This window comes from Haliotis rufescens, unplaced genomic scaffold (assembly GCF_023055435.1).
Source record: "Haliotis rufescens isolate VD_foot unplaced genomic scaffold, xgHalRufe1.0.p SCAF_2, whole genome shotgun sequence".
Classification (NCBI taxonomy): Eukaryota; Metazoa; Mollusca; class Gastropoda; order Lepetellida; family Haliotidae; genus Haliotis; species Haliotis rufescens.
This window is the reverse complement of record NW_025963890.1, coordinates 38,859,260-38,991,740: the sequence shown is the minus strand read 5'-3', so window position 1 is coordinate 38,991,740 and position 132,481 is coordinate 38,859,260. Positions and strand designations below refer to the sequence as shown.

General features: G+C 41.7%; 3 protein-coding genes across 5 annotated transcripts in view; 1 reads left to right on the top strand and 2 right to left on the bottom strand.

Annotated features, from left to right (window-relative positions):
- The first annotated feature begins 6,935 nt into the window (after positions 1 to 6,935).
- Positions 6,936 to 16,443, top strand: LOC124114795 (neogenin-like). The gene is made up of 9 exons (XM_048399302.1): positions 6,936 to 7,068; positions 8,471 to 8,743; positions 10,002 to 10,128; positions 10,800 to 10,957; positions 13,022 to 13,161; positions 13,716 to 13,869; positions 14,743 to 14,816; positions 15,048 to 15,250; positions 16,371 to 16,443. Exons 1-9 carry the CDS (start codon positions 6,936 to 6,938, stop codon positions 16,441 to 16,443), a joined length of 1,335 nt encoding a protein of 444 aa, XP_048255259.1.
- A 21,084-nt stretch (positions 16,444 to 37,527) lies between these two features.
- On the bottom strand, positions 37,528 to 111,632 carry LOC124114802 (interleukin-6 receptor subunit beta-like). 3 transcript variants are annotated; one of them, XM_046475562.2, is made up of 19 exons: positions 111,544 to 111,632; positions 101,603 to 101,682; positions 81,418 to 83,403; positions 79,133 to 79,411; positions 75,292 to 75,430; positions 69,360 to 69,383; positions 64,962 to 65,110; positions 64,366 to 64,502; positions 63,378 to 63,552; positions 61,634 to 61,722; positions 60,623 to 60,830; positions 58,847 to 58,980; positions 58,243 to 58,402; positions 54,560 to 54,703; positions 49,979 to 50,143; positions 45,310 to 45,385; positions 44,798 to 44,855; positions 44,467 to 44,574; positions 37,528 to 43,472 (listed from the first exon to the last, which is right to left on the bottom strand). In XM_046475562.2, exons 3-19 carry the CDS (start codon positions 81,491 to 81,493, stop codon positions 42,564 to 42,566), a joined length of 3,030 nt encoding a protein of 1,009 aa, XP_046331518.2. In that variant the 5' UTR covers positions 81,494 to 83,403; positions 101,603 to 101,682; positions 111,544 to 111,632; the 3' UTR covers positions 37,528 to 42,563. The 3 variants fall into 3 exon arrangements, with proteins under 3 accessions (XP_046331518.2, XP_046331519.2, XP_046331520.2); XM_046475563.2 differs by lacking the exon at positions 101,603 to 101,682 and having other exon boundaries at positions 111,544 to 111,623; XM_046475564.2 differs by lacking the exon at positions 69,360 to 69,383 and having other exon boundaries at positions 111,544 to 111,613.
- Positions 111,633 to 117,276: 5,644 nt separating this feature from the next.
- The window catches only part of LOC124114803 (glutaryl-CoA dehydrogenase, mitochondrial-like), a 19,320-nt gene continuing 4,115 nt past the window's right edge, over positions 117,277 to 132,481 (bottom strand). The window contains exons 4-11 of the mRNA XM_046475565.2: positions 132,475 to 132,481; positions 130,908 to 131,017; positions 129,837 to 129,966; positions 127,400 to 127,622; positions 125,504 to 125,607; positions 124,846 to 124,971; positions 122,454 to 122,614; positions 117,277 to 118,419 (exon numbers count right to left, since the gene is read on the bottom strand). The exon at positions 132,475 to 132,481 is cut by the window's right edge and continues 117 nt beyond it. Coding sequence (XP_046331521.1) covers positions 118,349 to 118,419; positions 122,454 to 122,614; positions 124,846 to 124,971; positions 125,504 to 125,607; positions 127,400 to 127,622; positions 129,837 to 129,966; positions 130,908 to 131,017; positions 132,475 to 132,481 — 932 coding nt within the window. The 3' untranslated portion in view covers positions 117,277 to 118,348. The remainder of the gene's footprint in view (positions 118,420 to 122,453; positions 122,615 to 124,845; positions 124,972 to 125,503; positions 125,608 to 127,399; positions 127,623 to 129,836; positions 129,967 to 130,907; positions 131,018 to 132,474) is intronic.

Below are 132,481 nucleotides of genomic sequence, written 5' to 3'. Positions count from 1 at the left end.
GAAGTTGAACAGTCGAGTGTCCTGAACTGTCCTGAACAGGAAAACACGATATTGAAGCGAAAGCGAAAGCGAAGATTGCGTATTTCAATTAGAAAAATACTTCCTGCGAAATATTTCCGGCATGACGGGCTGGTCAAGAAGTTTCACTCCACATGAACAGGACTCCAAAGTTTGGTATATAAAGTATTGAGTGGATGTATCTGTTTGCGCTGTCATCTGTCCTGAGTTGCATAATTGAAGGGAAGTAACTCTTCCAGGAAGAAGCTGCCAGGAAAATAGGACTAGTGAGTGAGTGAGTGAGTATGGTTTTACGCCGCTTTTAGCAATATTCCAGCACTATCACGGCGGGGGACACCAGAAATGGGCTTCACACATTGAACCCATGTCGGGAATCGAACCCGGGTCTTCGGCGTGTCGAGCGAACGCTTTAACCACTAGGCTACCCTACCTCCCCCCAGTTATACGGAAATTCGTGAAATGACGCAAGTGTCCGTATAAACGAGGCACGACTGTACAATACTTAAAGTCCGTTTGTGTTACCTTGTAGAGGCCATTAAAGCAGATTTAGGTGTTTGGATTTCTTCAAGGACCACGGCCATTGGCGGGTAATGACAACAACGTACGGCTGAAGCACATAGGACGTATATGGACAGATAATATTGAGTGAGTGAGTTAAAATTTAACGTCACATCGGCAGAATTTCAGCCATATCGTGACGAGGACATATTATATGCCGGACAGTGTGGGATTGTTGTTGTAACGCCTGCGGCATGGTTTCTCAGTGAGCTAGCACTATAAATCGGCATCAGACCGGACTAGTACAAGCAGCCACACACACACGTGCATCCACGTCGCTATATTAGCGCAATAGTCTTGGACGCGACGTTAAACCCAATTTCACCTCACCTCAAAAGATACTCTTCAGTTGACGGCTGCAGTGGCAATTAAGACTCATTTGATCTAATATTGATCTGGAACAAAATGTTACCTTTATTGTCAGATGACGTGACACAGGTAAACAATATTACCAATAACTTTAGATGATGGCCCTGGGACGTGACAAAGTTCAACAATATTACCACTAACGTCAGATGACGACCCTGGGACGTGACACAGGTCAACAATATTACCACTAACGTCAGATGACGGCCCTGGGACGTGACACAGGTCAACAATATTACCACTAACGTCAGATGACGGCCCTGAGACGTGACACAGGTCAACAATATTACCACTAACGTCAGATGACGGCCCTGGGACGTGACACAGGTCAACAATATTACCACTAACGTCAGATGACGGCCCTGAGACGTGACACAGGTCAACAATATTACCACTAACGTCAGATGACGGCCCTGAGACGTGACACAGGTCAACAATATTACCACTAACGTCAGATGACGACCCTGGGACGTGACACAGGTCAACAATATTACCACTAACGTCAGATGACGACCCTGGGACGTGATACAGGTCAACAATATTACCACTAACGTCAGATGACGGCCCTGAGACGTGACACAGGTCAACAATATTACCACTAACGTCAGATGACGGCCCTGGGACGTGACACAGGTCAACAATATTACCAATAACGTCAGATGACGGCCCTGAGACGTGACACAGGTCAACAATGTTACCACTAACGTCAGATGACGGCCCTGGGACGTGATACAGGTCAACAATATTACCACTCACGTCAGATGACGGCCCTGGGACGTGACACAGGTCAACAATATTACCACTCACGTCAGGTGACGACCCTGGGACGTGACACAGGTCAACAATATTACCAATAACGTCAGATGACGACCCTGGGGAAGTGTCAAAGTTCAACAATATTACCATTTATTTCACAAGATCTTTTCCCGTAAGCGTAAGTGTGAGGATATGTTTGAACATCGTCAACAGGTACTAGAGTTGATCAACTGAAGCAGTGAAGCACTATGTCACATGATGAAACATACTTCACCACACTTCAATTTTCCTGGTAATTTTATAATAATTTTGCATGTTTTTCACACTTAATTGAACGAAATGCACCAAATTTTGACATTTTGTTTTCCGGCCTGGATCTTTAGTGGAAAGGGCTCCGGAAGGCTTCCGGGAAACGGAACCCTCCCCCTTTTTCTGTTGGTCTATTCTTTCTCCTTCAAAACTCCACCCCACCCTCCCTAGAAAATAAAATGGTCGCTGACCATATGTCTCAGAACCAGATCACTTTATGCTTTCAAGCTAAAGCGCCGTGATGTAACTGAAAAACAGTTCAGATCGACGTTAAACACAAGTCACTCACTCACTCATTCTAGCTAACACTAGTCATCCCATGGTGAAAGTGCAACCAACGAAACCAAACGTGTCAACATAAACACTTCCCTAATGTAACGGCATACTGTACTTTTCTTCATTAGCTTCTCGGACCAATGATTTTAGAAACATGCTAGTTCATTTAACATGCAATGGGTCTGGTCATGACACGCACATAACGGCCGTTAAACTGGTTCCACTGTTGGTACGCGACGCAAGCTTAGCGCTGTTAGAGTAAGTGTAGGTAGACGGGCCCAGTCTTAACGACAGTCTCGTCTACCCGAGGGGGGTCATGTTTCTAAACAGCCGTCAGAGACTGCCGTTAGATCCGTCTCCTGTGTATTGAAAGAAAAGACACACACGTCGTAATTCAAGTCAAGGATCGATTGGTAAGTAAAATCATGTATGTGATTAAGACGTTTTGCGGGGGCTATTAATACTGCTCGAATGTTAACCGTTATCTCTGGCGAGAACCGGAGAAACTTTGAGACAAAGAAGGATCGGTTTATTCCCGCCATGCCCACACATAAATGTTTATTCATTGCCAATATTGTCACAAGCATGGGGATCTTGGCAAGGATTGTCAAGGATACATAAGCCGTAGTCCGGAACCGATATATCAAAACTGAGATATTTCAAACATAAATTTTAAAGGATAGACATATTCTTTCCCAATTATTATTTAGTTTAACATTTAGTGAAATCATCAATCAAAACACGCCATTTATACATAATAGCACTCAGGGAAAGAACCCCAAATACCGATTAAATGGTATATAGAATATTGTAAATGTACATTTTTCTTTTTTTATAACAAGATTAACGTTTACAAGCCAATGTAATATGACGTAGTGTCATGATAATGCTGGATGGTTGTGTGGTCATGCTAGAGTTGGCGGTGGACGGTCTGCATGGCCTTATCAAGCCATATTTCTTCTTCTGGGGTGGCAGGCATTCAGCTGCATGACAAGGATATCTGTTTTATGTTGCTTACCTTTAATCTTGTCTGTAAATGTGTCACATAGAAAGCAAAGACACTGATCTTTGGAGTGTCCAAGCGCGAACCCAAAGGTTGTTGAACCATGTTAAGTGACTCATCTTTGGTGTTGATGGTTGTTGTACAACCTGATGTTGAGCACGACAACGTGGAAACTGCCTGTGCGCCTATTCTTGATCACCTTCCCGGGGCAGGGGAGTTAGTTGACTTTTAAAATCCAGTTTCCACCCTTGCCGAACTCGGCTAGAATTTCTAGGCTCGATTTTAGGGCCACTAGTGGCTATTACGAGTTAAGTCCCTTCTATGTCATCTAACTGACCAATCAGATGACACGTCTCATATCTCTTGCACTTGCTTGGCGGCGCTCAGTAAAAGACAATTTAATCGATAGTAAAGATCTGTATTGTTTATAAAATGTGTTTTACCTCCCGAAGTGCATCAAATCACGCGAGCGCCTTAATTAAAAATATGAAAATCCAGTTGATGGTAATCATGCTCTGCAAATCACGCAATCGAACAAATTAAGCACGGTAGTTGGCAGTAGCCATGTTGCTTATGAACCGGGTGTCGATTTCGTGACGGGACTCGTTAGTCCATGGGGGTTATTATGTACGTTAAATTGCACATATCATTATTTCAAAGCGCGTACTGACAATGATTGAGAACAACACACACTATATATATGCAGTAAAAACTACGTTTACTACGAACACGCTTATATCGAACTGACAGATATAACGAACTCTTTTTGGTCCCGTCCATTTGCTGTATATATGCTTATACCGAACTACGGTTATATAGGGTGTGTGGGTGTAGGTGTGTGTGAGCATGACATACGAACAAGCCACATGTCCTTGTTCAAGAATCAAGAATACAATGCAAGCTCTCAAACAACAGATTCTGTTGTGGATATGCTGGATTGGGAAACACGATATTGACATATGACCTATAAGGGGCGGACCATTTGTTATTTAGGGGCTGAGATTTTCTTTATGCCACATTTCAAATTCAACCTATGGAAAGAATGTTAAAATGTTCACTAAAACATAATAACTGTACAGATGTAGGTTTTTTGTTTGTTTGTTGTTTCACGCCGCACAACGCTATGTAATTCTGATGATGAAACACTTGCTGTAGACACTTTCTAACTAACTAAGGGCAGATTCCATATTGAGTTCTGGAACAAACGTAATGATATGTTTGTTTATTTGTTTGTTTGTTGTTTAACGTCACACTCAGCAATATTCAAGCTATATGACGGCAGTCTGTAAATAATCGAATCTGGACCAAACAAACCAGTGATTGACATCATGAGCATCGACTACGCAATTGGGGTACAGATTGGGTGATTTTAAAACCGAACGTTGAAAAAAAGTAGTATAATAAAGCATTTTTATATGATGAAAGATCATACGAGGTTTCACTTGACATTTATAGATAGAGCTGGGGATTAAGGGTCCTGCCCGGTGCGATAAGAGGGGATACCCTGAATGTTTGCTGTATACATTAAACAGAAAAAGGAGACAGAATTTCTTTGAACTTTGGGAACATGCTGAAACAATTAGGTATTTTGGTTAAATGAAGTTTTAAAGAAACCTATTGAAGTGGTTTGCACTAGAACCATGCCCCCGAACGTCGCGGAGGTTTGGTCCTTAAAAGAGCTTTAAACGTAGTGACAGTATTGAAAGTATACAGTAAGGCGCATTTCTCCAATCAAAAAGATAAATGTTTGCCTCAGATTAGTCAGAATTAGGACATAATCACTAACATCATCACTCCATAGAAACAGGTGACGCCAGACCCATTAGGCTCCCTTTATATAAGCCAAACGCAGCCATTAGGAAAGAATATTCCAGACAGGTGCAAGAAATGTTGGAAGCTAATATCATTCAGCCCAGTTCTTCTGAATGGCACTCTCCTGTTGTCATGGTAAAATGAGATAGCTCTTACCGCTTTGCTGTAGACTATGGACGCCTCAATGCAGTTACCAAGCCTACATTTCCCCCCCCTACTACGTCATTGATGTCATATATAGGCGACAGTTATGCACACATTTTTAGAGTCCTTCATTGTGCTAGTGTCTTTTGGCAAATACCACCCCTTCAAGATACAAAACACAAGTCGGTCTTCATTACACCCGATCGTGTTTTTCAATCGAATCGCCTCCCTTTCGGCATTTTCGAAAACCATTTCAGGCACTAAAAGAAATTAATTGGCTTTGCATAAAAACATATGGAGATGTAATTATGATATTTTATAAAACGTTTCAAGAACATTTGAATCTCCTCAAGGCAGTATTCCAAAAGATCAAAGAAGCAGGACTCACTCTAAAACCAAGCAAATGTAAATTCGCGACAAAAGGTGACTATGCTTGTCGTAAAAGGTGACTAACGGGATCGGGTGGTCAGGCTCGCTGACTTGGTTGATGCATGTCATCGATCCCAATTACGTGGATCGATGCTCATGATGTCAATCACTTGATTGTCTGGTCCAGATACGATTATTTACAGGACGCCGTCATATAGCTGGAATATTGCTGAGTGCGGCGTTAAACAACAAACAAACAAACAAACAAACAAAACAAGTCACCTACTTAGGGCAAATTTTCAGTAAAGGTGGCATACATGTCGATCCTTCAAAAGTAGATTCAGTCAAACAGATCCCACTCCCTAAAAATGTCCATGACATGCGTTATTTTTTAGGCAAATTTGTAGCAAACCTTCCTGGCGTCGCCTCCCCTCTATACAACCTTCTGATAAAGGACAAGTCTTTCGAATGGTCCAACAATTGCAAACAGGAAATCGAAAAGCTAAAGTAATTCCTTACAACAGCCACCATCCTGGGATATACCGACCAAAACAAACCCTTCACCCTCACAACTAATGCATCTCAATATGCAGAAGGGTACATTTTAGACCAACTTGATTCTCTTGGCAAAACTTAATATTGAAAATTCAGGTCTTTTGACGAAAGCATCAGTCTCGTCCTGGACATCTTTTGCTCATCAGTTTAGGTTATCGCAATAAACTACTTTTATATATATCATGTTGTATTTTTTTCCAAGTAGGGGTAATGGTCACGCATTTCACAACATATTTAACAACTGTTTCAGTCATATCGCAGTGGGATAAACAGAGTCTGTTACCTTGTTCAAGGATACAACACAGTGACTTGCATGATATGGCCTCTCGAAATAGAAGATTTGAAATGATTATTAATAAATAAGAGTTATATATATTGTCTCTAATGGTGACATCTCGATGTCAAAGATTATGGTTTTGTTCACAAAATACTCTGTATTCATGAGGATGGCCTTATTGCGGTCGAGACTTTTTATTGAGATTGTGTTATGTTTTTTTCAAGCAGTTTTTTATTTTCACAAAATTATGAGTTGTGTTTTTGTTGTTTTTTTAAATCAAATGGTCCGCCCTTAAACAAGCGTATAGTGATATTGCTGTAATATTGCTGAATGCGGCGTAAGGCATCATTCACTCATTCAGCATGAGTACAAAGCCATTACGAAAGTTACGGTAGTAGAATTACAATCTGCTCGTGTTTCGTGAAATGTACCATGTTGTATGAACAGGACCTTATTTGGAGGCGGCAACACAATATTGTTTCATTGCAGGCCATGTCTTTCTTCATACAGAGTTGTCTCCCCTTCCGCTTGTTGTCAGGAGGCACCTGTTCAATGTCAAGGTCACTGATGCTGTTAATTGTCATTCTGTCAAGGTCAACGTCATTCCTCCCGGACAGATACGGAAGTAATTTTTTGTTAATCTTAATATATAGAGTGCGGATTATCAAACTACATATGAGGGAAAACATAAGCGATCGAGTCAGTTTAGCTTAACGCTGTTTTAAACAGTATTTCATTTATATCAGGGAATGTCAGCTTCATGTGAGAGGGAAGCCCGAAGTAATGCAGAACTTTTGGCATTTTGCTGAAACCAACAAGTACGAGTATGGTGCTGACCAACCAAAATACGATCAGGCGGAGACGGTGATTCAAACCCACCATTAGAGGTTTCAGGCCCATCAAAGGGACACAACTACACACAACGATTTCGGCCAACCGTGGCCCCAGACAACGATAAGTAATAACGATAATAGCTATCATAAAATGGTTAAATAGTGCTACGCTACACACGAGGAGGGGACACGGGTGGAACGGCTGTCTAAGGCGCTACATGATCTGTGCAGAGTTGCATCTTTTGGACACGTAAGGAACCTATGAGTGTGGGTTCGAATCCCGGTTCACCCCGTTTATGTTTCAAGGTTTGTCAGCACCGTACCCTTTCAAGTGGGTTCTGCTTAAGTGGTTAACATACAATTGTCTAAGACCTGCCTTACGTCGGGCTTTCCTCCCACATGAAGCTGCTACGCTGTGATATAACTGGAATACTGTTCAAAGCCGAGTTTAACCCAACCTACTCACATACTTACACACTATTCGCCTCCGTTGTCTAGTGGTAGAGCATCCGCCCGGAGAGCGGAAGGTGGGTGGTCTTACCCCGGCCACGTAATACCAAAATATCTTAAAAGATGGTACTTGTTGTTACCCTGTCTGGCGCTCGGCATAAAAGGGCTAAAACAAGGACTGGTCGGCTCGGAGTCAGTATACTGTGTCTGAGTGGGGTATTCATGTTAAACTGCGGCATGATATCTCAGTGTGCTGGCACTATTAATCGGCATCAGTCCAGACTAGTACAAGCAGCCACACACACACATGCATGCACGTCGCTATATAAGTGCAATAATCTTGGACGCGACGTTAAACCCAATTTCACCTCACCTCAACTCGCTTACACACTATTCGCCTCCGTTGTCTAGTGGTAGAGCATCCGCCAGGAGAGCAGAAGGTGGGTGGTCTTACCCCGGCCGCGTCATACCAAAATATCTTAAAAGATGGTACTTGTTGTTACCCTGCCTGGCGCTCGGCATTAAGAGGCTAAAAAAAGGACTGGTCGTCTCGGAGTTAGTCCACTATGTCTGAGTGGGGTATTTGTTAAGCTGCTGCATGGTATGTCACTGGGCTAGCACTTTAAAATCGGCATTACTCCGGACTAGTACAAGCAGCCACACGCACGCAAGCACGCACGCACGCACGCATGCACGTCGGTGGTAATCAACTCGTTGCTAATTACACTTACGTCTCTTTGCCAGAGCTTAAAGTAAACCTCAATCCAGCTTTCATCGGAGAGACGATGTTGTTTACATGCGTCATCACAGACGACAGTTTGCCTGTCAACTCCTCCGCTATCTGGATACGACGTCCAAACTCCAACACATCTCTCGGCAGCGTTGTGAACCAGAAGTTGACGTCGACGACGATCGAGGTGAAGGTGACGTCTATCTCTGACGCCGGCGTGTACTACTGTACCCTGACCACCCCGGGGGGAGATTTTGGCCTGGGTTATGTGCGGATCGATGTGGACTGTGAGTAATGACCAACCAATACACAAAATGAATTGACTTTTCCTCGTTTTTCAAATTGATTTACCTAACAGATTCAGTTGATCAACTCATTTTGTCAGTTTATCGATGTTGCAATCCCTTTCTTCTGCGTATAATTCGGTTAATAGTACAGTAAACTACGGATATAACGAACTCAAAGGGACCACAAATTTTAGTTCGTTATAACCGTAGTTCGTAAAAAGCATATATACAGCATAACTACAGCAAATAGTCGGGACAAAAAAGTAAGATCGCTATATCCGTCAGTTCGTTATAAGCGTGTTCGTTATAAACGTAGTTTATAATAAATACAAGTACAATTAAAAAGTTACGTTTGATGCCCATAATCTTTTATTTATCGTCTAGCGGCTTATTCTTATAAAATGTAATGATTTCTTTTTCATTTGGTTCCTTGTGACGATTGCCAGGAAAATAGGACTAGTGAGTGAGTGAGTGAGTGAGTGAGTATGGTTTTACGCCGCTTTTAGCAATATTTTAGCAATATCACGGCGGGGGACACCAGAAATGGGCTTCACACGTCGGGAATCGAAACCGGGTCTTCGGCGTAACGAGCGAACGCTTTAAAAACTAGGCTACCCGACCGCCCCGAAAATAGGACTAATGACAAAATAATATTCTTTAGCTCTGGGACTACCAAAAGATCTCGGAACTATTCGAATTTTGTTTGCTTGTTGTTTTACATAACGGCAGCCTGTTAACAATTGGACTTGGACCATACAAACTAATGATTGATATCATGAACAACGTCCCTCGGCGTCGAATCGTTTAGCTCCCTCGTGCGTCAAGAACTGGTTTGCTGGAGACCATTTCTACTCCGGAATTTCCTTGGTGCAAGTCGAACTCTGATGATACTGTTTTCATTTCTTATTCAATGTGGGGGCACGGTTGGCCCAGTCGCCTAAGGCGCCGCAATTCCCTGTGCAGAGTTGCGTCCCTTGGGCAAGCCAGAAAGCTATGATTGTGGGTTCGAATCCCGGTTCGCCCCAATTATGTGTCTAGGTTTGTCAGCACCATACCCGTGCTCGTGGGTTTCACCGAAGTGGTAAACGTCTGAGACCTGCATCACTTCGGGCTTTCCTCCCACATTAAGCTGACACGCCGCGATATAACTGGAATACTGTTAAAAGCGACGTTAAACCCAACTCACTCAATCACTCTTATTCAATGTAACATAGAAGCGTCTATGATAAGCCTCGTGTTGTTTGTCGGTTGTGTACAGATCCCCTGGCGGCTGTGACGAGCTTGAACTGCACCACACGGTCCCAACAAGTCCAGTGTTCGTACTCCCTACCCAGGGACTACCGGCACCCAGAACACATCACTGGTCGGGTGTCCTACAGCAATACGTGAGTTACATGTGAATGAGTATTGTTTTACGTCTATTTTAGCAACATTCCAGCAATGCCACGGTCGGGGACACCAGAGATGGAGCTTCCCGCATAGTATCCCTGTATCCAGTAAACGATTTGTTTAGGGGGAAAACATTTTTTGGACATATTATTCATTTTACCAGACAGACCCGGATGTACCTATATTTGCTTTTACTGTTGTTTCAGGTCCATTAGGGGTTCTCTCAAAAACAGCATTATTCTTAAGAAATTCTTAAAAAGCAACAAATAATGTCCATGATTATTCGAAATTTCTACTTAAGCACCGTCCTTGTACGATTCCTATCGACATCATAAGAGTGTTTTAAGATGCTTGTTTTGTTTTTTTTGTTTAACGCCGCAGTCAGCAATATTCCAGCTATTTGACGGCGGTCTGTAAATAATCGAGTCTGGACCAGACAATCCAGTGATTGACATCATGAACACCGATCCACGCAATTGGGATACGATGACATGCATCAACCAAGTCAGCGAGCCTGACCACCCGATCCCGTTAGTCGCCTCTTACGACAAGCATAATGATTTGAGCCATTTGTGGAACAGAATGATGCTGATGCACGTTAAAGTATACTTAATGCTAAAAAATTATGATTTAAAATATATGCAAATTTGATGTTTATGAATTCCAGACCAGAAGAGTCTATTGACACTGGAACCAACAGACGTTTCTCACTGCCGCCAGGATATGACCTATTTTTGCTGTACTATTTCCAAATACAGCTCCTGTACAGTGGACGAAATGTGACCTCGATGTCTGAATACTTCCCGGTCAACCCAATGGATGTAGGTGAGAAAACATCGTCAAAATGGCATGTGTTTGTGTACACTTTGTTCCACAGTCAACCGTGAATACATACAGCCGCGACCGCCTCCGTGGTCTAGTGGTAGAGCGTCCGCCCGGAGAGCGGAAGGTCCGGGGTTCGATCCCCGGCCGCGTCATACCAAAAGACGTTACAAGATGGTACTTGTTGTTACCCTGTCTGGCGCTCGGCATTAAGGGGCTAAAACAAGGACTGGTCGGCTCGGAGTCAGTATATTGTGTCTGAGTGGGGTATTCATGTTAATCTGCGGCATGGTTTATCAGTGAGCTAGCACTATAAATCGGCATCAGTCCGGACTAGTACAAGCAGCCACACACACATGCATGCACGTCGGTATATAAGTGCAATAATCTTGGCCGCGACGTTAAACCCAATTTCACCTCACCTCACCTCACCTCACCTCACATACAGCCGCTGTCTTGTATATTAGCTATTTTTAACCAACGAATCAAAGGCCTGGATTCAGGTAGAGAGAAGGCAATGAGTGTTCAGACCAAGGAGCAGGCAGCTTACATCAACACAACGGGGGGCACAGGTGGCCCAGTCGTCTAAGGCACCGCGATTCGCTGTGCAGAGTTGCATCCCTTGGGCACGCAAGAAACCTATGATTGTGGGTTCGAATCCCGGTTCGCCCCGATTATGTTTCTAGGTTTGTCAGCACCATACCCGTGCTCGTGGGTTTCACCGAAGTGGTAAACGTCTTAGACCTGCATCACTTCGGGCTTTCCTCCCACATTAAGCTGACACGCCGGGTTATAACTGGAATACTGTTAAAAGCGACGTTAAACCCAACTCACTCACTCACTCACTCACATCCACACAACCGAAATGTTTCTCTTTTGACAAAAGGAGTACCACGTGTCTTGTGTCACGAGATAATTCCCAAATTGAAACGCAAAGGTAAACCCAGAAATCGATAAGAAATCGGTGGAATGAATTTTTAAATGAATTATATTGAAACTTACAGCTTTAGGTTCACATTCAAACAAAGCTAAATAATGAGTCAAATACGTGGCAGCAGTAATACGTTACTGTAACAGACCTTACATGTACTTCTGCGTTCTTGAACCCGGAAATGTGGTGGACGCTCGCAGGAATTTAGTGTTTTCAAAAAGGTTCGCAGTAGATAATGCACACCTCGTGTCACTCTTATATGGGTATAACCAGCCTTCTAGAAAAAGGACCATCCCGAAACTTCTCGAACGATCAAGCCTTCCATGTTCGTAAACAACAACCAAGGATAACTCTAAAAACAATATTAGCGATTGTACTAGCACTTCACTCATTTGCTGCCACTGACGATCACGACAAATAAATGTACAACAGTCTTTCTGACGCATAAAACATGTTTGTTTGTTTGTTTGATGTTTAACGCCGCACTCAACAATATTCAGCTATATGACGGCAGTCTGTAAATAATCAAGTCTGGACTAGACAATCCAGTGATTGACATCATGAGCATCAATCCACGCATTTGGGATACGATGACATGCATCAACCAAGTCGCGATATCAATAGTCGCCTCTTACGACAAGCATAATCGCCTTTTACGGCAAGCATGGGTTGCTGAAGACCTATTCTACCCCGGATCTTCACGGGCACATACAACAGGTGGCTTTCTGTTCTGCATTTACATCAATGGTAGGGGGCGGTCGGGTAGCCCAGTGGTTAAAGTGTTCGCTCGTCACGCCGAAGACCGGGGTTCGATTCCCGACATGGATACAATGTGTGAAGCCCATGTCTGTTGTCCCCCGCCGTGATATTGCCGGAATTTGCTAAAAGCGGCGTAAAACCATACTCACTCAATCACTTATCAATGGTAGGTAATGGTAGGGTAACAGAGTAGGGTTCTTTTGGCCACACATGAGTTATAAACGGGATCATTTCATTAGCTGACTAAATATAGACACTCGTCACTTCTTCAAGGTACAGTGACCGTATGTATGTTGTTCCTACCCAGCGGTAACTGTTGTTTGCTTGTACTACTTGCATTAGCTCTCCCATTGATTACCATGGTTTCTCTGTTATAGTTATCCCCAAAGCAGTCAAGGATGTTGTTGTCAAAAATACGAAGACGCGGTCTCTACAGTTGTCATGGCAACCTCCCGATGACGCGGCTACATACACTTACCGAGTCACGTGGACGGTTGTGGGGGACAAAGATAAACAGGTGAGTTAGACGAAGCTGTATTTTTATTATATATTGTATATTTATATTAATTGACTACACCCTCTCAGTGTTGTTCACGATTCTAGTGCGGTGGCCCAGTGGTTCAAACGTTGGCTTGTTACACAGACGCCCGGGATCGATTCCTGACATGGGTACACTGTGTGAAGCCCATTTCTGATGTCCCCTGCCGAACGTTTGCGTGAATATCGCTAAAAGAGGCGCAATAAACCTCACTCACTCACTGAAGATGTACATATTCATGTGAACAGGAAGATCGTTTACTTCTCGCCTTTCCTTAAAGTTGAAAATAATATAGTACGAATGATTACTTTTGTGTATTTTTAGGCCGTGCCATTGAGTGGTTATAATTAGGAAAGTACAGAACAGGGGACAGAAAATAACGTTTGGCTGTCCACATGACCAAGAAGAAATTTCGTCCCATGCAACCTCGTTGTCTATGAAAGAACTGAAACCAACTCTTAGCTAAATTTATGCTCTTTCATTACAAAACTTACCACATACGTTTTAAATAAATCTGTTATTTCTAATCTCAGACACACAACATGGAAACGAATTTTACCCAGTCGAGCTTGTCGAACCTGAGACCATCAACCAATTACACCATCAACGTTAAGTGTCGAGAACGTCATCGTCAGGAAGGTTACTGGAGCTATGGATACTTCATAACTGTCAAGACGTTGGAGGCCGGTAGGTGGCAGTGTTGTAGACTCGAGGTGACACAGTTGCTGCCAAGACGTTGGATGCCGGTAGGTGGCAGTGTTGTAGACTCGAGGTGACACAGTTGCTGTCAAGACGTTGGATGCCGGTAGTTGGCAGTGATGCAGACTCGAGGTGACACAGTTGCTGTCAAGACGTTGGATGCCGGTAGGTGGCAGTGATGTAGACTCGAGGTGACACAGTTGCTGTCAAGACGTTGGATGCCGGTAGGTGACAGTGATGTAGACTCGAGGTGACACAGTTGCTGTCAAGACGTTGGATGCCGGTAGGTGGCAGTGATGTAGACTCGAGGTGACACAGTTGCTGTCAAGACGTTGGATGCCGGTAGGTGGCAGTGATGTAGCCTCGAGGTGACACAGTTGCCCCCAAGACGTTGGATGCCGGTAGGTGGCAGTGATGTAGACTCGAGGTGACACAGTTGCTGTCAAGACGTTGGATGCCGGTAGGTTGGTAGGCTGTTTCAAGGCTCGCATACTTCCATGGCTCAAGTGCCCAAGCCATGATGCCCAAGTTTATCCTGACAGATGTCAAGATGATGATATGCTTGTCGTAAGAGGCTTCTAACAGGATCGGGTGGTCAGGCTCGCTGACTTGGTAGATGCATGTCATCATATCCAAACTAGGTGGATCGATGCTCATGATGTCAATCACTAGATTGTTTCGTCAGACTCGCTTATTTTTCAGACCGCCGTTAGCAGGAATATCGTCCAGTGCGGCGTTAAACGACTAACAAACAAACAAAATTCAGATGATGATTTGTTATATGCTTTTTCAATGATGTCAACTTTATCGTTCAATTACACCAAAAGTTGGTAGAGTCTGTATTATTATCTGCACTTTCAGTTCCAGGGCGCGCACCACGGGTGTCACCTGCCGTGGCTAGAACTGACGGAGGGAGTGTTGTCGTGTACTGGCAGGTAGATAGATACCAGGGTCTCGTTCAGCAAAGTGATCACAGCGCTATCGGCTAACGCAAACCAATTTTAAAGAATGGGAGTCGAGGAAAGAAGAAAATCCAAATGGATCATAAACATCAGAATTTACAAAATTCCCCCCAAAACATTTAATCGTGTCACCATTGGGCGAGTTTGATAGGAATAATGTATATGGGGTCACTGAATATGAATATGACATTAATATGTCTACAGCCTCTGTCGCCTAAGGAGGAGAATGGGGAGATGCAAGGCTACCGCGTGCAGTGTGGAGATGAGGGGGAGAGACGTGTTGGTCCAGGGGGGTTCTCTGAGACGCTGGACAACCCCACTGAACGGCGTGGACTGTGGTGTGACGTGTACGCGGTCAACAACATCGGAATGTCGCCCTCATCATCTCTGTATATACCATCACGGAGGTCAGGTAAGAACACGTGGTCACTGTATACACCATCACGGAGGTCAGGTAAGAATACGTGGTCCCTGTATATACCATCACGGTGGTCAGGTTAGAACACGTGGTCTATGTATACACCAACTTGGACGTCAGGTTAGAACATGTCGTATCTGTATACACCATCACGGAGGTCAGGTTAGAACACGTGATCTATGTATACACCAACTTGGACGACAGGTTTGAACATGTCGTATCTGTAGTATAGACACAGAACACGTCGCTGTAATAAACAATGGTTAACCCTATTATTTGGTGCGCATTAAAGTCTTCATTTGATCAGACGAATTATTTGCGAGCCGTATTTTATTTGTGTTTTACAGTCGTTAAGAAACCATATAAATACTAATTTATGATTTAGTGTTGATGCATCCATGTGGGAAATAAATTCAGTGAACAGATCTTTGTACAATAAATCGGTGAATAGATCAAATAACTTTGTCCTTTTGACTTCTGTGATTTTAAAACTCATACACGTTACTGTCCATTGAATGCATTGGGCAAGCTGTATTACCAATTGCACGCAGTGGGCAAGCTGTATTACCAATTGCACGCAGTGGGCAAGCTGTATTATCAATTGCACGCAGTGGGCAAGCTGTATTATCAATTGCACGCAGTGGGCAAGCTGTATTATCAATTGCACGCAGTGGGCAAGCTGTATTATCAATTGCACGCAGTGGGCAAGCTGTATTACCAATTGCACGCAGTGGGCAAGCTGTATTATCAATTGCACGCAGTGGGCAAGCTGTATTATCAATTGCACGCAGTGGGCAAGCTGTATTATCAATTGCACGCAGTGGGCGAGCTGTATTATCAATTGCACGCAGTGGGCAAGCTGTATTATCAATTGCACGCAGTGGGCAAGCTGTATTATCAATTGCACGCAGTGGGCAAGCTGTATTATCAATTGCACGCAGTGGGCAAGCTGTATTATCAATTGCACGCAGTGGGCAAGCTGTATTATCAATTGCACGCATTGGGCAAACGGCCTGCCCAGTGCAGGAACGGGCAGTTGCACAGATACTATCAGATAGGCCAGGTTAGGGAACTCTCGAAAGTGTTCAGACAAGTTCTCTAATGCTCAGACAAGTTCCCCGTTGCTCTGACAAGTTCTCTATTGCTCTCACAAATACTATTGTGCAACAACAAATACTCTAGTGCTGAAAGAGGTTTTCTCGTGTTCTTATGGTATAACACAACAGACCCGTGAATACCCGGTCTTCAGCAACCAATGCTTGCCGTAAAAGGCGACTATGCTTGTCGTAAGATGCGACTAGCAGGATCGGGTGGTCAGGCTTGCTGACTTGTTTGATGCCAATTGCGTGGGTCGATGCTCATGGTATCAATCACTGGATTGTCTGGTCCAGACGCGATTATTTATACAGACCGCCGTCATATAGCTGGAATATTGTTGAGTGCCGCGTTAAACAAAAAAACCAACTAACAACTAACTATAATACAACATACACTATGTTGTATCTACAAACGAAGCGTGTGTGCGGTGTGGATGCATCTAGGTAAATACAGGAACAGTGCAGGGTCTATGATGTATCATGTAGGGTTGTTTTATTGCAGAGCTGACCCCCCGGGACTTCTGGGTGGTGGGTGGGGAGGAGGTCACCAACATCACCTTCTTCTGGGACTCTGTGGGTCGGGAACAACACAACTGTGCAGCGTATTGGTGTCAAGCAGCAGACCAGTCCGACATGTGCCAGGTAAGCAACACAACCTGACACAATAACACAACACAGGGTGACAAGTCATAGCATTACACAACCTGTCATATCACAACACGGCACATCACAGCACAACACAGGATGACATCGGACAGAAAATCAAAATATATATAATGCAATGCAATATTTTACAAGGCACAACACAGCACAGCACAACATAAAAGTGCAAATATTAACTGTACATCTGTACAAATGTGATATTCTTACTTAATTCTGGCCTCAGCCAATCGGCTGTGTGTTACCTGTTATCAATTACTTGTTGTTGTTGATGCTAATTTGCTAATCACAACATATTATTCATATATCCTTCTCTTCACTTGGTTGTAGTCACTCCGGCTTTATAACAATCTCATTAAAATCAGACCTCAGTCCTCGCTACCGCTAAACAAAGATCTGAGGACATCCCATTAGGGGTCACGTCAGAACGACCTTTCATCCGACCAATCAGAGCATCGCTTACCAGATTATGAAAGTGACAGTCGGAATGGGATTTCTAATCATCCAACCTCGAACACTTTAACTCCGAACGATAGTTACGGGTTTAACGACTGAATCCATACAATCTAGACCGTCTATTAGCCATTCCAGAATGTTCTTTTGTTCAGGTTTCAAATCTGTAATCGAAAATTTGTCAAAATATGTTTCGAAGTTTAGTCGCCAATTTGAAATTAGTGCCGTAAAGCACGAGAAAGCTGCCCTCTGATTGGTCATTCCATTGGTCGGTCAAAGTTTGCGCAAGGTCAGTCAGTAATGAGATTGGCTTGATAACAGTGTAAGAATCTACATCGAAACGTCGCTATACATGTATGCTTTCTTACATGCAAATATTAAAATAAACAGCACAACACACAAATAACTATACTTTTGCATTGTAAAGTACTGCACACCAATGGTAAGTACAGCACAATTCTACATATTTATAAGGACGTATGCTTTAGCTGTAACTCAATGCGTATTTGCCTGAAAACAGTGCAGTTTAAACATATCTACGAAGCAATTTAGGCGTGCAGGTCCAGTGTTTGTATTGGAGGTGTTCAACTTTCAGACCCCTGCCCAATGGGAGACCGTGACATGTGACCAACAGAGTCTGACCCTCCATACCGGTCACGTGATAACTGACCAGCGCCTTATGGTGGGCTTCTCGGCAGAGTTGTCTGCCCCTGAAGGTCTTATCTGGAGCACTATCAAGTGGCAGTACTGTATCTATGCTCAACACAAAGGTAAGGTATTATAGGTACAGTGTTTCTTAATAGTAGCGAAGATCAGTGTGATGGTACCAGATTTGAAAACACGTTTTCCTCGTATTCTAAAATATGTTTTTCAAAACCTAAATTAGCTACTATGGCCTGCAGATCTACGATCTGTATCATCATTCTCTTCTCGGCCTATACGACCGCCTCCGTGGTCTAGTGGTAGAGCGTCCGCCCGGAGAGTGGAAGGTCCGGGCTTCGATCCCCGGCCGCGTCATACCAAAAGTCGTCAAAAGATGGTACTTGTTGCTACCCTGTCTGGCGCTCGGCATTTAGGGGCTAAAACAAGGACTGGTCGACTCGGAGTCAGTATACTGTGTACAGTATACATGGTATCTCAGTGGGCTAGCACTATAAATCGGCATCAGTCCGGACTAGTACACACACACACACGTGCATGCACGTCGCTATATAAGTGCAATAATCTTGGACGCGATGTTAAACCCAATTTCACCTCACCTCACCTCGGCCTAAACCTATGGACTTGAGCTGTGCTTTAGCCCTGAGACTTTGGAGCTAACATCATTCCTAGCAGTTTGGAAAACATCCACAATATGAATGGCAATGATGGCCGCATCTTCCCGAGGCAAGGGCGTGAACTGACTATAAAAGTCCAGTTTCCACTCTTGCCGAACTAGGCTGGAATTCTGGTGTTACATTTTGGCTGGACAAACGCATCTATGCATAGCCCAATCAAAATCGCGTAACGAACTAGACACCCGGATTTTAAACAACATGGATTACAACGTGCAGATTTCAGTCGACTGCAGGATTTGTACAGCATGTGTACCGCCAACTGGGCGTCGACAGATATTTAGCAAATCGTTTCATGTTTTTAATCGAAGTCCTCAAGTGATTTCATGACTTCGCTGGGTAAGACCCGTTTTATTACATTTAGATCTTTATTACCGATCAGATCGTAATGACTGTGCGCCGCCATTTATTTTGAAGCAAATGCAAGTGATATGAGAGGTTGAATCTGATTGGTCATTAGGAGGGACAAAGAAGGGACATAACTCGTAATAGCCACTGGTGGCGGTCGAGCCCGGAAATTCCAGCCTAGTTTGGCAAGGGTGGAAACTGGATTTTTACAGTCGGTTAACTCCCTTGCCTCGGGAAGATGTAATGGCCGAAAATTTCCCTTTTTTGTCTTGTACCATATGGTGCCTTGTTTGTTGCCTTGTCAGCTCTCACTTCATGTGGAGCAATATCTAGCAGGTCCAGCCTTAGGTGTTTACATGACAATCTTTGAGGAGTGAGTGAGTTAGGTTTTACGCCGCTTTTAACAACAATCCAGCAATATCACGGCGGGGGACACCACAAATGGGCTTCACACATTGTACCTATGTCGGGAATCGAACCCAGGTCTTCGGCGTGACGAGCGAACGCTTTAACCACTATGCTACCCGACCGTCCCTCAAGCTTTGAGGAAAAATTGAGGACGATATTTCTACGAAGATTTCAATGAGCGCCATACCACGTTTGCGAAAAGTTGTTAGATCAAGGTTACGACAGGCGGAGGACATTCGATATTGAACGCATTAGTGACAGAAGTGATGCCTGATACAAGTCCCTGTTTTGACTTGTACCATATGTATCTGTGTTTTTTGTAGAGTTTCCTTTGCGTGTGTTTCTGATGATTCCAGCAATGGGGCAGGATAAGCTCATCTTTAAGCAAACAACTCGTACCATCACTATTTGATATACCCAGACTTATGATATAGTCGGAATCATACAACGGACACTGCTCTCACACGCATAAGAATGAAGGATGTCAATATGAATTAGTCGTTTGGACTTTACATATATTTTAATAAGAATTGATCATTCTGTGGTAGGAACCCTATAAATATTCACGAGCCTAGAGTTGTCTGGAGTCGAGCCTTCAGACGTCCTGCATTCTAACAGACACGCATGACGTCACAAAGAAGGCGGAGCCATAAAGAATAGGCTTGTTGGTCGCGTTATCCAAATCAACTGGAAGAACGACATAGCCCAGTCGGGTAAAGGAAGAGGCCATTGTTTTCATGCAAAGGATAAAACATATAAACAGACTTGAAGACGTTGCTTGTCTAGTCGGGAGGGTTACTGAGAAATCTAAAACACCTGCGCGCTGACCTGGCCTCTCTTACTATGCTTTTTCAATCGAGTGCGGCCCGGAAAAAACCCATTGGTGGAACCTTTCTCCTATTTTATTTAGTCTGTTGGTGAAGGTTATAAAAAACGTATATTTACACACGGGGGTAAAGGAGAAGAATTAAGTCCAACATCAATGGCTATTGAAACAGATGTATTGCTTGTGCCAATAGTCTTACTTTATGAAGATGACACCATATTACTCGCGCAGACATCAGGACGAACAACAACATCGAAAAGATTTAACATTTCCAATTTTGGAGTATAAATGTGTCTAAAACTAAATTAGTGATATTTGAGGTAACAAAAAGGACACATTAGTTGGTATATTTGCAGTGTAGATTATGAACCGTTAGGGCTGAAGTATCTTGGTATCATGTTTCATAGATTAAATATAAATTAAAAACTTCACATTTTTAAAAGTAATCCCATATATGATATACAACGGACAAATGTGTCAGAGAAGGTAATTCTTAATCATTAATGTCCAAAGAAGGATTTTAATTAACGGTGGTAACAATAATTTGTTCCAAGCACCTACGGTATTCGGTAATAACATCAACAGTTTAAATCATAAGTCCCAAGCACGAGAATCTGATGGCACACAAGTTCAGTAGTGTGTATGGCCACCATGTGCGTTGACAACTGCCACACAACGCCTCCGCATGGACCTTGTTATGCTTGTGAACACATGATTGGGAAGACGACGCCATTGTTGCTGCAAAATGGTGCCAAGATCTTGCAAATTCTGTGGTTGGTTCTTGAGAGTGCGCAGACTTCTGCCAAGAGCATCCCAGACGTGTTCGATGGGATTGAGGTCAGGAGACCTTTGACGGCCAGTCCATGACGTTGACTCCCGCATTCTGAAGGAAATTCCTTGTCAAAATTTCTGTGTGGGGTCTGGCATTGTCGTGTTGGAAGAAGTTCTGGTGCCAGTACCTGGTCGCGGTAAGCAGCAGCGTTGAGGTTGCCACGGATGACAAGAAGCCTGGAACGTGCATTGCAACAGAAAGCACCCCACACCATGACACTTTCGCCTCGAAATCTGTCAACTTGCTGTACACAACACTGGGCGGAACGTTCATGACGGCGCCTCCACACCCTCGCCCTACCATCAGCAAATCGAAGATTAAATCGGGATTCATCACTGAAAACGACTTGATTCCAATTCCTCGTAAGTCCATCGTAAGTGTCGCTGTGCCCACAATTGACGTTGACGTCTGTGTAATTGAGTGAGAATCGGCCCGCAGTATGGCCGTCGTGCTTGAAGGTGAGCAGTTCTCAGACGGTTTCGAACAGTTTGCGCACTCTGTCTACCCCTAAACAGTTCATTTCTGGTTGAGGTAGGCGTCAAAAATCGGTTACGGAGGTGACGTAAGACAATCTGACGATCCTCTCCATGTGACGTCACACATGGTCGACCTGGCCGAGGGCGATCAGCGGTGGTACCCGTTTGCTGTAGACGCGTCTGTAAATCATAAACAGTCCGTCGACTACAACCCATCGTCCTTGCGACTTCAGCTACGGACGTTCCCGTCTGCTACATGCCGATGGCACGTTCACGTTGCACATTTGAAAGGCGTGGCATGACAAATGGCCGTAAAGACTTTTGTTTTCTTCTGTTTTTCTTTTTTTTGTTAATGACTGCTAACAAGTATGGCTGAAAACACGTGCGGTATTATGGCCACGTGACCAGTTCAAATTGTTTGAAACCCGTGACGATTCGGGGTAGAATAGGTCTTCAGCAACCCATGCTTGCCGTAAAAGGCGACTCTGCTTTTCGTAAGAGGCGACTAACGGGGTCGGGTGTTCAGGCTCGCTGATTTGGTTGGTCCATGTCACCGTGTCCCAATTGCGTGGATCAATGTTCATGATGTCAATCACCGGATTGTCTGGTCCAGATTCGATTATTTACAGACCGCCGACATATAGCTGGAAAATTGCTGAGTGCAGCCTTAAACAAAAAAAATCCAACAACTTAATGACTCCTTCCCCTGTGTGTCGGGATGTATGTGTATCAGAATAACACGAGACTCGTGATATTTAGAAAGCTGCTTCCATGCAAGCGTCGATACTTATTTAAAGATATATATCAACTGCGATGTCAGACACTAACGACAGCTTGGTGGCCTCAGTTTGTATCATGGTGTGAAATTACCGTTGTAGTCCCTCCCGCTCTCGATGGGTTCCGACTGTCCCCGAATCAGCCCCCACTTGGTGTACACATGGAGTGGAGACCCCCCGACTGTCGACAGAACCCCGCCCACATCACCAACTACATCCTCTCCTACTGTCTGGTACCAGCGGCTGCAGGCAACTGCTCAGGTGAGCTTTGTGTGGCATTCGGGAACTGCTCAAGTGAGCTTTGTGTGGCGTTCAGGAACTGCTCAGGTGAGCTTTGTGTGGTGTTCAGGAACTGTTCAGGTGAGCTTTGTGTGGTGTTCAGGAGCTGTTCAGGTGAGCTTCGTGTGGCGTTCAGGAACTGTTCAGGTTATCTTTGTGTGGCGTTCAGGAACTGTTCAGGTGAGCTTTGTGTGGCGTTCAGGAACAGTTCAGGTGAGCTATGTGTGGCGTTCAGGAACTGCTCAGATGAGCTTTGTGTGGCGTTCAGGAACTGCTCAGGTGACCTGTGTGGCCTTTCAGGAACTGTTGAGGTGAGCTACGTGTGGCGTTCAGGAAATATCAGGATATCAAGAAACTCACTCACCGATAATGTAATAATTAAATAAATCACTATTTTAATTTTGCTAAACAATTATCTATATTTTTTTTCTTTCAAAAATGTCAAATGTGACAATCTTTAACAAACTCACAGCCTCGGTGAGTGGGAGGATGTATGACAAACCAACATGCTACTCTATCCAGTGCTTGTATTAAATCACACATCTACATGACTCTATGTCTTTGTTGCCAAATTGCTGATTACTTGAAATCCTTCATAGGCTCCAGTGGGAGTAGAGTTGTAGACGGCGATGCGGTCAGCTATCTCATCAGCGACCTTGAACCTGGAGCCCGCTACAAGGTCAACATCCGGGCGGTGTCCCAGGTCCTCCAAGGTCCTTGGAGTACTCCTGTCATAGGACGAGTCAAGGACGGTGAGACTACTCTGTCATGTCATCTGTCATGTGACCGCCTCTGTGGTCTAGTGGTAGAGCGTCCGCCCGGAGAGCGGAAGGTCTGGGTTTTGATCCCCGGCCGCGTCATACCAAAAGACGTTAAAAGATGGTACTTGTTGTTCCCCTGTCTGGCGCTTGGCATTAAGGGTCAAAGCAAGGACTGGTCGGCTCGGAGTCAATATACTGTGTCTGAGTGGGGTATTCATGTTAAACTGCGGCATGGTATCTCAGTGAGCTAGCACTATAAATCGGCATCAGTCCGGTCTAGTACAAGCAGCCGCACACACACGCACACACGTGCATGTACTTCGCTATATAAGTGCAATAATCTTGGACACGTCGTTAAACCCAATTTCACCTTCACCTCATCTGTCATGTTTGTTGTTTTACGCCGCACTCACCAATATCCAGCTATATGACGGCGGTCTGTAAATAATTGACTATATGACGGCGAATTGTTTGATAGAAATTACTTAGAAGTTGACGGATGACAAAGTAGATTTGCTTGACAACGGTATAAGGGTCTAAACCGAAACGTCGTTTTTACAGTATTAAAGAAGTTGTTATCCATAAATTGTGTTTACTTTCTATTAAGGCGGTCTGTAAATAATTGAGTCTGAACTAGACAATCCAGTGATTGACATCATGAACACCGATACACATAAAATGTCATGTGTCTAGATTAAGATGTTGGTATTCTTTTAAATTCTTTTAAAGCTCATATTCAATTTTCAAAACTTCATTTAGACGTGAATTATATTTAAGTTGTATAACAATAAATTATTAACAAAATACAGTATGTATCTATATATAGCTTGTATACTTTTCGATGACAATTTTAGCAATATGTAATAATGCATAATACATTATTTGTTTATATTAAGTCAAATATAATATGCGTACTGCATTAATAATATAACCTATGTTGCTTGCCTTTTCCTGAAAAAAATAGGGGAAAAAAACCACACACAAAACCCAAACAATTAACAAGTTTAGAATTTCTTCATCTCAATTAGATGGGTCACAAACTGTCTGAATTTCAAAAGGGTTTTATTGTGAAGAGTCGACAGAAACACAGATTTGTGTAATTTGTCGAAAACAGTGTGTTGAAAACAGTGTGTTGAAAATGAATATCATTTTTACTTGTATGTGAATATCATTGTGAGGTGAGGTGAGGTGAAATTGGGTTTTACGTCGCGTCGAAGATTATTGCACTTATATAGCGACGTGCATGCACGTGTATGTGTGTGTGTGGCTGCTTGTACTAGTCCGGACTGATGCCGATTAATAGTGCTAGCTCACTGAGATACCATGCCGCAGATTAACATGAATACCCCACTCAGACACAGTATACTGACTCCGAGCCGACCAGTCCTTGTTTTAGCCCCTTAATGCCGAGCGCCAGACAGGGTAACAACAAGTACAATCTTTTAACGTCTTTTTGTATGACGCGGCGCGGGATCGAACCCTGGACCTTACGCTCTCCGGGCGGACGCTCTACCACAAGACCACGGAGGCGGTCGAATATCATTGTGAAATCAGAAACTAATACATTAATGAAAAGTACAATAAATTACCATCAATACATAGACTTAATATATTAACGTCACGTCATCTTCAAATGTTGAAGGGCGGTCGGGTAGCCTAGAAGTTAAAGCGTTCGCTCGTCACGCTGAAGACCCGGGTTCGAGTCCCCACATGGGTACAATGTGTGAAGCCCATTTCTGGTGTCCCCCGCCGTGATATTGCTGGAATATTGCTAAAAGCGGCGTAAAACCATAGTCACTCACTCACTCACTCAAATGTTGATGCTATACAGAACTTGTCGATGTCGTAACCTGGAGTTACACTCCCGGTTTTAATTAAATAATAAGTAAATAATTAATTGACAATTTTTCGATTGGAAACATAATTGTACATGTAAATTTGTTTTACATGAATGTATATAAATATAATTGGTGTATATATTAATATACTCGGGCTGAGTCAAACTGGGAGCGCAAGCAGCAAAGAAATTTACCGTAATTTATGGAAAGGAGGACAAGGGACAATATACCTGAAAGAAAAGTCAAATCTCGGGGCTGTGTAGGAGAGTACTGATGACAGAATACAACGCGATTGATTTACGAGGGACTGGTAGAGTTAGTTTGGGGGTAAGGCACGGATCACGTAGCTGAAAGGTCTCAAAGGGGGTATAATAGGTCCAAATTGGCAAGGTCCAAACATAGTAGAAGTCACTAAGCAGACGGTTAATTAATCAGTCTTGGGCTTAATAAGTGGCGCTACAATGAGCGGACTAGTACGGGCCAATGTAACTATCGCTTCATGACGTTAATTAATCTTGGGAGATGGACAGAAAGGGTTGAGAATATAACGGGATGGAAAATAGGATATCGGGGGGATCAGTTTGCGGGAGGTGAGGTGAAATGAGGTTTAACGTCGCGTCGAAGATTATTGCACTTATATAGCGACGTGCATGCACGTGTATGTGTGTGAGTGGCTGCTTGTACTAGTCCGGACTGATGCCGATTAATAGTGCTAGCTCACTGAGATACCATGCCGCAGATTAACATGAATACCCCACTCAGACACAGTATACTGACTCCGAGCCGACCAGTCCTTGTTTTAGCCCCTTAATGCCGAGCGCCAGACAGGGTAACAACAAGTACCATCTGTTAACGTCTTTTGGAATGACGCGGCCGGGGATCAAATCCCGGACCTTACGCTCTCCGGGCGGAAGCTCTACCACTAGACCACGGAGGCGGTCGGTTTGCGGTACAAAACTAGACAGGTCGAATGTCATTGCGCTCACAGTTGCAGATTACTACCGGAACGTTTACGAAGTACATATATGTATACTGTATAGCAGCCGTTTGAATTATAAGAAGCTACTCTGTGCTAAATCAAGTTGACTCACTCCTGTGGGCTGTATCCTGGGCTGAGAGCCAAATCAACGATTCTCTGGTTACGATGTATATATATTATTGAAGTCAACCCCATCTTTCTCCTCATGTGTAACCATTAGTGTAAGGCCGATTGCGTAGATTACATGATGAATAAAAGAGTGAGTGAGTGAGTGAGTTGGGTTTAACGCCGCTTTTAACAGTATTCCAGTTATATCGCGGCGTGTCAGCTTAATGTGGGAGGAAAGCCCAAAGTGATACAGGTCTCAGACGTTTACCACTTCGGTGAAACCTACGAGCACGGGTATGGTGCTGACAAACCTAGAAACATAATCGGGGCGAACCGGGATTCGAACCCACAATCATAGGTTTCTGGCGTGCCCAAGGGACGCAACTCTGCACAGCGAATCGCGGCGCCTTAGACGACTGGGCCACCCGTGCCCCCGATGATGAATAAAAGAACATAATTGAGTAATGCCATGGTGCGATAAAACTAGTTGACCACCAGTCAGTAGTTGGGCGCTTTATAAATGAATTTTGAGGGAAACAACACTTAAACTTTGAAAGTATTGAATGAATACTATATTTTCGACTGGTTTGTCTTGTGTTCGGCGCTATTCTCGCTGCGCTACGCAATACGACAGCTGTGGGAGGATCGAAGAACGAGAAATCGGATATCATAACATTAGGATATTATATAAAGACCTGCAGCCAAACTGAACGATTTTTGTTGTTGATTAATGCATACACGATTTGAAAAGGTGACGCTATCAATCCACATCATATTATGCACAGTAAAATAATACTCACATGACGTCCGTGAATTCAAATCAATGAACGGTTATAAAAAGCTTGGTCAATAAAAATGTGGAATTTGAGATTATTTACCACTAGACATGATGATATACAATTTAAATTGTATTGTCTGTTTTGCTAGCCATTGTTTTATATGTTGTTATGTCAACATTTTGAGACTGAATTCAAAAGAATTTCATTCTGGTTTAAAAGGGCTCGAATCATAATTAAGACCCTTCATTCATTTGAAAATTGAGATCCTCAAAAATATACTACATGTATTAGTATTATAACACATATTCCTATTTTCGCAGAACCGCGTTCGTTGAAGATCGTCCTTCCAGTGAGCGCATGTCTTATGCTCCTTGTCGCCATTTTCTGTGGCTTGTTTCTGAAGAGGTCAGTAAATCTTCATGTTTGAACCCATGAAACTTTTCCGAAAACAATCAATAACCTGTCAGGGAGGGATCTTACATTAATTCTCAAATATATATGTGGCTTGAAATGAGACGCGACGTTTCTTGCTGGGGCGTGGGGGGGGGGGGGGGGGGGGGGCATTCAGCTAAAGCGCCGCCATTTGCTGTGTAGATTTGCGTCCTTTACTGGTGACATAATGATTTAGTCGTGGGTTATTTCTAGTTTTGTTATCACTGTAGCGCATAAAACCACTGTCACTCATTCACGTCTGTTGCTTCGGATATACTTGCTCTTGCACGACAACGCAGGTCAGAGACCATATACTGATATCCGTATATGGTCTCTGGCCATGTAGGGGCACGGACGGCCCAGTCGCTTGAGGCGCCGCGATTCGCTGTGCAGAGTTGCGTCCCTTGGGCACGCCAGAAACCTATGATTTTGGGTTCGAATCCCGGTTCGCGCCGATTATGTTTCTAGGTTTGTCATCACCATACCCGTGCTCGTGGGTTTCACCGAAATGGTAACCACGTCTGAGACCTGCATCACTTCGGGATTTCCTCCCACATTAAGCTCTGGCAGTGAAGCCTATATTTTATTTTTTTTGTGTCTAAAAGTACAGAATCACTGTTGACTTTTCAGAGTGAGACAGTGTTGGAAGAGAAGAGAGGAGTTCAGTTACCCGTCCATTGTAAGTTGCACCCTGTGATATTCAAATGTCTTTGTGAAACTCGCGGAAGGGTTTCTGTACATACCGTCACTTGTGGAGAAAAAAATCAGTGAAAGCAACACCATCCTCTACAATCTCATCTTCCAGAGGCCAAGCCGTTAACTGACTGTAAAAGTCCAGTTTCCACCCTTGCCTTGGGGAGCATTGATAGGATCATCCAAAAATATGACCCCCATTCGCGTCGGGTCATTATCTTTAATTCAATAGCGAACCAGAATCATCGTACCCTCCCCTACCCCAACCTCATAATAAATGACCGGTCCCTTTATCCTTCTCCATGAAACAAATTAAAAATGTGTATTTTCTCCTGCAGCGTGGCATGGACAACTCGGGTGGGCAAGGAAAGACAGAATTGGATAGGAAAAGGTGTGAGACAACTGAAGGGTTGTCGACACCAAGTATCTGCTGTGAATCTGTGAATGAAGCCACTGAAGTTCAGTTATCCGACTTGTTTGATGAGAAACAGGAAGGGTGTACATACACATGGAGCTTCGACTCTGCCCCAAACTCCTCCTATAACGTGGTGGCCAATGAAGGGAATACAGACCAATATGTGTGGGGGTGACATGGGGTGGGTATACCACACATGCTTTGGTCACAGGTGGTGAATCTGGGTGAGGTAATGTTGGAGTGGTAGTTCCCCTGTTGGGTAGCAGTTGGGGACTGGGTAAGGATGGGTGATGATGTGGGACATGGGTGAGGGATCAAGGATGTTGGCCATGTGTGAGGTACTGGGTTAGGGGGTCAAGGATGTTGGACATAGGTGAGGGACTGCCTATGGGTGAGGGATCAAGGATGTTGGTCATGTGTAAGGTACTGGGTTAGGGGGTCAAGGATGTTGGACATAGGTAAGGGACTGCACATGGGTGAGGGATCAAGGATGTTGGTCATGTGTGAGGTACTGGGTTAGGGGGTCAAGGATGTTGGACATAGGTGAGGGACTGCCTATGGGTGAGGGATCAAGGATGTTGGTCATGTGTGAGGTACTGGGTTAGGGGGTCAAGGATGTTGGACATTATAGGTAAGGGACTGCACATGGGTGAGGGATCAAGGATGTTGGTCATGTGTGAGGTACTGGGTTAGGGATCAAGGATGTTGGTCATGTGTGAGGTACTGGGTTAGGGGGTCAAGGATGTTGGACATAGATGAGGGACTGCACATGGGTGAGGGATCAAGGATGTTGGTCATGGGTGAGGGACTGGGTAAGGGGGGCAAGGATGTTGGACATAGGTGAGGGACTGCACATGGGTGAGGGATCAAGGATGTTGGTCATGGGTGAGGGACTGGGTTAAGGGGTCAAGGATGTTGGACATAGGTGAGGGACTGCACATGGGTGAGGGGTCAAGGATGTTGGTCATGGGTGAGGGACTGGGTTAGGGATCAAGGATGTTGGACATAGGTGAGGGACTGCACATGGGTGAGGGATCAAGGATGTTGGTCATGGGTGAGGGACTGGGTTAGGGATCAAGGATGTTGGACATAGGTGAGGGACTGCACATGGGTGAGGGATCAAGGATGTTGGTCATGGGTGAGGGACTGGGTTAAGGGGTCAAGGATGTTGGACATAGGTGAGGGACTGCACATGGGTGAGGGATCAAGGATGTTGGTCATGGGTGAGGGACTGGGTTAGGGGATCAAGGATGTTGGACATAGGTGAGGGACTGCACATGGGTGAGGGATCAAGGATGTTGGTCATGGGTGAGGGACTGGGTTAAGGGGTCAAGGATGTTGGACATAGGTGAGGGACTGCACATGGGTGAGGGATCAAGGATGTTGGTCATGGGTGAGGGACTGGGTTAGGGGGTCAAGGATGTTGGACATAGGTGAGGGACTGCACATGGGTGAGGGATCAAGGATGTTGGTCATGGGTGAGGGACTGGGTTAAGGGGTCAAGGATGTTGGACATAGGTGAGGGACTGCACATGGGTGAGGGGTCAAGGATGTTGGACATAGGTGAGGGACTGCACATGGGTGAGGGATCAAGGATGTTGGTCATGGGTGAGGAACTGGGTTAAGGGGTCAAGGATGTTGGCCATGTGTTAGGGGCTGAGTGAGGGGGTCAAGGTCTGTATGTGTGTACCATGATGGCTGGCACACAGAACACAGACACTCTCACAATTCATCACAGAAAACACAATTCATCATGGAAAAGACACTCACAATTCATCATAGAAAACACACTCACAATTCATTATAGAAAACATTTTCACAATTCATCATAGAAAACTCACAAGTCATCATGGAAAACACTCTCACAATTCATCATAGAAACCACACTCACAATTCATTATAGAAAACACTCTCACAATTCATCATAGAAAACGACACTCTCACAATTCATCATAGAAAACACTCTCACAATTCATCATAGAAGACACTCTCACAATTCATCACAGAAAACACACAATCCATCATAGAAGACGCTCTCACAATTCATAATAGAAAACACTCACAATTCATCATAGAAAACACACTCACAATTCATCATAGAAAACACTCTCACAATTCATCATAGAAAATACTCTCACAATTTATCATAGAAAACACTCTCACAATTCATCACAGAAAACACCCTCACAATTCATCACAGAAAACACACAATCCATCATAGAAAACACACAATCCATCATAGAAGACACTCTCACAATTTATCATAGAAAACACTCTCACAATTCATCATAGAAAACACTCTCACAATTCATCACAGAAAACACTCTCACAATTCATAATAGAAAACACTCAAAATTCATCATAGAAAACACACTCACATTCATCATAGAAGACACTCTCACAATTCATCACAGAAAACACTCTCACAATTCATCACAGAAAACACACAATCCATCATAAAAGACACTCTCACAATTCATCACAGAAAACACTCTCACAATTTATCATAGAAAACACTCTCACAATCCATCATAGAAGACACTCTCAGAATTCATCATAGAAGACACTCTCACAATTCATCATAGAAAACACTCTCACAATTCATCATAGAAAACACTCTCACAATTCATCACAGAAAACACACAATCCATCATAGAAGACACTCTCACAATTCATCACAGAAGACACTCTCACAATTCATAATAGAAAACACTCAAAATTCATCATAGAAAACACACTCACATTCATCATAGAAGACACTCTCACAATTCATCACAGAAAACACTCTCACAATTCATCACAGAAAACACACAATCCATCATAAAAGACACTCTCACAATTCATCACAGAAAACACTCTCACAATTCATCACAGAAAACACAATTCATCATGGAAAAGACACTCACAATTCATCATAGAAAACACACTCACAATTCATTATAGAAAACATTTTCACAATTCATCATAGAAAACTCACAATTCATCACAGAAAACACACAATCCATCATAGAAGACGCTCTCACAATTCATAATAGAAAACACTCAAAATTCATCATAGAAAACACACTCACATTCATCATAGAAGACACTCTCACAATTCATCACAGAAAACACTCACAATTCATCACAGAAAACACACAATCCATCATAAAAGACACTCTCACAATTCATCACAGAAAACACTCTCACAATTCATCACTGAAAACACAATTCATCATGGAAAAGACACTCACAATTCATCATAGAAAACACACTCACAATTCATTATAGAAAACATTTTCACAATTCATCATAGAAAACTCACAATTCATCACAGAAAACACACAATCCATCATAGAAGACGCTCTCACAATTCATAATAGAAAACACTCACAATTCATCATAGAAAACACACTCACAATTCATCATAGAAAACACTCTCACAATTCATCACAGAAAACACTCTCACAATTCATCACAGAAAACATACAATCCATCATAGAAAACACACAATCCATCATAGAAAACACACTCACAATTCATCATAGAAAACACACTCACAACTCATCATAGAAAACAAGACACTCTCACCATTTCAGTGTTTATAACATTTATTGTAAATGAGCAATTTGAACCAAATATACATGTACACACAATACAGGAAACTGAACATGTGTTCATTCAAACCCCACCAATGTTGTTGTATTTTTTAATAAGTTGCCAATTAAAAGTAACATAAGCATCATGAAGTTTCGTATCTCAGAAATATGAATTTGTTTTGAAATGCCTCTTTACATAAATTACAACAAAAATATCAAAGAACAATCTGAAAGCAATAATAATCTTGGCATTTTTTGTCTTATGTTTCATGGGTCATTTGATGATAATGGCCATGTGGAATTGTTGTATATTAGAGACATTGGTTGAAGTTATTGAAGCAAAAGTGTCTGCATGAAACTATTAAAAAACTAAGTAAATCAAAGCCACGTAAATATGAGGTGAAAAGAGATTCAGTCCTTTCAGTCTGTATGGCGTTTTATTCACTGTTGTTCCTCAGTGACAAGTCTGACCGCAACATTCTGCCCGTTTCAACACTGTCCTCGCCACATGCACTCAAAAACGTGGATGAAATTAGCACCAAAAGACACATGTCTGTGTCTGAGATCACCGGATTTCCTTCATATGCTTAGATAACACCACTGCCACAGGCTAATTTGCTTATCATGTGACCGGACTTTTCTCTTATTTGTAAACAAACGCCCTTCGTATACTTAGCATAACACCACTGCCACAGGCTAATTTGCATATCATGTGACCGGACTTTTCTCTTATTTGTAAACAAACGCGCTTTTACAGAAATCAGAATAGAACGGACAAATGCAAGTATTTAGGCGCGCTTTACATATTACTTTGCATAATTATATACATATGCTACTACAACTGCGACAGTGAGTTGCATGACAATACATATTTACACATAAAAGCGACCGTACCGCTAGCTCTCCGTAGGGCTTGGATGACAGCACGTGGAGCCGTAAACATAGGATAACTACCCAAATGGAAATGGTTTTTCATGATTTAGGATACTTTCTCAATGGAAGTTAACCATTCTATGACATATGTTTGTCTAGATATGTAGACTTGTTAAAAATGAAACAGATGAAAAACATATGCAATATCTTGAATGGACTGTGTAAGTTGTGACGTAAGATGGCGCTGGCCTGTGGCAGAGGTACTATGCTGGCCGCATGGAACTCTGGGTAGGAGAGTGGATTTGAACCCACAGTGAATTAAAGGGAGATAACCTTTGAACTAATATGTCCCTTACCACATGAACAAAAAAATGAATTAGGGGCATGAAATAAATGGCACATTTGGTTTGAAATAACAAAGCTCGCAAAACTGAAATAAAATGAGAAAAAGTTTTCAAACCAACTGCAGCCACATAAACACAAGATAATAAAATAAACTTGAAGAACTAATACAAACAGATATTGCATAATCAATAGATATGCATAGATATAACAGAGGAACAATAACATTGACAGAGAAAAGGCTTTGAACAGAGCTTTGAGCTTACTGTGAGAGGAAAGCCCAATGCCACTCGGTAAACACAAGTTTAATTATCTAAAAATCAGTGGATCCTGGCATGGCCAAGGGCCACAACTCAATAACTACAAGAACTCAAGCAAATTCTATTCTGTTTGACAGAGTCTCACTTCATGATTATTTCACAACAATACAAAAAGGCATTAGTATATGTGTCTATGTCGTCATACCAGGATCATTAGAAGCACGTCAGGTGTTTTATTTTCCATCACTTGGTTTCTGGATTTGACTATACTAAAAACAAGGGAATGAGAAAACTGATCAAGTCTGAAACATCTTTAATGTTAATATAGAGCTTAATAATCATGCTTATGAATTTAAAAATCACAAATTTTTTCCTTCCTTGCATGATTGAGACGGGCAGTACAACCTAATGACCCGTAGCTGTGTACCAAAATACTTTTCACAGCTTCATCGGTACTCCTAACAATGCAGGCTGTTCCCATGGCAACACTATAAAAAGTATTAACATTTCTGACACATTCAAAAAATGCCTGAAATAAAATAGAGAATTTGGAATCCTATTTTTTCTCATCCTACTGAAATCCATATTCCTCAGAAACCAAAATATAATAATTGCAGTGTGTAATATTTTTTAACTCACAATTTTGAGAGTAAAAATTGTAAACCAACTGATAACAAACAACCTTACTCAAAACTCCTCTCTGAAGGTTGAGAGTGTACTGGTGCTCAATTGGGTTGAGATGGACCGTTACAAGAGGGCGACATTACAAGAAACTAGATTGGTAATCTTGGCGTGACAAGTGTTATACAGTGCAGTGGATGCAAGGGCAAACTGCAGTCCTGTATAGTTGTAGGCAGTGAGTTTGAGAAAAGATGCTGGGGAAATGCCCGTTGTTGCATGTGGAGTGCAGAGGTGTAGTAGAGAGAGAGAGAGAGAGAAAGAGGTGGAGAGGGAGGGAGGGAGGGAGAGAGAGGGGGGAGGGAGGGGGAGAGAGAGAGAGGGGGGAGGGAGGGAGAGAAAGAGGGAGAGAGTATTACAGTTATATCGCAGCGTGTCAGGTAATGTGGGAGGAAAGCCCGAAGTGATGCGGGTCTCAGACGTTTACCACCTCGGTGAAATCCACAATCACGGGTATGGTGCCGACAAACCTATAAACATAATCAGGGCGGACAGGAGCTTGAACCCACAATCATAGGTTTCTGGCGTGCCCAAGGGACGCAACTCTGCACAGCAAATCGTGGCGCCTTGGACGACTGGGCCACCCAAGCCCTCTGTAGTGGAGAGCGGTATAGTGGAGAGAGGTGTAGTGGAGAAAGGTGTAGTGAAGAGAGGTGACAAACTTTGTCTGTATTGCTTTAACAACACTGAAGTATTTAGTAAAAAGTAATGAATGTACCAGTGGGCAAATCATTTGTCTGTACGACAACTGTAACATGAAAATTGAGTGACTGTGAATAATTTGGACAAACAGTCAACACTAGAGCTGGGACGAGTCCAAATTTACTACGTGGGTACCGACCCCACTATTACTCTACCCTACCTGGGTACCTGCTGTCGGTCTCAAGAGAAACAAAAAATATAATATTTGAACAGTGTAATTTGATTTTGAGAGAAAAATGTGTAAACCAACCTGACCATCTTCCTGAGGCAAGGGAGTTAACTGACTTTAAAAGTCCAGTTTCCACCCTTGCCGAACTAGGCTGGAATTACTGCGCTTGATCGTTGCGCCACCAGTGGCTATTACCAATTATGTCCCTTCTAAGCCTCTCCTATGGACCAATCAGATTCCACCTCTCGTATCACTTGCGTTTGCTTCACACAAAAAAGGTGGCGCCCAGTCAGGACGATCTGATCAATAATCAACATCTATATTGTGATAAAATGGGTCTTACATCGCGAAATGCATCAAATCACGTGAGCACCTTGATTAAAAACATGAAAGGATTTGAAAAATATCTGCTGACAACGAATTGGCGATGCACATGTTTTGCAAATCCTGCAATCGATGGACATCTGCACGACAGTTTACGAACCGGATTTCGGTGCGCAATTTTGATTGGACTATGCATAGACTCGTTAGTCCAGACAATACGTAACTCCATAATACCAGCCTAGTTCGGCAAGGGAGGAAACTGGACTTTTATATTCCTTTGCCTCGGGAAGATGCCACCTGACTTGAGTACCCGAGTTACCCGTCTCAGTCCCAGCTGACGACATCATCTGTTGCGAGAGACACCTACATCATGTGCTGTATTAACACAACACTGATTTCTATTACAACACAATACGTCTTCACTGGCAAAAAGCATGCAAGGGATAAATACACAAAACGTTCGCATGTCACGCCAAAGACCCGGGTTTCGATTCCCGACATGGGTACAATGTGTGAAGCCTATTTCTGGTGTCCCCCCACAGTGATATTGCTAAAGCGGCGTAAAACCATGCTCACTCACTCACTCACTATAACTGGAGTAAAATGGTCTAGCCTTGTGAGGAATAATAATATCATTAGGGTCTTCACTACTTTACAATTAAGCAAATTATCTTAAGCAAAGTGTTTGAATTGTAATTATGGCCACTTCACGTGGTGTTTGAATATTTTCCCCGACTTTTCCAGTGGCAGTTGTTAAGTCCTCAGGACCATGGACACATTATCAGTGAGTGAGTGAGTGAGTGAGTGAGTGAGTGAGTGAGTGAGTGAGTGAGTGAGTGAGTGAGTGAGTGAGTGAGTGAGTGAGTGAGTGAGTGAGTGAGGTTTAACACTGCTGTTAGCAATATTCAAGCAATATCATGGCGGGGGACACTAGAAATGGGCTTCACACATTGTACCCATGTCGGGAATCGAACCCTAGTCCTTGGCGTGACGAGCGAACGCCTTAACCACAAGGCTACCCGACCGCCCCAATCATGCCAAGACACAGTGGTGGTGCCAGGAAGTCTGGTCATAACCAGTTGAAGTAACAGTAAACAAGGTCTCATGGAACTCAGAATAATATCATCATATCAGAACAAAAAACTTAACTTGAATTTATTTCAAAACAATTTTGAAAATATCAATATGGACACATGGAAAAGAATAACACAGAAACAAAACAAGGCACAATCTCAGTTGGGGGGGGTGGGGGGTGGGGGTGGGGGGAAAGAGGGGAGAGGGGGGGAGGGGAGAGGGGGGGTTGTATGTACAAACAGACCAGGACCAAGCACAAAATACTTGTCAGCTTTAAGCTACATGTCGACAACATATTTGTTGTTAGATTATTGCATAAACATGAATTACATGACTAGAGTTTCAATACCAAGATTCCTCAGTTCTCCAGTTAATCCTCTCTCCAATTTTGTTAACATAAACACCCCAACCCACTCACTACTTCAGCTGGGTTATGCAATCTCAGTAGGAAGTGTGCGTGCGTGTGTGGCATGCATGCATGCGTGCGTGCGTGTGTGCGTGGCATGCATGCATGGTTTGCATGCGTGCCTGTCTTGGGATGTATGTACCAACAGACGAGGACAAAGCATGATAAACATTCATCTACTTTTGGGTCAACAACTTATCTATACATATATATACAGTCAAGTCTCATTAATCCGACATCGTTGGTTGCACATGATTGTGTCGGATTGACGAGTATGTCGGATTAACGAAATTAAGTGATTTGTGATTGAAAATCGTACATCTTCACGATAGATAATAACCGTGTGTACTTTGTAATATAATCATTAAAAACGAAATATTTATATTGTTATGTTGTTTATTCATTCATTCCTTAATTTATAATTAATGACATTGCAAAATAATAATAATTTTCCCATTTATACATAACAATAGAGACATTACTCACTGAATTCGACCATGTTTTATATACCTGTTCGTATTTTAAACTGGCTTCATGCACATTTATCTGGCTTCAGTTTGTAAACTACATTTGTATAGCTTTGTACATACAGGTTTGAATAGCTTTTCCTGTTAATTGTTAAGTTAATCTCTGCAGCCAGTGCGTGTCAAAACACGGGGTTGTGTACTCGCGGGCAGATGACCACGGAGTACGCTGACCACACGGAGTACGCTGACCACTGTGTCGGATTAACAAGACTGATTAATGCATGATTTCGGTAATTCGTTGCAAATTATAGGTGTGTCGGAGTGGGAGTGCGAGAATGTTGGATTATCAGGACTAAATAGCACTGAATCAATCGGTCCCATCATTTGTGTTGGATAAAGCCGGGTGTCGGATTAACGAGTGTCGGATTAACGAGACTTGACTGTATGTCGGAAGATTATTGCATCAACATGAATTAATAGACTAGATTCCTATTTCTAATGTAAGAGTCTCAATACCCCCATTCTTCAGTTCTTCCATCAATTACTGTATATCTCCAATTCTGTTGGCTGTCTACGGCATCACAACAACAGTATATGTCTGTCTACTGAATCACTACAACATGTCTGTCTACTGAATCACCACAATGGTCTAACGGCATGTAGCTTCAACAATGACGGTAACTCGCAGCAGTCTAACCAGCACACCCACACAGTGATGACATGACCTATTCTAACAACACACCCTTAACATGCAAAGCCTAAAGATTCAAACAGCCATTTAAAATCAGAAAGCATTCCTGACTAACAGCAATATGTTCCATCATAAGTCTCACAAGCTGGCTTCTTTATACCACATTTATTACATCAGCATTCCTTAAAGAACAAAGCCTGACTTACATGTATGTGTGTCCACTAACCCCACACAACTAGAGGCTTGTCGTGGTCAAGTTCCTGATAACATGGTAATACTTTCATGGGTGGACGGATGGAAGAAAATTAAGCCATAAGAGATTGTCATTCCAATTTTTCACAATTTGTTTCTATTTATTTTTTACATTTTACTTTTTCATTTACTGTTTTGTGATTCAAAATGGCCTGTTTGGGTCCCTAAAATGATATGAACTCTTTAGTACTAAGGCAGACGGGGATAAAAACCTAATATTGTTTGTTTGTTGTTTAACGCCGCACTTAGCAATATTCCAGCTATATGATGGCGGTCTGTAAATAATCGAATCTGGACCAGACAATCCAGTGATTGACATCATGAGCATTGATCTACGTAATTAGGATACGATGACATGCATCAACCAAGTCGGCGAGCCTGACCACCTGATCCTGTTAGTCGCCTCTTACAACAAGCATAGTCGCCTCTTACAGAAAGCTGGGTTGCTGAAAAAACAAGTAGATAACTTATTGTTCCTTACTGGAAACATGGAGGCAAAAGGTATTGCTGTGACTTGACTGCAGGAATAATCTCACTCCTGTCAACCACAACAATCAGCTCTAAGATGCAACTTTCACCACTGAATCTTTTCTTACATATATATTTATGATGGCAATGAATGTTTATGTCAAGGTTATAGTGAAAACTGGTAACAATCATTGTCATTCTAGAAATATATCCATCTAAATATACAACACAAGTTAAGATCTCCATTGCAATCCATATCACAAAATAGATTTGTTAATAACCCAGGCCTACAAATATATCCCTGCGATAACTATGCAAGGGAGATAACTCTTCAACTTGGCAGTATTTAAGGGGAGATAATGCTGTCATACTCAGCAGTAGAACTAGGGCCAATGACTAGATGACTACAAATTGAGTATTGTATTTTTTTGCTTTTACGGTTTCTACCAGCCAGAGACAAAAGCTACAACAAAGGAATAGAGCAAGCCCAGATTCCATTAAATCTTTTTAAATTTAATTGAATTACCTTTTTTGGATGAGAATTAAAAAAAATAATAATTAAATCTAATAAGTAGTGTCCCATCACTGTAGCTCATCATGCTGTCATCATAAATCATGAAATTTATCTTTCAACTCTGTTTTTTTCACCAAAATAATATTCTAATAAGAGCCCCCTATTTCTAATTATTACATCAAATACGGTATTACATTTTATATAAAAATGGCTGAAGAATGGCATAAATAGCTTTTCAATATGGCTGCTGCCAAAGAAAATCTCATCAACAGAATCATATACTGTTGTTTGAAATGACTGTTTACTGCATCATGGGTCCTGCATCTTCCTCATGTGGAGTGGCTGAAGCTGTTGATGATGATGCCCTTAGTATGAAACTGTGGAATATGTTGTATCATTGTACAAAATAGCCTTCTGATGACCCTACATCACAAATATAACTACTAAAACACTCATGATTAATTCGAATTAATTGTTTTTTTGACCAACATGATAAGAATATGAAATGTGTTATGATCAACTGATGATGCTGTTTTCTGAAAACATGAAAATATGTTTTTCAAAACTTGAAAAATTGCACATTTTTTATAAAATCTCGGGTGGTTCATGAAACAATATGATTTAATACTACACAATGTACTAAAGACAAAAAAACCTAGCAAACCCCAGTACACATGGATTTATCAGACATATTGACCAATGACCAGAAAATGAAAAAACAGGCATTTAAAAGTCAATAAACAGATTGGATTTTCTAGACACGAGACAGACAAACGTCAGGCAAGTAAATGTTTTGCCATCATCAATCAATTGGAGTAAATACTATTGCTACTTTATTTAATTAAACAATATAACCAAATTGCAATTCCTGATAGTGAAAACATGTAATCTATTGCCACAGAGTCAAAAGACACATATCAAAACATGTGTTGCTTCTGCTATCATCAGCAGGGATGTACTGGGACCTGCTCTGAGGCAGATATTTGGCCCCAAGTCTGCAGCAAATATCATTTAAAATTCCCAAATTGGAATTAGAATTTTTCCACTTTATGTTCTATACTGTAAATCTTGAAATTAACGCGAGCTGTGAATTACATGTGAAAAATTTCAGTGGTCTTTGCTTGTGTAGCAGGGCATGGAGTCATCCCACAGATGACATCCTTACCTTGTCAGCTTGCTGACAGGGTTAACCTCTTTGGTCATGTGGACAAGGTGTCCGACCTCAGAAGGTCTGTGGTTCGAATCCCATGGCCATCACGGGACTCGGAAATTTTATGGCCGCTACACTTGCATTAATTAACTTCGCATTTATGTCTCTAAATGACTATCAACAATAAGACAGCCTCACTGGACACTTTGGATAGTGGAAATACCAACTTGTATATAAACACAAATACGCTTAATTAAGCAGTTGTAACAAGTATTTGACAATGTCATTCAAAGAATAGGAGTTACACAATGGGCAGCAATCAGTGAACTGTTGTTGGTTCAGTTATTTTATTGCCTTTAAATTCCCTAATGCCAGTCAACAGAGTAAACATATAAACTGTGTGTTGTATTAGGAAAACACTGTTTATTGTTTTTTTTACGGAAGTGCTTTACTCAGCGCTAATAAGCTGTGCTGTTTGCTGTTTGACTGGATTAAGGTAAGGATAGGTATCATTCCACTGGGGATGGAGTTGGGGGAGTTGCATTGACATTGAGTCACATTTTTGCCTAGGGGTCAGCAGTCGTATTAATTTAGAGACACATTAATTTCCAGATTTACAGTAGTTATAACTTATGTTAATGGCTTTGTAGAGGTCACATGTATATCACTGACAACAAGGCCAACAAAGTGGAAGAGACATTAATGCTTAATTTCACATTATCACACTGATTGCAATGTGAAAATACCTCCAGATTTAGGAAAACATTTTTTTTTTAAAAATCCCAATTTTGAACAAAATAATGATTTTGTCCCAATTTTACTTCCATGGGCGCTTAGTATAGAACCTTGATACACCCCTGATCAGTGCAAAGGGAATACTCACTGCAGTATGGGTGAATCAGTGATGACTGAAACTTGCTCATCAAGATTGACTTCTCACACTTTTGACTAACCTGTGACTAGATGGAACGAATGTTATATTTGCTATAACACTTTCTGTGTAAAGTACAGATTCTTGTACTTTTGTGGGTTGAGTCCCATCCAGGTCACTGTCCCGTCATGTAATTAGATGACTATAGCTAGAGAACATACCTGTCTAATCTGAAACCAAGCCACTTCTACATGGACATGTATAGTGGTATAGTGTCAGCATGGCTAAACCCACCATCTTAGAATTTACCTGAAGTTAATACTGCATCTATAAACATAACAAGAGAGCTAATGCCATTCAAAACAACATCAACATATAACAATCTGTAAATGTCTTCAAGAAATTATTTTCCCTTTCTGTTTTCTGTTAAAACAAATACTGTTATGGATGCGTGAATGAGCAGTGATTTCACGCATGTAAAGGTCAGTGAGGTCACTGTCCTCTAAAGATCAAAGTCTGACCTGTCCATGAGGTCCTACCTGTACTGTAGAAGTGAGCTGATTGTCATGACCTCATCACCTACATGAGTAGGTTAAGTAGGAAATACGAGCGCTGTCCAACAAAATCCTCATACTGAGTTGCAAGTTTTCTAGCTTTTGTTCCAACACTGTTGTAACCAACTGCCAGGGCTGATCAATGCCATGTGATATGCCTTGCCATTCAAGCGTCGTTATTGTAGATCAGTGTAGAGTGTGCCAATATTGTCTCACATTTATATCCTGTAGATTGGAACATTATGCAACAGAAGTCAGTGTTGTAGCACAATCAGCATTGATTCGGGACTAGGACTGTTTCAAAATAATCTAGAGGACATGAATAACTGGATTTCAAAGCACAGATTGTGGCTATCTGTTCTCACCAAAATGAATGTCTCATTACAATTACAGATGATGTGTTGGAAGGGTTACACTTAATGAGGATGCCAGTGACTACAGTTTAGTACAGTTGTCTGTGATGGAAATGTAATCAGGGTTTACTTCCATGCCAGCAGGAGGCGGTTTGTGGAGACTTGCTCCATCCCGGTGGATCTCCTCCAGAGCATGTTCCTCCAGTGGCAGAACAGCAGGCCCTGCTGCGGGAACACCTGATACATAGTCGGGGTGGGTTGGAGATTCTGGTGACGTTTGGACATCATCTGAACCAAGGCCAGCCCTCATATACGCATCCATGGAATCAGATGTTGACCTTGACGTATCTGACCTTGACCTAGAATTACTTAACCTTGACCCAGAATTTTCTGACCTTGACCTGGAATTGTCAGATGCTTCTTCTTTACAAGCATTCACCAATGGCACCTGTACATAATCCGCGTTGAGGATAACTGGTGGGCTTGTGTTGGAAAGGTAGTTGGGATGATTAACCTCAGCACTGATTGTCTTCACACAAGGTACCCCATCAGTCACCTGCTGTTCTTGGACATAGTTTGGATGGAAAGCTGGAGCCACATTGCCCAAAGTGGTCTTCACATAGGGTGACATGGGATTTATGCTATGAACGGCAACATCTTTGTTGTGAACCACTTGATCTTCTTCAGGACTGCAAGGAAGATGGTTCTGTCTTGCATCTACGAGACCTGCGTCAGAAAATAAAGAATAATTCTCTGATGGTCTATTACCATGCATTGGCTCCATATCTCCTATCTTCTTGTAGTCTGGACAATAAGTGATTCCATTCTGGACATAAGACTCATTTGGGTTAATGACCACCTGAATTTGATCAGGGTCACTGGTCAGCTTTAGGCCGGTTGTCTGACCAGACAGGATGCCATTCTGGATGCCATGCATGTTAGTATCCGAGTTGGTCCTGGTGCTGTTGCTGGAACCGGAACAGATCACATCCTGGAAGTAAACATCAAAAGTTGGTCCAAGAGTTGTCCTATTTTACTTACAAACTATTCAATACGTCTTTGTCCTGATCCTATAACCGATCCATCTTCACAACACAGCACGTTCGCTCGTCACGCCGAAGACCCGGGTTCGATTCCCGACATGGGTACAATGTGTGAAGCCCATTTCTGGTGTCCCCCGCCGTGATATTGCTGGAATATTGCTAAAAGCGGCGTAAAACCAAACTCACTCACTCACAACACAGCAAGGTGAAGCTTTCAGTTCAAATTCACCATTTAATTGTAGTACAAACACTAAATTCCATATTTGTGAACATGAGGTAATGTAAAAAACACACCTTTATTATGGCTGACATATCTACCATAGTTTTAGCCTGACATATGCAAAGTCTCATTGCAATCAGGTCATTTACTTGGATACAAGACCTTTCTGCATGAAGATCTGAGGCCACCATAGGAGTAAAAGATTTGACTTCAATGAGAATTTGTTTTGTTTTTTCTGTTTAACGCTGTACTCAGCAATATTCAAGCTTTTTGATGGCGGACTGTATAATCGAGCCTGGACCAGACAATTCAGTGATTGACATCATGAAAATCAATCCACACAATTGGGATAGGATAACTTGCATCAAGCAAGTCAGCGAGCCTGACCACCCGATCCCGTTAGTCGCCTCTTACAACAAACATGGGTTGGTAAGAACCTACTCTAACCCAGATCATCACAGGTCCCTGCGACATTCGGAAGCCTGCAACAACTATAGAGTTATAAGGGGTCGTAACGCTACGAACACTTTGGGAATCAGGACCCAGCACAAGAAATAGGCTTCACATTCCTATATGGGGAATCAAACTCTCATCTTCACATGGCGAGTGTATAATTCAACCATTAGGCTACCCCATGTCCCATAAGCACAGGTTGCTGTTATTCTAACCTGTAATCCCCACAATACGTAATTATCATATCTTCTATTTCTGTCACTAGTTACCTCCTCAGTGGCCTTAGTCTGGTTGGTTGCATCCAGGGAGGATGACCCGGAGCAGGAGGTATCTGACCGCAGCATCTCATGTGATGGGGATGAATATGGGCTTGTCCACTGGAACACACAATGTTAACAAAGCAGTGAGTAAGCAGTTTTCCAGCTTTGTGACAGCAGCCTGGGACTGAGATGTGGTGGTTAGTCCCAGAGTAGTGTATTTGAGGAACGGCTGGTGACAAGTACTTGTGGACTACCGTTATTACCACTAGGTAGATGGACACTGTGCAGATGTATTTTGGAAACAACTTGTGGAAGTGATGGTGCTGAATATGCAACTCACTTTGGGTAAACTGATTGTTTCTTTAGCCCAGCACTGTTTTCTCTTCCTATACATGTATCTGCAAACAAAAATTAAAATAACATGAGAGAGAGAGGGAGAGCGAGAGGGAGTGTGTGTGTATATATGTGCGTGCGTGTGTGCGTGCGTGTGAGTGTGTGTTCCACTGATTTGGGACACAAGTCAGAATTGTAGGTACCTCATTGTACAGCTTGCAAGAATGAACAGACGTACCCCATAATTAAATTCCATATGAAGTCCAATATGCAATTTTTGAAATTAGCAATATGCTTATAGGCACAAAGGGTGTGTTGAACATGATCAGTTCAGGTGGAGACAATGTGATCAGTGTCATTGATGAAACTGGGACACTGTCTTTGGGAGGGAACTCTGCAGAGGGAATCTGGTGCCTCGGATGACTGGGCCCCTCCTCCTGCTTGCCCTGATATCACTGTGAATGACAACCTGCACATGATCTGGGCCTATTCCTGCACTGTTGTCATGGAGATACTTACATGACAACGATGACTGCCAACATGATAACGCCGATTACAACTGCAACAGCAATTCCTTCCCGTAAATGCAAATATCCTGAAAAATAAGAAGAATATTTCTGGTGTTGTAGAATCAAACTATCTTCAATACATGGTCAGAACTCATACACTACATGCCTCCATCAGACAATACTTCTCAGGTTTGTATACACTACATTCCTCCATCAGACAATACATCATGGGTTTGTATACACTGTGTTCCTCCATCAGACAATACTTCACAGGTTTGTATACACTATGTTCCTCCATCAGACAATACTTCACAGGTTTGTATACACTGTGTTACTCCATCAGACAATACTTCACAGGTTTGTATACACTATGTTCCTCCATCAGACAATACTTCACAGGTTTGTATACACTATGTTCCTCCATCAGACAATACTTCACAGGTTTGTATACACTACATTCCTCCATCAGACAATACATCATGGGTTTGTATACACTATGTTCCCTCATCAGACAATAGTTCACAGGTTTGTATACACTATGTTCCTCCATCAGACAATACTTCACAGGTTTGTATACACTATGTTCCTCCATCAGACAATACTTCACGGGTTTGTATACATGATGTTCCTCCATCAGACAATACTTCACAGGTTTGTATACACTATGTTCCTCCATCAGACAATACTTCACAGGTTTGTATACACCATGTTCCTCCATCAGACAATACTTCACGGGTTTGCATACACTATGTTCCTCCATCAGACAATACTTCACAGGTTTGTATACACTGTGTTCCTCCATCAGACGATACTTCACAGGACTGTATACACTATGTTCCTCCATCAGACAATACTTCACAGGTTTGTATACACTAAGTTCCTCCATCAGACAATACTACACAGGTTTGTATACACTGTGTTCCTCCATCAGACAATACTTCTCAGGTTTGTATAAACTACATTCCTCCATCAGACAATACATCATGGGTTTGTATACACTATGTTCCTCCATCAGACAATACTTCACAGGTTTGTATACACTATGTTCCTCCATCAGACAATACTTCACGGGTTTGTATACACTACATTCCTCCATCAGACAATACTTCACAGGACTGTATAGACTATGTTCCTCCATCAGACAATACTTCACAGATTTGTATACACTATGTTCCTCCATCAGACAATACTTCACAGGTTTGTATACACTATGTTCCTCCATCAGACAATACTTCACAGGTTTGTATACACTGTGTTCCTCCATCAGACAATACTTCACAGGTTTGTATACACTATGTTCCTCCATCAGACAATACTTCACAGGTTTGTATACACTACATTCCTCCATCAGACAATACTTCACGGGTTTGTATACACTGTGTTCCTCCATCAGACAATACTTCACAGGTTTGTATACACTATGTTCCTCCATCAGACGATACTTCATGGGTTTGTATACACTATGTTCCTCCATCAGACAATACTTCACGGGTTGTATACACTATGTTCCTCCATCAGACAATACCTCACAGGTTTGTATACACTGTGTTCCTCCATCAGACAATACTTCACGGGTTTGTATACACTATGTTCCTCCATCAGACAATACTTCACAGGTTTGTATACACTATGTTCCTCCATCAGACAATACTTCAGGGGTTTGTATACACTGTGTTCCTCCATCAGAAAATACTTCAGGGGTTTGTATACACAAAGTTCCTCTATCGGACAATACATCACAGGTTTGTATACACTATGTTCATCCATCAGACAATACTTCACAGGTTTGTATACATGATGTTCCTCCATCAGACAATACTTCACAGGTTTGTATACACTATGTTCCTCCATCAGACAATACTTCACAGGTTTGTATACACTGTGTTCCTCCATCAGACGATACTTCACAGGACTGTATACACTATGTTCCTCCATCAGACAATACTTCACAGGTTTGTATACACTATGTTCCTCCATCAGACAATACTTCACAGGTTTGTATACACTGTGTTCCTCCATCAGACAATACTTCTCAGGTTTGTATACACTACATTCCTCCATCAGACAATACATCATGGGTTTGTATACACTATGTTCCTCCATCAGACAATACTTCACAGGTTTGTATACACTATGTTCCTCCATCAGACAATACTTCACAGGTTTGTATACACTGTGTTCCTCCATCAGACAATACTTCACAGGACTGTATACATGATGTTCCTCCATCAGACAATACTTCACAGGTTTGTATACACTATGTTCCTCCATCAGACAATACTTCAAAGGTTTGTATACACTATGTTCCTCCATCAGACAATACATCACAGGTTTGTATACAATGTGTTCCTCCATCAGGCAATACTTCACAGGTTTGTATACATGATGTTCCTCCATCAGACAATACTTCACAGGTTTGTATACACTGTGTTCCTCCATCAGACAATACTTCACGGGTTTGTATACACTATGTTCCTCCATCAGACAATACTTCACAGGTTTGTATACACTTTGTTCCTCCATCAGACAATACTTCAGGGGTTTGTATACACTGTGTTCCTCCATCAGAAAATACTTCACGGGTTTGTATACACAAAGTTCCTCTATCAGACAATACTTCAGGGGTTTGTATACACATAGTTCCTTTATCGGACAATACATCACAGGTTTGTATACACTATGTTCCTCCATCAGACAATACTTCACAGGTTTGTATACACGTTGTTCCTCCATCAGACAATACTTCACAGGTTTGTATACACTCCATCAGACAATAATCAGTACAATAGTACAAGTTGCAATTTACTATTATGAATATATGCTGACTGCTGACATTATATGATAGATCAGCTGAATTGTGTGATAAATCTAATATAACTAACCACATTCTGATGGAATCGCCTGGTAGATGGGGTCATATAACTCACCACGTTCTGATGGAATAGCCTGGCTGATGGGGTCATGTAACTCACCACGTTCTGATGGAATCACCTGGTAGATGGGGTCATATAACTCATATTGTTCTGATGGAATCACCTGGTAGATGGGGTCATGTAACTCACCACGTTCTGATGGAATAGCCTGGTAGATGGGGTCATGTAACTCACCACGTTCTGATGGAATCGCCTGGCTGATGGGGTCATGTAACTCACCACGTTCTGATGGAATCACCTGGTAGATGGGTCATGTAACTCACCACGTTCTGATGGAATAGCCTGGTAGATGGGGTCATGTAACTCACCACATTCTGATGGAATAGCCTGGTAGATGGGGTCATGTAACTCGCCACGTTCTGATGGAATCGCCTGGTAGATGGGGTCATGTAACTCGCCACGTTCTGATGGAATAGCCTGGTAGATGGGGTCATGTAACTCACCACGTTCTGATGGAATCGCCTTGCTGATGGGGTCATGTAACTCACCACGTTCTGATGGAATCGCCTGGTAGATGGGGTCATGTAACTCACATCGTTCTGATGGAATAGCCTGGTTGATGGGGTCATGTAACTCACCACGTTCTGATGGAATCGCCTGGTAGATGGGTCATGTAACTCACCACGTTCTGATGGAATAGCCTGGTAGATGGGGTCATGTAACTCACCACATTCTGATGGAATAGCCTTGCTGATGGGGTCATGTAACTCACCACGTTCTGATGGAATAGCCTGGTAGATGGGGTCATGTAACTCGCCACGTTCTGAAGGAATCGCCTGGTAGATGGGGTCATGTAACTCGCCACGTTCTGATGGAATAGCCTGGTAGATGGGGTCATGTAACTCGCCACGTTCTGATGGAATCGCCTGGTAGATGGGGTCATGTAACTCACCACGTTCTGATGGAATAGCCTGGTAGATGGGGTCATGTAACTCGCCACGTTCTGATGGAATCACCTGGTAGATGGGGTCATGTAACTCACCACATTCTGATGGAATAGCCTTGCTGATGGGGTCATGTAACTCACCACGTTCTGATGGAATCGCCTGGTAGATGGGGTCATTTAACTCACCACGTTCTGATGGAATCGCCTGGTAGATGGGGTCATGTAACTCGCCACGTTCTGATGGAATCGCCTGGTAGATGGGGTCATGTAACTCACCACGTTCTGATGGAATAGCCTGGTAGATGGGGTCATGTAACTCGCCACGTTCTGATGGAATCACCTGGTAGATGGGGTCATGTAACTCACCACATTCTGATGGAATAGCCTTGCTGATGGGGTCATGTAACTCACCACGTTCTGATGGAATCGCCTGGTAGATGGGGTCATTTAACTCACCACGTTCTGATGGAATCGCCTGGTAGATGGGGTCATTTAACTCACCACGTTCTGATGGAATCGCCTGGTAGATGGGGTCATGTAACTCACCACGTTCTGATGGAATAGCCTGGTAGATGGGGTCATGTAACTCACCACGTTCTGATGGAATCACCTGTTAGATGGGGTCATGTAACTCGCCACGTTCTGATGGAATAGCCTGGTAGATGGGGTCATGTAACTCACCACGTTCTGATGGAATCGCCTGGTAGATGGGGTCATTTAACTCACCACGTTCTGATGGAATAGCCTGGTAGTTGGGGTTGTGTAACTCACCACATCTGATGGAATAGCCTGGCCGAATGGGTCATGTAACTCACCACGTTCTGATGGAATAGCCTTGCTGATAGGGTCACGTAACTCACCACGTTCTGATGGAATCGCCTGGTAAATGGGGTCATTGATGGGTCCAACTCCTGCAGAGGACACAGCCTGCAACCTGAAGCTGTAGTTTCTCCCTGCTTGAAGCTCCGTAGCAACATGTTGGGCTGTTGTCAGGTTGTAGGTGATGTTGTACTTGTTGATGATGTCTGAAAACAGTAATGTCATAGTCACTACAACCTGATTTAGATCAAGCTCGGGCCAATCAAACCAGTGAATGAATATGGGCTGGGTGAAAATGGGAAGCAGAGATGGCAAAGTTTCTGCAGCACATTACATTCACATTTCACACATTTTGCACGTGCATTTCACTCACATAACACAGATTCCACGTAGATTCCATGCTCATTGCATGTACATTACACATACATTACACATATCTTACACGCACATTACATACATCTTACATGCTCATTACAAGCACATACACGTACATTTCACGCACATTACACGTACATAACACAGACATTACACATACATTACACGCACATTACAAGCACATTACATGCTCATTACACGTACATTACACGCTTATTACATGCACATTACACATACATTTCATGTACATTACAAGAACATTACACGAACATTACTCGTACATTACATGCTCATTACACAGACATTACACGCACATTACACAGACATTACATGCTCATTACACACACATTACATGCACATTACACAGACATTACACGCACATTACACACATTACACGTACATTACACGCACATTACACATTCATTACATGCTCATTACACGAACATTACACGCACATTACACTACATTACACGTACATTACACGCACATTACACGCACATTACACGTACATTACACGCACATTACACACACATTACACTACATTACACGTACATTACACGCACATTACACATTCATTACATGCTCATTACACGAACATTACACGCACATTACACATTCATTACACGCACATTACACGTACATTACACGTACATTACACGCACATTACACTACATTACACGTACATTACACGCACATTACACATTCATTACATGCTCATTACACGAACATTACACGCACATTACACATTCATTACACGTACATTACACGTACATTACACGCACATTACACTACATTACACGTACATTACACGCACATTACACATTCATTACACGTACATTACACGAACATTACACGCACATTACACTACATTACACGTACATTACACGCACATTACACATTCATTACATGCTCATTACACGAACATTACACGCACATTACACTACATTACACGTACATTACACGCACATTACACATTCATTACATGCTCATTACACGAACATTACACGCACATTACACGCACATTACACGTACATAACACGTACATTACACGCACATTACACTACATTACACGTACATTACACGCACATTACACATTCATTACATGCTCATTACACGTACATTACACGCACATTACACGCACATTACACGTACATTACACGCACATTACACACACATTACACTACATTACACGCACATTACACATTCATTACATGCTCATTACACGAACATTACACGCACATTACACATTCATTACACGCACATTACACTACATTACACGCACATTACACACACATTACACTACATTACACGTACATTACACGCACATTACACTACATTACACGTACATTACACGCACATTACACTACATTACACGTACATTACACACACATTACACACATTACATGCTCATTACACACACATTACACAGACATTACACGTACATTACACGCACATTACACATTCATTACATGCTCATTACACGAACATTACACGCACATTACACTACATTACACGTACATTACACGCACATTACACGTACATTACACGCACATTACACACACATTACACTACATTACACGTACATTACACGCACATTACACATTCATTACATGCTCATTACACGAACATTACACGCACATTACACATTCATTACACGCACATTACACTACATTACACGCACATTACACACACATTACACTACATTACACGTACATTACACGCACATTACACTACATTACACGTACATTACACGCACATTACACTACATTACACGTACATTACACGCACATTACACACATTACATGCTCATTACACACACATTACACAGACATTACATGCTCATTACACAGACATTACATGCACATTACACGTACATTACACAGACATTACATGTACATTACACGCACATTACATGCTCATTACACACACATTACATGCACATTACACGTACATTACACGCACATTACACACATTACACGTACATTACACGCACATTACACACTCATTACATGTACATTACACGCACATTACACATACATTACATGCTCATTACACACACATTACATGCACATTACACGTACATTACACGCACATTACACACATTACACGTACATTACACGCACATTACACATTCATTACATGCTCATTACACGAACATTACACGCACATTACACGCACATTACACTACATTACACGTACATTACACGCACATTACACTACATTACACGTACATTACACGCACATTACACACATTACACGTACATTACACGCACATTACACATTCATTACACGCACATTACACTACATTACACAGACATTACACGCACATTACACACATTACACGTACATTACACGTACATTACACATTCATTACACGCACATTACACTACATTACACGTACATTACACGCACATTACACTACATTACACGTACATTACACGCACATTACATGCACATTACATGTACATTACATGCTCATTACACAAACATTACATGTACATTACACAAACATTACATGCATAATACACGGACATTACACACATTACACATACTTTACACGAACATTACATGCACAATACAACACACATACATTACATATACATGCACATTACACGTACATTACACAACACGCTCATTACAGCTTATAACCCGTACATTATACACCCATACATATACAACACACGTACATTACACGTACATTACACAACACGCTCATTACAGCTTATAACACGTACATTATACACCCATACATATACAACACACGTACATTACACGTACATTACACAACACGCTCATTACAGCTTAATAATTTTATAATTTGAAGTTTACACAATATACAGCTTTTCCACTGGACGAGAGGCCGGTCACATGACTGCAAAATTGACGTTTATAAGTGTATGAACGACACAATTTGACGTTCATACATTTTTCACCAGACCGTGTTCTTGAAATGACGTAAACACTGACCGACTACTTCCACATTCCTGGGGAATCCCCTGGGAATTTCCTAGCATGAAAAGATACATAAGTGTTCTTTCTGATCATTTAGAACCTTTATTCTTGGTCTCAGTGTTTCAGTATACATTGAGAAATTTCAGAGAGCGTGACTGCATGATTGTTCACAAATATCCTCGCTACGGCCCATCCTAATGAACAAACGATGAAATGCACATCTAAACTATCGTAGTATCGACTCAATCTGTGCCTAGGCTGACATTGACGGTCTCCAGCAATCTATGAATTTACCTTTGTGTCTGTTTGTCGCATCTTTATTCAAATTTCAATGATCGGCCAGTTGATCAATGATGACTAACACATGTAACCGCCACAGGCTCATTAACAACTTCGGAAATCTCTCCTGTCATGTTTATCGTGTCGGCCATTTTGACGTCTTGTACATGATGTAAATGTATGACGACGCGCTGTCATTGTGACTGACTTACTGAGGTAGTTCTTTACAGACCTTTCTCATCTAATGAGGATATGATTTAAACACATGTGCTGAGCAAGATGTTTCTGAAGAGCAAGTTGTGCATCCATACGCCCATGTCACCTCTCTTTTTGAAGAACTATTTTACTCCACGATATAGCTGGTTGTTGTATGGCTGTCAGTGTAAACATGAAGTCACACGTACTAAATAAAATTGTGTTTAGATCTTGGCCTACATCCTTTGAGGTAAGAAATTTTGATACAAAAATTATAAGAATTGACTTTAACTTTGTGTGAGTTCCTTGGAGTATGAACCTTCACAGAATGAGGGCCAAACATTGGATGAACGCCGCCGCAAGCTCCGATGTTCATACAATATTTGGCCCTCACGCTATGAAGGTTCATGCTCCAAGGAACTCACACAAGGTGAAAGTCAATTTTTAATTACATGTACATTATACGCTTATTACAGGTCGTTACACACGCATACATGTACATCAAACGTACATTACACGCACAATACAACACACATACATTACACATACACGCACATAAAATGAACATTACACATACATTACACACACATTACATGCACACTACATATACATTCCAAGCACAAGTTTTATACAGGATCTGGTACTCTGGGTATAATAAGCACATTTCAACACTAGAACTCATTTGGTGATGTTTTGAAACAAAATAACACAACTCCCAAACACATTCACACATTAAAATGTGACTATGAATTAAAAAGACTTTTTCAGCAATGATGGAATGTGTGACTATATACTTTGTTGGAATACATGGCGAAGCATACTTTTGCCGGACACTTCTCCGACATACAGCCGGTAGTTGGTGATCAGGGCCGTGTCAATACACCTCGTCTTGGGCCACTTCAGCTTTAGGCTCGTTGGGGAGGCAGTCTTCTCAACCTGAAGACCCATCGGCGTCTCTGTGGGCCCTGAATACGATGCAGTGGGAAACTTAGGGAACAAAAAGACAATGTTATATAATATACATTATATATCTGTATATGTCCTGTACATGGTCTGTTCACTGCCTGTACATGGCCTGTACATGGTCTGTACATGGTCTGTACATGGCCTGTACATGGTCTGTACTTGGTCTGTACATGGTCTGTACATGGTCTGTACATGGTCTGTACATAGCCTGTACAGGGTCTGTACATGGTCTGTACATGGTGTGTACATAGCCTGTACAGGGTCTGTACATGGCCTGTATATGGTCTGTACATGGTCTGTACTTGGTCTGTACATGGTCTGTACTTGGTCTGTACATGGCCTGTACAGGGTCTGTACATGGTCTGTACATGGTCTGTACATGGCCTGTACAGGGTCTGTACATGGCCTGTACATTGCCTGTACATCGTCTGTATATGGTCTGTACATGGTCTGTACTTGGTCTGTACATGGTCTGTACAGGGTCTGTACATGGTCTGTACTTGGCCTGTACATTGCCTGTACATGGCCTGTACATTGTCTGTACATTGCCTGTACATGGTCTGTACATGGCCTGTACATTGCCTGTACATGGCCTGTACATGGCCTGTATATATTCTGTACATGGTCTGTACTTGGTCTGTACTTGGTCTGTACATGGTCTGTACATGGTCTGTACATAGCCTGTACATTGCCTGTACTTGGTCTGTACATGGCCTGTACTTGGTCTGTACATGGTCAGTACTTGGTCTGTACTTGGTCTGTACTTGGTCTGTACATGGCCTGTACATGGTCTGTACATGGCCTGTACATGGTCTGTACTTGGTCTGTACTTGGTCTGTACTTGGTCTGTACATGGTCTGTACTTGGTCTGTACTTGGTCTGTACATGGTCAGTACTTGGTCTGTACTTGGTCTGTACTTGGTCTGTACATGGTCTGTACAATGCCTGTACATGGTCTGTACATGGTCTGTACTTGGTCTGTACATGGTCTGTAGATGGTCTGTACATGGCCTGTACATGGTCTATACATGTCCTGTACATGGTCTATACATGGCCTGTACATGGTCAGTACATGGCCTGTACATGGTCTGTACTTGGTCTGTACATGGTCAGTACTTGGTCTGTACATGGCCTGTACATGGTCAGTACATGGCCTGTACATGGTCTGTACTTGGTCTGTACATGGTCAGTACTTGGTCTGTATATGGTCTGTTAGTGGTCTGTACATGACCTGTACATGGTCGGTACATGGTCTGTACATGGTCTGTACTTGGTCTGTACATGGTCTGTACATGGTCTGTACATGGTCTGTACATGGCCTGTACATGGCCTGTACATGGTCTGTACTTGGTCTGTACATGGTCTGTACATGGCCTGTACATGGTCTGTACATGGCCTGTACATGGTCTATACATGGCCTGTACATGGTCTGTACTTGGTCTGTACATGGTCTGTACTTGGTCTGTACATGGCCTGTACATGGTCTGTACATGGCCTGTACATGGTCGGTACATGGCCTGTACATGGTCTGTACATGGTCTGTACTTGGTCTGTACATGGTCTGTACATGGTCTGTACATGGCCTGTACATGGTCGGTACATGGTCTATACATGGCCTGTACATGGCCTGTACATGGTCTGTACATGGTCTGTACTTGGTCTGTACATGGTCTGTACTTGGTCTGTACATGGCCTGTACATGGTCTGTACATGGCCTGTACATGGTCGGTACATGGCCTGTACATGGTCTGTACATGGCCTGTACATGGCCTGTACATGGTCGGTACATGGTCTATACATGGTCTATACATGGCCTGTACATGGTCTGTACTTGGTCTGTACATGGTCCGTACATGGCCTGTACATGGTCCGTACATTGCCTGTACATGGTCTGTACATGGTCTGTACTTGGTCTGTACATGGTCTGTTCATTGTCTGTACATGGTCTGTACATTGTCTGTTCATTGTCTGTACATTTTCTGTACATTGTCTGTACATGGTCTGTACACTGTCTGTTCATTGTCTGTATATGGTCTGTACATGGTCTGTACATTGTCTGTACATGGTCTGTACATGGTCTGTTCATGGTCTGTACATGGTCTGTACATGGTCTGTACATGGTCTGTACATTGTCTGACATGGTCTGTACATTTTCTGTTCACTGTCTGTTTTGACCCAAGAAGATCTGGGGTAGAATAGATCTTCAACCAACCCATGCTTGACGTAAAAGGCAACTTCTCTTGTCGTATGAGGCGACTTATGGGATCGGGTGGTCAGGCTCGCTGTCTTGGTTGATGTACGTCATCAATCCCAATTTCGTGAATTGATGCGCATGATGTCAATCACTGGATTGTCTGGTCCAGACTTGATTATTTACAGACCGCCGTCATATAGCTGGAATATTGCTGAGTTCGGCGTTAAACAACAAACAAACAAACAAACATCACTGTTCATTGTCTGTACATGGTCTGTTCATTGTCTGTACATGGTCTGTTCATTGTCTATCTATTGTCTGTACATGGTCTGTTCATTGTCTATCTATTGTCTGTACATGGTCTGTTCATTGTTTGTACATGGTCTGTTCATTGTCTATCTATTGTCTGTACATGGTCTGTTCATTGTTTGTTCATGGTCTGTTCATTGTCTATCTATTGTCTGTACATGGTCTGTTCATTGTTTGTTCATGGTCTGTTCATTGTCTATCTATTGTCTGTACATGGTCTGTTCATTGTCTGTACATGGTCTGTTCATTGTTTGTTCATTGTCTATCTATTGTCTGTACATGGTCTGTTCATTGTCTATCTATTGTCTGTACATGGTCTGTTCATTGTCTATCTATTGTCTGTACATGGTCTGTTCATTGTTTGTTCATGGTCTGTTCATTGTCTATCTATTGTCTGTACATGGTCTGTTCATTGTCTGTACATGGTCTGTTCATTGTCAATCTATTGTCTGTACATGGTCTGTTCATTGTTTGTACATGGTCTGTTCATTGTCTATCTATTGTCTGTTCATGGTCTGTTCATTGTCTATCTATTGTCTGTACATGGTCTGTTCATTGTCTGTACATGGTCTGTACATGGTCTGTTCATTGTCTATCTATTGTCTGTACATGGTCTGTTCATTGTTTGTTCATGGTCTGTTCATTATCTATTGTCTGTTCATTGTCTGTACATGGTCTGTTCATTGTTTGTACATGGTCTGTTCATTGTCTATCTATTGTCTGTACATGGTCTGTTCATTGTTTGTACATGGTCTGTTCATTGTCTATCTATTGTCTGTACATGGTGTGTTCATTGTCAATCTATTGTCTGTACATGGTCTGTTCATTGTTTGTACATGGTCTGTTCATTGTCTATCTATTGTCTGTACATGGTCTGTTCATTGTTTGTACATGGTCTGTTCATTGTCTATCTATTGTCTGTACATGGTGTGTTCATTGTCTGTACATGGTCTGTTCATTGTCTATCTATTGTCTGTACATGGTGTGTTCTTTGTCTGTAACCATAGTTTACTGTACTTCAAGTTCCTCACTCACGTGCTCCCTTCTCTACAATACACTCCGCCCAAGTGATACCGGTGGTCACGTTGTCAATGACGGCTGACAGACCGAACAAGTATTCGTCAACAACGACCTTCAGATCAGGGATCTCGAATGAGGTCCTGTTGACCCCGACTGGTGCCCATTTTAGAGGTTTCTGAAAAATGTGTACATGTGACATTTAACCTAAGAAAACCTGATTTATAAAGTTTGTCGGTCATAAGAGATGTTGAACAGATGGCAAAGGGGGTGTTGCCAGAAGGATTGGTGTCAACTATAGCAATTTCACATCAGTTGTGGCCTTTTGCAAACCTACTCCAAGAATCTCTTACTTGAGCAAACTAAACTATGTAAACTCCATATTGCCTGAGAAACATTTCTAGATTTTGTGATCTCTGGTGTGTAGGGGGTTGGGGTGGGGGTAGGGTGGGGGGTGGGCAGAAAAAACTGTATAACTCTGTAAAGGGACATAACTCTAGTTGGGAGTGAATAAAGGACACAGCACGTGTTTGCTGAAAAAGCGATGTTAGTTCTTGTTGAACAAGGTTAAATCCTGAAGGCAAAGATTCAATTCTGATCACACAATATAACAGTGACATACCTCACACTTCTTTCTGATCCTTGATCCCACACACCAGTACACATACAGGTCAGTTACCTCCCCTTCATGTGGCTTCCACATGGCCTTGACCTCTCTGTCAGACACCACGATGTCAAAATCTTGAATATTAGAACCTGTGAGAAAGAGAACCCAGTCAGTGACACAGCCAACTTTGTTACGCCATGCTGAGACTTTTATGAATGTTGTTTAATGCCCCCCTTTCAATACGACCACGAATATCCCGAATCAGCCCGAATCGGAAACTTTAAAAATTTGTGATGATTCGACCCATAATGCAAACTTTCGTGGCTAATCGGGCTGAAAAATATGAACAATGCCAGGAATGGGTTAAGAAGCATGTACAAATTACAAGATCATGTACAGATCATGAACAAATTGTAAGAATCACCTACGACTAAGTTACGCATATGCCGAATGTTGTTCTTACTTAATTCTTACATGATTCGTAGTTGACACAGGACATTGGAAGCTGTTTCGGCATGTTTTCGGGTTGAGGACAAGAAACTTTGGGAGCCACGAATTGCTAAGAATTAATAGCCAAGAATGCAAAAGAATCGAATACGAAGCTGTTACAGAACACAAGAATTAATTACGAATGGATTACAATACAGCCACAAAATTGCAATTTGGGGACCCTTCCATGAAAGTTTTTTCAAACAAAAACTTTCTCACCAATTCGACGAACTCCCGCAAACTGAACGAATGTTTGGGAATCAAATAAGATTCATTTAAGTACTTCAAGAAATGATTGAGATTTATCTACGAAAATTAAAACTTTCCTAATGGGGTGATTCGAGATATTCATTGTCGTAGTGAAACGGGGGCATTACCAGACATGGAGACTTCCATCAAAGTCAGCCATGGCTGGATGCAAGATGTACCTGGTCTGATAGGCAGGTTGACAGAAACTGGGCCCATGAAATTCAAAGAAACAAGCCCTTACTCCTACTTGTTGCCTTGGAAACACAAAAAATAAAAAATAAACAATTCCAAAAAGAGCAAAAGTTCCAGTTTACAGTTCACACAAACAAATGACAAAAATTGCTTCATAAAAGTAATTCCGTACAGGCACACTCAAGCATGAAGGAAATGCAGATGAGAATGAGATGGGACCGACTGTCTGATAAATTGTACACACTCAGGTCTGTGCCAGGGTTTATATATTAAGGTCTGTATTTTATAAATTGTAAGCTCTCAGGTCTGTAGTTTCATAAATTGTATGCTCTCAGGTCTATGTAGTCTGTATTTTATAAATTGTAAGCTCTCAGGTCTGTAGTTTCATAAATTGTACGCTCTCAGGTCTGTGTAGTCTGTGTTTTATAAATTGTAAGCTCTCAGGTCTGTAGTTTCATAAATTGTATGCTCTCAGGTCTATGTAGTCTGTGTTTTATAAATTGTAAGCTCTCAGGTCTGTAGTTTCATAAAATGTATGCTCTCAGGTCTATGTAGTCAGTGTTTTATAAATTGTATGCTCTCAGGTCTGTGTAGTCAGTGTTTTATAAAATGTATGCTCTCAGGTCTATATAGTCAGTGTTTTATAAAATGTATGCTCTCAGGTCTGTTTAGTCAGTGTTTTATCAAATGTATGCTCTCAGGTCTATATAGTCAGTGTTTTATAAAATGTATGCTCTCAGGTCTGTATAGTCAGTGTTTTATTAATTGTATACTCTCAGGTCCATATGGTCAGCATGGTCAAGAGGGGTCTTCCACATTATTGGAACAATCACATAAGGCTATGGTCATCTCAACACTGACCTTGACTTGTGGGTGGGACGACAATGAGGGATGGGTTCCCTGATGCTCCCACACTGGTCTCAGCATCCAGGGAGATAACCTGACGTTTATCACAAGGCAGACTGGGAGCTGTGAACTGGAACTCTGCTGCATCCAACCGACTCCTGATGCCATTGTAATCCATCAAATACCGAGTGATCTTCCCATTGCGATCTGCTGCGCTAGGCTCCTGCAGAGAAACAGACTATCATATTCCTTGGCATTCCAATCATTTGTTGATCTTGCAACAGCGGACACGCAAAAGATCAAATCAGCTACTGTCTATCTCATGACCTCGTGGTGTAGATACATATGCGTTCCCACAATCTGGTATATCCCTAGCACAGCTGGCATGTTTTCTTGGGATGACAACCAGATCGTATTGAACAAAAATGAAAATCTGGTTTCAAAAAGCCAGAAGTTATTTTGAGAGAGCAACCAATCAAACATTACAAATTTTAACAATGTTTTTTGCCAGTTCATATCTTTCGAAACGATGGCCCTGTTGTGCCATATTAGACATCCCCCATCATTCGTTTCATCCAACACACTGCAAGGCTGCAATCTATAACATAAAGCTTTCCCTGGTCTAATGACACAACTATCTCATTTACTTTTATGGCTTTTGAACATATTATTCTATAAACATGACTAAAGGACTAAATGTTTACAAATGTCAGGCGCTCTGGCGTTCCAAGGAGAAAAACATTCGAGAGCACATATTTCATTATATTTAATCCTGGATTGGTTGTTCTCCAGAAAAAAACATACCAGCATTTTGAAATCTGAAAAATCACAGTTTCAATATGTTTTCCTGGGATCATCCTGCCCAGGTCAGAGGAAGGTGAATGCATGCACAGTACAACACTGCTTCATATCTGAAGTAAATTTTAATTTTCTATGTATTTCATTGTAGTTTCGTGCTATATTCCTATGAGCTAGGCCTGTACTGGACAGGTTGGACCCCCTTGCAAATACCTATTTACTTCTTACCTGCCAAAACACGGTGACATCGTGGATGTTGGAATGACAGACCTCTGAGTAGAAGCTGCCTGGGGTGGTGTGTGGCCCTGTAGCTGGCACTGTCAATAAGTGAGTGAGTGGGGTTTAATACTGCTAACAGCAATATTCAATCAATATGACAGCAGGGAATTAGACTCACACACTTGACCTCTGCACCCCTACTGAATTGTGTGAGGATATATAGAGGTTATCACGCGAGTGTGTTTGGGGATGGTAAATATCCTGCATTAGGAATAAACATTGTATTTAGCGAGCCTTGGCGAGCTAAATACATAGTGTTTATTCCTAATACAGGATATTTAACATCCCCAAACACACAAGAGTGATAACCTCTTTATCATATAATGTCATTCTTTAATTCTGTGCTTCAAAATCGCTTTCCCTCTCTCACAAACAATACCGAAACATTGCGAGTTTTCCTGGCATGCGTGCATTTATATTTATTACGTCACAGGGTAAGTGATGTGTCAGTCAGACAGTGACAGTTGCCAATATAGTTCCAACTGAAATATGTTTCTTATACAGTGGCGAAGCAACATATACGCAAAACAACAATTGTTTTTAATTGCCTTTCGCGGCAATCCATCGGTCTGTCCGCTAGAGTAACTGCCCTTTGTCAAAGGGAAGCTACTCTAACCCTAGTCTATGAGACGTCACGGCCACGGTCAGATGTTGTTGACAGTCGGTCTGTCCTGTCATAACGATAAGAAGTGTAGTCAGATGGACACACAGCGACAAAACGAAACAAGGTAAAAATTCAAACATATTTCCGCCAAATCCAACTATTTTAATTTATGGAGAAGGTATCAAGCCGCAGAGGTCTACAAGCACAGATATGGCTACTGATCCCGCTTGGCTAGGCCTCGTTCCCTCGCCAAATTGTTTCGAAATTTATATCTCCAAAGTTGCCAAAACTTATAAAATGCCTTGGCTACGTGACAGTTAGACACAGATTTTCAGTATATTAGACTGTCCTTTGGATAATGAAAGCAATTATCCCTGTAGTTTATCCAGATTCCCGATGGTTAATTCTGACTCGATCGCCGAATGACGAGTGCGACGCCATGTTTGTTTATAAACAGTGAAAGTAGTCCCTACTTGACCTTTTATATTTGCATCTCTTTCCGCATATGACCCCAACGGATATCGTTTTTATCCGTTGGCTTTATCCTGTCGAGAAACCTACCCACTATATGATAAAGTAGGATATTACTCAACTGCTGAAATTAGGTACTTAGGTACATGGGGCCAAATGTCAGACAACCATCAAATTCCAATGATTACCTGCAACACTCACAATTGACCTCCAATGCTCACTGCTGACCTTCAAAACTCATAGTTAACCTCCAACACTTACATTTGACCTCTAACACATGTCTGACCTCCAACACTAACATCTGACCTCCAGCCCTCACATTTGACCTCTAACTCTCACATCTGACCTACAACACTCATATTTGACCTCTTACATTCACATCTGACCTCCAACACTTACAGCTGACCCTTAGCCTTCAAATTTGGCCTCCCACACTCACATCTGACCTCCAACACTCATAGTTGACCTCCTTTCACAACTGACCTCCAACACTCGCACCTGACCTCCAACACTCACATCGGACCTCTTAACACTCACATCGGACCTCCAACACTCACAGCTGACCTCCAACCCTCACAGCTGACCTCCCAACACCCACACCTGACCTCCAACACTCACCATCTTCCAGTGTCCTCTTGGTCCTGGTGACCTTGTCACTCCAGTATCCAGTGGTAGGAGTGGGCCGGGTGTCCATCTCCACCTCGTACAGGGTGTATGGCCGTAAACCCACCACTGTCTGACTCATGCTTGGAGGCTCCTCCTCAAAGTCTGGTGCAGGTTTTTTCAGGACTTCCTGTCACACAGATACATGATGATTGCCATTAAAAAGGCTGTGTGGCCATGTTCATGCATGTATTTTCACAAGCTCCGCAAAGATTAAGGCTGATTCTGCAATGAACTGCATTTCTTTTGAAAAGTGAGAGAGTAGGGTTTTACGCCGCTTTTAGCAATATTCCAGCAATATCACGACAGGGGACACCGGCAATGGGCTTTACATATTGTACCCATGTGGGGAATCGACCCAGGCCTTCAGCGTGATGAGCGAACGCTTTAACCATAAGGCTACACCTCCGGTTCTTTTGAAGAGAACTTTTTGAGAACCTGTACAATTATTGGGTAATCTGGCCATCTTCAGCTTTGAATGCACTGGGATGGATGTCAGAAATGACCAGGTACATAGAACATATTTTGCAAGATCAATTCATGCACATAAATGACTATTCAAACTTAGGACATCTATAAATAGTTACTATCAGGTGGAAAAAAAAATGATTCAGTGTAAGAGATGTTCAGTGTTCATGCAATATCATAGCGAGGGACACCAAAAACATATCATTACAGTGTAACCACGTTGGGAATCGAACCCAGGTCTTCAGGGCAATGAGCAACCTTTTCAACCTCAGGGCTACCACACTTCCCCCCAAGGTGAAGGACATGTTGATCTGCTTCATTAGTGAGTGAGTGAGTGAGTGAGTGAGTGAGTGAGTGGAGTGAGTGAGTGAGTGAGTGAGTGAGTGAGTGAGTGAGTGAGTGAGTGAGTGTGTGAGTGAGTGAGAGAGAGTGAGTGAGTGAGTGATCACACAAAGTTGAATAGTGGGAGAATTACCTTCCAGTCTGCATCTCCGACTTTGTGGAAACGGAAACGGTACATTTTTGCTCGAAGTCGCTTATTATGATTCCAGACCAAGGTGAAATTAGTTTTTGTTGTATTGACATTGATGACATTGATTGGATCAGGTTTAACTGGAAAACAGAATATTTATACAAATCAAAGTTATTCCACAAGTATTATTTGCACATCGATGTTCATATATATATATATTCTATGATGATTGCATTTTTAAAACGTGAAGTTAGCTATTACAAAACATAACCAAAGCATATTCTACTGCTGGCGTTGTAACGGATGTTCGGAGGTCCTGGAATATCAGGTTATTGTGGTCAGAACCAGTTTCCAAGATAATTTATAAGTAATGACCTCGACCTTCAAAGTCAACCATAGTCATCGCAGAATATTTCGCTTTAATATAATATGGGGTTGTTTACTAGGTTTTACTGACTCTCCTATGGAGGTTTTTGAAAGATCTTGATGCAGATATTGTATCGGAGTAAAATATCTGATTTTAACGAGACTGCTAACTTCAAACTGTTTTAAAATACCATAATGGTTAATTTAAACATGTAACATAAACCTGTCCTTACCGAGATCATTACATTTTGAGAAGATGGGTCTGCCATTCACTGGCTCATTCGTCCTCTTGTTCTTCACGCGGACAACATACTTTAGACTGGGAAAGTTGTACCTTGTAAAGTAGCACCCTGTCTGGGTCTGGTTGGGGCATCTTTTCCCCCTGCCGACAGAAAAGTGGCACACATTTCACGCACATTCGACATAATCTTAATTCAGATCTTACAACTGTTAAAAAATGGTAATCCATCACCAAACCTATGTTTTAAAGGTATTGGGTATATTTGAGTATGGAACAGCCACAAAATCTTAAACTATCACTAAATCTAAGATTTACAGGTAATGTGTATAGGGCTGGCTATCGATATTGATTACAATGAACGATAATCGCCAACTAAATATTGAGCAAATATGCAAGAATATCCCGAAAAAAATCAACATATTCTATACCACTGCATCTTCCCGAGGCAAGAGAGTTAACTGACTTTGAAAGTCCAGTTTCCACCCTTGCCGAACTAGGCTGGAATTCCTGGGCTCGATCGTAGCGCCACCAGTGGCTATTACGTGTTATGTCTTTTCTATGCCTCCCCTATTGACCAATCAGATTCAACCTCTCATATCACTTGCATTTGTTTCAAACAAAATGGTGGCGCCCAGTCAAGACGATCTGATCGATAATTAAGATCTATATTGTGATAAAACGAGTCTTACATCACGAAGTGCATCAAACACGTGAGCACCTTGATTAAAAACATGAAAAGATTTAGAAAATATCTGTTTACAAGGAGTTAGCAGTGCACATATTTTGCAAATCCTGCAGTCGACCAAAATCTGCATGACACTCTACGAACCGGAATCCAATTTTGGTGCGCGATTTTGATTGGACTATGCATAGACTCGTTAGTCCAGCCAAAATGTAAATCCATAATACCAGCCTAGTTCGGCAAGAGTGGAAACTGGACTTTCATAGTCAGTTAACTCACTTGCCTCGGGAAGTCTATACCACTGGTGAGAAGTGACACATTTATACATAGAATGTTTTGTGGACATTTGAGATATAACAAAAAACATTGCCTTCCGTCTTCGACAATTGACATTACTGACAATAACAAGCCTGTTTCAGTAAATCTATACTTTATTTCATCACAATAGTTTATGTAAGTTAATATCGATGACAACAATTTCATATAGATAATCCTTAATAGTTCTTCCAATCAACCATAATTTCAAATTATCAACCTTTTTAGCCAGCCCTAATTGTGTAGATTTGAGTTTGAGACAGCCGAAAAATCTTAATCTAAGATTTACAGGTATTGTGTATAAAGCTGGCTATCGATATAGATTACAGAGATTGATAATCGCCCACTAAATATTGATCAATTATGATAAATATCGGAGAAGTAACTTTAAGTAAATATACAAGAATATCCCGAAAGAAATCAACAAATTCTATACCACTGGTGAGAAGTGACACATTGATACATCGAATGATTTGTGGACATTTGAGATATAACAAAAAGCATTACTTTCTGTCTTCAACTATTGACAATATTGACAATAACAAGTCTGTTTCAGTAAATCTATACTTTATTTCATCACAATAGTTCATGTAGCTTAATATCGATGACAACAATTTAATATAGATACCGTATTTGACGTAATAAGCGCCCCGCTTTAATAAGCGCCCACGGCGATATTTGCTAATATATTGGCTAGTGAACAATCCCAATTAGCACCCCTTCCGATTGATCAATGACTTATTTATTGGTGTGTATGTGTGTGTTATATGCACCCTTAATTATAGGCAATTAAATTCTAGAAAAATATATCTGTCGCACATAAACATTTCAGTCTGTCAGCATAAACCACGAAATTTATCTTTCAACTCTATTTTTTTCACCAAAATAATATTCTAATAAGAGCCCCCTATTTCTAATTTTGAGAGCGCCCTGGACGCTTATTACATCAAATACGGTAATCGTTTATAGTTTTCTCATCGCCAGCCCTAATTGTGTAGATTTGAGTTTGAGACAGCCGAAAAATCTTAATCTAAGATTTACAGGTATTGTGTATAAAGCTGGCTATCGATATAGATTACAGAGATTGATAATCGCCCACTAAATATTGATCAATTATGATAAATATCGGAGAAGTAACTTTAAGTAAATATACAAGAATATCCCGAAAGAAATCAACAAATTCTATACCACTGGTGAGAAGTGACACATTGATACATCGAATGATTTGTGGACATTTGAGATATAACAAAAAGCATTACTTTCTGTCTTCAACTATTGACAATATTGACAATAACAAGTCTGTTTCAGTAAATCTATACTTTATTTCATCACAATAGTTCATGTAGCTTAATATCGATGACAACAATTTAATATAGATACCGTATTTGACGTAATAAGCGCCCCGCTTTAATAAGCGCCCACGGCGATATTTGCTAATATATTGGCTAGTGAACAATCCCAATTAGCACCCCTTCCGATTGATCAATGACTTATTTATTGGTGTGTATGTGTGTGTTATATGCACCCTTAATTATAGGCAATTAAATTCTAGAAAAATATATCTGTCGCACATAAACATTTCAGTCTGTCAGCATAAACCACGAAATTTATCTTTCAACTCTATTTTTTTCACCAAAATAATATTCTAATAAGAGCCCCCTATTTCTAATTTTGAGAGCGCCCTGGACGCTTATTACATCAAATACGGTAATCGTTTATAGTTTTCTCATCGCCAGCCCTTATTGTGTATATTTGAGTGGACGCTCTTGCCTCGGGAAAATGATTACACTTGTGTTCAACTAGCATACGTTAAGCACTGAAAGGGAGACATGCACATTCATTTGATGATCTCTGAGAAGCCATACTGTATATCATTGTTAGTGATCTGAATAAAACATCATGTTGCATATTAGTAGGTATGGATGCCATTCACAGAGACGAAGGTAGTTGGGCCGGCCTTTTATTACTTGGTTTACAGATCCCAGACACTATAAACCAGAAAAAAATATAATAGAAGAAAAGAAATTAAGGATTTATTATTACTGCCTTTTCTGCAATCACACTCATGAAAAGAAAACCACATTGTTTCAAATTGAAGTTTTTATTAAAGGGACTTAAATTATAGTGTCTACTGTAAATCTTGAAATTAACATGAGTGTGAATTAAATGGGAACAATGCAAGAGGTCTTTGCTCGCATTAGACTTTGCATTTATGTTTCAAAAATGACTATCATTTTGAGTCGCATTTTGGGCTAGAGGTCAGCAATTGGGATACAATGACAAGCATCAACCAAGTTAGCGAGCCTGACCACCCGATCCCGTTGGTCTAACGACAAGCATAGTTGCCTTTTGCGGCAAGCATGGGTTGCTGAAGTCCTATTCTACCCCGGATCTTCATGGTTCTTGAAGTGTCTTATTTAAAGGGTCTAATTGATTGGGCTAACTGAAGTGTCTAATTGAAGGGTCTAACAGAAGTGTCTAATTGAAGGGTCTAGCTGAAGTGTCTAATTGAAGGGTCTATCTGAAGTGTCTAATTGAAGGGCCTAACTGAAGTGTCTAATTGAAGGGTCTATCTGAAGTGTCTAATTTAAGGGTCTATCTGAAGTGTCTAATTGAAGGGTCTAACAGAAGTGTCTAATTGAAGGGTCTAGCTGAAGTGTCTAATTGAAGGGTCTATCTGAAGTGTCTAATTGAAGGGCCTAACTGAAGTGTCTAATTGAAGGGTCTATCTAAAGGGTCTAATTGAAGGGTCTAACTGAAGTGTCTAATTGAAGGGTATAGCTGAAGTGTCTAATTGAAGGGTATAGCTGAAGTGTCTAATTGAAGGGTATAGCTGAAGTGTCTAATTGAAGGGTCTAACTGAAGTGTCTAATTGAAGGGTATAGCTGAAGTGTCTAATTGAAGGGTCTAACAGAAGTGTCTAATTGAAGGGTATAGCTGAAGTGTCTAATTGAAGGGTATAGCTGAAGTGTCTAATTGAAGGGTATAGCTGAAGTGTCTCATTGAAGGGCGTAACTGAAGTGTCTAATTGAAGGGTCTAGCTGAAGTGTCTAATTGAAGGGTATAGCTAAAGTGTCTAATTGAAGGGCCTAACTGAAGTGTCTAATTAAAGGGTCTATCTGAAGTGTCTAATTGAAGGGTCTAGCTGATTTGATTCTATTTTTATTATCATCACCAACCCATAGTTCAGAGAATTAAATCTGCAAACCAATTAATATTAAAAAAGGCTTTAGGGTTGAAGGAAAGGATGAAGACAGAGATGAGTGGGTGAATGAGTGGGTGAGGTAGGGTTTGACTTCATGGGCCGCTGTATCTCAGCCATATCAACTTGATGACGTCGTTGTGTTCATGTCATGCAGAGAGAGACTGTGTCTTTAAATGTAGGAATATTACCTAGTCACATCTGTGTCGTTATCACTGAAAAGTTAGTGGCAAAAGATAAAACAAAATGTTATGACCTGGTTAAAGTTGTGTTTACCAACTTTTGTGACTGGTATTGTCAGAAGTGGCTTGAGTTATGCTGTTGTAACTGATATTGTTATAAAAGTGACTTGCTGTGTTGCACTTGTCTTGTCCATCTGATGAGTTATTGTCAATACTGGTCTATTGTCTTCTCCACCTGGTGAATTACTGTCAATACTGGTCTATTGTCTTGTCCATCTGATAAAGTATGTTCTATACTGATCTATTGTCTTCTCCATCTGGTGAGTTATTGTCAATACTGGTCTATTGTCTTGTTCATTTGGTGAATTATTGTCAATACTGGTCTATACTTCACCTGGTGAAGTATTGTCAGTACTGGCCTATTGTTCACCTGGTGAAGTATTGCCAATACTGGCCTATTGATCATCTGGTGAAGCATTGTCAATACTGGTCTATTGTTCATCTGGTGAAGTATTGTCAATACTGGTCTATTGTTCATCTGGTGAAGTATTGTCAATACTGGCCTATTGTTCATCTGGTGAAGTATTGTCAATACTGGTCTAAAGGGTATTGTCAATACACACTGACACAAGGTGAGGGGTATTGTCAATACTCACTGACACAAGGTGAAGGGCATTGTCAATACTCACTGACACAAGGTGAAGAGTATTGTCAATACTCACTGACACAAGGTGAAGGGTATTGTCAATACTCACTGACACAAGGTGAAGGGTATTGTCAATACTCACTGACACAAGGTGAAGGGCATTGTCAATACTCACTGACACAAGGTAAAGGGCATTGTCAATACTCACTGACACAAGGTGAAGGGTATTGTCAATACTCACTGACACAAGGTGAAGGGTATTGTCAATACTCACTGACACAAGGTGAGGGGTATTGTCAATACTCACTGACACAAGGTGAAGGGTATTGTCAATACTCACTGACACAAGGTGAAGGGTATTGTCAATACTCACTGACACAAGGTGAGGGGTATTGTCAATACTCACTGACACAAGGTGAAGGGCATTGTCAATACTCACTGACACAAGGTGAAGGGCATTGTCAATACTCACTGACACAAGGTGAAGGGCATTGTCAATACTCACTGACACAAGGTGAAGGGCATTGTCAATACTCACTGACACAAGGTGGAGGGTATTGTCAATACTCACTGACACAAGGTGAAGAGTATTGTCAATACTCACTGACACAAGGTGAAGGGCATTGTCAATACTCACTGACACAAGGTGAAGGGTATTGTCAATACTAACTGACACAAGGTGAAGAGTATTGTCAATACTCACTGACACAAGGTGAAGGGCATTGTCAATACTCACTGACACAAGGTGAAGGGTATTGTCAATACTCACTGACACAAGGTGAAGGGTATTGTCAATACTCACTGACACAAGGTGAAGAGTATTGTCAATACTCACTGACACAAGGTGAAGGGCATTGTCAATACTCACTGACACAAGGTGAAGGGCATTGTCAATACTCACTGACACAAGGTGAAGGGCATTGTCAATACTCACTGACACAAGGTGAAGGGTATTGTCAATACTCACTGACACAAGGTGAAGGGTATTGTCAATACACACTGACACAAGGTGAAGGGTATTGTCAATACTCACTGACACAAGGTGAAGGGTATTGTCAATACTCACTGACACAAGGTGAAGGGTATTGTCAATACTCACTGACACAAGGTAAAGGGCATTGTCAATACTCACTGACACAAGGTGAAGGGTATTGTCAATACTCACTGACACAAGGTGAAGGGTATTGTCAATACTCACTGAAACAAGGTGAAGGGTATTGTCAATACTCACTGACACAAGGTGAAGGGTATTGTCAATACTCACTGACACAAGGTGAAGGGTATTGTCAATACTCACTGACACAAGGTGAAGGGTATTGTCAATACACACTGACACAAGGTGAGGGGTAAGTCAATACTCACTGACACAAGGTGAAGGGTATTGTCAATACTAACTGACACAAGGTGAAGGGTATTGTCAATACTAACTGACACAAGGTGAAGAGTATTGTCAATACTCACTGACACAAGGTGAAGGGTATTGTCAATACACACTGACACAAGGTGAAGAGTATTGTCAATACACACTGACACAAGGTAAAGGGCATTGTCAATACTCACTGACACAAGGTGAAGGGTATTGTCAATACTCACTGACACAAGGTGAAGGGTATTGTCAATACTCACTGACACAAGGTGAGGGGTATTGTCAATACTCACTGACACAAGGTGAAGGGCATTGTCAATACACACTGACACAAGGTGAGGGGTATTGTCAATACTCACTGACACAAGGTGAAGGGTATTGTCAATACTCACTGACACAAGGTGAAGGGTATTGTCAATACACACTGACACAAGGTGAGGGGTATTGTCAATACTCACTGACACAAGGTGAAGGGCATTGTCAATACTCACTGACACAAGGTGAAGGGTATTGTCAATACTAACTGACACAAGGTGAAGAGTATTGTCAATACTCACTGACACAAGGTGAAGGGCATTGTCAATACACACTGACACAAGGTGAAGAGTATTGTCAATACTCACTGACACAAGGTGAAGGGCATTGTCAATACTCACTGACACAAGGTGAAGAGTATTGTCGATACTCACTGACACTGACAAGCATGGGGTACTGTATTTGTTTGTTTGTTGTTTAACACCGCACTGGGCAATATTCCAGCGTGACAGCAGTAGGTGAATAACAAAGTCTGGACCAGATAAACCAATGATTGATATTATGAGCAATGATCCATCAGGGTATGATGACATGCAATCAACCAAGTCATTGAATCTGACCACCGATTCATCAAGTTACTGAACCTGACCACCGATTCATCAAGTCACTGAACCTGACCACTATTCATCAAGTTACTGAACCTGACTAATGATTCATCAAGTCACTGAACCTGACCACTATTCATCAAGGCACAGAACCTGACCACCGATTCATCAAGTCACAGAACCTGACCACCGATTCATCAAGTCACTGAACCTGACCACTATTCATCAAGGCACAGAACCTGATCACCGATTCATCAAGTTACTGAACCTGATCACCGATTCATCAAGGCACAGAACCTGACCACCGATTCATCAAGTCACAGAACCTGACCACCGATTCATCAAGTCACTGAACCTGACCACCGATTCATCAAGTCACTTAACCTGACCACTATTCATCAAGGCACAGAACCTGATCACCGATTCATCAAGTCACAGAACCTGACCACTATTCATCAAGGCACAGAACCTGATCACCGATTCATCAAGTCACAGAACCTGACCACCGATTCATCAAGTCACAGAACCTGACCACCGATTCATCAAGTCACTGAACCTGACCACAGATTCATCAAGTCACTGAACCTGACCACTATTCATCAAGGCACAGAACCTGATCACAGATTCATCAAGTTACTGAACCTGATCACCGATTCATCAAGGCACAGAACCTGACCACCGATTCATCAAGGCACAGAACCTGACCACGGATTCATCAAGTCACTTAACCTGATCACCGATTCATCAAGTTACTGAACCTGACCACGGATTCATCAAGGCACAGAACCTGATCACCGATTCATCAAGTTACTGAACCTAAACACGGATTTATCAAGTCACTGAACCTGACCACCGATTCATCAAGTTACTGAACCTGACCACAGATTCATAAAGTCACTGAACCTGACTACAGATTCATCAAGTCACTGAACCTGACCACAGATTCATCAAGTCACTGAACCTGACCACAGATTCATCAAGGCACAGAACCTGACCACAGATTCATCAAGTCACTGAACCTGACCACAGATTCATCAAGTCACTGAACCTGACTACAGATTCATCAAGGCACAGAACCTGACTACAGATTCATCAAGTCACTGAACCTGACTACAGATTCATCAAGTCACTGAACCTGACTACAGATTCATCAAGTCACTGAACCTGACTACAGATTCATCAAGTCACTGAACCTGACTACAGATTCATCAAGTCACTGAACCTGACTACAGATTCATCAAGGCACAGAACCTGACCACAGATTCATCAAGTCACTGAACCTGACCACAGATTCATCAAGTCACAGAACCTGACTACAGATTCATCAAATCACTGAACCTGACTACAGATTCATCAAGTCACTGAACCTGACCACGGATTCATCAAGGCACAGAAACTGACCACAGATTCAACAAGGCACAGAACCTGACCACAGATTCATCAAGTCACTCAACCTGACCACGGATTCATCAAGGCACAGAACCTGATCACCGATTCATCAAGTCACTGAACCTGACCACCGATTCATCAAGTTACTGAACCTGACTACAGATTCATCAAGTCACTGAACCTGACCACAGATTCATGAAGTCACTGAACCTGACTACTGATTCATGAAGTCACTGAACCTGACCACAGATTCATCAAGTCACTGAACCTGACCACGGATTCATCAAGGCACAGAAACTGACCACAGATTCATCAAGGCACAGAACCTGACCACAGATTCATCAAGTCACTGAACCTGACCACGGATTCATCAAGTTACTGAACCTGATCACCGATTCATCAAGTCACTGAACTTGACCACCGATTCATCAAGTTACTGAACCTGACTACGGATTCATCAAGGCACAGAACCTGACCACAGATTCATCAAGTTACTGAACCTGACCACAGATTCATCAAGTCACTGAACCTGACCACCGATTCATCAAGTCACTGAACCTGACCACAGATTCATCAAGTCACTGAACCTGATCACCTATTCATCAAGTCACAGAACCTGATCACAGATTCATCAAGTCACTGAACCTGACCACCGATTCATCAAGTCACTGAACCTGACCACCGATTCATCAAGTCACTGAACCTGACCACGGATTCATCAAGGCACAGAACCTGACCACAGATTCATCAAGTCACTGAACCTGACCACCGATTCATCAAGTCACAGAACCTGATCACCGATTCATCAAGTCACTGAACCTGATCACCGATTCATCAAGGCACAGAACCTGACCACAGATTCATCAAGGCACAGAACCTGACCACAGATTCATCAAGGCACAGAACCTGACCACCGATTCATCAAGTCACTGAACCTGATCACCGATTCATCAAGTCACTGAACCTGACCACCGATTCATCAAGTCACTTAACCTGACCACCGATTCATCAAGTCACTGAACCTGATCACCGATTCATCAAGTCACTGAACCTGATCACCGATTCATCAAGTCACTGAACCTGACCACCGATTCATCAAGTCACTGAACCTGACCACCGATTCATCAAGGCACAGAACCTGACCACAGATTCATCAAGGCACAGAAACTGACCACAGATTCATCAAGTCACTGAACCTGACTACTGATTCATCAAGTTACTGAACCTGACCACAGATTCAACAAGGCACAGAACCTGACCACAGATTCATCAAGTCACTGAACCTGACTACTGATTCATTAAGTTACTGAACCTGACTACAGATTCATCAAGTTACTGAACCTGACTACAGATTCATCAAGGCACAGAACCTGACCACCGATTCATCAAGTCACTGAACCTGACCACAGATTCATCAAGTCACTGAACCTGACTACTGATTCATCAAGTTACTGAACCTGACTACAGATTCATCAAGTTACTGAACCTGACCACAGATTCATCAAGGCACAGAACCTGACCACAGATTCATCAAGGCACAGGCTGTACGGGACCAAGTCTATGCAGGCGCTAAGCTACATCTAAGTACATGATGGTTGTCTACTAAATCGTTTAGTCAGCTGTATTTGGAAAAGCATATCTAAAGGTTATCCATTTAAAGGGCAAATCTTTCAAACATACCCTCTCCGTGTCTGGTAAAAAAAAGAAACTTCAATATTGGAAGCGTTGACGTAGTTTACACCAAGGTCCCAGGTGCAGTTCATTTTTTCGTCCCAGTTGTACTTCACACACGTGATGTTCACAACCGGCTCAGGGTAATCTGGAACAGTGATAATCATTGAGTGGTGATCACAACCGGCTCGGGGTAATCTGGAACAGTGATAATCATTGAGTGGTGATCACAACCGGCTCAGGGTAATCTGGAACAGTGATAATCATTGAGTGGTGATCACAACTGGCTCGGGGTAATCTGGAACAGTGATAATCATTGAGTGGTGTTCACAACCGGCTCGGGGTAATCTGGAACAGTGACAATCATTGAGTGGTGATCACAACCGGCTCAGGGTAATCTGGAACAGTGATAATCATTGAGTGGTGATCACAACTGGCTCGGGGTAATCTGGAACAGAGATAATCATTGAATGGTGTTCACAACCCGGCTCGGGGTAATATGGAACAGAGATAATCATTGAATGGTGATCACAACCAACTCGGGGTAATCTGGAACAGAGATAATCATTGAATGGTGATCACAACCGGCTCGGGGTAATCTGGAACAGTGATAATCATTGAGTGGTGATCACAACCCGGCTCGGGGTAATCTGGAACAGTGATAATCGTTGAATGGTGTTCACAACCCGGCTCGGGGTAATCTGGAACAGTGATTATCATTGAGTGGTGATCACAACCGGCTCGGGGTAATCTGGAACAGTGATAATCATTGAGTGGTGATCACAACCGGCTCGGGGTAATCTGGAACAGAGATAATCATTGAATGGTGTTCACAACCCGGCTCGGGGTAATCTGGAACAGAGATAATCATTGCGTGGTGATCACAACCAGTTTGGGGTAATCTGGAACAGTGATAATCATTGAGTGGTGATCACAACCAGTTTGGGGTAATCTGGAACAGTGATAATCATGTTTTCTGGCAACTAGGGATTCAATGACACTGAAGGCAATGATACAATACATATCATAGGAAATGAAATGAAATTCTAAGTAGATACGAGGGGTCTTCATTAAAGATTTCCCCTGACCCACTTCTGATGGACCTAGTGGAATGAAACTTGGCATAGGTATTAGTCTTTCCCAACATAGGAACCACCAAGAGTTACACACTTCTCCTATCGTTTTATGCAATTATGGAGAACTTGCTTGTAAAAGCCCTCATTTTGCGTCTCAAACCAGGACTTGACTTCAGAAATCAGTGTTTCATCATCTGTGAAACGTTTTCCCTTCAAAAATGACTTCATGGTTGGAAAGAGGTGGAAGTCAGATTGTGCAAGGTCAGGAGAGTAAGGAGGATGTGGAAGGATTTCATAGCCACAGGAACGCGATTCTGTCTGGGCAACATGAGAGTTGTGTACTGGAGCATTGTCTTGCAGGAGACGGACACCCTTGGTCAGCATGTCATGCCTCTTAAGCTTGATAGCGTCCCGCAATTTCCGCAGCAGTGAAGCATAATAAGCTCCTGTGATTGTGGTACCCTTTGCCAAGAAATCCATCATCACTACTCTGTGCTGGTCCCAAAACACCGTGAGCATGACCTTGCCTGCAGAGGGTTGGACACGTGCCTTCTTTGGGGATGGTGACTCCACATGCTTCCATTGCATCGACTGAACTTTAGTCTCAGGATCATAGTGATTTACCCGTGTTTCATCCTGTGTGATAAGTCTGTCAAAAAAGTTTGCCTGGTTATTTTTGCACATGTCCAAAAGATCCTTTGAGCAATTGACTCGTTCATGCTTTTGGAAAGGTGTGAGCAACCTGGGAATCCATCGTGCAGACACCTTATGCATGTTCAAATTGTCCTGGATGATTTTTTCCACAGACCCTACACTGATCTTGACATCTTGTGCTAACTGACGAAAAGTTATACGTCGGTCTGCCAAAATGGCGGTCTCCACTTGATGGATAGTGTCCTCATCAATGGCTGAATGGGGGCGACCAGGAATGGCAGCTGTTTTCACAGATGTCCGACCACACTTGAACTGGCGATGCCAGTGTTTAACAACGTCATATGATGGGGCATCGTCCCCATAAGTTGCTTTCATTTCATCTAAAGTTTCTTTTGGTGTGCGACCTTTCAAATATAAAAACCTAATCACTGTTCGGTATTCTACTGGCTCCATTGTCACACCCAAGTCGATCATAACACCTGTAAAAGTGGTAAGATTAATAGTTCGGTGCTGCAAATTCAGACATAACCCATAGATACATGTATCATTACACATGTGAAATTTCAACCAAATATGATTACCCTAAGTGGTTTAGGGGAAATCTTTAATGAACACCCCTCGTAGGGTTATTCCTTCATTAAAAATACAAATTTTGTATCGTCATGTATCTCATGATACAGTTTTGGTAAATATCATGTAACGGCAAGGTATGGCAGTGCATCAGAGATTTGTTGTGTTGTTTCATCACTAGCATGAGAGACCCATCCCTCCACCTCCGTCATATAGCTGGAATATTGCTGAGTGTGACACTAAACAACAAACAAACAAATAAAAAATAACAGGCCCATCTTGACCTGGATGGTGTTATCAGAGACCCATTTCGCCCTTGATGATGTCTTATCAGAGACTCATCTTGCCCTGAAGGGTGACTTATCAGAGACCCATCTTGTCCTGAAAGGTGACTTATCAGAGACCCATCTTGCCCTGAAAGGTGACTTATCAGACCAATCTTGCCCTTGATGATGTCTTATCAGAGACCCATCTTGTCCTGAAGGGTGACTTATCAGAGACCCATCTTGCCCTGAAGGGTGACTTATCAGAGACCCATCTTGCCCTGAAGGGTGACTTATCAGACCCATCTTGCACCTGATGATGTCTTATCAGAGACCCATCTTGCCCTGAAGGGTGACTTATCAGAGACCCATCTTGTCCTGAAGGGTGACTTATCAGAGACCCATCTTGTCCTGAAGGGTGACTTATCAGAGACCCATCTTGCCCTGAAAGGTGACTTATCAGAGACCCATCTTGCCCTTGATGATGTCTTATCAGAGACCCATCTTGTCCTGAAGGGTGACTTATCAGAGACCCATCTTGCCCTGAAGGGTGACTTATCAGAGACCCATCTTGCCCTGAAAGCTCACTTATCAGAGACCCATCTTGTCCTGAAGGGTGACTTATCAGAGACCCATCTTGCCCTGAAGGGTGACTTATCAGAGACCCATCTTGCCCTGAAGGGTGACTTATCAGACCTATCTTGCCCTGAAGGGTGCCTTATCAGAGACTCATCTTGCCCTGAAGGGTGACTTATCAGAGACCCATCTTGCCCTGAAGGGTGACTTATCAGACCTATCTTGCCCTGAAGGGTGACTTATCAGAGACCCATCTTGCCCTGAAGGGTGACTTATCAGAGACCCATCTTGCCCTGAAGGGTGACTTATCAGACCTATCTTGCCCTGAAAGGTGACTTATCAGAGACCCATCTTGCCCTGAAGGATGACTTATCAGAGACCCATCTCGCCCTTGATGATGTCTTATCAGAGACACATCAGAGACCCTGGTTGTTGTGTTAAATGTTTGTTTGTTGTTAATGCTTCAGTCATCAATACTCCAGCTACATCACAGCAGCCTGTAAAAAGTCCAGCTGGGCCAGACAACCATTGATTGCCACCAGCACAATGCTACACAAACACCCAAGTCCCTGAATCCACCCGCCCAATCCATTTAGACGTTACAAAAAACAGACCCAGATCCAGCTATATCACAGTGACCTGTATCCATGTTGTCTGGACACATTACCCAAATTATTACACTTACACATTATTACACCATTTTACACTTACATTCAACTTCCACTAAGCGTGATCCCACGAACAGGCTGCTGCCTTCCCCTGATACTCCTACCCAACAGTAATATCTCCCAGCATCACTCAGAGATGTGACGGTCAGGTTCATCTCAGCTGTTCGGCTGTCAATGATGGTCAAGCTTCCATTAAAGTCGTCCCCCTTCTCCACAAACAACATGCCCGAGTTGTAGGTTGTGGAGCTGTTCAGGTGACAGTCCAGCAGGAGCTGTTGACCAATCAAAACATAGTCCCCTCCCGGAGTTGACGGAACCAGTTCTGTAACCAAAACAATGTTTTCAGACATTACATCTTCATTCATATGCCTTGATGTATGTGATACCTGATAGTACTTGCCTTGATGTGTGTGATACCTGATACTACCTTGCCTTGATGTGTGTGATACCTGATACTACCTTGCCTTGATGTGGGTGATACCTGATACTACCTTGCCTTGATGTGGGTGATACCTGATACTACCTTGCCCTGAAGTGTGTGATACCTGATACTACCTTGCCCTGAAGTGTGTGATACCTGATACTACCTTGCCCTGAAGTGTGTGATAGCCGATACTACCTTGCCCTGAAGTGGGTGACAGCAGATACTACCTTGCCCTGAAGTGGGTGATGGCAGATACTACCTTGCCTTGAAGTGTGTGATCGCAGATACTACCTTGCCCTGAAGTGGGTGACAGCAGATACTACCTTGCCCTGAAGTGGGTGACAGCAGATTCTACCTTGCCCTGAAGTGTGTGATAGCAGATACTACCTTGCCCTGAAGTGGGTGACAGCAGATACTACCTAGCCCTGAAGTGGGTGATACCTGATACTACTTTGCCCTGAAGTGTGTGATACCTGATACTACCTTGCCCTGAAGTGTGTGATACCTGATACTACCTTGCCCTGAAGTGTGTGATACCTGATACTACCTCGCCCTAAAGGGTGAGATTCCAGGTACCACCTTGCCCTGAAACATTGGATACCAAATACCACCTTTCCCTAATTCACCTAACTTGCCACGAATGGTATAATACCTGAGACCTAATTTGCCAAAGGGGATGGGTGGGATACAATAGATTTATCCTGCCCTGAAGGGTGTGTGTGTGTGTGTGTGTGTGATAGTAGAGACATAACTTTCCCTGAAGTGTGGGATAATAGAGACATATCATGCTCCACAAGTTAGGAAAACAGAGACCTGTCACACCCTCAAGAGTGGGATACAAGATAGCCTTTCATGTCCTTGGGGTGGGATACAAGAGGCGAATCATGCCCTAGGGGTGGGATACAAGATACCTATCATATGCCCTTGAGGTGGGATACACGATACCCTTTCATGTCCTTGGGGTGGGATACAAGATACCTATCATGCCCTTTGGGTGGGATACAAGATACCTATCATGCCCTTGGACTGGGATACAAGATACCTATCATGTTTTGGGGTGGGATACAAGATACCTATCATGCCCTTGGGTTGGAATACAAGATACCTATCATGCCCTTGGACTGGGATACAAGATACCTATCATGTTTTGGGGTGGGATACAAGATACCTATCATGCCCTTGGGTTGGAATACAAGATACCTATCATGCCCTTGGGTCGGGATACAAGATACCCTTTCACTTCCTTGGGGTAGGATACAAGATACCTATCATGCCCTTGGGGTAGTAGGATACAATAGACCTATTATGCCCTTGGGGTGGAATACAAGAGGCCTATCACGCCCTGGTTGTTGGGATACAAAAGACCTATTACGCCCCGGTGGGTAGGATAACAGAGACCTCTCATTGCTCTAAAAGGTTGGTACGAGAGATGCTCTAAAATTGGGGTACCCTGATCCATTTAGAATGTCATGGGCCATTATAATACAGTTGAATTAGCTTCAAGTCTTGTATAGAACATAATTTCAAGAGTTTCGATCAGTGGCACAAAGCTAAAACTAATCCGGATCACATTGGTACATTGAACCTGTCATCCTCAATATCTCCTTGAAATCAAGGGCGGGTAATTTGAGATCTTGAGAATGACGGGAATGGATTCAGGGGTTAGTGTTTGTTTGCCAAAATGCAAGCTTGGAGATATAGAGTATGTGAACTTTTTTTGTAACAAATAAATTTTCTTACTTATGTGTATTACTTCTAAATGCCTTTCAAAGACTTAAATATATTTAATGTCAGAAATTGTTAAAGGGATATATTGTACATAACTGGAAAAAGATTGTTGAGATAAAATTATGTCTCAGTTTTAAAGAAGGACCACCATAACACAAATACAAGACATATCTTACCTCCAAGAGGCCATTCTGCTGCTGCAGGAGGGAGCATCACTATCATCAGCATCACCGACACAATGTTGACAGACATGTTGACCCAGCTGCATCAACAGCCGATGTCCAGTACAAGAACTGTTGGATTCCTAGACTGGCCAGAGACAGTCTCACATCTTCACATCAGACACTTGACTTCATACAGATAACAGACATAATGTCCACATGACGAGAACTGTTTCATGAACCTGGCCGACGCAAGGATTGTCTCACATCTTCAAACAGACAGTACATTTAACTCCTACATATAACCAATGTTATATCTCCTTCACAAAAAAGCTTGTTTGACAGACTTGCCAGGTAAATGGATTGTCTCACATCTTCAAACAGACAGTACACAAAAAACCTGGTTTGACAGACTTGCCAGGTAAATGGATTGTCTCACATCTTCAAACAGACAGTACACAAAAAACCTGGTTTGACAGACTTGCCAGGTAAATGGATTGGCTCACATCTTCAAACAGACAGTACACAAAAAACCTGGTTTGACAGACTTGCCAGGTAAATGGATTGGCTCACATCTTCAAACAGACAGTACACAAAAAACCTGGTTTGACAGACTTGCCAGGTAAATGGATTGTCTCACATCTTCAAACAGACAGTACACAAAAAACCTGGTTTGACAGACTTGCCAGGTAAATGGATTGGCTCACATCTTCAAACAGACAGTACACAAAAAACCTGGTTTGACAGACTTGCCAGGTAAATGGATTGTCTCACATCTTCAAACAGACAGTACACAAAAAAACTGGTTTGACAGACTTGCCAGGTAAATGGATTGTCTCACATCTTCAAACAGACAGTACACAAAAAACCTGGTTTGACAGACTTGCCAGGTAAATGGATTGTCTCACATCTTCAAACAGACAGTACACAAAAAACCTGGTTTGACAGACTTGCCAGGTAAATGGATTGTCTCACATCTTCAAAAATGACAGTACACTTGAATCTTACATATAACCAATATTATATCTATTTTCAACAGAGACAGCTTCCTGTTCAGTGACACACAAAGGATATGAGTATTCCTGTACAAAACAAATGACTTTCCCTCAGGCAGTGTAACAATTGGGTGGACTCGAAATCTTGTCTGTGATCTTCACTGTCAGTGAACATTAGCACCAGTATCTCATCACACCTCGTCCAAATTTGTTAAAAATCATCAAAATATGTCAATTGCTCTGTGACAGCATGGTATCTTATGCCTTGTGCCAAATCTTGCTGATGTTGCTATAGTAACTATCACTCGACATGGGAAATTTTTTTAACGAAAATGAAATGATTCACACTTTAGTGTTAATGATTTCTTATCTGATATAAATATGGCATGGTCACACGGCAAGTTAAAAATAAATATTGTTTTCAGATTAGGGAAAAGTCACCATGTATCACATCCAACTTTCATTCTGTTAAAAAAAATAATTCTTGAAAGCAGGCACAAATTTCACGGATGGACGGTGATCAACATGGCACCATTCACTGCTCGGTGATCAACATGGCACCATTCACTGCTTGGTGATCATCATGGCACCATTCACTGCTTGGTGATCAACATGGCACCATTCACTGCTCGGTGATCAACATGGCACCATTCACTGCTTGGTGATCATCATGGCACCATTCACTGCTTGGTGATCAACATGGCACAATTCACTGCTTGGGGACCAAAATGGCACCATTCACTGCTCGGTGATCAACATGGCACCATTCACTGCTCGGTGACCAACATAGGGACATTCACTGCTCTGTGGTGCTCAAATATGTTGCCATTCACTACTGTGGTGCTCAAATGTCGCCATTCACTGCTCTGTGGTTAGTACAAATATGTCGCCATTCACTGATCCGTGATGCTGATGAACACTGACTCCATGGTGACATTCACTGTTCAGTGGTTGGAGGCGATGCTGTTCTTGTCTTGTCCATCATGTATCCTTCATATCCTTGAGCCTGTGAAACAGAAACAACACAATCAAGTTAGTTAGGATTGTTACAATTTATTAACTTTAGCCTTGTTTAGCTAACCAGGTCCAAAGTTCTAAGTGAGCTTACAGCATAATCTGTCTGTTAACATTCAAACTTCTTCCACGAGCTGCTGAAGAAGGTAAGCCTGACTTGTTAAGCTGAGTATGTCTCGCACTACAATATTCACAACTCATGATGCTAAAATAGGAAATGTAAAGTTGTTTTTTTCGTTAAAAAAATTATTCGTCTTTTGAAGAAAATAATAATTGGTACAATCTCAACAACAATGCATGACACAATATGACACAATATCCCCAGTAATCCGCTGAGCACATCCAGGTACAATCTGTTTATGACCTAGGTGTCAGTACTTATAGTAACAAAGGTCTTCTTTTAACCCAATTCACAACACCCCAGGGTGGGTATACACACGTTAGTCTGTTTGTTGCTCAACACAGCACTCGACAATATTCCAGCAAAAGGACAGTGGACCGTTAGTGTAAATATTGAACCAGACAATGCAGAGATATTATGAGAAAAAAAGTCACGCTGTCTGACCACTTAAACCATTAAATTGCCTCCTATGACCAGTTGGTGGGAACAAATTCCAACTCGAATCCAGACCGAGGGAAGAGGCCTTTCAACTTATGGATGGACTAAAGGCTGGCAAACTTGTCTGTCCTTGCAATTATAATCTGGAGTCATTCACATGCACTTGTTTTTATGTCACATATCTGAGTAAATTGTAGGATTGTATATATAAGTATGTTCAAGATATACGGTGCCTTAATGATTAACCAAAATACAATGTGTTTGTATCTCACAGAGCATCTTCCCGAGGCAAGGGAGTAAACAGATTATGAAGCGCAATATTAACCCCTGCCGATCTACACTGGTATTATGGAGTTATAATTTGGCTGGACTGACGAGTCTATGCACAGTCCAAATCAAAATCGTGTAACAAAATTTTGACATCTGGTTTGGTTAACTGCCATGATGATTTCAGTCAATTGCAGGATTTGCAAAGCATGTGTCCTGCCAACTCAGCATCAACAGATATTTTCCAAATTTTTTCATGTTTTTAATCAAGGTGCTCACGTGATTTGCACTTCACAAAGTAAGACTCGTTTTAATACAATCTTCATTTTGATTATCTTGTCTGGGTGCCGCCATTTTGTTTTAATCAAATGCAATTGATAAGGGAGGTGGAATCTGATTGGTCAATAGGGGGGGTCATAGAAGGGACATAACTAGTAATAGCCACTATGATCGAGCCAAGAAATTCCAGCCCAGTTTAGCAAGGGTGGAAACTGGACTTCGTCAGTTAATTCCCTTGCCTCAGGAAGATGCTCACAGTGCAACGATCCACGCCATCTGTGAACACTCAGTCAAACAAGACACGGAGCCTCATCATTTACATTTGACTCAAACAACAAGCACGGGTTACTCTGGACCTAGTCTCCCCTTGACAACCAAATGAATCAGGATGAAAACACTTCTGAAAAGTCTTCAAGAGTACGAACTCAGCATCAAACAAAGTAAGATTCTTGATGGAAAGTAAACTATATAGGCCATGTCACTGCAGAGGTATAGAAAATAGCTGATGCACCCAAGCTTGAACTGAATTTCACAAATGCAATACTCCATTAAGCCTTAAAGGGCAACAATACTCTAACTCTCAATCTTCAAATAGCTCGCTCGCATATTTGGGGACCTGTTGTTTTAGACAACAAAACACTTTGGTTAATTTTGTCAGAATCTCGATCCGGAATCTTGTTATTGCCAATCAAAAATTTGTATTTCGGTCACAACTACCTCATATTTGACAGTTACTGTTTGATATTCATGTGTGAATAAAAAAAAATCATGTGTCAATTTGATAACATATGCCAAGAAATAAATGTAATCTTACCGTATTTTCTTGAGTACAGTGCATATCCAAGTATAATGCACACTCCCCTCTAGCATGTTGTCTAGTGGATTCAGTATTTATTTTTTTTAAATTTCGAATATTATGGGCAGAAAAAAATACACCGTATCCCTTCAGTGAATTCCGGTAAACGAACGGGTGATAAAAGATTTGGTCAGTACAAAAATAAAAAATTTGAGATACAAAATCACCAGAAATGTTGATCTACCCTTTAAATTGTATTTTTTGTTCTGCTAGGCATTGTTTTACATACAGGGATTGCAAGATTACCTTGCCAATTTTCTCGTAAACTAAGCCAGAAACAGCAATCAGCTGTACACACATTTTCTTGGAATCTACCGGTGATTTGGTTAAAACTTACCCAATGATATAACTTGAAAGGATTTTTATGCGATGATCGGGAAAAATTGTATCTGAAACTATTTTTTTATCAGGAGTAATATATTCCAATATCATGTTATTTTAGTTGCAGCTTTATATTAAATATATTTAAAATAATAATAACAGTAAGCGTAGCACTTCGGTGCAGCTGATTGCGAGTGCTGGATATTTTTTTCACATGGAACAATTTGACCAGTCACCTGTATATAAAACAATGCCAAGCAGAACAGAAAATACAATTTCAATGGTAAATCATCATGTCAAGTGATATTTTATCTTAAATTTCACATTTTTATTGACCAAGTTTTTATTGTCACCTCTTACTAAATTCGCTGAATGATACGATGTAGTCTTTTACTGTGAACAAGATGATGTTGACCGATAGCATTACCCTTGCAAGTCATGTGTACAATAATCAACAACAAAAACACATGTCAGTTTGGCTGCAGCTCTTTACTTTATATCCTTTGTTTCTCATTCCTGCGATAGTTGTCGCTTGGGCAGTGCAGCGAGAATAGTGCCGAACACGAGTCAAACCAGTCACGGTTATAGTCCATAATAAGCAAATTTTGAGTTCGCTTAGAAAAAGCCCAGCCATTTTTCAATACTTTCAAAGTTGGGGAGTTGTTTCCCTTCAAACTACGAATGGAAGTTCCTACAGAATTTGTACAAGCTGATCCACCAACGCTATAAGTGGGACAAAGCATTTCATAACTGTACTGTGCTTGTCAGGTTCGATCTGCCAGCATCCTGGACAATCTATCTGTTTGGCCTGCTTCATCTTACAGCTTCGACCTGTGAAGATCCGGGGAGGAATAGGTCTTCAGCAACACATGCTTGCTGTAAAAGTTGGCTATGCTTGTCGTAAAAGGCGACTAACGGGATCTGGTGGTCAGGCTCGCTGACTTGGCTGATGCATGTCATCGGTCCCAATTGCGTGGATCGATGCTCATGATGTCAATCACTGGATTGTCTGGTCCAGACTCGATTATTTAGAGACCACCGTCATATAGCTGGAATATTGCTGACTGCAGCATAAACAGCAAACAAACAAATGAACAGATCTCCCAGCTTCAAGTCCAGACAGGTTCTGCACAGCCCCGGGTTGCCTCCAGGACTGAGAAGAAGGCAGCGAGAAGATATTCCCAACTAGATAAAGAGGAAGTCTGGTGTATGGTGCATGCTTTCAACATGCTACACAGGACACAGTCACACATCACTGCCAACATAAATATATAATCTTGCATCAACCAGGACTCCAGATCATGGTTTGGGCCGTTGATGATATGATGTTTCTTAACATGTCATCATTCATAATTGGTATCGATAGTTTTCTTTGGGTATTCAATATATATTTCCTCCCTAGTGTCCAATCTATTGGGTAATTTCACACTAATGAGTAGCCACTAAATTGGGTTTATGAGGGTGGTTGCAGTACTGACAGGGGGACCACCTTAGCCCAGGAATTTATCTTGACCTTCTCGGAGCATGTAGAGGCTGATACTCGACACCAAGTAAACATGGTAAATGCAAATATCAGTAAAATTTCACAAATTGGAAAAAAACCATTTCTCACACTACTTCATTCTAATATACTGTATTCAACATAATAAGCAATCTGTATTCAACATAATAAGCACTCAGGGCGCTCTCAAAATTATAAATAGTGGGCTCTTATTTGAATATTATTTTGGTGAAAAACAACAGAGTTGAAAGATCGTAAATTTCGTGGTCTATGCTGACAGCCTGAAATGTTTATACACAACAGATATATTTTTCCAGAATTTAATTTCCCATAATGCATATAACACACATATCATACAAGTATAAATAAGTCTTGTGTGCATTGATCAATTGGAAGGGGTGCAAATTGGGATTGTTCACAACAATACATTAGCAAATATCAATGTGGGCGTTAATTAGAGCGGGGCACTTATTACATCGAATGCTCTAGTTTTGTATAGCTTTGTATACGTGACTTGTGTTTCACTGGTGACAGGACCAGTAAAGAGAAAGCCTAGTTTTACATTACTGCTTTTAATGCACACCGATGCAGTGTGAAAATACAATGTTAATATATAAACCTACTGTGTTTTGAAATTAGAGGTAGTATAACGGATTTATACTAGGTCTAAATTTAATTTAAAACTGAACTCATTTACGTCAGGATTTAAATGTTAAATTTAGAGCTAGTGATGAATTGAGCTCATCGTCACTAAATCCATCCTCAAAAACAGATGTGAAATTTCGGACAGCAAAATCTCCGTAATCCATCGTCGTAGAAGAATTTAGTCCAGGCCTGCACGTTTTAAAGCCTGTGGCTCCAGATGGCATCCTGGCATTTTTTATATAACACTGATCAGTGATGTAAAAAACCTTCTTTATGATGCTATCAATAGGTTAATAAATAGGACTGGCAAAATGGACCAGTATTTTGACTGGTAAACTGAACAGAAAAACTGTGAAATACCTCTGAATTCAAGAAAATAAGAACTCTATAATGTCTTTAAAAATCTGAAAAATATATATTATTTTCTGCCTGGCAAGCATACTTGCTGTGGAATCCCAGCTAAGTCTCTGTAGGGTTGTCCTGGCTAAATTGTGGCTAAATCCCTGTAGGTTTGTCCTGGCTAAATCCCTGTAGGGTTGTCCTGTAGGGTTGTCCTGGCTAAATCCCTGTAGAATTGTCCTGGCTTAATCCCTGTAGGGTTGTGCTGGCTAAATCCCTGTAGGGTTGTCCTGGCTAAATCCCTGTAGGGTTGTCTTGGCTAAATCCCTGTAGGGTTGTCTTGGCTAAATCCCTATAGGGTTGTCCTGGCTAAATCCCTTTAGGGTTGTCCTGGGTAAATCCCCGTAGAGTTGTACAAGCAAAATCATGGCTAAATCCCTGTAGAATTGGCCTGGCTAAATCCCCGTAGAGTTGTACAAGCAAAATCATGGCTAAATCCCTGTAGAATTGTCCTAGTTAAATCACTGTAGGGTAGTCCTGGCTAAATCCCTGTAGGGTTGTCCTGTAGAATTGTCCTGACTAAATCCCAGTAGGGTTGTCCTGGCTAAATCCCTCTAGGATTGTCCTGGCTAAATCCCTGTAGGGTTGTCCTGGCTAAATCCTTCTAGGATTGTCCTGGCTAAATCCCTGTAGGGATGTCCTGTAGGATTGTCCTGGCTAAATCCCTGTAGGGTTGTCCTGGCTAAATCCTTCTAGGATTGTCCTGGCTAAATCCCTGTAGGGATGTCCTGTAGGATTGTCCTGGCTAAATCCCTGTAGGGTTATCCTGTAGGATTGTCCTGGCTAAATCCCTGTAGGGTTGTCCTGTAGGATTGTCCTGGCTAAATCCCTGTAGGGATGTCCTGTAGGGTTGTCCTGGCTAAATCCCTGTAGGGTTGTCTTGGCTTAATCCCTGTAGAATTGTCCTGGCTAAATCCCTGTAGGGTGTCCTGGCTAAATCCCTGTAGAATTGTCCTGTAGGGTTGTCCTGGCTAAATCCCTGTAGGGTTGTCTTGGCTTAATCCCTGTAGGGTTGTCCTGGCTAAATCCCTTTAGGGTTGTCCTGGCTAAATCCCTGTAGAATTGTCCTGGCTAAATCCCTGTAGGGTTGTCCTGGCTAAATTCCTGTAGGGTTGTCCTGGCTAAATTCCTGTAGGGTTGTCCTGGCTAAATTCCTGTAGGGTTGTCCTGGCTAAATCCCTGTAGGGTTGTCTGGCTAAATTCCTGTAGGGTTGTCCTGGCTAAATCCCTGTAGAATTGTCCTGGCTAAATCCCTGTAGGGTTGTCCTGGCTAAATCCCTGTAGAATTGTCCTGGCTTAATCCCTGTACAGTTGTCCTGTAGGGTTGTCCTGGCTAAATCCCTGTAGAATTGTCCTGGCTAAATTCCTGTAGGGTTGTCCTGGCTAAATCCCTGTAGGGTTGTCCTGGCTAAATCCCTGTAGAATTGTCCTGGCTAAATCCCTGTAGAATTGTCCTGGCTAAATCCCTGTAGGGTTGTCCTGGCTAAATCCCTGTAGGGTTGTCCTGGCTAAATTCCTGTAGGGTTGTCCTGGCTAAATCCCTGTAGGGTTGTCCTGGCTAAATCCCTGTAGAATTGTCCTGGCTAAATCCCTGTAGAATTGTCCTGGCTAAATCCCTGTAGGGTTGTCCTGGCTAAATCCCTGTAGGGTTGTCCTGTAGGGTTGTCCTGGCTAAATCCCTGTAGGGTTGTCTGGCTAAATTCCTGTAGGGTTGTCCTGGCTAAATCCCTGTAGAATTTGTCCTGGCTAAATCCCTGTAGGGTAGTCCTGGCTAAATCCCTGTAGAATTGTCCTGGCTTAATCCCTGTATGGTTGTCCTGTAGGGTTGTCCTGGCTAAATCCCTGTAGAATTGTCCTGGCTAAATTCCTGTAGGGTTGTCCTGGGTAAATCCCTGTAGGGTTGTCCTGGCTAAATCCCTGTAGAATTGTCCTGGCTAAATCCCTGTAGGGTTGTCCTGGCTAAATCCCTGTAGGGTTGTCCTGGCTAAATCCCTGTAGGGTTGTCCTGTAGAATTGTCCTGGCTAAATCCCTGTAGGGTTGTCCTGGCTAAATCCCTGTAGGGTTGTCCTGGCTAAATCCCTGTAGGGTTGTGCTGACTAAATCCCTGTAGAATTGTCCTGGATAAATTCCTGTAGAACTGTCCTGGCTAAATTCCTGTAGGATTGTCTTGGCTAAATCCCTGTAGAATTGTCCTGGCTAAATCCCTGTAGGGTTGTCCTGGCTAAATTCCTGTAGGGTTGTCCTGGCTAAATCCCTGTAGAATTATCCTGGCTAAATCCCTGTAGGGTTGTCCTGGCTAAATCCCTGTAGGGTTGTCCTGGCTAAATCCCTGTAGGGTTGTCCTGTAGGGTTGTCCTGGCTCTAAATCCCTGTAGAATTGTCCTGGCTAAATCCCTGTAGGGTTGTCCTGGCTAAATTCCTGTAGGGTTGTCCTGGCTAAATCCCTGTAGAATTATCCTGGCTAAATCCCTGTAGGGTTGTCTTGGCTAAATCCCTATAGGGTTGTCCTGGCTAAATCCCTGTAGAATTGGCCTGGCTAAATCCCCGTAGAGTTGTACAAGCAAAATCATGGCTAAATCACTGTAGAATTGTCCTAGTTAAATCACTGTAGGGTAGTCCTGGCTAAATCCCTGTAGGGTTGTCCTGTAGAATTGTCCTGACTAAATCCCAGTAGGGTTGTCCTGGCTAAATCCCTCTAGGATTGTCCTGGCTAAATCCCTGTAGGGTAGTCCTGGCTAAATCCTTCTAGGATTGTCCTGGCTAAATCCCTGTAGGGATGTCCTGTAGGATTGTCCTGGCTAAATCCCTGTAGGGTTGTCCTGTAGGATTGTCCTGGCTAAATCCCTGTAGGGTTGTCCTGTAGGATTGTCCTGGCTAAATCCCTGTAGGGATGTCCTGTAGGGTTGTCCTGGCTAAATCCCTGTAGGGTTGTCTTGGCTTAATCCCTGTAGAATTGTCCTGGCTAAATCCCTGTAGGGTGTCCTGGCTAAATCCCTGTAGAATTGTCCTGTAGGGTTGTCCTGGCTAAATCCCTGTAGGGTTGTCTTGGCTTAATCCCTGTAGGGTTGTCCTGGCTAAATCCCTGTAGGGTTGTCCTGGCTAAATCCCTGTAGAATTGTCCTGGCTAAATCCCTGTAGGGTTGTCCTGGCTAAATTCCTGTAGGGTTGTCCTGGCTAAATCCCTGTAGAAATGTCCTGGCTAAATCCCTGTAGGGTTGTCCTGGCTAAATCCCTGTAGGGTTGTCCTGGCTAAATTCCTGTAGGGTTGTCTGGCTAAATCCCTGTAGGGTTGTCCTGGCTAAATCCCTGTAGGGTTGTCTGGCTAAATTCCTGTAGGGTTGTCCTGGCTAAATCCCTGTAGAATTGTCCTGGCTAAATCCCTGTAGGGTAGTCCTGGCTAAATCCCTGTAGAATTGTCCTGGCTAAATTCCTGTAGGGTTGTCCTGGCTAAATCCCTGTAGGGTTGTCCTGGCTAAATCCCTGTAGAATTGTCCTGGCTAAATCCCTGTAGGGTTGTCCTGGCTAAATCCCTGTAGGGTTGTCCTGGCTAAATCCCTGTAGGGTTGTCCTGGCTAAATCCCTGTAGAATTGTCCTGGCTAAATCCCTGTAGGGTTGTCCTGTAGGGTTTTCCTGGCTAAATCCCTGTAGGGTTGTCTGGCTAAATTCCTGTAGGGTTGTCCTGGCTAAATCCCTGTAGAATTGTCCTGGCTAAATCCCTGTAGGGTAGTCCTGGCTAAATCCCTGTAGAATTGTCCTAGCTTAATCCCTGTACGGTTGTCCTGTAGGGTTGTCCTGGCTAAATCCCTGTAGAATTGTCCTGGCTAAATTCCTGTAGGGTTGTCCTGGCTAAATCCCTGTAGGGTTGTCCTGGCTAAATCCCTGTAGAATTGTCCTGGCTAAATCCCTGTAGGGTTGTCCTGGCTAAATCCCTGTAGGGTTGTCCTGTAGAATTGTCCTGGCTAAATCCCTGTAGGGTTGTCCTGGCTAAATCCCTGTAGGGTTGTCCTGGCTAAATCCCTGTAGGGTTGTGCTGACTAAATCCCTGTAGAATTGTCCTGGATAAATTCCTGTAGAACTGTCCTGGCTAAATTCCTGTAGGATTGTCTTGGCTAAATCCCTGTAGGGTTGTCCTGGCTAAATCCCTGTAGGGTTGTCCTGGCTAAATTCCTGTAGGGTTGTCCTGGCTAAATCCCTTTAGAATTATCCTGGCTAAATCCCTGTAGGGTTGTCCTGGCTAAATCCCTGTAGGGTTGTCCTGGCTAAATCCCTGTAGGGTTGTCCTGTAGGGTTGTCCTGGCTAAATCCCTGTAGAATTGTCCTGGCTTAATCCCTGTAGGGTTGTCTTGGCTAAATCCCTGTAGAATTGTCCTGGCTAAATCCCTGTAGGGTTGTCCTGGCTAAATCCCTGTAGAATTGTCCTGGCTAAATCCCTGTTGGGTAGTCCTGGCTAAATCCCTGTAGAATTGTCCTGGCTTAATCCCTGTACGGTTGTCCTGTAGGGTTGTCCTGGCTAAATCCCTGTAGAATTGTCCTGGCTAAATTCCTGTAGGGTTGTCCTGGCTAAATCCCTGTAGGGTTGTCCTGGCTAAATCCCTGTAGAATTGTCCTGGCTAAATCCCTGTAGGGTTGTCCTGGCTAAATCCCTGTAGGGTTGTCCTGGCTAAATCCCTGTAGGGTTGTCCTGGCTAAATCCCTGTAGAATTGTCCTGGCTAAATCCCTGTAGGGTTGTCCTGGCTAAATCCCTGTAGGGTTGTCCTGTAGGGTTTTCCTGGCTAAATCCCTGTAGGGTTGTCTGGCTAAATTCCTGTAGGGTTGTCCTGGCTAAATCCCTGTAGAATTGTCCTGGCTAAATCCCTGTAGGGTAGTCCTGGCTAAATCCCTGTAGAATTGTCCTAGCTTAATCCCTGTACGGTTGTCCTGTAGGGTTGTCCTGGCTAAATCCCTGTAGAATTGTCCTGGCTAAATTCCTGTAGGGTTGTCCTGGCTAAATCCCTGTAGGGTTGTCCTGGCTAAATCCCTGTAGAATTGTCCTGGCTAAATCCCTGTAGGGTTGTCCTGGCTAAATCCCTGTAGGGTTGTCCTGTAGAATTGTCCTGGCTAAATCCCTGTAGGGTTGTCCTGGCTAAATCCCTGTAGGGTTGTCCTGGCTAAATCCCTGTAGGGTTGTGCTGACTAAATCCCTGTAGAATTGTCCTGGCTAAATTCCTGTAGAACTGTCCTGGCTAAATTCCTGTAGGATTGTCTTGGCTAAATCCCTGTAGGGTTGTCCTGGCTAAATCCCTGTAGGGTTGTCCTGGCTAAATTCCTGTAGGGTTGTCCTGGCTAAATCCCTGTAGAATTATCCTGGCTAAATCCCTGTAGGGTTGTCCTGGCTAAATCCCTGTAGGGTTGTCCTGGCTAAATCCCTGTAGGGTTGCCCAGTAGGGTTGTCCTGGCTAAATCCCTGTAGAATTGTCCTGGCTTAATCCCTGTAGGGTTGTCTTGGCTAAATCCCTGTAGAATTGTCCTGGCTAAATCCCTGTTGGGTAGTCCTGGCTAAATCCCTGTAGAATTGTCCTGGCTTAATCCCTGTACGGTTGTCCTGTAGGGTTGTCCTGGCTAAATCCCTGTAGAATTGTCCTGGATAAATTCCTGTAGAATTGTCCTGGATAAATCCCTGTAGGGTTGTCCTGGCTAAATCCCTGTGGGGTTGTCCTGGCTAAATCCCTGTAGGGTTGTCCTGGCTAAATCCCTGTAGAATTTTCCTGACTAAATCCCTGTAGAATTGTCCTGGCTAAATCCCTGTAGGGTTGTCCTGGCTAAATCCCTATAGTGTTATCCTGTAGAGATGTCCTGGCTATGACCAGAACCCATGACACAAACACTAGAACACAGTGAAACACAATGCAGAGAAAAGTTTCGTTCTTGAACCAGGATGAACTGTGTAAGCTACAAGATTTGATTTTTGAATCATTTACATTTCTTTCAGCATCGTATACTTTATCTGACCCAGTAAGAGCCCAACGTAGTTACTTGACATGGCCTAAGGATGTCATCTTAGCACTTCAGACTACCCACTGTAGGTCTCAAGAGACACAAAATGTCCGATTGGCATTTTTTTACCACAGCCCTTGCAAAACGTATTTAGATACATGTATTAAAGGATCTGGTCATGCATACACTGAAGTTATATCTTTATACAACCATATGAAAAGTCAGAAGGAATGTGTGCACAGTCAGAAAGAAATGTGAACATTTGAGACTTGTAGTGTAACCATAGAGTTCTAGATAATTTTTTTGTCATTAAACAATATATCACGTGACTAACCATGGGTCCAGGTAGTCCTGTGGGTACCCGGGTCCTACTCAGTACCCGACCGACCCGGGTACCTGAGTTACCCGTCCCAGCCCTAATGGGTACCCAAAGGTAACATGTTTTAAAATAAGGCACATCAAGGAGATGATGACACAATTGCAACAGAGCCCAACCAACAGAGACTGCAGTAATTACTCATGAATCTTCAAATTTCTGATTTGTATTTTGGGGGGCAAATAGTTGACTCCTGTCTCATGACTGTCATAAACAAATGACCCATGAAGATCCGGGGTAGAATAGGTTTTCAGCAACCCATGCTTGCCTCAAAAGGCAACTATGCTTGTCGTAAGAGGTGACTAACGGGATCGGGTGATCAGACTGGCTGACTTGGTTGATGCATGTTATTGTATCCCAAATGCGTGGATCGATGCTGATGATATCAATCAGTTGATTGTCTAGTGCAGACTTGATTATTTACAGACCGCCGTTATATAGCTGGGATATTGCTGAGTGTGGTGTCAAACAACAAACAAACATCATAAACAAAGAATGTGGGCTGATGAACTTGAGCAACAAACATGTCTTCAATGCGATTTTGGGTAGAATTTTGTCTTAATGACTGCTGATATCCGTGCATACAAGACCAAAAGTGTTACAAGGTGCATAAACTGTATGACAAACATTAAACCTGATCACAACATCATATGAAGCCACACATAAACATCACAGAACAGCGTGGAAATAAGGAAGTAATATCAATAGTTTCTCCATATTTGTAACATGTGTACACTTAAATGACCTATTTGCAGGAAGTAATGATCACTGCTTAAACAGAATGTAAGAAGGATGTTGAATTGGATGCCAACAAATTCTACAAACCTGCTATACAGCACACTGACCTTGTGTAAATATACAAGCAGCCCTGCACATCTACCCTGTGTAAATATACAAGCAGCCCTGAACACCTACTCTGTGTAAATATACAAGCAGCCCTGCACACCTAATCTGTGTAAATATACAAGCAGCCCTGCACACTTATCTGTGTTAATATACAAGCAGCCCTGCACACTTATCTGTGTAAATATACAAGCAGCCCTGCACACCTACCACCTAATCTGTGTAAATATACAAGCAGCCATGCACACCTACCCTGAGTAAATATACAAGCAGCCCTGCACACTTATCTGTGTAAATATACAAGCAGCCCTGCCAGCTACCACCTAATCTGTGTAAATATACAAGCAGCCCTGCACACCTAATCTGTGTTAATATACAAGCAGCCATGCACACCTACCCTGTGTAAATATACAAGCAGCCATGCACACCTAATCTGTGTAAATATACAAGCAGCCCTGAACACCTACCACCTAATCTGTGTAAATATACAAGCAGCCCTGAACACCTACCACCTAATCTGTGTAAATATACAAGCAGCCCTGCACACCTACCACCTAATCTGTGTAAATATACAAGCAGCCCTGCACACCTACCCTGTGTAAATATACAAGCAGCCATGCACACCTACCACCTAATCTGTGTAAATATACAAGCAGCCCTGTACACCTACCACCTACCTTGTGTAAATATACAAGCAGCCCTGTACACCTACCACCTACCTTGTGTAAATATACAAGCAGCCCTGCACACCTACCACCTACCTTGTGTAAATATACAAGCAGCCCTGCACACCTACCACCTACCTTGTGTAAATATACAAGCAGCCCTGTACACCTACCACCTACCTTGTGTAAATATACAAGCAGCCCTGCACACCTACCACCTACCCTGTGTAAATATACAAGCAGACCTGTACACCTACCACCTACCCTGTGTAAATATACAAGCAGCCCTGTACACCTACCACCTACCCTGTGTAAATATACAAGCAGCCCTGTACACCTACCACCTACCCTGTGTAAATATACAAGCAGCCCTGCACACCTACCACCTACCCTGTGTAAATATACAAGCAGACCTGTACACCTACCACCTACCTTGTGTAAATATACAAGCAGCCCTGTACACCTACCACCTACCTTGTGTAAATATACAAGCAGCCCTGTACACCTACCACCTACCTTGTGTAAATATACAAGCAGCCCTGTACACCTACCACCTACCTTGTGTAAATATACAAGCAGCCCTGTACACCTACCACCTACCCTGTGTAAATATACAAGCAGCCCTGCACACCTACCACCTACCTTGTGTAAATATACAAGCAGCCCTGTACACCTACCACCTACCTTGTGTAAATATACAAGCAGCCCTGCACACCTACCACCTACCCTGTGTAAATATACAAGCAGACCTGTACACCTACCACCTACCCTGTGTAAATATACAAGCAGCCCTGTACACCTACCACCTACCTTGTGTAAATATACAAGCAGCCCTGTACACCTACCACCTACCTTGTGTAAATATACAAGCAGCCCTGCACACCTACTCTGTGTAAATATACAAGCAGCCCTGCACACCTACCACCTAATCTGTGTAAATATACAAGCAGCCCTGCACACCTACCACCTAATCTGTGTAATTATACAAGCAGCCCTGCACACCTACCACCTAATCTGTGTAAATATACAAGCAGCCCTGCACACCTACCACCTAATCTGTGTAATTATACAAGCAGCCCTGCACACCTACCACCTAATCTGTGTAAATATACAAGCAGCCCTGAACACCTACCACCTAATCTGTGTAAATATACAAGCAGCCCTGCACACCTACAATGTGTAAATATACAAGCAGCCCTGCACACCTAACACCTACCCTGTGTAAATATACAAGCAGCCATGCACACCTACCACCTACCCTGTGTAAATATACAAGCAGCCATGCACACCTACCACCTACCCTGTGTAAATATAAGCAGCCCTGCACACCTACAATGTGTAAATATACAAGCAGCCATGCACACCTACCACCTACCCTGTGTAAATATAAGCAGCCCTGCACATCTACTACCTACCCTGTGTAAATATAAGCAGCCCTGTACACCTACCACCTACCCTGTGTAAATATACAAGCAGCCCTGCACACCTACCCTGTGTAAATATACAAGCAGCCATGCACACCTACCACCTACCCTGTGTAAATATAAGCAGCCCTGCACATCTACTACCTACCCTGTGTAAATATAAGCAGCCCTGCACACCTACCACCTACCTTGTGTAAATATACAAGCAGCCATGCACACCTACCACCTACCTTGTGTAAATATACAAGCAGCCCTGCACACCTACCACCTGCCTTGTGTAAATATACGAGCAGGTATGTACACCTACTACCTACTCTGTGTAAATATACAAGCAGCTCTGCACACCTACCCTGCGTAAATATACAAGCAGCCATGCACACCTACCACCTACCCTGTGTAAATATACAAGCAGCCCTGCACACCTACTACCTACCCTGTGTAAATATAAGCATCCCTGCACACCTTCCCTGTGTAAATATACAAGCAGCCCTGCACACCTACCACCTGATCTGTGTAAATATACAAGCAGCACTGCACACCTACCACCTACCCTGTGTAAATAAACAAGCAGCCATGCACACCTACCACCTACCCTCTGTAAATATACAAGCATCCATGCACACCTACCACCTAATCTGTGTAATTATACAAGCAGCCCTGCACACCTAATCTGTGTTAATATACAAGCAGCCATGCACACCTACCACCTAATCTGTGTAAATATACAAGCAGCGGTGCACACCTACCACCTAATCTGTGTAAATATACAAGCAGCCCTGCACACCTACCACCTAATCTGTGTAAATATACAAGCAGCCCTGCACACCTACTACCTACCACCTACCTTGTGTTAATATACAAGCAGCCTTGAACACCTACCACCTACCCTGTGTAAATATACAAGCAGCCCTGCACACCTACCACCTACCCTGTGTAAATATACAAGCAGCCCTGCACACCTACCACCTACCCTGTGTAAATATACAAGCAGCCATGCACACCTACCACCTACCCTGTGTAAATATACAAGCAGCCCTGCACGCCTACCACCTACCCTGTGTTAATATACAAGCAGCCTTGAACACCTACCACCTACCCTGTGTAAATATACAAGCAGCGCTGCACACCTACCACCTACCCTGTGTAAATATACAAGCAGCCATGCACACCTACCACCTACCCTGTGTAAATATACAAGCAGCTCTGTACACCTACCACCTAACTTGTGTAAATATACAAGCAGCCCTGCACACCTACCACCTACCTTGTGTAAATATACAAGCAGCCATGCACACCTACCACCTACCTTGTGTAAATATACAAGCAGCTCTATACACCTACCACCTAACTTGTGTAAATATACAAGCAGCCCTGTACACCTACCACCTACCCTGTGTAAATATACAAGCAGCCCTGTACACCTACTACCTACCACCTACCCTGTGTAAATATACAAGCAGCTCTGCACTCCTACCTTGTGTAAATATACAAGCAGCCCTGCACACCTTCCCTGTGTAAATATACAAGCAGCTCTGTGCACCTACTACCTACCACCTACCCTGTGTAAATATACAAGCAGCCCTGCACACCTACCTCATGTAAATATAAATGCAGCGCTGCACACCTACCTTGTGTAAATATACAAGCAGCCCTGCACACCTAATCTGTGTAAATATACAAGCAGCCCTGCACACCTACCCTGTGTAAATACAAGCAGCCCTGCACACCTACCCTGTGTAAATACAAGCAGCCCTGCACACCTACCCTGTGTAAATACAAGCAGCCCTGCACACCTACCACCTAAGTCAGTGCAGGTGCAGACAACATTGCTGCATGATTATCGATGACAATATGCTGTTGTGACTATTGATTCATGACTGCATCTGGGACACTGGGCAATACAGGGGTTGTTGAACACATTATACTATACACAATACTACCTACTGATAGAGATCGTTTTATCCCATAATCCAGTTATTTTTCAAAAGCTACCAGTTTGAAATCAGCTGTATTTGACCAACAGTGTCTTCCCCTGCCTCAGTTGTGTGTTACCACTTCAGCCATACTATTCACTGCACTCATGCAATCTTATTACTTGGTGCTTTACAAAATGATTGATTCTCTGTGTGCTTAACTAATAATAATTATGAATATATTTGTCATACATCACTTGTGAAATCAGCATTGATTTCTGTAACCACTGATGCAAGTGAATGCACAACTTTTTGGACTGCATAACAATTATAGGACAGTTTGATGACAAGAACCTGAAGGCTTTATGACTAAATATTATAGTCTATTTTAGTCTATTTTATATAATTTTCCAGAAGTTTATATTTAAGGAAAAAGCACCAGACCAAATAAAGTGTTACTGTTTATCATAAATATCTAAGCTCAATATTTTTTAATGATTAAAATATATGTCATACATGGTTACATTAATTGTGAAGAGCAGATCAGAGAGTGTGAATCTGCAGACTAACTTACAGGATTAAATTAACTTTCAAAACGTTATGCTGTGTGTTTGGTCCCTAATTCAAGTAAGTGTGGTTAAATCTGCAAGAAACCAAGTTCTACATTGCATGCATTAAACACACAGTAGTGTTTTCTCAGTTCTACCACGACAAAATGAAGCGTGACTTTGGTCATAGCAAAGATATGGTGAATGAAGGTACAATGGTTGAATCCAATGTTTTGAGCTGATCTGAAATTTAGGAAACTCTGATATGTGATTTGATACCTCAGAGATTGATTGTTGAGTGAGTGAGTGAGTGAGTGAGTGAGTGAGTGAGTGAGTGAGTGAGTGAGTGAGTGAGTGAGTGAGTGAGTGAGTGAGTGAGTGAATTTCTGGTGTCCCCCTCAGTGATATTGCTGGAGTATTGCTGAAAGCGGCGTAAAATCAAACCCACTCACTACAAACTAGGTCTCAATAGTAAATTACCGTCCGCCACGCGAGGTGAGGTGAAATGGGGTTTAACGTCGCGTCCAAGATTATTGCACTTATATGTGTATGTGTGTGTATGTGTATGTGTGTGTATGTGGCTGCTTGTACTTGTCCGGACTGATGCCGATTTTTTAGTGCTAACTCACTGAGATACCATGGCGCAGTTTAACATGAATACCCCACTCAGACACAGTATACTGACTCCGAGCCGACCAGTCCTTGTTTTAGCCCCTTAATGCCGAGCGCCAGACAGGGTAACAACAAGTACCATCTTTTAACGTCTTTGGGTATGACACGGCTGGGGATCGAACCCCGGACCTTCTGCTCTCCGGGCGGACGCTCTACCACTTGATCACGGAGGCGGTTCGTCCGCCAAGTGAGTGAGTGAGTGAATTTCTGGTGTCCCCTGTCATGATATTGCTGGGATATTGCTGAAAGCGGCGTAAAATCAAACTCACTCACTCACTACAAACTAGGACTCAATAGTAAATTACCGTCCGCCAAGGGAGTGCGTGCGTGCGTGCGTGCGTGCGTGCGTGGAGTGAGTGGAGGTCTTTCAGGAAGGGTATGGTGCTGACAAACCTAGAAAAAATCATGGCAAACTGGGATTCAAACCCACGGTTATTTGTTTCTAGCACACCTAAGGGACACAAGTCTGTACAGCGAATTCTGGAACGCCTAAGGAACAGCAAATTTGGTGCCTCAGATTAGTGGGCCACCAATGTCCCAGTGTCCAAAGAAAGGAAGATAACTGATGACATCTGATGTCCACAGGCAAACAAACAGTGACAGGAATACTACTGATCTGTGCATGTGATTTAGGGATCCAGAATATCAATAGTCAGAACTCAAGTACTGAAGTGACTTTTTTTCATTAATCTATTAATGACAACAGAACAAAACTTATTTTTTGCATCCACAGATACAGCTTATTGTCCACAATTAAAAAAAAATAGGTTCACCATGAATATCTGTACACCGTATTCAAGCTCATATAGACAAACCCACTAGCCATGACAACAACTAGTCTTAGTCAACATCATCAGGTTTGTGCAGGCTTTTAACTGCAGATACATGATCCACAGCTCAACGGTCAAGCATAAATGTGAAACTAAACACACATTAACAAATATTACCTGTCAGGTCAAGGGTGGAAACACAAACCCGATGTACACCTTTGCTTGTGATTATTATCCAGGTTAGCTGGGACAGTATCCTGCAGACATATTGATTTGCTCTTTCAATAATCGGTGAATATAACATGAGATGGCGTAAACTGTATGGTTGAATTTGGCATGGAAACAGTGTAAACACTCTTTGTGAAGCATTTTCCTTTCAAATGCTGCAAGATTCTTATAACATTGAACACAGCTGTTGACAGTTGACGCTGCATATCAAAAGAATTGATGTTATCTTGCAGGGTAGCTGACAGTAGCCTTTGATAAACATGCAACTGTGCAGGCAAACAATCAATAATGAACACTGAGCGTGATGTTAACAATTGCATGATGCATGTCAACAAATGCAAACGGCGGTCTGTATATAATCGAGTCTGGACCAGACAATCCAGTGATTAATATCATGAGCATCGATCCAAGCAGTTGGGATTGATGACATGCATCAACCAAGTCACAAGCCTGACCACCCGATCCCGTTAGTCGCCTTTTACTACAAGCATGGTCACCATTTACGGCAAGCATGGGTTGCTGAAGACCTATTCTACCCCGGAATCTTCACGGGTCTTCAAAAGGCATGGATGGCCCTGACTAAGTCATCTGAGGCACCAACTTTATTGTTCAGTAGGGCTGTTACGATTCACTCGCGTACTCTGTGAATCGAACCGTATCCATTCATGAATTGAATTTGTTATTTGTGGCCACTAGAATCGAATATTTATGAATATACAAGCATATGCATTTACATATAAAAAATACCCATATTTTATGCATAGATTTCTTCATAAGACAACACTCTTATACTATTTAATTTGACAGTATTGTGGTCACTGGTCATTGTTGCACTTGAGCAGATACTAGTACCTGGATAAATGCAGTATATAAATGAATAATATATTTAATAATATATTAAAAATTAACAAACCATGTCAAATAATTTATGTTGTTGTTGCCTCACTGAACATGCTGAATATGACCAATGATACATCAACAGCTGACTTGTTTTTGTCTTCGTGAATTATTATTCGTATTCGTATTCATTGCAGCCCTATTGTTCAGAGTTGCATCCTTTACGTATGCTGATAAAACTTGTGGGTTCAAATCCCAGAATCGTCCTACTTATTTTTCAAGGATTATGAGCACCATATTATGCGCGGTGTTTCATTAAATGGTAAAAGTCTAAGACCTGCATCACTTTGGGCTCACCTCCCACAAGTGGTTGACACACCATGATATAACTGGAATACTGTTCAAAGTGGTATTAAGCCAAACTCTCTTTGGTGGGGTTGGGGGGAACTTACCGAGGCAGGGCGCTTAATACAGCAAATACGGTATTGGTAATTTTACTAAGATATTAACATAAATTACTTCCTACTTCAACATCGCATTTAGGACACCCAAATAGTTGGCATGATCACTGTCGATGACAACAGGACGGGGAAGCTTTCACAGTTATGTCACTGACCGTATTTTGACAAGAGGGTGGTACATTAAAAGTAAATGATCGACGTTGGTGATTATGTCATGGTCACCCCAGGGGGATCCAGAGGGGACCAGAGCCAGAGGGTCCCCCCCACCCCACAGGCACTTTAAAAACCAAATGTAGTATGTTGTAGACAATCCATCCCCATACACAACCCCACCCCACCCTCCTTCACAGACAGATGATTTAGATATTTGGGACCCCTCCCTTCTAAATTTGCTGGATCCAACCTTGGTCACTGTTGTGGAAAGTTTTACAAACTGTTCCAATGACTGGTGTCAATCTATATTATCCACATCTCGCTTCAACAACATCAGTTGACATGGTAAACTGATCTAATTAAAGAAGCAGGTATTGACAATCGTTCTTTGTGTGTGTGTAGCCAAGATGAACGTCAGGTTTCAGGGGATTTATTTATCTACTTTCGCATCTCAGGGAGATGGAGAAGAATACCTTTAACCAAAAGGAAATGCCAACTTCGCAAATTATCTGACCTTGGTGATGAATTACATTTTTTGTTTATTTGACCATCTTTAGAAAATGAAAGTAAACATTTTTTACACAGATTCAACAACATCAAACCCAATATGCTTAAAATGAATTTACCTTTCAATAATTCACGACTAGGAACATTGAGAAAACTGTCCAAATTCTGTAAAATCAAGTAACTCTGCCTCTTTATGAATTACACATATATTGCTACCCTAGTAAGTCTGTATAAATGCATGCATGCTTGGCAAAGATGTTTTTGTACATATTTATATGTATTATGTTGTTGAAATAATTTTGTACCTTTGATGCCGCTGATAGCGGCCTGAGTGTAAATAAAGTTCAGTTCAGTTCAGTTCAGGGGACTCACCATCTTCCCGAGGCAAGAGAGTTAACTGACTACAAAAGTCCAGTTTCCACCCTTGCCGAACTAGGCTGGTATTATGGAGTTACAATTTGACTGGACTAACGAGTCTATGCATAGTCCAATCAAAATCGTGCACCGAAATCAAAATCCAGTTCGTAAACTGTCATGCAGATTTCGATCGATTGCAGGATTTGCAAAGCATGTGCACCGCCAACTCTTTGTCAGCAGATAGTTTCCAAGTCTTTTCATGTGTTTAATCAAGGTGCTTACGTGATTTGATGCATTTTGCGATGTAAGACCCGTTTTATCACAATATAGATCTTGATTATCGATCAGATCGTCCTGACTGGGTGCCACCATTTTGTGTGAAGCAAACGCAAATGATGGAATCTGATTGGTCCATAGGAGAGGCTTAAAAGGGACTTAACTGGTAAAAGCCACTGGTGATTGATTGATCGAGCCCAGTAATTCCAGCCTAGTTCGGCAAGGGTGGAAACTGGACTTTTAAAGTCAGTTAACTCTCTTGCCTCAGGAAGATGGGGACTCACAAGAACAATTTAGGTGTCCTAGGCCTGACAACTGAAGTCCCTGGTTGACCAGTGATGGAGCAAAGTGAAATGCACACATTGCCTGGTATCTTGCGATACAATTTGTATCAAAATACAGATTGACGATTCACTGGTATCACAATACACCACATCAAATAGTAAGAAGTAATGAAAAATCACTGAAATACAGCTCTCAAACCTCTTTCTTCATACATTTATTTATTGTTATCACAAAAACTTGAGCAAAGAAAACCACAAGAACAAAACAGTTTTAAGTGGAGGGATAGTTATTAAATGTAACAGTTTGTCAGCACGTCCTCAGCTACCACATCCTTGTTTTCTGCCATGATCACATGCCATTATGAGAGGTAACTCTATTATTAGTTAAAACCCAAATCTCACTCACTCATCTACACAAGTTTCATAATGGCTTAGTATCAATCTCATTAAAATCAGACCTTAGTTCTCGCTACTGCTAAACAAAGATCTGAGGACATCCCATTACAGGTCACATCAGACCGACCTTGCGCCAACTTTGACCGACCAATGGAATGACCAATCAGAAGGCAGCTTTCTCGTGCTAATTTCAAATTGGCGATTACATATTACATACATAAACCTGAACAAAAAAACATTCTGAATTGGCTAATAGATTGTCTAGATTGTATAGATTCAGTAACTAACGTTTGGAATACCCCATGTTAAAGTTTTAGAGGTTGCATGATTAGAAATCATTCCAACTGTCACTTTCAAAATCTGGTAAGCGACGCTCTGATTGATCGAATGAAAGGTCGTTCTGACGTGACCCCTAATGGGATGTCTTCAGATCTTTGTTTAGCTATAACGAGAACTAAGGTCTGATTTAAATGAGATTGGCATAGTCTGATCCTTGGCATAAAATCTTAAAAGTTAATTTCATAAGGAATATATAATCTGTAATTCCGAGAGCAGGATTTTACCTTGACTTACAAAAGTGGGGGTCCAGGGGATCCCCAATAATTAATTCTAAGGGTCCTTGACGGCAATATGAGGGTCCTGAAAAGTATTCAAATGGTGTAGTGTACAGTACTTTTTGATAATTACCTTAGAGACTTGGATGAATCAATGAGGTAGGGTGAAATGGGGTTTAACATCGCGTGCAAGATAATTGCACTTATATAGCAACGTACATGCAAGCACGTGTGTGTGTGGCTGCTTGTACTGGTACAGACTGATGCAGATTTCTAATTCTAGCCAATTGAGATACAAAGTGTCAGTTTAACATGAATACCCCAGCATACTGACTCGCAGCCGACCAGTCCTTGTTTGAGCCCCTTCATGCCGAGCGCCAGGCAGGGTAACAACAAGTTCCATCTTTTAACGTGTTTTGGTATGACACAGCCAGGGATCGAACCTGGGACCTTCCACTATGGATGGACGATCTACCACTAGACTACAGAGGCGGTCGAATGAATCAATGAACATGTGGACAGTGGTCATGACATGCATGATTGATGATTTAAATGACAGATGTCCATAACTGCTCTTGATGAGCTGTAGGTAAAATGAATATAATTATATGTCACTCGGGATGAGTGCATTCTTTTCCTGCGTCCATTATCTCCATTTGCGCATCACGTAAAGCCTAGCATGATTCAAGTGGGTTATTAATATTATCACCAACACTTATCCCATATGGTCATCTCAAATCATGTGAGTTATCATCCACTGTAAGAGAGGTGAGGTGAAATAGGGTTTAACGTCGCGTCCAAGATTATTGCACTTATATAGTGACGTGCATGCACGTGTATGTGTGTGTATGTGGCTGCTTGTACTTGTCCGGACTGATGCCGATTTATAGTGCTAGCACACTGAGATACCATGCCGCAGGTTAACATGAATACCCCACTCAGACACAGTATACTGACTCCGAGCCGACCAGTCCTTGTTTTAGCCCCTTAATGCTGAGCGCCAGACAGGGTAACAACAAGTACCATCTTTTAACGTCTTTTGGTATGACGCGGTCGGGGATCGAACCCCGGACCTTCCGCTCTCCGGGCGGACGCTCTACCATTAGACCACGGAGGCGGTCCCCACTGTAAGAGAGACAACCCCTTAGCCTTTACATCTGTAAACTTGTAATAGCAACTGGTGGTGCTACGATCGATCCCAAAAATTCCATCCTGGTTCGGCAAGGGTGGCAACTGGACTTTTACAGTTAGTTAACTCCCTTGCCTCGGGAAGATGCCTTGACATAAATAAACACTCATGGTGAATTAATTTCGATATATTCAAGTGAGTATGGTTATGTGCCGCTTTTAGCAATATTCCAGCAATTTCAATGCAGGGGACCCCAGAAATGGGCTTCACACATTGTACCCATGTCGGGAATCGAACCCGGGGTTCAGTGTGACGAGCGAACGCTTTAACCACCAGGCTACCCGACCGCCCCCTATATATCTGAGACCTGCATAACACTGGACATTCCTTCATCATATTAAAAAACAAGTCAGTCACTTCACAAAATATCTATTGTGTGTAATGCCATTGGGAGTAGTATTAAAGTAAGTAGTATCAGCTAGCTTGCGCTATGATGTAGTTAATGATGTCATCACTGACCATATGTACTGTAGCCATGACTAAGAATAAACATGTGTAATGAGTCCTGATGTCCTTGTGGCTAGAGATCTATATGGAGATAGCCCTCAATGTGACACCGCATGGAGAAACAATACACTAACAACACTAATCAACCACGTGCTAATCTTTTGCAGCTCACAATTAATTCCTCAGGCCATACAGTTGATGGCCTGACACTGTTGGAATTAAATTAATTTGTTTTGTAATTTTGTTTTACTTTTATTCACCTTTTGGGGTTTTAATGTCAATTGTAAACCTATAGAAAGTGTGTTCTGTGTTGTGATTGGCTAATTTGGGTCACATGACCAAATGTCAAAGGGTGAGAATATGATTTGCATTCCCTGAAACAAGCGACCGAAGGTGTTAAAGAGTGCGCATGTTTTTTTCTAAATAAAACAATAGGTTTACAATATCGATAAATACTATCTAACGCTTTCGGGTCTCCAAGATGCAAATACTCGATAAAATCCCGGAAATAGACACACACATAATATTTATCTTCTAAATGAACTCTGACAACATATTTATTTCTCTTGGTCTCCTGCCTCTAAATTACAACCCTTACCAGCATCATCTAGAATTCAATGTCACAACCAATTAGTGGTTAGAATACTCAGTAATTAATATATACTGGGTATAAGGAATTTATTTATTTCCCTCCCAGGCAGAATATGTAGTATTTTATCAAGACCATGTGAACCAATCAGATTTCAACATTCTGACATGAAGAGGACATAACAAACACTATTGTCGTTTCATAATCTTGTGTCAGTATTTTAAACAAATATGTCAATTGCTATTGATGTATAACAAACATTAACATCAATGCATTGTCGTGTGTGTCATCTTATAAACATAAACTAAAATTATAATTTATGACATATAATAATGATAAAGTCAATTCATAGTCAAGTAAGTGTCAGTATTTTCTAGGTCTTTTTAGCCAAATTAAAACACAATGTGCAATTCCTTGAAAAGAAATATCACACCATATAATGTAGGCCTATCCGTTTTTAGGAAATTATATCATTTGCCATTTTGGTATCACATTTATACAGCCTTTAGCGCACACGAATACATGCGGAGATCGAACTGACAATCTCACATATAGATCCAATCATATATATGAAGCCTTTGATAATTAGCGGGGGTCAACTGTCGGCTGTTGCCTGATGAACGAAGGGTAAAATTAACCCTAGTACGCGGATACATGAGGGGGAACCTTTGGTAATTAGCATGTGTCAAATGTAAACAAATAAATTGATTACTTCAGCGGTAGAAACTAGTTCTTATAATGATAACATCAAAGACCATATAATATGATCCATACATGAGGGGGAACCTTTGGTCATTAGCAGGTGTCAAATAGTCTGGCTCATGAAAACAAACAAATTGATTACTTCAGCGGTTGAAACTAACGCTTTTAGTCCACAAGTGATTGAGTGAGTTGGGTTCAACGCCGCTTTTAACAGTATTCCAGTTATATCACAGCATGTCAGCTTAATGTGGGAGGAAAGCCCGAAGTGATGCAGGTCTCAGACGTGGCCCAATCGTTTACGGCGCCGCGATTTGCTGTGTAGAGTTGCGTCCCTTGGGCACACCAGAAACCTATGATTGTGGATTCAATCCTGGTTCGCCCCGATTATGTTTCTAGGTTTGTCAGCACCATACCCGTGCTCGTGGGTTTCACCGAAGACCTGCATCACTTCGGGCTTTCCTTCCACATTAAGCTGACATGCTGTGATATAACTGGAATAATGTTAAAAGCGGCGTCAAACCCAACTCACTCACTCAGGTGTCCCCCGCCTTGATATAACTGGAATAATGCTTAAAGCGGCGTAAAACCATACTCACTCACTTGAGCGTTTGCCATATTGCTATGCTATGCAATAGTCTATGATTATCTTGTACTTATACTCAAATTGAATAGATTCGCTCACTAAAATAAATGAATCTATAATCAGTATAGCCTGTGTTCACTCAGCGTATCAGCGACAGTAATAGATAACCGGCTGACATGAGTTTCGCCGGGGCCCCTTTCACCAGAATAGACTATAGTCGGCCAACTACCCATGCGTTACCAAGTTTCAGTTCTTTATGACATTAACATATTTATTTCCATAAAGTGGAGGGATTGGCAAACGAGCAAATTTTGCTTATCTGAATGCCTCTCCCAAACATGATACACATACAAATTACAATGTATTAAAGTGATATGAGAAATAGCATACATGATATAATTGACATTAAAGATGATTATTGTTCTGTAAGTGTTTTATTACTGGATTATCTTTCGAAACTACAGCTACGTTATATTATTTACATCTAGCACAACAACATCACAGTATCATATATACTTGCCGTAAAAGGCGACTGTGCTTGTCGTTAAAGGCGACTAACGGGATCCGGTGGTCAGACTCGCTGACTTGGTTGATGCATGTCATCGATCCCAATTGCGTGGATCGCTGCTCATGATGTCAGTCACTGGATTGTCTGGTCCAGACTCGATTATTTACTGGCTGCCGTCATATAGCTGCAATATTGCTGAGTGCGGCATTATACAAGAAAAATAAATTAACTTCTGAAATATGCAACCAATATACTTACTTAAACGAATGAGTGTTCAACTATCAGTAGTTGTGAATAAGCATTGGAGTTTATAAAAGTTGGGATTTATACGACAATAGTTTGGTAATAATTTTCTTTCAAATCTAAAACAAGTATACTGGAACATATGATATTCATTTCCCCTTGTACGCGAGTCACAATTCGGGCAGAGTCTCAATCAAAGGAACATTCTGCCACGACCCGTTTCTACGGACAAAATAGTATTACTTGTACGAAATTGTAAAACTTGTATTGAAGGACACTTGACTTATCAAGATCATCCATTGTCTTTGGAATTATATAAACGTCAAAACTTGCACCCAAATAACATAAAATAGCAAATATTTCAGTCGGAGGCTTGGAGGCTAGCTCATTGTTACCTCAGACTGTCACTGGCTACAATTAGTAATGGCTATGTATGACTGTCCTCCCCCCCCCCCCCCCCCCCACACACACACACAATTAGGTGATTTCTTCCACAATTGGTACATTAAGTTCTTAAAATGATATATGAAGTGTGATTATCTTACATTTGAATATTATATGTATGACTTCATTCCAATATTTGAAAATCTATGGCAACATTTAACTTCTCGGCCACTCTTCATATATGTCCTCTATTTGACCTTGAACTATTATAATGAATTAAATTGTCCCTGTGATATTTTTTATAAAGTAAATAACAGTTGTATACCCAGATTGTTCTTTAATTTAGTTCTATTAGAAAGAAAACTATAATAAATTTGAATCTCTTCCTTCCTACAAATATCCAAGAATACGAAAATACGAATTACATAGGCCTATATCTTGAGAAAGGTCATTCCCATGAGTTGATTTTGGTAGACTTTTTTTTCCTGAAAGCTGACATGCTACCAAATAACATAAAGTATGAATTAATTCTGTTGCAATTTTCTTGAGGTTGGCCATTTATTTCGACCAAAATGACCAGACTAATATAACATACCGTATTCGACGTAATAAGGGCCCAGGGCGCTCTCAAAATTAGAAATTGGGGGCTCTTATTAGAATAGTATTTTGGTGAAAAATAAACAGAGTTGAAAGATACATTTCGAGGTTTATGCTGACAGGCTGAAATGTTTATATACGACATGTATATTTTTCCAGAATTTAATTGCCCATAATTAAGGGTGCATATAACACACAAGTGTGTATTATACACCAATAAATAAGTCTTTTGTACATTGATCATTCGGAAGGGGTGCTAATTGGAATCGTTCACTAGCCAATATGTTAACAAATATCGCCATGGGCGCTTATTAGAATGGGGCGCTTTTTACGTCGAATAAGGTAATCTATTATATGGTCTCTGATAACATATAGCAAAACTCTTAAAAACTACAGGACTAGTGCCAATTTGTAACACTGTTTATTGCTAACGCTGTTCATTTCTAACGTTAGACTATCCTAGTTCTTTTCAGAGACGGTAGGCCTAGATTTCTATATAGAGCTAGGCTATATGCTGTCTGTATCGGAATAAATATCTGCTCAGTGTCATTCGAAATTATCACAAAGAAGATCACAAAATAAAGGAATCGCCGATCTATCATTTATATTTCCTTTATGATGAATTGAAAACTCCTCTGTGCAGGATCAAGACTGAGCGGAAACTCATTGCTACGATCAGATCGTCGGTCTTCCTTCGCGAGATGACGCCGACAGACCTCTCGAACGGGCCACCTACAGCCGAATGACACACCCGCACGGGCTGCGCAGGTAACCCGCGTATTGTTATATATCAGTTTGATAGTGTTATCTTTAGTCAACTCACCCCGTGGCTTTTGTTGTCTCGCTCAAACGAGTCCGCCTGCCTTCTAGATGTCAAGGCTGCTACGAGGAAGGGAAATCCCAACATGTAATGGTTAAACTGGGTTTTTCCCACTGATTTGCGCAACAACCTCGTTACAATTTCATAACTGCGTTTTAGAACAGCTCCCAGTTCAGACAAGGGAATGTAATGACGCTTTTGTTCTGTATTTCAAGCTTATTCAGTCATTTTTACCCAGAGACCACATAATAGATCTCTGATTTTACCTTAATGTCGCAGCTCCGATAAATATGATAAAACACTGTTTTCAGTTTATTACAGGGTATTGTTTTGCTGGTGTATCTTACGTCATGGATCGAGTAGATCAACATGTGACGTGTGTGTAAACGATATCCCTCCCAGCTGTTTCATCCTTCTACCCGCTGCCAACACCACAGAACCAGAGACACATGGGAAAACCTGCAGTAGTGGAAAATAATAAATTTATGTAAATCTGAGTAAGACATGGGCTATTGAGAGAGAGAGAGAGAAAGAGAGGGGGGGGGGGGGGGGGGGGGGGAGAGAGAGAGGCCACCGGCCAATTATGCAATACATGATGTCAGAGTTAGACAATTTCAGCACCAATGAGAAAGTTATTACGCTTTTTAAAAGCAAGAAATATAAATTTAGCTAAAGCATTAATTATGCATGGGGTTTTAGACGCGCAGAGTACGTGTTACAAATTTATCAAAAGTTACATTTGTGTAAAAATAGCAAGGTAGAACCTTAAACTGTCATATAGTATGGCCATTGTAAACAAAAATGATATTCAGATTCCACTTCAGGTCTTACACAAAATGGACATAGTCTCTACGCTCTAGGTATATTGTACTTCCTTCCATTTTCAGTTTGCAAAGTATGACCAGAACATCTAAATTTACTCAAAGCAATACGATAGGCACTTACTGGAATACAATCTAGATAATTTTTAAATACATGTACATTATATTGCTTATTACAAGAATAAAAATAAAGTTTTGAGTTAGTTCTTAAACCACTAGACCATTGTTGGTTATCTATATAAATACATCTTGTTTTAAAGGTATCAATAAAACCAATATGATTTACTACTTGACTATTCCAAACATGGCCAAAACCATATGAATAAAGAAGTTGTTTTACTTTTAGTGCCCAACAATTTAATCCTTTTTCTGCCAGATTGTATTGATATGAATAAGCATGGCTAAGGATTGTATTAGTTTTTTGAGAAACAAGTCGGAGCCAATATTTGACAATACGAACATGTTGGAATAACGTCCAAGCTCACAACGAGCAACTATATTGGGGACAAATCTCCCATATTGTTAAATATTCTTACAGAATCGATCATGTATACATTGATGACATCCCGAGACGGGTGAAAGCCCCATATCTCTGAGCAGTAGAGAAGAACAGGTAGTATTTTGACATCAAATATCTGTAAAAGTACATTATAAGGAAGTTTTATAAAATCCCTTGAGCTTGATTTTAAAGCGAGAAGATATTTCGTCGCTTGTAAAGCAAGTGTCTTTTGTGTAAGGTACCAACTACCAGATGATGAAAGATGAACACCTAAATATTTATAAGTAGGAACAATTTCTATAATTCTATAATGACATGGGCTATTCCTATCCACCAAGTCACGGGGATCACGGGGATTATATAACCTATCACATTTATGTTTATTTTAACAATGTATAGCTTATGTGGTGTTCTAGTTTATTCTCGTGTTTTTACAGTGAGTGAGTTAAAATTAAGGTCGCATCAGCATTATTTCACTTCTTTGAGAGTCATTTAGAAGTTGGAGTACTATACGTAAGGATAAGATAAATGGATGAACAATTCTTTATTGCAAATAGGAGCGACGTTTCGGTGTAGGTTCTAACACCGTTATCAAGCAAGTGATGTACAGAGTATGGTTGACAAGTATACATACAGGATAGGAGTGAGTGAGTGAGTTTGGTTTTACGCCGCTTTTAGCAATATTCCAGCAATATCACGGCGGGGGACACCAGAAATGGGCTTCACACATTGTACCCATGTCGGGAATCGAACCCGGGTCTTCGGCGTGACGAACGAACGCTTTAACCACTAGGCTACCCGACCGCCCCTACAGCATAGGAGGCAGTGTTTATACAGTTGAGTAAGTTTAAGATGCAGTTACACTGAAGTGGGGAGCCCGTTATGTGCACAGAAGGGTAAAACATATTGGCCGGTGAAGCCAGTAATGTAAACAATAAAAGGATTATGACTGATTGGGGTCTTTGGTGAGTTGATGTACGCCGGGGGTATGTAATAGCCTTGGTCACGGTTGATTGATGATTGGAGTCTTTTGATGTTGTTGGCTTCTTGCAGTTTTCTGATTTTGAAGTCTTTGAGGTTGGTGGTGAGGGCTTTGACTTTATCCCACTGAATGCTGTGGCTTGGGTTGTCACGGGTGGCCCGCGATTCGGTGTGCTAGAGTTGCATCCCTTGGGCACGCCAGAAACCTATGATTTTGGGTTCGAATCCCGGTTCGCCCCGATTATGTTGCTAGTTTTGTCAGCACCATACCCGTGCTCGTATGCTCATGCTCGAGACCTGCATCTCTTCGGGCTTTCCTCCCACATTAAGCTGACACGCCGCGATATAACTGGAATACTGTTAAAAGCGGCGTTAAACCCAACTCACTCACTGACTCACTCCAAAGAAGGGGAGGCTGATCACAAACGGTGCAGATTGTTGACTGCACCCTTTATGATCAGCTTCCCCTACTTTGGATTTATTTTTTTTAAAGTCCATAAACTTACTAAACATGATTTTGAATGTTAACAAGAAAAAGGTTGGGATGAACTTGTTCATCTCTTGAAGTATTTTCAAAGTATGGTACCTTCAAGCATACCAATGGCTCGCAGACGCTCATTTTCGGACAAGTGTGGCATTTCGTAATGTTGAAAAATTGCGTAATTTTGTTGTTTTTCTGAGTGGTTGTCAGCACGATGCTAAACAATGCATGTGGACTCCCGTTAACGCACACATTTTTTTAACCCATTCTTTGGTAGTGAAATGCATGGGGCTTGCATAAAAGTCAACTTTTGCATGAAGTGCGTGCTTTTCTGTAGCAGATGCGTTTTTGTGACTTGATTCCATACATGTACTACAATATTGAAAACCAAACTTTACTTGTTTGAAAAAAACACTGAAATATTGGTGTCGCAGAAACTTTTGTTGTTGAGTATATAGGGAGGCCCTTCCCAAGGTTGATGGTACACAATTGTTTATTTGGTTATATGTAAGGAAACCAAGCTTACCCCCATTCAGAGTCTATGTTCAAGTTATCTCCATGGAAACGAGAAAAAATAAAAATGTCAAAAATCTCTAAATAGCAAAAGGCACCACTTCAGTGCTGGGTTAATGTGTATACAAAGTTTCGCGAAAAAATATTAAACGGTTTCCGAGTTATGGTTCCGGAAACCAAGCTTACCCCCATTCAGAGCCTATGTTCAACTTATCTCCATGGAAACGAGAAAAAATAAAAATGTCAAAAATCTCTAAATAGCAAAAGGCACCACTTCAGTGCTGGGTTAATGTGTATACAAAGTTTCGCGAAAAAATATTAAACGGTTTCTGAGTTATGGTCCGGAAACCAAGCTTACCCCCATTCAGAGTCTATGTTCAAGTTATCTCCATGGAAACAAGAAGAAATAAAAATGTCAAAAATCTCTAAATAGCAAAAGGCACCACTTCAGTGCTGGGTTAATGTGTATACAAAGTTTCGCGAAAAAATATTAAACGGTTTCTGAGTTATGGTCCGGAACGGTGGGAACGCCGACGCCGACGCCGACGGGAACCGTGCCAAAAATAATATGTCTCCCTCCATTCTGGGGGAGACATAATAACAACAAGAAGAAGACACTTCATGAATATTTATACATGACTTTACTTTTTATTTACAATATATGTACACTTGGGTATTAATACTACAGAATACATTCATGGATATTCATCCATCCACAAGCGAAAATCATGCACACTGAAAACAAAATAATTATCACATGCCTTAATACTTTATTAATATCATACTAATTTGAATAAATCATTCAATCCCCTATGTCATTGAGTCAGTTGGCACTATTGTATTGATAACGTTAATCCCATCAACCACATTAGTATTAAAAGGCTGAATGACCCCACTTGGCAATGATTAATCTTTTTTTCTATCATTGACTTTGATGATAGAAAACTTGGTGAAAATTTGTGTTGCTAGCAGGATTTTAACCTACAGCGATTATACCACAGCCTACTAACTACGGGATCGACCGTTTGATATTCAAGAAAACATGACAATATTTTGAAAAAAAATAATTTTGCCTCAGGTCTTAACCCCCAAACAATAATTGTTCACTGGATATCTAAACATTGTTCATCTCTTTCCTCTGTGGTCTAGAGGCAGTGCGTCTGCCCGGAGAGCGGAAGGTCCGAGGTTCTATCCCGGCCGCGTCATACCAAAAGAAGATGGTACTTGTTGTTACCCTGTCTGGCGCTCGGCATTAAGGGGCTAAAACAAGGACTGGTCGGCACGGAGTCAGTACACTGTGTCTGAGTGGGGTATTCATGTTAAACTGTGGCATGGTATCTCAGTGTGCTAGAACTATAAATTGGCATGAGTCCGGACTAGTACAAGCAGCCACACACACACGTGCATGCACATCGCTATAAAAGTGCAATAATCTTGGACATGACGTTGAACCCAATTTCACCTCACCTCATCTCTTTCCAGAGGAAGAAAGTGTATGTCTTGAAGTAGTAACTGAAACCTATTGTGTCCCCCAAAAAACATCCAAGCGCCCAGCCCCTAATCATAGGACTCCTCACACCACTGGGATCTAGTCCAATCACGTGACTCCTTCCAGCAATGGAATCCAGTCCAATCATGTGACTCCACACAGCACTGGAATCTAGTCCAATCACATGACTCCTTACAGCACTGGTGTCTTGTCCAATCAATGGACTCCTCAAAGCACTTGAATCTAGTCCAATCACGTGACTCCTCACAGCACTGGAATCTAGTCCAATCACTGGACTCCTAACAGCACTGGTGTCTCATCCAATCACTGGACTCATTACAGCACTGGTGTCTCATCTAATTACTGGACTCCTTACAGCACTGGTGTCTCATCCAATCACGGGACTCCAAAATATTATTTCAGGCTAAACATAAATCAAGGTCCGGAATATGTATGAATCTTCAGTGCAGTTTGGACACCACTTTGGAAACACCTAGTTCCTGCCAGCTTCCAACACCATTCTTGATTCAAGATTGGAGACCAGTCTCTATCAAGACATTAAACAGTGACAATACTATGAACATTCCTGAGTGCACCTACATTAATTCTAGGGCCTGTTACTAATTGCCACTTGCCTCTTATTTGACCCATTTTATTGCTGCTTTGATTGGAAACCTGAAACTGTATGTTTTAATCTATTGATTATTTATTTATCTTGTGTGGTCAATTGCTGATTTCACAATTTAGTTCCATACCAATCTCATTAAAATCAGATCTTAGTTCTCGCTTCCGCTAAGCAGAGATCTGAGGACATCCCATTATGGGTCACTTCAGAACGACCTTTCATCTGACCACCTCCCTCAGGCAAGTGAGTTAACTGACTGTAAAAGTCCAGTTTTCACCCTTGCCAAACTTGGCTGGAATTGCTCGGATCGATCGTAGCGCCACCAGTGGCTATTATGAGTTATGTCCCTTCTATATCCCTCCTACTGACCAATCAGATTCCACCTATAATAACACTTGCATTTGCTTCAAACAAAATGGCATTGCCAAGTGAAGACAATCTGATCGATAACAATTCACAAGGTGTATCAAATCTTGTGAGCATTTTGATTAAACAATTGGAAAATATCTGTTTACACTGAGTTGATGGTACACATGCTTTGCAAATCCTGCAATCGATCCTGCATCGATTTCATTACGCAATTTTGATTGGACTATGTTTTGACTTGTTGGTCTAGCCAAAATCTAACTCTATAATTCCAGCCTAGTTCGGCAAGGGTGGAAACTGGACTTTTACAGTCGGTTATCTCCCTTGCCTCGGGAAGACATCATCCAACAAATCAGAGCATCACTTACTAGATCAGGAAAGTGACAGTCGGAATGTGTTTTCTAATCATGCAACCTCCAAAAAGGTTTCCGAAAGACGGTGACAGGCTGTATGACTGAGTCCATTAAAATCATTGTCTATCTTTTGCTTCAATTGGATAAACAACTGAAACAGAAAAGACTTTCCACAGCCTTTGTGAAGTACTGTCATACAATCTTGACCATCTATTAGACATTCCAGAATTTTCTTTTGTTCAGTTTACAAACATTGAATTGATATTCTGTCAAAGAGTAGTCTAGAATGAAGTCACCAGATTGAATTTTGTAACATAAAGAGAAAGAAAGCTACTTTCTGATTTGCTAATGTTGACTTCTTGTCAGTCATTGGTCGGTCAAGTTCGCAAAAGGTCATTCTGACATGACCTGTATTGGGATGTCTTCAGATCAATGTGTAGCAGTAGCGAGCATTAAGATCTTTTTTTTTGTGTGTACGAAATCGGTTCTGTGTGTACCGATTACTGGGTTAAGCTCTTGGAAATGACCTTAAACAATAGCAATCCCCTGTTGCACAACCAGAAACATGTGATACTTCATGCCCAAACTCGCTCACTGATGAAGAACACCTTAGATATTTTAATGCAGCAGACATGTTTCCAACACTTGGGGTTTGCCTGACTAGATTTCACGAGTCTTCATTAATCCGCGGTAAACGCCTGCAGTCCAGTTATGGCTCGGCCAAGGATCAGTGCATGGATGTCATGGGTGCCTGGAAAGAAGGACCTGTCATGTATGAGAGTTGACTGATTGCATAATGGAAATACAAACACCATGTTGAGATATGTAATCAGTTATTTAAACAAGAGAAAGAAGTGCTCTTCAGGCAATAGATTTTGATAAAATACCGTATTCGATGTAATGAGCGCCTATGGTGCTCTCAAAATTAGAAACAGGGGGCTCTTATTAGAATATTATTTTGGTGAAAAAAACAAAGAGTTCAAAGATAAATTTCATGGTTTATGCTGACAGCCTGAAATGTTTATGTACGACAGATATATTTTTCCAGAATATAAATGCCCATAATTAAGGGTGCATATAACACACGAGTGCGTATTATACGCGAATAAATAAGTCTTGTGTACATTGATCAATCGGAAGGGGTGCTAATTGGGATTGTTCACTAGCCAATATATTAGCAAATATCGCTGTTGGCACTTATTAGAGCGGGGCGCTTATTACGTCGAATACGGTAGTTGGAATTTAATGTGAAACATTTCGAGTGAAACTTGGGTTACACTGTGGCTGGATTTTCAGTTTTGTGGTTGCTACGGTGATCATTTCCAGTCCAAGCCAGGACACCAGAATGAGTTCCAGCATGTGACAGACATTGGGCTTCTGACAGTTTTGTTTCAATGACCACATGCAAAATATTCTTTCCCTCTATTTTTTGTTGTTGTTGTTGAACTGCGCACTCAGCAATATTCCAGCTATGATGTCGGTCTGTAAATAATCAAATCTGGACTCGACAAACCAGTGATTGATATCATGAGCATCGATCCACAGTTGCGATATGACATGCATCAAGTCAGCATGCCTGACCACCTTATCCAATTAGTCACCTCTTATGACAAGCATGGGTTGCTGAAGACATATTCTAACATCAGATCTTCATGGGTTTGCCCTCTAGCAAAAATCACTAATTTGTTTACTGATGTTCCAGTAGTTGAGCAGCAAGAAATTAGTGTGAGCCGTATATAAGCATTCGAATGCATACAACTAATGAATTTAACCATTGCCCCCGAAAACCAAATTTTAGCCCTTCTAGGAAAAGGTACCATATTGCAATCAAGTGTGCTTATTACAATAACAAGTGCTCCAGATAATTTATCAAATTTTAGGGGAATGTACACCTAACTTCTGTGATGAAGGAGTACTGGCATATTTTGAGGAGTATGTAACAGTTTTATTACCATAACCACAAGGCAAATTTCCCAATCTCATTAAAATCAGACCTTAGTCCTCGCTACTGCTAAACAAAGAGGGGGCACGGGTGGCCCAGTCGTCTAAGGCGCTGCAATTCACTGTGCAGAGTTGCGTCCCTTGGGCATGCCAGAAACCTATGATTGTGGGTTCGAATCCTGGTTCGCCCCGATTATGTTTCTAGGTTTGTCAGCACCGGTTTGTGGGTTTCACCGAAGTGGTAAACGTCTGAGACCTGCATCACTTGGGGCTTTCCTCCCACATTAAGCTGACACACCGTGATATGACTGGAATACTGTTAAAAGTGGTGTTAAACCCAACACACTCACTCACGCTAAACAAAGATCTGAGGACATCCCAGTAGAGGTCACGTCAGAACGACCTTTCATCCGACCAATCAGAGCGTCGCTTACCAGATCATGAAAGTGACAGTTGGAATGTGATTTCAAATCATGCAGCCTCGAAAACTTTAACAGGGGGTGTTCCGAACGATAGTTACGGGTTTAACGACTGAATCCATACAATCTTGACCATCTATTAGCCATTCCAGAATGTTCTTTTGTTCAGGTTTCAAATTTGTAATCGAGAATTTGTCAAAATATGTTTCGAGGCGTTGTCGCCAATTTGAAAATAGTGCCGTAAAGCACGAGAAAGCTGCCTTCTGATTGGTCATTCCATTGGTCGGTCAAAGTTCGCGCAAGGTCAGTCTGACGTGACCCGTAATGGGATGTCCTCAGATCTTTGTTTAGCGGTAGCGAGAAGTAAGATCTGATTTTAATGAGATTGAGATAGTTGAAGATTGTTGACCCAATTCAACAAATTGTGGTTCTGCTACTGTTGCTACTTGCTGTCTTTACAGGCAAACACTAAATCGTCGGTAATAAATAGAACACTATATTCGTGTTCATGTCACACTATGTTAAAGACACTTGTGCCTTAATTCCTGTATTGAGACACTCGTGTCATAAACATAGTATGACATGAACACTGATATAATATCCTCCATATAATTATAAAGCTTTATAAAGTTTTAAACAAAGGTAAAACTGCTCCCAAGAATGTTCCAAGGTGCAGTCTTGAAGATTGATTCTGCCTTTGTAGCTACGTCCCAGTGAGTGGCATTATCACTGGCAATCCCCACAACCATATCTCCTATAGTAGGCAACACCGAAAAGGCTTTTAAAACTTTTAAGTCGGAGTCACATCAGCTTTACAAAAGAAATTCTTAATTGACTGTTTCAACATTTTCGCCCTTGAAACAATTAGAAAATAAAGCTTGATCCTGAGACGAGAGTAATTGTCGATGAATATTAGCAAATAAAATACAAGAAAATACAACAGCTGTATAATATTTGGAATTCCCTTATGACGTAATTTGGAGAAAAAATATATTGATATTTACCATGACTGTAATATAATGTACATTTTGAAGACCTTTATTATTTATTAATCGTGAAAGATATGACCTAATATAAAAAGAAGGACATATTTACTAATTTATGACCATTTTTATATGCTTTCTAATTAAATTGTGTTCGTATCTGTAATTTTCTAGATGTACATATGCAATACAGCTCTTATCTGGAGCACTGCAATAAGCTTGTTGCTGTGTGATCCCAATAGGGTGTAGAAAATATTGTAACCATGGTAACATGAAGGCTTCCATATTTGTCACCATTTACCTGTGGGAGGGATGGGTGGGGCGGGTGTGTTGGGGATGTGTATGAAAAGTATGCAAGTATGGTTTCATGAGGTTACAGGGCTTCATTTAACTATATAATACATGCACCAGTTCAATCTATCATTGAAAAGTGCAGCCTAATATTTATTTCCACATGCACCAGTGCAATCTATTATCGAAAAGTGCAGCCTAATATTTATTTCCACATGCACCAGTGCAATCTATTATCTAAAAGTGCAGCCTAATATTTATTTCCACATGCACCAGTGCAATCTATTGTCGAAAAGTGCAGCCTAATATGTATTTCCACATGCACCAGTGCAATCTATTGTCGAAAAGAGGAACCTGATATTTATTTCCACATGCACCAGTTCAATCTATCATTGAAAAGTGCAGCCTAATATTTATTTCCACATGCACCAGTGCAACCTGTTATTGAAAAGTGCAACCAAACATTTATTTCCAAATGTACCATGTGCATGTTAATTTTTTTTATCAAATTTGTGTCTGACTAGCAATTCATTTTCCACACAACAATCTTTGAACACATTCAATACCTCTATATTTTATGTGCCATACTACATCTTTAATCCCTGGGTTATATGTAATTTGTCATCCTTTCTTTGGTTTGATGTCATCGAACTGTGGGTACGTCAAGATTGTGTGTACATCCTGTAACGTTTTACAGCAATATTTAGGTAAAATCTTGACTCGGTCATCAGAGATGTACTTATTCAGTTTATGCCTGTGTTTCTTTCATCTTTGATAAATATATGGAACAAGAGTGCCACCTGGTGCAAGTTAAATAAATCAAGCCCTTGGTTCTGTTGTGTTGAGTTTACACGTCTTGAAGTGTGACTTTAGCTGAAGTTTCTTCTCACATTATGAGTGAGTGAGTGAGTGAGTGAGTGAGTGAGTGAGTGAGTGAGTGAGTGAGTGAGTATGTGAGCTTTTAGCAATATTCCAGCAATATCACGGCGGGGGACACCAGAAATGGGCTTCACACAATGTACCCATGTCGGGAATCGAACCCAGGTCTTCGACGTGACGAGCGATCGCTTTAACCACTAGGCTACCCGACCGCCCCTCTCACATTATGAGAAATTGTTAAAACCCAACCGCACATTTACACCACTCCTCACCTTCGTATGTGTTAACCGACTCCAGATTCATGACGTGTCTGATGATGTGATACTCGTCAGAGATGCCATTCCCTCCCAGCATGTCCCGGGAGTTGCGGGCAATCTCAAGAGCTTTGCCGCAGGAGTTCCTCTTGATCAGAGAAATCATCTCTGGGGGAGCTCTGGAAGAAGATGCCAACAAAATAGTTCTACAGTTAATGGAAGCATTGCAGATCCCATCTGGAAAATATAACCTTCTACTCCATAGACAAGTATTCTTGTAATGTGCCAAATAAACATTTGACCGTGACATGAATATAACTCAATAAAGACGTCATTTTTCAAACAGTTTCATACTAAAATAGTAATTTATGTTTTGGGGCTTTTTCTTGCTATTAATACTATTATTAAAGGCAAACTTTCGGTAGGGATCCTTATGCCGTTATCAAACTTGACAACAGCATAAGTAAATAAAGTAAATAAAGAAGTTGTTATCCATAAATTGTGTCTACTTGTCATCCGTCAACTCAAAAGTAATGCCCATAAAAAAGTCAAGAGAATTCATTATGAGAAACATTACGATTCGGAGTATATGCTTACTCCTTCATCAGGTGAATAAGTGCAAGGATGCAGAGAGCACAATATATGTACATGTAGAACAACAAAAATAATAGGTGAGGTGAGGTGAGGTGAGGTGAGGTGAGGTGAGGTGAGGTGAGGTGAAGTGAAATGGAATTTCACGTCGCGTCCAAGATTATTACACTCATGGAGTGACGTGCATGCCCGTGTGTGTGTGTCTGCTTGTACTAGTCGTAAAGTGATGTGTATATCGTATATATAGCGCCATGCCTGAAGTGATGTGGATGTCAAACATATACCTTCATGCCTGAAGTGATGTGTATATCATATATAGCGCCATGCCTAAAGTGATGTGGATGTCATACATATACCTTCACGCCTGAAGTGATGTGTATATCATATATATAGCGCCATGCCTGAAGTGATGTGGATGTCATATATATAACATCATGCCTGAAGTGATGTGTATATCATATATATAACGCCATGCCTGAAGTGATGTGGATGTCATACATATACCTTCACGCCTGAAGTGATGTGTATATCATATATATAATGCCATGCCAGAAGTGATGTGGATGTCATGTATATAATGTCATGCCTGAAGTGATGTGTATATCATATATATAATGCCATGCCTAAAGTGATGTGGATGTCATATATATAACTTCACGCCTGAAGTGATGTGTATATCATATATATAACTTCACGCCTGAAGTGATGTGTATATCATATATATAGTGCTGTGCCTGAGTGAGTGAGTGAGTTTGGTTTTACGCCGCTTTTAGCAATATTCCAGCAATATCACGGCGGGGGACACCAGAAATGGGCTTCACACATTGTACCCATGTCGGGATTCGAACCCGGGTCTTCAGCGTGACGAGCGAACGCTTTAACCACTAGGCTACCCGACCGCCCCTGCTGTGCCTGAAGTGATGTGGATGTTATATATATAACGTCATGCCTGAAGTGATGTGTATATCATATATATAACGTCATGCCTGAAGTGATGTGGATGTCATATATACTACTCAAAAGAAGTTAAGGATCACCTGATTCTTTCATATTACAATAGTTAATCTCTCATGCCATGACAGATTAACATTACCAATATGAAAGAATCGGGTGATCCTTAACTTCTTTTGAGTAGTATATATAACGCCATGCCTGAAGTGATGTGTATGTAATGTATATAACTTCTCGCCTGAAGTGATGTGTATATCATGTATATAACATCATGCCTGAAGTGATGTGTATATCATATATATAATGCCATGCCTGAAGTGATGTGTATGTAATGTATATAACTTCTCGCCTGAAGTGATGTGTATATCATATTTATTAGGCCATGCCTGGAGTGATGTGTATATCATATATATAATGCCATACCTGAAGTGACGTGGATGTCATGCATATAACGTCATGCCTGAAGTGATGTGTATATCATATATATAACGCCATGCCTGAAGTGATGTGGATGTCATGCATATAACGTCATGCCTGAAGTGATGTGTATATCATGTATATAACGTCATGCCTGAAGTGATGTGTATATATATCATATATATATAACGTCATGCCTGAACTGATGTGTATGTAATGTATATAACTTCACGCCTGATGTGATGTGTATATCATGTTTATGATGTCATTTAGGTATATATTCTGTCATATATCATGATATGATATATATGATATATCAGCTTTGTCAAATTACAGTGAGTGTCCATTTCCTCTACATTTTAGACAATGTGACATAAAATAGAGACCCACCATAGATAATATATTTGCATCTTGGTTATGACATGAAACAAATTTGTAATAGCATGATTACCTCCCTTGGTCCTTCAGACGCCCAACCTGGAGACATGCCTGAAGGCCAATGGAAATTTCTGACAACATGTCCGCCATCTTCTTCTGAGGTAGTTGGTTCTTGGCCAAAGGCTTACCAAACTGTTTCCTGAAACAAATCATTCTCATCAGCAACATCACAGCAGTGGACACCAGGAATGGCTTTCACACATTGAATCCATGTTCAGAATCAAACCTGGACCTTCAATGTGACGAACAAACACTTTAACCACAAGGCCACCCGAGCACCCTGCACCCATATCAAGTTAATAATAACTGTTGTCTGTATCTTTGAGTCTGTCATCAGTGATTGAAGTCTTACAATGTACTGGGGGCACAAGTGGCCCAGTCGTTTAAGGCGCCACGATTGGCTGTGCAGAGTTGCGTCCCTTGGGCACGCCAGAAAGCTATGATTGTGAATTCGAATTCCGGTTCACCACGATTATGTTTCTAGGTTTGTCAGCACCATACCCGTGCTCGTGGGTTTCACTGAAGTGGTAAACGTCTGAGACCTGCATCACTCCGGGCTTTCCTCCCACATTAAGCTGACACGCCGTGATATTACTGGAATACTGTTAAAAGCGGTGTTAAACCCAACTCACTCACTCACATGTTCTGAAGGCCTGCAGTCTGCAACCTACCTGTCCAGCATGTACTGTCTGGCTGTCTCCAGACAAAACTCAGCAGCTCCAAGACTTCCCCATGCAATTCCAAACCTTGCATTGTTCAGGCAGCCAAATGGACCCTAAACACACCAAACCGTCTTTAGTTTACATTGATGATGAGTAAGACATTATCCAAACGGTATTTGTACATATCTCCCTTGTGCTGAAACATGGGCAGTGAGTCTGTCTGTCTCATCGAAAGTACATCCCAATATCTTGATGAGTCAGACCCCCTCGTGGTCTAGTGGTAGAGCGTCCGCCCAGAGAGCGGAAGGTCCAGGGTTCGATTCCCGGTTGCGTTATACAAAAACTTGTTGTTACCCTGTCTGGCGCTCGGCATTAAGGGTTAAACTGTGGCATGCTATCTTTGTGAGCTAGCACTATAAATCGGCATCAGTCCGGACTAGTACAAGAGCCACACAAACACGTACATGCACGTTGCTATATAGGTGTAATAATCTTGGTTGCGACGTTAAACCCCATTTCACCTCACCTAGATGAGTGAAAGACAACATGGACAAAGGGAGAGAAACATAAAAATAGTGTCACCATGGGAGGTAACTCTAGAATGCCAGGAGGTGCTATCAAACTGTTTTTTGTTTGTTGTTTAACACCACACTCAGAAATATACTTGCAACATGAAGTTGGTCTGTAAATAATCTTGTCTGGACTAGACAATCCAGTGATTGACATCAAGTGCATTGATCACGCAAATGGGATTCGAAGCAGGCAACAAGACCAAATGTATGCATGTCTGTGTGTGTGTGGCTGCTTGTACTAGTCTGGACTTATGCCTCTTGTATATTGCTAGCCCACTGAGATACCATCTGATGTGACCCGTGAAGATTTGGTGTATGGTAGTCTTCAGCAACCCATGTTTGCCTTAAAAGGCGACTATGCTTGTCGTAAGAGGCGACCAACGGGATCGGGTGGTCAGGCTCGCTGACTTGGTTTGATGAAAGTCTATATCCAAATTGTGTGGATTGATGCTCATGATGTCAATTACTGGACTGTCTGATCCAGACTCAGTTATTTACAGACCACCGCCATATATCTGGAATATTGCTGAGTGCTGCGTTAAACAACAAACAAACAAACAAACAAACAAACAAACAAACAAACAAACTATATGATGTTGCCAAGACACAGTATACTGACTATGAGCAGACCAGTTCTTATTTATTTTATCCCCTTATGCTGAGCGACATCCGGGGAAAAAACAGGTACCATCTTTCAACATTTGGTATCACTCGCCTGGGGATTGGGCAGATGCTCCATCCACCTGACTACAGAGGCGGTCAGTTCAACAAGCGAACTTATCTATGTACAGTCAAGTCTCTTTAATCTATCACACGTTAATCCGACAGTCGGCTTTATCCGACACTAATGTTGGGATCCGATTAAATCAGTGCTATTTAGACCCGTTAATCCGACAGTCTCGCACTCCGACTCCGACACACCTCATTTGCAATGAATTACCGAAATCACTCATTTATCAGTCTCGTTAATACGACACAGTGATCAGCGTACTCCGTGGTCATCTGCCCACGAGTACACAGCCCGTGTTCTGATGCGAGACGGGTCGGCAGCAGAGATAAACTTGCTTAACAATAAACAATTAATGCTTTAAATAAAGAAAACAGGATTTTAGTCACATTTAGATTACCTCAATTTCATAAAAGTTCTCGCTATTGCCGAGGAAATCCCATTATAGGTCATATCAGAACAACCTTTCACGCACTATGACTGACCAATGAAATGACTAACAGGAAGTCAACGTTAGCCACTAAGAAAGCACTCCGTTACTCTGACATAATCATATGCAACCAACAATGTCGGGTTACGGGACTCGACTGTATATAGGGATCCTACCCCAAGTCCACTGACAGCTGGGAGCAGGTTCTCCTCCGGGATCTCCACGTCCTCCATCACAATCTGTCCAGTGATACTTGCTCGCAACGAGAACTTTCCCTCAATTTTAGGGGTAGTTAACCCTTTCATTCCCCTCTCCAAGATGAATCCCCGGATCTTGTTGTTATCGACATCACTCTTTGCCCAGACAACAAACACATCAGCGATGGGAGAGTTGGTGATCCTGGAGAACACATAGGATACCAGAAAAAGTTTAAAAGAACATTTTGATCTTTAATTTATACATCCTAATGAAGTTGTCCATTCAATGCTTCAAACAGATAGTAGGCCTGGGATGAGCCCAAATTTACTACCCGGGTACCCACACCCCTATTACTCACCCTACCCGGGTACCCGCTGTTGGTGTCAAGAGACAGGTACAAAATGTCCAATTGGGAATAGTTTGACAGTAGCCCTGGCAGAATGTTTCTAGATACATGCATAAAACGATGTGGTCTGTCTTACAGACCCTGATACAAATATATATCAAATACAGCCCATGCAAGTCTATAATGTTTGGCAAGTCTAGATTACTGCAGTATCTGAAAATGAAGGGCTCCCTTTTATTATATTTTTATTAAGATAATTGAACAACTGTTTTTTTCTGTACGATGTGTTCATTTCAGAGACTAGATGTTAGTCTAAAAACGATGTGGTCACGCATACACTAAAGTTGACTGAGGTTTTAGCTTTGTTCAAACATATATATAAGTCAGAAGGAACGTGTGCATAGTCATAAAGAAATGCGAACATTAGAGACTTAAAATTGTCGAATAACCATGTAGTTATATTGTGAATATTTGTCATGAAACAATATATCACGTGACTAACCACGGGTCCAGGTAGTCCTGTGGGTACCCGGGTCCTACTCAGTACCCACCCAACCCGAGTACCCGAGTTACCCGTCCAAGCCCTAACAGAAAGCATATCATCATAGCATTAACTTCACAACATACATCAACGTTTCAGTGAGTAGGGTTAACTGAGTGTATGCCGTCATCTGATTGGTTGAACTAGGTAATTAAATGGGATTTGAAACCCAGGAATCTCCAGGAGTATTCACGGCAAATGAATGTATCTTGGAAAATATTTGGTTGTTTTTTTGCAAATCTAAATTTGAAAAATGTGACATTCAGCTTTGTTAGGACACCATAAAAATTAAATATGAAGTTGGATCACCGTAAATTTTACCATTTGAAACCTCTGGCTAAAGCCATCAGTTCCAAATGAAATTTTTGGTCATCAAATACTCAATAAAACCAACAATCAAGTATCAAGTATAATGATAGCACAAAACAATGTATCAAAACATTTATCCTAACTTTGATTTGATGCAAAGTGCACAGATGAAAAAAACTATAAGTAACATATTTCAGCTTTTTAAAAAACAAAAAAACAAAAACAAAAACAACATAAGTTGTAACATGACATTTAGAACTACAGTGAGGTTTGAGAATGAAATCAGTCCTTCTTAGTGTGCATATTCTTGTGCATGATCGAGTTTTTGAATTTGGGAAATGGAAACATTGATTTCATACCTCTCAGTTTACCCATTCAGAATGGAGTTTTCTCCAAAGTTTCTGTAGAACTTACAAGTGTTACACCGCTCATAGAAGGAATGACTGACTTGCTAGCATCTATCCTGTCTTTGGTTTGTTAACTTCTGTCTGTTCTTTCCCTTCATCTTCCTGAGGCAAGGGAGGTAACTGACTACAAAAGTCCTGTTTCCACCCTTGCCGAACTAGACTGGCATTATAGGGATTATGTTTTGGCTGAACTAACGAATCTATGCATAGTCCAATCAAAATCGCGTAACAAAATCAACAACTGGTTCGTAAACTGATATGCAGAATTCGGTCCCATGCAGGATTTGCAAAGCATGTGCACCACCAACTCGATGTAAAGAAATATTTTCCAAATCATTTCATGTTTTAAATCAAGGTGCTCACGTGATTTGTTGCACTTTACAAAGTTAGACCCATTTTATAAAACAATATACATTTCGATTATCGATCAGAGCGCCTCCATTCTGTTCAAAGTAAATGTAAGTGATGGAATCTGATTGGTCAATAGGAGGGACATAGAAGGGACTTAACTCGTTATAGCCACTGGTGGCGCTACAATCAAGGCTGGAAATTCCAGCCTAGTTCAGCAAGGGTGGAAACTTGACCTTTATAGTCAGTTAACTGCCTTGCCCAGCTACATCTATGGGGAACAACTTACTAGATTTTTCTCTCTCAAAAGTAACATCTTCCAACATATGACGTCATCAAGTTGCGAGAGCATATTCAGATCTCCAGAAATGACATCATGTAAACCATGCTTCATTCTTCATTGTTCTTTGTGATTTATTGCAAGCTATCTTATATTCAGTGATGATGTCATACAAGTGACCTACCATGACTTGGAGCCATTCAAGGTGAAGGCCTTCTTGGAGGAGTTGTACTTAGCGTTAGTCTCCATTGAAGACGGATCACTTCCATGATTGGGTTCAGTCAGACCAAAAGCACCAATCAACTCTCCTCTAGCTGAAGAGCAAACACATAGATCGTACATTGTGAAATATACTTTTTACAGTTATAAGCAGTGAAAACACATAATAAAGAATGAACGAGAGCATTATGTTGTTTTATATGCTGTGGTCAGCAATATTCAAAATAATTCATAACTGCCTGTAAATATTTGAGTCCGGGTCAGACAAACGAGTAACGACAAAACTATGCACACAGTCCGGGTATGATGACAATCAAGCAGGTCACATGAGCCTGCAATACTTGCCATGGGATCCCCCTTTGTGTATCTTAACTGAACTTGGTGAATGATATACATCACATGCACCGGGTTTTTCGAAGTCATTCAGACGCCATTTTTATAGCCTCGCTAAAATGACACCTGTTGGGTTGGTGCCGTCCACGCAACAGCTTTAATTAAATACTTTAGGAAGTAACAGTAATGTTTAATTACCAAGTACCCGGTAGATACAAAATAAGTGTTTGCTGAAATATGGCTTTGCCGGATGTCACAAATGAGATGGTTGCACGCCATTATGGAACTTCCATTTTCGAGTATTTTTTCGATGTTGATGTCCAATCTTTTACTTTTATGGATCGCTTTGATATTCAATTTCAAGGTTTAATCATATTAAACCATACATTTACAAGCGGGGTCATTTATTCTGCTTATTTTGAGCCTAAGCGCCCTATTTGTCAAATAGTGATGTTGTCGCATGCAGCTTTATTAGTAGCATCAAACTGACATGGTGGATAATATCATAATGCATGTATACCGTAGTCGCATCCATCCCCCATGTTCATTGTGCCAGGCCAATCGATCATTCTCAGCTCCCTGGGGAGACTCTGCTAGAAGGTTTTCCTTGTACATAAACTACTACTTACATGATGTACTCATGACTCTGTTTAGAATATAGATACCTGTAGATTTAACACGTCTACACTGACAAACTTGGTACCTAGTCTAGGAATATATTTCTGCTTCTGTTCCTCGGTGCCGTACGCATAGATGGGCCACATGACCAGACTGGACTGGACGCTCATCGCTGACCGGTAGCTGCTGTCCACCCTGGAACAAGACCACCGTCACAGTACAAAGTTGACTTCTTTCTCCTTTCAATGCTACACATGCACCGACATCTTCCTGAGGCAAGGGAATTAACTAGCTACAAAAGTCCACCCTCGCCGAACTAGGCTAGAATTCGGGAGTTACATTCTGTTTGGACTAGCGAGTCTATGCATAGTCCAATCAAAATCGAGGAATGAACTAGACATCTGGTTTGTAAATCACATGGATTTCAATGTGCAGATTTCAGTCAACTGCAGGATTTGCAAAACATGTGTACCATCGCCTGGGCGTTGACATATATTTTCCAAATCTTTTCATGTTTTTAAACAAGGTGCTCAAATGATTTGATGCACTTCGCGAGGTAAGACCTGTTTTATAACAATATAGATCTTGATTATTCATCAGATTGTCTTGACTGGGCGCCGTCATTTTGAAGCAAATGCAAGTGATATGACAGGTGGAATCTTATTGGTCTATAGGAGGGGCATAGAAGAGACTCAACTTGTAATAGCCACTGGTGGCACTAAGACCGAGCCATGAAATAATAATAAAAATAATAAGTGCATTTATATTGCGCCAGATTCCATTCACCAAGTGGATGCTCATAGCGCTACACTATTATTACACCAATGGATCAGTGAGCACTCGATTTTCATTCTCAGCTCCCTGGGGAGTAAACAACCCAAGCTGCCTGTGAGGCGCCAGAAGGTTAACAGCCACATTACCATCTCATCCTACCGGGTACCCACTCACTGCTGGGTGAACAGAGGCCGAACAAAGTCACTTGCCTAAGGAGACACCACATGTGGTACATGTGCTTCAGTGTGGGGCAGGACCGGAGCCCTAGAAACTCTCAGGAGTCAGCTGCTGAACGTGGTCACCCATCCGACTACTCTCCGAGACCAAAGATGCTTAACTTCACCTGATTTGTGACCTGTGACCTGTGCACAGGACCATGTGCCACCAGTCTAGTTCAGCAAGGGTGGAATTGGACTTATATGGCCAGTTAATGCCCTTGCCTCGAGAAAATGACGTACTGAGGCTTCACATTGAAAGACAAAAGAACTTGAAAGCCAGAAGTCAACAATGTCTCAACCGATGCAACAACTTCAACAATGACACTGTAAGAGCAGCCTATGAAGATGTATCATTCCACAGCCAAACTGGGATTATCACATGATGGTACCTATCACTGAAACACTGGCAAGTTTTAGGACAGCAGAGTTAAATGTATAGCAGCCTTCCAAACATCATCCCTGTTTCGCTCTAGAAATGCAGCACATAGATTGTGTGTAAAAAAGAAAGAAAAAGTACCCGCTCAGTGTTCTGGAAGTAAATGGAACTGCTAGATAATGTAAATTTTATCATATTCAAACTGATTTTAAAAAGACATTCACCTACCAGTTAAACTGTCTTGTTAGTATAACATGGAATAGTACTATGTACTGTGTACCCACCTCTCGA

Coding starts and splice junctions, on each gene's coding strand:
- LOC124114795 (XM_048399302.1), top strand. CDS start 6,936: ATGTCTTTCTTCATACAGAGTTGTCTCCCCTTCCGCTTGTTGTCAGGA. Junction 8,744..10,001: donor TGTGCGGATCGATGTGGACT/GTGAGTAATGAC, acceptor GGTTGTGTACAG/ATCCCCTGGCGGCTGTGACG. Junction 14,817..15,047: donor GTGTTGTCGTGTACTGGCAG/GTAGATAGATAC, acceptor ATATGTCTACAG/CCTCTGTCGCCTAAGGAGGA.
- LOC124114802 (XM_046475562.2), bottom strand. CDS start 81,493: ATGTCTGTCAACATTGTGTCGGTGATGCTGATGATAGTGATGCTCCCT. Junction 63,553..64,365: donor TCGGAGATGCAGACTGGAAG/GTAATTCTCCCA, acceptor TCTGTGTGACAG/GAAGTCCTGAAAAAACCTGC. Junction 50,144..54,559: donor CGGAGAAGTGTCCGGCAAAA/GTATGCTTCGCC, acceptor TACTGTTTTCAG/ACATCATCAACAAGTACAAC.